Raw genomic sequence first — 122142 nt, forward strand, 5'->3', positions numbered from 1 at the left:
CGCCTGTCCTTAAACCATTCCCATCACTGTGACCCACTAAACAACTCCTTCTCTCACCCCCTCCAGCCTGATACTCTCCCTGTCTAATTGGTTGGCTGTTGCTTGACTGCAGGTTTGTGATAGTAAATGATTGGCTCATTGAGTGGCAGGATTCAGGCTCTGAGTCAGCAACAGGTAAACTGCATTCCACTCCTTATAGGGAAGAGTGCCAGCTCAGGTGAAGCAGACAGTCAGTTACTGAAAATTGGTCTAAGGACATGATATTTCTGCCTCTTAAGGGAAGCAATAGTCCTTTGTTCCCGCTCTGCACTCAGAGTGGCTGCAGATCCCAACACAAGAAGTTTGAAATTGAATTCAGTAAATTTGGAAGTCTGACTAAATGGCCAAGAAAACTTGACTTGGTTCAATCTCAGGAATGAAAAAAAGCTAGTCCTTCTGGATCAACACTTGACTCCAGATTTTGTCTGCCACTTCCCTTACAGCACAAAGTGTAGTTATTAGCTTAAAAATTAGCTTTATTTATCACATGTACAGCAAAACATCAAAACATAGTGAAATGTGTTTGCGTAAACAACCAACGCAGTCCAAAGATGTGCTGGGGGCAACCTGCAGGTGTCACCATGATTCCAATGCCTAACATGTCCACAGTTTACTAACCCAAACACCTTTGGAATGTAGGAGGAAACTGGAACACCCACACAGTCATGGGGAGAATTTTCAAACTCCTTACAGACAGTGGCAGGAATTGAACCCTGATCGCAAGCACTAGAAAATGTTACACAATAGTGCCGCCCTAATTCTCCTCGGTCCTGATGCAGGGTTTTGACCAAAAATGTCAACTGTCCTTCTGTCTCCTCGAATACTGCCTGCTTGACTGATGATTTCCTCCAGCAAGTTGTTTTTTTGCTCCAGATTCCAGCATTATGCTTTTGGTTACCATAATCGTGCCTACATCCCAAGGGAAATTTTATAAAGCACTCTTTTTATTTGGGAGTCATCTTCCTTGAAAGCCCAGCATTCATTAAATGGAGAGGGGCACTGAATCCCATTAATCCAGGACTAATGAGTTACTTTGTTTATAATGGGAAGAAAGGAAGAACAACAAATTTCCATTGCTACAGTAACTTTTTAAATTTTTAGGCAGTGTCTCAGGATTTAGGATGACATACTGCCAGTTGATTCAGTGAGTTTTGAGGTGGTGAGACCAAAGGGATCTCTAAGCACTTCCACAGATCCAGTGGGTTGGTATTTTATCAGGTGGTGAGTTCTTCCTAATGAAAGGCCTCAAGGTTCTGTGTGTCATCATGAATACTCGTCCACTTTAGGTGATCATGGGCCAGGTAGACCCACGAGTCAGTGACGATATTGCATTTCTTCACGAAGGCTTTAGGCATATACTTGAATTTTTTTTCTCTGTCCACCCTGCAATCTCTTTGCACAGCATAGCTCAGAAGTGTATTCCGGTCTGATGTAAACAAGGCTTGTTCAATATATCCTCAATAAAGGAGTTTGTTTGGAAAAAGGGTCTTTGACCTGAAACATTAGCTCTGTTTCTCTGTCCGTGGATGCTCATGGAGTGTTTCCTGCATATTTGTGTTGTTATTTCAGTTTCCCATCATCTGGAGGTTTTTGATTTCCACATAATAAGGATGAGGCAAAACAATAAGAATTATATGAAGAAAAATGTTCTAACACAATGAATTGATATACAGTGGAATATATTGATGAGGAAGTAGTAGAAGTTGATCCAAGTGTGGTATTTAAAGAACTGGATAAGTATCTGGAAGGAAAAAGGTGGGAAGTAGAACTGGCAACATTACCCTTATTTAGATCTAGTAGAGACTTGACAGGAAAGTGGCTTCCTTCTGCTGTAAATATTCTATGATTCTGTGAAACCCATTTACCTTGAACTGATATTAGTTTCCAGATGAATAGCAGGCAAAAAGAACAGGAAGACACCACCCACTTTGTTTCACAAATGGTCATGGTTTTTTTAAGTCTTGTTGAGAGAGCAGATAGTGCAGCTTTTTAATCTGGCAAAAAGTGGTGCAGATAAGAACATAAGAAAAAGGAGTGGGATTAAGTCATTTGGCCCACTGATCCTGCTCCACCATTCAATAAGACTATGATTGTTTTAGCAATGTCATTGTGTTTATTTCAGTTTACTGTGTAAATTATGTATAATTCATGTTAATTTAAGTTTATATTAATTTTTGATTGTTAGGTAAATGCTGCTGCTGCATAAAAGCTACTTTACAAGGCCAGGGTATGTGTGTCCAGGTTCCTTAAGACTGCCAAAGCCAGAGGAAGTAGTGGAGATAGGCTCCCACTTCCTTTTAAATGCTCTCAATGGTACGGGTCTCAAAAAGCTTCTGACAATCAAGTCCAGCTCCTGGCCTTCAATGTGTGGCTTAGCTACCTAGCCCAGCAGAACTGTACCTACCGACAGAAGGGGCAAAGGTGGGTTACTGGTTTCAGGCAGATGGGGTTCAACAGCCATGTTTGGCAGTTCATCTAGAAGGAAAATTCTGATCTCAAACCTCTTCTGCCTTGTGGCCTTGCCCAGTCATGGGGAAGGCTTCAGGGATAAACCCCTAGGGAAAAATCCAAAGCTGGAGTCCCTAAGGCAGTCCTATGTTGAGTTCAACGCTGCCTGGCAACTCCTGTGATGCAACTGGTGCAAACTGTATCTGTCTCTGCCATTCCTTTGGATTTATCAGCTGTGTGGAGAGGGAGAGCTTGTTGTGTGGGCAACAGCTTGCTCTCCATATCCTACTGCCCTGGCTTTTATATTACATAGACAGCTAGGATGAAATATCCATGATCAACCCTGACTAACAGATAGCTTCATGTGTGTCCATGACAATAAATTTGAAAGCAAAACACCAATTTCCAGCATTATCTCCGTATGTCTTAATTCCTTTAATGCCCAGGAATGTTTCTGTCTTTTGAATGAAACTGGTGGGTGATCTTTCACAGCCCTCCAGATTAGAGAATTCCAAATGTTCTCTACTTTCTGCCTGAAGGAACATCTCAATTCAGTCCTAAAAGGCCAACTCCTTCTGTTGAGATCCACTGTGTCATACTCATAACTCTTAGACAGAAGACTGTGGATTTAGCTCTTACTCTTCAATCCTGCAGTGAGCAATTCACAAAACATTTTATTCTCCAGTCTGTGCAATGACAGGGGAGAGTACAACTCAATAAGTATTAAGCTCTTCAACTTCGGGAAGAATATTCTTGCTTTCTGCCACAACTAGAGTCCCCCAAATGGGATCATTCTAGTAAAATTCTCCCCAAGAACCTTCTACAAGGCCAGATATTCTCCTTAAATCATGGGACTCGAACTGAACCTTTAACCTAGCTCAAGTCTTTCTTGCAAAATTGTGGGGAGAGCCTTGATCTGCTGCTCTCCTGGTGAAGGCACTCCCTCAGTGTTGCTGGGGAGGGAGTTCCATGATTTAGATCTGCAGTAATGGAGATATATCTCCAATTTGTGATGCTGCAGGGATTGAAGGGAAACTTTCAGTTAGTTGTGTTCCTCTGGGCACAAGAAGGGTGAGCTTAGGGATGCTGTTGGACAAATAAATGAAGCCTACAGCCAGGGTCAAGTGTCAAGTGGCACTCGAAGAAGGCAGCTTCCATCACTATGGACCCTCACCATCCAGGACATGCCCTCTTGTCATTACTACTATCGGGGAGGAAATACAGGAACCTGAAGATCCATTCTCAATGATTCAGGAGCAGCTCCTTCCCCTCTGCCATCAGATTTCTGAATGATCTATGTTTTGCTGAATCCTCAGTGCAAGATTGAAGAGTAAGAGCTAAATCCACAGTCTTCTGTCTAAGAATTATGAGTATGACACCGTGGATCTCAACAGAAGGGGCTAGCCAATTAGGACTGAATTGAGATGTTCCCTCAGGCAGAAAGTAGTGAACATTTGGAATTCTCTATTCTGAATGAAACTCATTTTGTTTTTGCTATATTTATTAATTTTGTAATTTATTGCCTATGCACTCTTGCTACAAAATAACAATTTTCATGTCAATAAACTTGATTCTGATTCAGATTGCCAGAAACATTTGGCGGGTCGGGTATCATCGATGGAAAGAAAAACAAAGTCAACATACGTAGCCATGGAACCTTTTCACGTTGGTTACCCTTCAATGTCAACCTTGAAATCCTACCCCTCCTGACAGGATTTCCATTACAAAAAAAGAGAAACTCTGCAGATCTCTTTCACCATTTAGTGGCAGTGTGTTGAATGCTTTTCATAAGGTTTTTCTGTTCCTCTCTTTTCAGATATTGACTGACCAGCTAATAGTCAACGTTTTCGTTTCGGATTCCCAGTATCTGCAGCTATTTTACCTTAGGTTCTCTCCCCACAAGGTGGCGACCCGCTTCCACAATACTACGCTTCCGAGCTGAAGTGCACTCTGCAGAAGGCGGGATAATCACCGGCTGTCACTGATTGATTGACAACTCGTCAAGAGCGGTGGAATCACCAACATGCAAAGGCGGAGGGCGAGGCAGCCGGCAGTAATTGGACATAAGGCGAGTTGACACTGGTGACTGGACATAAACTGTATAGGTCGGCGCTAGTTGGCAGCTCGACGCCGGATTTTGGGGTGGATCGCAACGGCTCGATGGGCGGTGTCAACGCTGAGACGGTTGGGCGGAACAGGTTTGTGTAATTGGCGAGGGATCGGGGTCAATTGGTCTTGATGGACGGATCCGCCTCGACGCCGGGGATTGGCTTGGGGGCGGGCTCACGGTGGTGATGGACAGTTGGAGGGCGGAGTCAGCACCGGAGCTGAGAGGGGCGGTCTTCACTGACGGATGGGCGGGGTAGTTTCACTGATAATCATCGGCGTGGGCGGTGATGGATGAGTTTGAGGCCTGACAATGTTTGTGTGAGAAACAGCGACGCGCAGCTTGACGATAGTGACATGGAGAACGGGGCAACAGTGAGTGGAAGGCGGAAAGTGGGGGCTAGGATTCAGTCTGGCCACCCCAGCCAAAACTGTCTCCACCTTGTACCCTAATTAGAGCTAGGGTAGGCCTCATCGGCCTGGAGAGAGGCAACCTAGACGCTCCAGGGGTAGGGTAAGGTGGGTGAAGTTAGGTTAGGTTTGGTTCGGTTGGGGTGGGGGTAAGGCAGAGGACGGGGTTTGGGATGGGATGGGGGTTGAGGGTCAGGTTTGGCGTGAGAGTAGGAATGGATTGGGGGTAGGGCTGGGAGTGTCAGAGTTGGAAGGACTGGTGGGTGATGTTGATTTTGGGGGTGATGAGACTGCCAGTGGGGTGGGAGGTCAGTCAGAGTTTGGCTGAAGTGAATGGGTACAAAAGGGATGGCATGGAAATGAGGGGGAGAGTGGTGGTAGTGATGACTGGATCAGGTGGTGGTGATGGGAGGGGAAATGTTATGGCTAGATTTTGGCTGCTGTCTGAGCAACTCTTCCCATCAACCCCACCCCTTCCTCGCCTCCTCCTGCTTGTCCTCTTTTCTGCCCTGCACATTCTCTCCCCCCCCCCACACACACACACACAGCTAAGGTCAATATTTGCTTTGGCCAAAAGTGTAATTCCCTTACACCCCCTCTCTAGCTGGGAACAGAAGACAGTGCGGTACGCAAGACATTTTTGTAATAATGTGGGTTGTGTTTCAGCAAACCATCAATGACCTATTCCTTACCCTGTACGAAATGGGCTTTGAGGAGAGGCAGGTGCAGGCTGCTCTCCAGGCTGGGATCCTCAATGTTCAGGATGCTGCTGAGTGGTGAGTGAGTCTGTTCTGAGACCTAGAGAAAATACTTGCAGTTATAAGCCCTGATCCATGAATTAAAATGTCCCAAAACACTGTCCAGATTCTCTCAAAAATGACATAAGTGTACACCAGGAGATGATGACCAGAAGGGTACAGAAAATCTATGTCCAGTCTCTTTGGATTTTCTGTAGTCCCTATTTCTTGTCCCTTTTGATTTCCACATTTGTGTAAAAATATTAACTAACATTTTTCAGCTTGAGAATCTTGCTGCTGCTAGCAAGTGATCCATCCAAATGTTCCTGTAGTTCTTTAAAGAAGTTGTTATCTCAGTGCCTGTCAAACATTCTTTCCTTACCCAATAGAACAATTAGCCCTAATCTATTTATCTTTCTGGGCTTCTGCACTTCAAAGTACAGTACTTGGGTTTCAGAGATCTTTGACAAAAGAGACAAAGAGGGATGTGTATCAAAATTATTTACCAGTGTTTCCTTTTCATCTGTCAGCTCTTGCAGCAGCATTGTGTATTGACCCAGTCAAGTTCCTGGGTCAAAAAATACTATTTTAAAAATTTATATATATATAAAACGGCGGAGTTTTTGATACTTCTATAATTATTGAACAACATTCCCATGTTGGAAACGCTCAGTAGGTCAGACAGCATCTGTAGAATGAGAAATAGTTCAGTTTAAAGGAGATTCTGACATGGTTTTTGACCTGAAACATGAACTCTGCCCCCCCCCACAGAATTTGTTTGACCTGTTGTGTTTCCAGCATTTTTTATTCTCACAATGTTTGATTTAATTTAGCAATTTCTTGCAGTAGATCTTGCAATAAATATTATTGTTTTTTTGTTCGTCTGTAGGTTGCTGCAAGGAGGGGAGCGCGCCACACGACAACAGGAGTCAGTGGCCTTAACAGCTGGGGCAGTATCGGCATTTAATCCACCTCTCATCCAGAGAGGCACCGCATCCAGCAGTGTAAAACCCCAGCAAGGTAAGGGGATGTCAAGATGTCAAGCCAGCCAATGGAGGATGGATGGGATGTCCTGATTAATGGGGATGGTTTTGCAAGGGGAGCTGACTAGAAGTTGGGACAATTGTGGTTTAAGCATATAGTAGTAAACTGATGGTTACTGTCAGTACTTGGGAATGACTAGTAATGAATGCAACAGATAATCCGCTGGAAGAATGTAGCAGGTCTAGCAGCATCTGTGGAGGAGAACGGAATTGTTACTAATGTCTGAACTGGGAGGGCAGCTGCTAACAGTACTGGGATTACTAAGGGTTTACTAAAGTCAACAGAGGGAGATGAACCAGTTTTATAATGTCAAAAGTGTCATAATCCCTGCTGAATCCTTAATGTCTGTATAGCTGCTGATCTCTTGCCTGATTACAATACTACAACAAACCCACTGTTTGTAGCAAATAATGCAACATCTACCTAGTGTTTGTGTAGTTATATCGTACTGGGGGGAGGAGGAATCCACATCCACTCCTGATCACAAATCAAGTGGTCCCAAATCAAGGTTAATGCCATGCAGCTTGTCAGCTGCCCCAACAGTGATCCCAAACTGAAAATAAAGCCCTCGATGATTTTGTACTCTGCCGCTCAGTGTGAGGAGTAGCAGCAATATAATCGAAAAGCTCTCAGCACAGAAGCCCAAGCCTGTGCATCCACAAATCTTTCTAGATGGCAAAACAAGTTGAAAACACAGTTAAAGCATAAGGGATCCTGAGTTTTGTAACGGTGTAGAGTACAAAAGTGGCGAAGTTAAGCTGAACCTTAGAATATAGCACAGGAACAGTCCTTTTGACCCACAATGCCTGTGCCGACCATGATGGCAAATTAAACTAAATCTCTTCAGTACAATGAGTCCTGAGTTTGATATACTGTTGCTGGGTACAAACTGAAAGCTGCCCAAGTGCTGGCTCCTATTTGGCAGTGTCAGTATGTCATCTTGGCACATTGAGGCTTAGAACTTTTGTCTCTGACTGTGAATGCAAATCATATTCACGGAATTGGTAACTTGCACAACTCCTTGCACCGGCTCTGAGGGACTGCCACACTGTCGGAGGGGACAGGACTGAGAGAACAACAGGCTTTCTGAGGGAGCACTACACTGCTGGAGGGGAGGACAGTACTAAGGTAGTACTGCTGTTGGTGGTGCACCACTAGGGGATTACTGCACAGTTCAAAATGCGAACTTTCAGGTGACATGCTATACTGATGCCCTGTTAATTTTATGTCCATCAGGGGAAGATCTTGTGGTCCAATATTTACTTATTCAACCAGTATCATTGAAACAGATTGTATGGGCAGCTAATAAGAGATTTTGCAGATGCTGGAACTAGTGAACAACGCAGACAAAATGCTGGAGGAAATCAAGTCAGGCAGCATCTATGGAGGATCATGATGAAGGGTCTCAGCCCAAACATTGACTGTTTATTCCCTTCCATAGAAGCTGCCTCATTTGTTGAGTTCCTCCAGCATTTTGTGTGTTGGATGGATGGTTGTTAGTTTTTATCCACTGATTTCCATGCTTCCGAAATTGCAATAATGTCTCCACTTCAGAATGTGGTTGTTATCATTGACGTCTATTGTGAAATTTGTTGTCCTGTAGCAACCCTACTGTGTCATTCCTGTTTTGCACTATCTATTTTTGTAACCTATAGTAATAGCTTTAAAGCACGTCGAAAAATCCTAAAACTCTGAATGTTGCTGGAGATGTTGAAACGTTTTTCTACAAGTACCTGCTGGTGTACTTTTTTGGGTGATTATCTCCTTTCGTCCTTTATAAGGTATGCAGCATAAGATTTTGCTCAAAACTCCTTGCCATAAGCAGTCAGTTACTTCCTTGAATGCTCTCTGGGGACACTCAGAATAGTGCAGCTTGTCAATTACTTAAATGCCCAAACAGGATCTGAGGAATGATCGCAACTGTTCATTCCTTATGACCACAGGAATGAGAGGAAACCGTTCTGCTTCAAGATACAAAAAACTGCAGATGTTGGAATCTGGTACAAGCACACTCAGCAGGTTCGGCAGCATCTGTGGAAGGAAATGGACACTTGGCATTTTGGGTCAAGACCCTTCATTTGGACTGAGAGTTAGAGAGGAGACAACCTTTTTCTACTGACTATGTCCCCTGTATCTTTCAGTCCTGAAACATCAATTGTTCATTCTCCTTATTCGCTGCCTGACCTGCTGAGTTCCTCCAGTCGTTTGTTGCTCATTTCAGCTTTGAGCTTATTTCCCTGGTATAGCTTGACAGGGTCAACCTATCTCAGCCTGAACTTCCCATTTCTACGAGTTTTTGAACCTTGTGCTCTGGGGTCAAATCTCAAGGTTTAAGTTTTCAAATGGTGTGTAGTCTTTTTTTGATGGAGGAAGAGTTCCTGCCTGGAATTTTATGTGAAGAATCACTTATTGACCTTTGAATAACTTAATTGTCCTCACTGAGGAAAATGATTTTCAGTTCTTTTAATTATTTCGAATTGCCAGTGGAACTACTGTATTTCCCACTTAGACACTCAGAATTTTGAAGTCCTTTTTCTCCACACCTGCCACATGGCCTTCCTTTTCTACCTTCCTTTCTCTGATAGTACTTTTGTTTTGATATTTTTGTTTGCTTCTTTGGTGTATCCGTTTCTTCCTCAGCATTGTCCCTCTCCAGGAGAAACCATAATTTGAAGGAGTTCGAGGAGCAGCAGAGGGAGCGTGATGCTCGACAAATCAAAGCTGAGAGGCGAAAGAAGCAGAAGGTAAATAGTAATGATGCAGAGCTCCCTCTGCCCTACCTCTCTCCTTGGTGGTGGCTAAGGTACAGTTCCTTAATTCCTTTACCTTAGTGTCCCTTGCCACATGTCAGCTTAGTATCTGGGTCTCACTGCTATGCCTGGTCTGTTCATTTCTGGATGTGTGGAGTCTGATCAATTTCAGCAGGACGTCGCCAGCAAGATGCAGACAAAAGACCGACTACAGTTGAAGCTCCTTCTGGGAGGTCTTCCCCAAGACTCTTCAGCGTGAAAGCTGAGACTTCGATTCCAAGTCTGTGTTACTTGCAATGGGGGTATCATAATGGGCTTAGGGAGTTCAAGGTCTGTTTTCCAACACCCATCCAGGTGGCCTGCCTTTGTGATAGAGCCAAAATATTGCACGTGTGGGATTACCATTCAAGAACCTGTTACTTATTTCCCAGCGCTTTCCCCAACTCCACCTCTTCACCCCCGGCCTCTACCATCAAGGCATCCAGGGACACATTGGGAACACCTGTTAAGGGATGCAAGTATATTGGCTTTTCTTTCATCAGCACTGCCTCTGACTGCTTTAGCCCTTCATCTGTCAGTACAGGAGCCCATTCACCTCAGACCTTGTACAGATTAAAGGGGTGGTCCACCTGCACCTCCTTAAGTCAATGATGCACCCCAATGTTTTTAAGTCTGGTTTCAACTCACTGACCTTTGTTGAAGAGACACAGATAAACAAATAAAGGAGTAAAATCGAGGTTTGGGTTTGACTGTGAGCTTGGCCTACGTCTTGGCTAACAAGGCCTTTGAGCAAAATAATAGCCACATTAAAGTATTTAGCAGGCATCGCCTCCTTTCAGAAAGGAACAGCAAGAAATGTAAGTCTCTAGGGACCAAGAGAGTTGCCCTCTAAGAAATGCAGGGAAATTTATGCAGCTGAAAATTGAGCCATTTCATTTGAGTTTACAATATACTTTTTAATATGGAAACTTAGTGCATAGCTGACATCATAATGAAATTTCTGTTTGCTTAAATGGAATGGGTGCTACCTATGGAAATGGATCGTACTCCATTGTACTCCACAATGAACAGTGGTTCTGCATTGCCATAACTGGACAGCTCTGACTTGCAGCCAGGAGATAATGAGTGGGATATGGATGGAAAACGAGTTTGGATATCTTTGAAGTGTCCTAGTGGGACTGACGTGGTAAATGCTGCTTCCCCTATCGCATCTTCATGCTAGGGACATGTGTAAGTTATGGCTCAACAAAGAATACCCTCTATCTGAATCAGAAAGTTGTGGCTTCAAGTTCTGTTCCAGAGGAAAAGCTAGGCTGGCACTGCTGAGGGTGATTGGAATCCAGACTGGAAATGTGCTTCAAGGTCAGGACTGATTTACAGTTTTTTTTAAAAGTAACACTTGAATAACATTCTTCCCAATGCAGAAAAGTTGTCTCCCACCCTATCATTCCACTTCACTTGCAAAGGTCTGTGCTGTGACTGGGATCTCAGATCTAGACACGCAAATGGCTTCCAAATGTTTCTTGATTGCCTCTAAACATAATAAATAAGCCAATAGCTGATTTATAATCAGGGGCAGTAGGTGAAGGGCTTTGTTGGGGTTTTTGCTTAGTTTTCCATTGGTTTTGGGGTATTGATTTATTTCCTTGATAAGCAGTCATTTGTTTGTTTTATCATTGTAGGATCATGAATTGGCATTGAAGAGAATAGCCGATGATCGTGAAAATCTGAAAGCAAAATTGCTGCCAACCTGCCAGCCTGATCCACCTCCGCAGAGCCAGAGGTTAGGGGACAAACTTCAAACAGCAGCGGGCAAACATTGCCTCCTTGTGGTGAGTCATGCTAAGCCAGGGTTCAAAATCAGAATCAGGTTTAATATCACTGGCAAATGTGAGATTTGTTTTGCAGCAGCAGTACATTACAATACTGAGGAACAAAAATACTGAGGTAATATTCATGAGTTCATTATCTATTCAGAAATATGATGGTGCAGGGAAAGAAGCTGCTTCAAAAATCTGTGGGTCTTGATGTGTGTGAAAATGTTGATGGAGAAGATCCTGAGAGGCAGGATTTATGAACATTTGGAGAGGCATAATATGGTTAGGAATAGTCAGCATGGCTTTGTGAAAGGCAGATCGTGCCTTACAAGCTTGATTGAAATTTTTGAGGATGTGATTAAACGCATTGATGAAAGTAGAGCGGTAGATGTAGTGTGTTGTGTGAATGAAGTCACCGGAGAGAGAGTTACTGGTACTGTAGATACAAAGCAGCTTCTTTATTTGACAAAACAGGGTACAGCAGGCATCATACCGAGATGGAAAGGTGGAAAGGTCTGCTGGCCCAATGTGGGGCTCAATAGTTGCTGAACACAAAGGACAATTCCATATTTACAAAGTATAGACAATGCTTTCTTTTGAAGCCACTTGCAAACCTTTACACCTTCTGGTTCACAGCCATCCCACAGAGGCCAACATTGTCTGTGGACTGGGATTCACAGCTTTTAAGAAATGTTTTGTTACAAACTAAATCCACAATACATTGTCAATGAACAGAAGACTGGTAGCCAAAGCCATTTGCTAAATGTAGATGACCTAAGCACAAAAATCACGCTAACATAGTATATATGGATTTCAGCAAGGCATTTAATAAGGTACCCCATGCAAGGCTTAGGGGACCTTGCTTTGTGGATCCAGAACTGGCTTGCCCACAGAAGTCAAAGAGTGATTGTAGACTGGTCATATTCTGCTTGGAGGTCAGTGACCAGTGGTGTGCCTCAGGGATCTGTTCTGGGACCCTTTCTGTTTGTGATTTTTATTAATGACCTGGATGAGGAAGTAGAGGGATGGGTTAGTAAGTAAATTTGCTGATGGCACAAAGGTTGGGGGTGTTGTGAATAGTGTGGAGCGCTGTCAGAGGTTACAGCTCTACATCGATAGGATGTAAAACTGGGCTGAGAAGTGGCAGATGGAGCTCAACCCAGATAAGTGTGAGGTGGTTCATTTTGGTAGGTCAAATATGATGGCAGAATATAGTATTAATGGTAAGACTCATGGCAGTGTTGAGATCAGAGGGATCTTGGGGACCGTGTCCATAGGACACTCAAAGCTGCTGTGCAGGTTGACTCTGTGGTTAAGAAAGCATATGGTGTATTGGCCTTCATCAATCGTGGGATTGAGTTTAAGAGCCAAGAGGTAATGTTGCAGCTATATAGGACCCTGGTCAGACCCCACTTGGAGTACTGTGCTTAATTCTGGTTTCCTCACTACAGGAAGGATGTGGAAACTATAGAAAGGTGCAGAGGAGATTTACAAGGATGTTGCCTGGATTGGGGAGCATGCCTGATGAGAATAGGTTGAGTGAACTCTGCCTTTTCTCCTTGGAGTGACGGAGGATGAGAGGTGACCTGATAGAGGTTATAAGATGATGAGAGACATTGATTGTGTGGATAGTCAGAGGCTTTTTCCCAGGACTGAAATGGCTAACACGAGAGGGCATAGTTTTAAGGTGCTTGGAAGTAGGTACAGAAGAGATGTCAGGAGTAATTATTTTTACGTAGACAGTGGTGAGTGCATGGAATGGGTTGCCAGCGACGGTGGTGGAGACGGATATGATAGGGTCTTTTAAGAGACTCCTGGATAGGGGGAATGCCGTACTAGATCTGGTATTACGTAACGAACCGGATCAGATCTCTCAGTGGGTGAGCATCTGGGGGACAGTGACTACTGCACCTTAGCCTTTAGCATTATCATGGAAAAGGATAGAATCAGAGAGGACAGGAAAACTTTTAATTGGGGAAGGGCAAATTATGAGGCTATAAGGCTAGAATTTGCGGGTGTGAATTGGGATGATGTTTTTGCAGGGAAATGTACCATGGACATGTGGTCGATGTTTAGGGATCTCTTGCAGGATGTTAGGGATAAATTTGTCCCGGTGAGGAAGATAAAGAATGGTGGGGTGAAGGAACCATGGGTGACAAGTGAGACAGAAAATCTAGTCAGGTGGAAGAAGGCGGCATACATGAGGTTCAGGAAGCAAGGATCAGATGGGTCTGTTGAGGAATATAGGGTAGCAAGAAAGGAGCTTAAGAAGGGTCTGAGGAGAGCAAGAAGGGGGCATGAGAAGGCCTTGACGAGTGGGGTAAAGCAGTGGTCCCCAACCAACAGGCCGCGGACCGATGCATTGCCACGAAGCATGCAGGAGTGCAGCGGTGGCCAGGACGCACCCAGCACATCTTTAAGAACAAAGCCAAAATAAACAAGCTAATTAATTAGATGCCACCCGGCATGTAAATGTTGGCCCAGATCAGAGGCGACACAATCGGCAATTGCCTCTGATCTGGGCCGACATTTACGTGCCAGGCGGCACCTAATTAATTAGCTTGTTTATTTTGGCTTCTTTGTTAAAGAAGTGCTGGGTGCGTCCCGGCCACCACTGCACCGCTGCATTCTTCGCGGCAATGTATCGGTCCGCAGCCCGGAGGTTGGGGACCACTGGGGTAAATGAAAACCCCAAGGCATTCTTCAATTATGCGAAGAACAAAAGGATGACAGGAGTGAAGTTAGGACGGATTAGAGGTGAAAGTGGGGAGATGTGCCTGGAGGCTGTGGAAGTGAGCGAGGTCCTCAATGAATACTTCTCTTCGGTATTTACCAATGAGGGGTAACTTGATGATGGTGAGGACAATATGAGTGAGGTTGATGTTCTGGAGCATGTTGATATTAAGGGAGAGGAGGTGTTGGAGTTGATAAAATACATTAGGACGGATAATTCCCTGGGGCCTGATGGAATATTCCCCAGGCTGCTCCACAAGTCGAGGGTAGAGATTGCTGAGCCTCTGGCTAGGATCTTTATGTCCTCGTTGTCCATGGGAATGGTACCGGAGGATTGGAGGGAGGCGAATGTTGTCCTCTTGTTCAAAAAAGGTAGTAGGGATAGTCCGGGTAATTATGGACCAGTGAGCCTTGCATCTATGGTGGGAAAGCTGTTGGAAAAGATTCTTAGAGATAGGATCTATGGGCATTTAGAGAATCAGGAACAGTTAGCATGGCTTTGTGAAGGGCAGATCGTGTCTAACAAGCCTGATAGAGTTCTTTGAGGAGGTGACCAGGCATACAGATGAGGGTAGTGCAGTGGATGTGATCTACATGGATTTTAGTAAGGCATTTGACAAGGTTCCACAGGGTGGGCTTATTCAGAAAGTCAGAAGGCATGGGATCCAGGGAAGTTTGGCCAGGTGGATTCTGAATTGGCTTGCCTGCAGAAAGCAGAGGATTGTGGTGGAGGGAGTACATTTGGATTGGAGGGTTGTGACTAGTGGTATCCCACAAGGATCGGTTTTGGGACCTCTACTTTCCGTGATTTTTATTAACGAGCTGGATGTGGAGGTAGAAGGGTGGGTTGGCAAGTTTGCAGACGACACAAAGGTTGGTGGTGTTGTGGATAGTGTGGAAGATTGTCGAAGATTGCAGAGTGACATTGATAGGATGCAGAAGTGGGCTGAGAAGTGGCAGATGGAGTTCAACCCGGAGAAGTGTGAGGGGGTACACTTTGGAAGGACAAACTCCAAGGCAGAGTACAAAGTAAATGGCAGGATACTTGGTAGAGTGGAGGAGCAGAGGGATCTGGGGGTACATGTCCACAGATCCCTGAAAGTTGCCTCACAAGTAGATAGGGTAGCTAAGAAAGCTTATGGGGTGTTAGCTTTCATAAGTCAAGGGATAGAGTTTAAGAGTCGCGAGGTAATGATGCAGCTCTATAAAACTCTGGTTAGGCCACACTTGGAGTATTGTGTCCAGTTCTGGTCACCTTACTATAGGAAGGATGTGGAAGCATTGGAAAGGGTACAGAGGAGATTTACCAGGATGCTGCCTGGTTTAGAGAGTATGGATTATGATCAGAGATTAAGGGAGCTAGGGCTCTACTCTTTGGAGAGAAGGAGGATGAGAGGAGACATGATAGAAGTGTACAAGATAATAAGAGGAATAGATAGAGTGGATAGCCAGCGCCTCTTCCCCAGGGCACCACTGCTCAATACAAGAGGACATGACTTTAAGGTAAGGGGTGGGAAGTTCAAGGGGGATATTAGAGGAAGGTTTTTTACTCAGAGAGTGGTTGGTGCGTGGAATGCACTGCCTGAGTCAGTGGTGGAGGCAGATACACTAGTGAAATTTAGGAGACTACTAGACAGGTATATGGAGGAATTTAAGGTGGGGGATTATATGGGAGGCAGGGTTTAAGGGTTGGCAGAACATTGTGGGCCGAAGGGCCTGTACTGTGCTGTATATTCTATGCTTGTTCTATTCAAAAACACATTCTTCTTTTTAAACCATTCTGTTGTTGATTTACTCGTGTTTCAGATCATTGTCTTGTCTTCTATTAAGTTTCAGGGGACAGACCGCTACCCTGACATTCTCCTGTAAAATGTCTTGATACAATTTTGAATTCATTGTTCCCTCAATGATTGCAAGCTGTCCAGGCCCTGAAGTATCAAAGCGGCCCCAAACCATGATGCTCCTTCCATCATGCTTCACAGATGGGATATGGTTTTTATGTTGGTGTGCATTGCCCTTTTCCTTCCAAACATAGCAATGGGCATTTCAGCAAAATGTTTAACTTTTGTCTTGTCTTTGCACAGAATATTGTCCCAGAAGTCCTAAAAGACCACATACAGGTGGTCTTTTGCAAACTTGAGACACACAGCAGTGATTTTTTGGAGAGCAGTGGTTTCCTCCATGGCGTCCTTCCCTGAACACCATTCTTCAGTATTTTTCTTATAGTGGACACATGAACAGAAACTTTAGCAAGTTCTGGAGATTTCTGCAGTTCTTTTGCTATTACCTTGGGTTCTTTTACACCACCTTCAGCATTGCCGTTGTGTTTTTGGTGTGATCTTTGCAGGATGCCCACTCCTAGGGAGAGTAGCAACAATACTGAATTTCCTCAATTTGTAGACAATTTCTCTTTCTGTGGACTGATGAACACTTGGGTCTTTAAAAATGCTTTTGTAGCATTTTCAAGCATCGTGTATCTCTACCATTCTTCATCTCAGGTCCTCAAAGTTGTTTTGATGGAGGCATGGTGCACATAAACAGATCTTTCTTGAGAAGAGGCGGCTCAGAGTCAGGTTTATTATCTCCAGCATGAGTTGTGAAATGTGTTAACTTGGCAGCAGCAGTTCAATGTAATACATAATATAGAAGAAGAAAAAAATTAAATAAGTAAATCAATTCCAGTATACATATATTGAATAGATTAAAAATTGTGTGGAAACAGAAATAATATATATTAAAAAAGTGAGGTATTGGTCACGGGTTCAATGTCCGTTTAGGAAATGGATGGTAGAGGGGAAGAAGTTGTTCCTGAATTGCTGAGTGTGTGCCTTCAGGCTTCTGTATCTCCTACATGAGAGTAACAGTGAGAAAAGGGCATGCCCTGGGTGCTGGAGGTCCTTAATAATGGACGCTGCCTTTCTGAGACACCGCTCCTTGAAGATGTCCTGGGTACTTTGTAGGCTACTACCCAAGATAGAGTTGACTAAATTTACAACCCTCTGCAGCTTTCAGTTCTGTGCAGTTGCCCCCCCCCCACCCCCATACCAGACAGTGATGCAGCCTGTCAGAATGCTGTCCTCGGTAAATCTACAGAATTTCTTGAGTGCATTTATTGACATGCCAAATCTCTTCAAACTCCTAATGAAGTATAGTCGCTGTCTTGTCTTCTTTATAACTGCAATGATATGTTGGGACCAGGTTAGGTCCTCAGAGATCTTGACACCCAGGAACGTGAAACTGTTCGCTCTCTCCACTTCTGATCCCTCTATAAGGATTGGTATGTGTTCCTTCATCTTACCCTTCCTGAAGTCCACAATCATTTCTTTCATCTGTCAGTAGCCTGACTTTGTGACTTTTTTTTTAAAGGGCAGGGCAACTCTACAACCCACATCTTATTGATTGGAACACCTGACTCCAAATAGTTTTTGTAGAAGGCATTACCCCAGAGGTTCACATACTTTTTTTGAACCTAGGCTATGATTATTTAAATGGTCTACTCAATATTGACAAGAAGTACAATTGTTTGTTATTAGATTAGGCAGATTGTGTTGTCTATTATTGTGACTTTGATGAAGTCTCTTGAGTAATTCAGAAAACCAGGTAATTGTAAAGGGTTCACAAGCTTTTTCTTGTAATTGTACTCCTTTTATTTCAGTTTTTATAAGTTACCAGCCACCTGCATCTTTTCTTATGAAGAGTCTCGGCCCAAAGTGTTGACTGTTTATTCCCATCCATAGATGCTCCCTTGCTTGCTGAGTTCCGCCACCATTTTGTGTGTGTTGCTCAAGATTTACAGCATTTGCAGAATCTCTTTTGTTTGTTCTTTTTTTCTCCCACCTGTTATTACTTAGATTCTTGAATGCATCTCTAGTACTCCCCTCAATCACTCTCCGTGGCTGCTGTCTGGGTTGTAGATATTTTGGTGTTGCATATACATGTCCTTGATCCCTCTGCTGTTTTTTCTCTCTTTCTCCAGATCAGGCTTCCATCAGGAGACTCGCTGCGGGAGAGATTCCGGGAGGAAGACACATTGCAGAGCGTGAAGGAGTATATTACACAGCAGTGCCCTGAGCTGTTGTCCATCTCCCTCCTCCAGGGCTTTCCCAAGAGACATTTTACAGACTCTGAGCTTATCAGCACATTGGCAGACCTGGGGCTGAGTCCCACTGCCACGCTGTGTGTACGGAATGAGCAGTGCGTATCTACTGCCTCCCCAGGACTGCCGCTGGGTGCCCACACGCTGAGGATGCCTAGTGGGGACATTGTCGTGCCAGAGCAGCAGGCTGGAGCGTCTGCGTCCCAGCTGCGCTTGCAATCGCAGCCCTCCACTCCCCGTACTTGGGGGCGAGGAGAGCTTCTGGGTTACCGGATGATCGACAGCCTGCCATCCTCCAACATGGACAAACCTCCATCTGTCCCAGGACACAGGATCCAGCCAGATGTGAGAGAGGGTGGGATGCGAGAACTAATGGAATCTCCATCAAGATCAAGATCAGCACACAGCTGGGGTGAGAAGCGTGAACAATGGCCATCGCAGCATAGATGGCCCACACCATGGGCACGATCCTTAACCCTCTGCATCCCCCCCCCCCGCCCCGGCTCCCCGTGAATTAAACCTCGTTGCATCTTGTATGTTGAATGGAATTACTGTGAGCGAGTGGAGTCTTGCTAACAATTTCCAATAATACTCTCCACATCGTCTCCTTGAATTCCCAGGGCAGGGACAGGACAGGTTAGACATAGAGTAAATCATAACACAAGAGATTGTGCAGATGCTAGAAATCTTGAGCAACACACGGACACAGTAAAATACCCTCTATACATTCCCATCACATACACCCAAGGAAGGGACAGCATAGACTAGAATCAGAGCAAGGTTATGTCTCTTCATTGTCTCATCAAACACTCCATGGGCAGGGCCAGTATAGATTAAATACAGAATAAAACTCAATGATGTTAGCTCACATACTCCCAGGTCAGGGAAGGCACTGTTGGGTGTAGAATAAATCTTCCTCTCCACTATTACATGAAATGCCTGAAGTTCAGTTATCACCTTTACCTGCTGAGACTGGGTTTGCCCTGTCCCTCCCACAGCATTTGCATTCTGAGTAAGACTGGCAGTTTTCTTTCAACAGAGGCATCAGTTAGCCTGACAGTCTGGATAACAATTTTAATCCTGTTAAATTGGACTCCTGGCAAGGCTTGAGTCAGACTTCAGCATCCAGTCTGAAATGCTGGACACCTCCCAGCTGCTAATTCCACACTGTGCTTTTATTACAGGGCGGGGACAAAGGCTGGCTGCAGCTGGTAACAGCAGCCACCCTAATGAAGAGAGGCCCATTGGAGATGTCACAGAAGGGGAGGCAGAGAATCTTATCCCACAGCATCTGCTGATCCCTCCTGGTTAGTTAACCAAGATAAAATAACAGCTTGTCTCACTGAACATCCTAGAATGCTTTACAACCTGCAAAGTATGCTTCAGAAGTGTTGCCACTGGCTTACTGAAGGAAATATACCAGCTTATTTACAGCAACTACATATGTGGTCAGGAACAGACAAGAGGCTGTAAATGTCTGTTTGTTTCTTACAGTAGAATGATTAAGCAATACTTTTTTGCCACCAAGGGAACTCGCTCCTTTTCAGATTAGTGGCCTAAGATGATGTCCTGTAAGGTAAATTCAAGGAATTAGATTCAGGTTCATTTATTTATCACATGTACATTGAAACATACAGTGAAAAGTGTTGTTTCTCTTCCAACACAACTTAAGGAAGTGCTGGGGACAGCCTGCAATTGTTGCTGCAGATTCCAGCACCAACATAGTATGCCCATAATGTTCAGCAGGACACAAGGAATAAAACATAATATTAGCAAAGCAAGCCCCTTCCTCCCGCCTACCTACGCACACTTGCACTGCAGCAGACTCACAGACATCGAGCCTCTGATTTCCCCCAGTGAATTAAGAGGTCCATCAAAGAGCAAGACCTCAAAAATAGTAATGTCAAGATTACCACCAATTTCCTCTCTGTTCCACACTCACTAACATACTGGACCCAATGAAAAGATTGTCCCAGAAATCCAAATCCCTTCCTTCTGCACAGAGTAATTGGTTGTGGGGAAGTTACTACCTATAAATTAGGATGGGTTAATTCCAGTAAGACCAGGACTGATGACAGTCATAGGGTTGAACAACATTTAAATAGGACCTCAAAATAAATCTAAAGTAAAGTAAATTTCAAAGTCAGCTTATTATCGAAGTATATGTATGTCACCATATATGATCCTGAGATTTTCTTGTGGGCGTTTGTGGTAAATACAAACACAAACGAATCAATGAAAAACCACACACGTCCAAGACAGACAAAAAAAAATGTGCAAAAGACAACAAACTGCAAATACAATAAAAGAAACAAAAATATTAAATAAATAAGCAATAAATATCGAGAACTTGAGTTGTAGAGTCCTTAGATGTGAGTCCATAGGTTGTGGAATCAATTCAGTGTTGGGGTGAGTAAAGTTATCCCCTCTGGTTCAAGAACTGACTTGTCCATACTGACGAAGATGCTTATCTGAACTAATCATATTTGCCTGCATTTAGCCCATATCCCTATAAACCTTTCCTATCTATGTACTTGACCAAATGATTTGAGTACTTCTCAACTACTGCAGACATCAACTAGCAAGTTCTGGTTAATACAGTAGAAGACTGTAACAAACTGCACAGTGCTACACTGTAGATAAGACAATACCAGCCAATGTCTGCAAGAAACTGTAAAGAGTTGTGAACATAGCTCAGCCCAGCACAGAAACCACACTCCTCTCCATAGACTCTGTCTACCCTTTTCGCTGCCTCTGTAAAGCGGCCATCATAATCAAAGACTCTACCGACCGTGGACATTCTCTCTTCTCCCCTCTCATATCAGACAGAAGATACAAAACCCTGAAAGCAAGTATCACCAGCTTCTATCCTGCAGTTAAAAGACAATTACATGGTCCTCTAGTATGAAAGATGAACTGCTGACCTCACAATTTACCTCATTATGGCTGCCTGCAGTGCAGTCTCTCTGTAACTAACATTTTTTTTACTGCATTCTGTTATTGTTTTACCTTGTACTACCTGAATGCACTGTATAATGAATGGTATGTGAGACAAGCTTTTCCACTGTACTTCGGTACATGTGACTATAATAAACTAATTTAACAATCTTCAAAATTTGCTTTTAAGCCTTTGACCCAGAACTGATCTTTCGCCAAAATGGAAATCGTATCAGAAGCGGCTTTGAGCCTCGGTATCAGTGGCCTCTTCAGGGTAACCGTCTTAGGTGGGTGAAGCAGCCTCCCACTGTGTTCCTCACTATTATTTATTCAGAACTGTTAGTGCATTGAAATGCTCCAATGTATCTGAGAGGAGTATGACCAGACAAAGTTCAACACTGCAGGATAGTAATTTTACCCTGCCCTTAGAGTGGGTGTTACCCTGTCTCTGTGCACACATTGATGACTGCTAGTGACTGAATGCTGACTTGCATTTTTCTTCACTATCACCTCTCAATGTTACTTTGTGAATCCCTGTCGTTTAAGAATGATGTGGACGAGCTTTAGTCTGTATATGAGGTGTTTAAAACCATGCTGACCATGGAATCAGGGAAAACCTCTTGTCAGCCAGCAGACATCACTAGCTTCCTCTCCAGGACACCAGACATGAGCAAAATCTTAGCAGGGAAGACAAAAGACATTTGGCACAGTCAGACCCATCTCAATGGTTTTTACTGCCTGGACTTGTAAAGGACAACCATAATCAGGGCAATTAGGAGACTGAGGTCATCCCCAGACTGAACCGAACCCCTCTATACTGGGTGCCCAACGATCATGTGTGTGTTGTCCCTGCACTGAGATTGTGGGGATTAAACATGGAAGGAATTTTGGTCTGTATTTTTTAAAAAATAACTTTACTTGCATTTTCAACTTAAAACATTGTCCTCTTTTTCCACAGTTCATGCCATTACTTGCAGTATCCACTTGAAGACCACTGGAGTTTGGGAGTGTGTGATGGGATGATGTAGAGGGAGGTTCATTCTGTGTCTGATTCTGGTAGTGCGTGATGGAATGGAGGATGCTTCATTCGGTGTCTGATCCCGGGAGTCATGGGACAATGTAAAGGGAGCTTTAACTTGTTTCTAACCCATGCCTTGGGAGTGATGGCAGGACAGTATAGAGGGAGCTTTACTCTGCCTTTAACTTGTACCATACTTGCCCTGAAAGTGTGTTACATAGCTCCATGGAGAGACCTTTACTGTTCATTCACTGGGACAATTTAACAGGAAAGTTTAGAGTGAATGTTACACTGTTTCTGTGCACATATTAATTTTTGCTAGTGATAAAATAGTAACTTACAGTTTTCTTCATGGTGTCATCTCTGCCTGAGTTGGTGTTTCATTCTGAATCCCCCTGCAGGGAGGGTAGAGAGGAGCCGGCAGTTCAGAAGGGTCAGGAGCAGCGGGATCTGCCCAGTGTCTTGGCTCAGGCAGCTTTGGATCGCCTGAACAAAGCAGCAGAGAGGCAGTCTCACCACTCGCCACTGTCCTCACAGAAGAAGCTGTGCCGAGCCACACCAGTGCCTTCTCTCTTCAGTCTGGCAATTGGTAGTGCCGTGGTGCTAATGGCAGGTTGGTATTAATGGTGTGGGAGCAGTGGGCACCAGCAGGGAGCTTCACTCTCTGACCCCGGGAGTCTTCCAGTAGAAGTGGTAGAGGCAGGTTCGATATTGTCATTTAAAGAAAAATTGGATAGGTATATGGACTGGAAAGGAATGGAGGATTATGGGCTGAGTGCAGGTTGGTGGGACTAGGTGAGAGTAAGCGTTTGGCACGGACTAGCAGGGCCGTGATGGCCTGTTTCTGTGCTGTAATGGTTATATGGGAGTATGTGATAGGATGGTGCAGAAGGATGCTCACTGTGTGTCTGATCCCAAGAGTATATGATAGAATGGTGTGGATTAACCTTCACTCTGTGCCTGATCCCAGGAGTGTGTAATGGCATGGTCCAAAACATCAGCTGTTCATTCCCCTCCTTAGAAGCTGCCTGAATTGTTGAGTTCCTCCACCATTTTGCATACAGTATGTTGCAGTAGATTGAAGAGTGACTTTCAGAAGGCAGCCAGTTAAGTGACCAGAATCTCAGAATGTTTTGAATTGTGGACAGATGAACTAAAGACGAGATTTGTGTGGAGCCTGAGCTTTCATCAAGAGAGAAACTTTTGCCTCAGTTATCTGTAAAAGCTGGAACCTGAACCAGAATGGTCTCTGGGTTAGAGCAAGTTTTAGGAAGGACCTTTGGTGGCTGGGGTTGGAGTAAAGCTCTCTCTACACAGTCATTTCAGATACTCATAGGGCACAAACACACGAGATGCTACAGATACCAGACACCTTCAGCAAAATGAAATATGCTGGAGGAACTCAGCAAGTCAAGCACCACCCAAGGAGGGGAATAAACAGCTGACATTTCTGGCTGACACCTTTATCAACTCTGGAAAGGAAGAGGTAAAATCCAAAATAAGAACGTGGGAGGCGGGGAGGAGATGTACAAGCAGACAGGTGAGATGCAGAATATTGCTCCCTCTGCCTGTCCTGTCATGCAGTCCCAGGGCAGAGGTTAGACAGTGAGGAAAGTTAATCAAAGTTGAGTTCATTGTCATATGCACAAACACATATATGCACAGATGCATTGAAAAACTTACTTATAGCAGCATCACAAGCACGTGACATCAGATAAGCAGCATTCACAAGAAAAAATAAACACACTTTTAACAAGAAAGAAGCAAAAATGTCTAGTGCAAAGTAGTAATAGTGTTATTAAACTGTCATGATTAAGGTTGTGCTGGTTGGTTGAAGGGAAGTAGCTTTCTTGAACCTAGTGGTGTGGGATGTGTTTGAATAATGTATTGAGCTCCATTACTCTCTGTAGCTTCTTGCGTCCTGCACATTTAAATTGCTGTATCAGATTATAATACAACTAGTCAAGGTATTTTGAATAATACATCTCCACACTAACGTATTACTCACTCCCAGTCAAGGATAATTTGAGTGTGTATGAAGATGATGCTCCATGTAAGATCAGTTGTACTGGGTGACCTGCTGTGTTTCAGATGTTTGTTACTGGGAGGACCCTGTTGGTTTTACTGAAGTTTTTATTCCTAGCGCCCAGTATGCAGTACAGTCGAAGCTTGGCCTGTCTCACCCCAGAGCTGGCGGAACATCTCCTCCACTACATGATCAATGAGCGTCTCCTTCGGCCCAAGTCCTTTGAGATTTTCTTCGGCTGTCAGATTCAGAAGCTGGTGCTGGATTGTTACCCATACACCACCAATGAGCTCCTGAGGAAACTGCGAGCATTCCACTCCCTCAAGCACCTCAGCCTCTCATCCTGCTCCCTAATCACAGGTACAGCTGCAGATCTCTGGCCCGTCATGTATGTCCTTGCTGTTTCTCCTGCACCTCTACCAACTTTTCATTGTGACATTGTACTGTATTGTGGAATAAATTTGATAAATTAGTTTATTGTCACATACTGAGCTATAATGAAAAATTTGTTCATACCATTCATACAGATCAATTAATTAAAATAGTTCATTGGGGGTAATATAAGGGGAAAAATAACTGAATGCAGAATATAGTGTTAGAGAAAGAACAGGCAGACAACAAGGTGCAAGGCCATGAAGACCTGGATTGTGAGGTCAAGAGTCTACCTTATACTAGATACTATTAGGAGTCTTGTAACAGCGGGATTTAAACTATCCTTGAGCTTGGTGTAAGTACTTTCAGGCTTTTGTTTCTTATTCCCTGTGGGAGAGAGGAGAAGGAAGAACGTCTAGGGTGGCACACAATGCTGGAAGAACTCAGCAGGTCAGGTGGCATCTATGGAGAGGAATAATCATTTTTTTCATTTCAAGCCAAGACCCTTCATCAGGACTGGATAGGAAGGGGAAAGAAGCCTGAGTAAGAAGGTGGGAGGAGGGGAAGGAAGGAGTACAAACTGGCAGGTTATAGGTGAAGGGGAAGGTAGATGGGTGGGGGCTAAAGAAGGAATCAGAGGAGAGGAGAGTGGAACCGGGAAGAAAGGGAAGGAGGAGAGACATCAGAGGGAAGTCATAGGCAGGTGAGGAGAAGAGAAGAGGTAAAAGGAGCCAGTATGGGAAATAGAAAAAAGAGGGGGAGGGAGAAATCACTGGAAGTTAGAGAAATCAACAATCATGCCATCAGGTTGGAGGCTACCCAGATGGAATACGAGGTGTTGCTCCTCCAACCTGAGAGTGGCCTCATTGTGGCAATAGAAGAGGCAACAGACTGACTTATGGGAAAGGGGAGTGGAGTTAAAATGGTTTAATTCATATCAGGTGGAGGGTACAAAAGCCTGACAGCTTGTACCACCAGACTCCAGTATAGCTGTTATAAGACTATTGAATAGCCCCTCCGTGTAAGATAGGTGCCTGACCTCACAATCTACCTTGTTTATGTCTTGCACCTTATTGTCTGTCTGCACTGTATGTTCTCTGTAACTATAATCCTTTATTCTGTGTTCTGTTATTGTTTTCCCTTATACTACATCAATGTACTGATGTGATGAAATGATCTGTGTGGATGTGTACCTTGGTACATATAACAATAATAAATTAATTTATTAACTTTTTTCACCTGTCTGTTTGTCCACTCAGATTCTCTTGCTTTCTCTTGTTCTAGATTCTGGTTTGGAGGTTTTCACTTCTTTGCAGAGGCTGCAGTATCTGAACCTGGCAGCGTGTGTGAAACTTACCGACAACTGTCTGTGCAGCATTAAAGGTTTGTGTCTGATCTTTGTCTAGATCCACCCAAACAGGTGGGACACATTTTCAGGGGGTCGTGCATAGTGTGTTGATTACACATTGATTCTCCGAAGTCCTTTTAAACTTGGGGGGTGACTTCCTGAATCCCTGTGTTGGGCAGCTGAAGTTGGCTGGTTGCTTGGATTGGTTGTTCAGTGGAAGGGAGGCACTGAGGGCAGAAGGGAGGGTTTTGGGAGGATTGAGAATATAATGTGCATCTTATTTTATCCTAACTGCCTACATCAGATAGGCAGTTCCTTTTATCTTTCTGCCTGGGCCTCAACATTACTTGATAACTAAGGCTCCCTAAACTTGTTATCCTTTTACTCTAATAGGAACATATAAATTCTGTACTTTCAATATTTCATTTTTGAATACCTCCCACTTAACAAACATCCTTTTGCTAGAAAACAACCTATCCCAACCCCTGTCTGCCAGAACCTTCTGATGACATCAAAATTGGCTCTTCTCCACTTCAGAATCTCAACTCGAGGACCAGTCCTGTCTTTCTCCATAATTATCTGAAATCTAATGGAATTATGGTCTCTAAATCCAGAGTGTTTCCCAACATATCTGCCCTGTCTCATTCCCTCATTCCAGTATCAAGCTTCCTCTAGTTGAGGCCTCTATATGTTGATTAAGGAAACTTTCCTGATCACATTTGACAAACTGAATCCCATCTAGTCCTTTTAGAGTATGGAAATCTAGTCAATATGTGGAAAATTGAAATCACCTACTAACACAACTTTTACTTGCAACTGTTATCTCTACAAATTTACTGCTGTAAATTCCGCTGATTACTGGGAAGACTATAACACAGTCCCATTAATGTAGTCATCCTCTTTATTGTTCAGTTCCACCCATACTGCCTCAATAACATAGTCCTCCTCTTTGTCCTGTCTGAGCACTGCTGTTACATTTTCCCTGACAAGTAATGCTATCCCTCTCCCTTTAATGCTTTTCCCTCTATAACCCCAGAACACTGAGATGGCAGTCCTGCCTTTCTGCAAGTCTTACTAATGGCTACAACATCATAATTTCACGTGCTGTTCCTATGCTCTAAGTTCATTCTATAATATAACTTACATTGAAGTAGATGCAAGTCAGATCACCATGCTGTGTTTGCTTGCCTTTCAGTTTCTGTGTTTGCTTGCAAGTTTAACATTTATTTTCCCCACAGCCCTACACTTGCTGCCCTGGCACTCTGATTTCCACTCTCTTCAAATCTAGTTTAAAACCCCAGGATCAACTCAAGTAAACCTTTCTACAAGGATGTCAATCCCTCTCCAGTTCAGATGCAAACCATCCTGTTTGCACAGGTCTCATTTACCTTAAACGAGGGCCCACTGATCGAAAACCCTGAAGCTGTCCCTCCTGCACCATCTGCTTAGTCACAGAACTGCACTACCTTCCTATTTCTTGCCTCACAAGCATGTGGCATGGGTAGCAATCCTGAGATTACAACCCTGTCCTTTAACTTAGATGAAAGTGTATTGCTGAAAGGTCAACACTGCAGATTCCCTGTAGTGTTTTTTTCTCCCCCTAGACTCCGGTTTTGAGGCAGTGTTCTGGGTCATTTTCCATGGTCTATATCTTCTCTTCAGGTGTGAAACATAATTCCATCCAGTAGACTTCTTATAGCAGTAAATTGCAAATCTAAACCTGTCTTCTGAGGATTACACAAGGTCAGGGTGTCCTCATTGTTTCTGAAATGGGGCTTGCCCTACATGTTACAGTCTGCACCAGAGTCCCATTGTCACTCTTCACCAGTTATCTCTTCTTCATTGCACAGAACATGGTCAAGCTGTGAGTCAAATGTTCACCAGAAGTTAGTACTCCAGGAATGGAGTAGACCATAGATCAGTACAGCACATGGCCCATAATGGCCGTGCTAACCATGATGCCAAATTAAGCTGATCCCACCTGTGTCTTCATGGTCCATATCCCTCCATTCTGTGCCAGCTTGTGTATCTGTCTAAACACTTGTTAAATGCCATTGTTATGTCTGCTTCCACCACCATCCCCAGTAACACATTCCAGGGTTGGGAGCGGGGAAGTACTTGCCCTGTGCAACTCCCTATAACCTACTCCCTCTCACAAAGCTATGTCCTCTCTTATTCAACATCTGTACCCTGTGGGGGAAAAATCAATTTGTCTAGCCTGTCTTCATTTTATAAACCTCTATAAGGTCACCCCTCAACCTCCGATCTCCAGAGAAAACAATCCAAGTTTGTCTAATCTTCCTTTATAGCTCCCACCCTCCAATCCAGACAACATCCTGGTTAACTTCTTCTGCACCTTCTTCAAAGCCTCCATGTTCTTGTAATAGGGTGACTAGGACTACACATAATACTCAAACACAGCAAAGGGAGCAAGGAATTCTGGTGGCAATGGTTTGGGTGTGGTTTTACAGTATCTCTGTACCGCCTATGTTCCATAGAGAACTGGTTGCCGGGGATTTAGTCAGCAGGTCTATAGGAACAGATGGATGGGTGTGTACAGGGAGTGAGAACGGCTGAAAAAGGTAACCCAGGATAGTGGAGGCAGAGGAGAGTATGACTGTTAAAATTCCCACTGTCCTAATACATCAGCACAGAACTGTAGGAGAAATCTGCTTTTTTCCTCAAAGGTCTCAGGTGCCTTTCCCACCTGGTCCTGGATCAAACCAAAGTAAGCGACTCAGGAGTGATGGATTACCTGGGCGATGCTCCTGCGTCACTCGTCCACCTCAGTCTGAATCAAACGGGTGTCAGTGATCGGGTATTGATTGTGCTCCCTTCTGCAGTTCCACAACTTCGCTACCTCAGCATCAAGCACACTAAGGTCAGTAAGTGGGTGGGCTTACTGCCAGAGGTGTGTGATCCACCTCCAGTGCACTGTAAAAGCAGCTACACTCTGGGGGTTGATTATCTGCTCCTCCCGAGATGCTAATATCTTTTGTGCGCTCTCTCTTTCGTGTGCGATCAGATTGGTCACAAGCATGCATGCGCTGACCCGCACTGGGGGGGGGGGGAGAGAACGGGTCACTGAGGAAGAGAGTCATGTACAGACTAACACTCCTGCTCTAGTGACTCCAATCTTTTTGGTGATTGTACAGGCACACAAATAATTCTTACACATGTGTTAAATGCTGCTGGCTGCAGTGAGAACTTGTGGGAAAACAATGAACTTGAGTTGCTGTAAAAACATCTGTTCCCTGGCACTGTTCTGTTTTGTTCTTGCTCTCTCCATCTCCAGGTCTGTGATGTTTCAGCCTTGAAGGATCTCCCATCTCTTCAAACCCTGCATCTGGACAACACAAGCATCAGTGAGAGTTCCCTCCAGGCACTGGGTTCCCATTCCACCCTCTCTTCACTCAGTGTGTCTGGCCTGCAGTCTCTCAGTGGCGATGTCACCCTACAGATGATCTCGGGTGAGTCAACAGTGGCCATGTTGAGCACTGTCCACACTATCTCCTCTGGTTTTCTGCTCAGTCCATTCTGCATCTGTTCTTGGGATGAAGCTTTCCATTCTAGAACAAATAAGATCTTTTTCAAAGGACAGGGCTTCCCTTCCATAACTTTGATGCTGTCCTCACCAACATCGCTTCCTTTTCCCATACATCTTCACTCCATCCTCCTGCTGCATAATAGGGATAGGATTTTTCTTGATCTTATCTACCACTTCATGAGCCTCTGTATCCAACACGTCATTCTTCATAACATCTGCCATCTACAAAGGGATCCTATCATTCAGCACGTTTTTCTTTCTGTTCCCCACTCCCTGTGTTCAGTAGGGATTGCTTTCTACCTGATTCTCTTGTCCCCTTATCTCTCCTCACTGATTTCCATCCTAGCACTTATCCCTGAAAGTGTGATTAGTGCTACAACTCTTTTGCATCACCTCCCTCACCACCATTCAGGGTCCCAAACAGTTCTCCCAGGTGAGGTGACACTTCCACCTGTGAGTTAGTCAGGGTCATCTACTCTATCTTGTGCCCCTGGAATGGCCTCTGCTACATTGGTGAGACCAGATGTAGACAGGGGACTGCTTCATCACGTACTTTCACTCTATACACTGCAAAAAGCAGCATCTCCCAGTGGCTACCCATCTCATTTTGACTTCCCATCACCATTCTGCATGTCTGCTGGGGGCCAGAGTCACCTTATATTCTGCTTCAGTAGCATCCAAGCTGCTGACATGAACATTGATTTCTCTAACTTCTGGTAATCTCTCCTCTCCCTCTTCTCTTTATCCATTCTCCATTTTGGTTCCCCTCTCTCTTCCTCATCTCCCTCTGATATTCCTCCTTATTTCTTTTCTTCCATGGCCCACTGCCCTCATTTGTCAGATTCCTCCTTCAGTCCTTTACCTCTTTCACCTATGCCCTCTCAGATCTTTCTTCAACACTCCCCTCCCCCCCCCAGCCATCTTCCTTCTCACCTGATCTTACTTGTCACCTGCCAGCTGGTACTTCGTGCTCTCACTCCACCTTCTTATTCTGGTTTATGCCCCATTCCTTTCAAGACCTGTTGAAGAGTCTTAGTCTGAAACATCAACTATTTATTTCCTGCAGTAGATGCTACCTGACCCACTGAGATCCTTCTGCATTTCATGTATGTTGCTCAAGATATGGGAATGGAATTAGGGCTATCTAGAACCTGGGTTTTCAGTTTCAGAATAACAAGGGAAATTAGGGATAGTATCAATTCCAAAGAAGAAACATACAAATTAGCCAGAAAAAGTGGCACACCTGAGGACTGGGAGAAATTCAGAGTCCAGCAGAGGAGGACAAAGGGCTTAATTAGGAAAGGGAAAAAAGATTATGAGAGAAAGCTGGCAGGGAACATAAAAACTGACTCTAAAAGCTTTCATAGATATGTGAAAAGAAAAAGATTGGTTAAGACAAATGTAGGTCCCTTACAGTCAGAAACAGGTGAATTGATCATGGGGAACAAGGACATGGCAGACCAATTGAATAACTACTTTGGTCTGTCTTCACTAAGGAGGACATAAATAATCTTCTGGAAATAGTAGGGGACTGAGGGTCTAGTGAGATGGAGGAACTGAGGGAAATACATGTTAGTAGGGAAGTGGTGTTAGGTAAATTGAAGGGATTAAAGGTAGATAAATCCCCAGGGCCAGATGTTCTGCATCCCAGAGTGCTTAAGGAAGTAGCCCAAGAAATAGTGGATGCAGTAGTGATAATTTTTCAAAACGCTTTAGATTCTGGATTAGTTCCTGAGGATTGGAGGATGGCTAATGTAACCCCGCTTTTAAAAAAAGGAGGGAGAGAGAAACCGGGGAATTATAGACCGGTTAGCCTGACATCGGTGGTGGGGAAAATGCTAGAGTCAGTTATCAAAGATGTGATAACAGCACTTTTGGAAAGCGGTGAAATCATCAGACAAAGTCAGCATGGATTTGTGAAAGGAAAATCATGTCTGACAAATCTCATAGAATTTTTTGAGCATGTAACTAGTAGAGTGGATAGGGGAGAACTAGTGGATGTGGTGTATTTGGATTTTCAAAAGACTTTTGACAAGGTCCTACACAGGAGATTAGTGTGCAAACTTAAAGCAAACGGTATTGGGGCTATGGTATTGATGTGGATAGAGAATTGGTTGGCTGACAGGAAGCAAAGGGTGTGAATAAACAGGACCTTTTCAGAATGGGAGGCAGTGACTAGTGGGGTACCGCAAGGCTCAGTGCTGGGACCCCAGTTGTTTACAATATATATTAATGACTTAGACAAGGGAATTAAATGCAGCATCTCCAAGTTTGCGGATGAGACGAAGCTGGGCGGCAGTGTTAGCTGTGAGGAGGATGCTAAGAGGATGCAGGGTGACTTGGATAGGTTAGGTGAGTGGGCAAATTCATGGCAGATGCAACTTAATGTGGATAAATGTGAGGTTATCCACTTTGGTGGCAAGAACAGGAAACAGATTATTATCTGAATGGTGGCCGATTAGGAAAAGGGGAGGTGCAACGAGACCTGGGTGTCATTGTACACCAGTCATTGAAAGTGGGCATGCAGGTACAGCAGGCGGTGAAAAAGGCGAACGGTATGCTGGCATTCATAGCAAGAGGATGCGAGTACAGGAGCAGGGAGGTACTACTGCAGTTGTACAGGGCCTTGGTGAGACCACACCTGGAGTATTGTGTGCAGTTTTGGTCCCCTAATCTGAGGAAAGACATTTTTGCCATAGAGAGAGTACAAAGAAGGTTCACCAGATTGATTCCTGGGATGGCAGGACTTTCATATGAAGAAAGACTGGATCGACTAGGTTTATACTCGCTGGAATTCAGAAGATTGAGGTGGGATCTTATTGAAACGTATAAAATTCTAAAGGGATTGGACAGGTTAGATGCAGGAAGATTGTTCCCGATGTTGGGGAAGTCCAGAATGAGGGGTCACAGTTTAAAGATAAAGGGGAAGCCTTTTAGGACCGAGATGTGGAAAAACTTCTTCACACAGAGAGTGGTGAATCTGTGGAATTCTCTGCCACAGAAAACAGTTGAGGCCAGTTCATTGGCTATATTTAAGAGGGAGTTAGATATGGCCCTTGTGGCTAAAGGGATCAGGGGGTATGGAGAGAAGGCAGGGTTCTGAGTTGGATGATCAGCCATGATCATACTGAATGGCGGTGCAGGCTCGAAGGGCCGAATGGCCTACTCCACCTATTTTCTATGTTTCTATAAGCATCTGCCCATCTCATATACTTTGAGGAAGAATCTCCTCTGAGGCTCGATTTTGAGGGCGGTACGATGACACTATTGCCAGTGACCTGGGTTCAATTACGCCACTGTCAGTAAGGAATTTGTACGTCCACCCCGTGACCGCATGGGTTTCCTCTGGGTGCTCTAGTTTCTTCCCACGTTCTTAAGATACACAAGTTATTAGGTTAATTAGTTACATGAGAGTAATAGGGCAACACAGGCTCATTGAGCTGTAAGGGTCTGTTATTGTGCTGTATCTCTAAATAAATAAATGACCATTTGGAATTCTGTACCACAGTGAACCTGTGAAGGCAGTGTCATTGAATGTGTTCATGAGAGAGGGTGGCAGATATTCATCTGTAAGAAAGTTGAGAATAGGAGAAGTGCAGGCCAAGGTTGTATCGGTCATGGTCACATTGAACGGTAGAGTAGACTTTAGACCATAAGATATAAGAGCAGAATTAGGCCATTTGGCCCATTGAGTCTGCTCTGCTATTTTATCATGGCTGATCCAATTTTCCTCTCAGCCCCGATCTCCTGCCTTCTCCCCAAATCCCTTCATGCCCTGACCAATCAACAATCTGTCAACCTCTGCCTTAAATATACAACATATTAAGACTTGGCCTCCATGGCTGCCTGTGGCAAAGAATCCCACAGATTCACCATTCTCTGGCTAAAGAAATTCCTCCTCATCTGTTCTAAAAGGACACCCCTAAATTCTGAGGCTGTGTCCTTTGGTCCTGGACTCTTCCATCAGAGGAAACATCCTCTCCACGTCCACTCTATCAAGGCCTTTCACCATGTGATCGGTTTCAATGAAGTTACTCCTCATTCTTCTGAATTCTAGTGAAAATAGGCCCAGAGCCACCAAAAGCTCTTCACTGTACAAGCATTTACGGGTCTGATGTTCTGTTTTCACTTCTGTTTCTTATATTTTTAAGGAATTTTACTCTGTATCTAACCAACATTGTTTTTGCCCTAAGAGTGTTTGATTGAAAGGCGTGGAGGGAGCTTTACTTTGAATCTAACCTGTACTGTCTCTGCCCCGGGAATGTTTGATGGGGTGGTGCAGAGGGAGATTTACTCTGAATCTAACTGACAGTGTTTCTGCCCTTGTTTACAAAATAATTTTATTATAAATTCAAACAAATGTACAATCACATTACAAACAAAAAAAAACCAGACAAATCATGACCAGCACAAACTAAACTAACACATTCCCATCATCAAGAATGGCATTTATCCCCTGCAATGCCCAATGGTCTCAGAACACCTCCATGTTACCTCTAGATATTCCTTGTTCTTTTTCAACAATTATCTAGGCATGGACATACTCTCTGAACATTGCTAGGCAGTCAGCCCAGACAGAATCCTTTGCTGCCCATCTCCACACCCACTGATAGTTATCTTGGCCAGCCTCAGCAGCAGGTTAACTAGGACATCCCCTTCTCTTCCCCCCCCCCCCCCACTTCTGTACTGATTGTCCACTGATGAAGAGGGTGGGGCTAAGATGTAGCCAGAAAGTACTGGAGAGAGCTTTACTCAGGTGTAATTTGTGTTTGGAACCCTATCCAACAGCAGTGAAAATGTGACTTCTATGTGAAATGGGCTGAGAAACGCCCCTCTCATTTTGTTCCTCTACTCCTAGGTCTGAAGTTGATTCACCTGAAGCTGCCAGACAGACACTCAGTTAGTGATCGTGGTCTCCGCTTCCTGTCTCACTTGGATCAACTGTTGGAGCTGGATCTCACTGATTACACTCACGTCACAGATGAAGGTGTCAGCCATCTTGGCCGGCTGCTGAGGTGAGCAGTGCCCTGTTCCTAGCCAGCTACACAGAGGGCCATCGACGAGTGGTTGTGAGACAAAGTACAGAACATTGGCTAGGTGGGAAGGGGAACTACCACCCTATGCAGTCACTGAACACTTGGGAAAAGAACCCTAGAAAATAGGAAGTCATTCAGCCCTTCAGACCTGCTCTGGGGTTCAGTGTGATGATGGCTGTTTCATGTTTGGCTCAGCTTCTAGTCTCCGCCAGTTCCACATCACCCTCACAGCCTGCAAGTAGGATGAAAGCTCCTGCACTGCCATTCAGGCTCCCAAACAGTCCTTCCAGGTGAGACTTCATCTACTGTACCTGTTGCTCCCAGAGCAGCCTCCACTGCATTAGTGAAAGCTGATGCAGGTTGGGAGACTGCTTTGCCTTTGCTCTGTTCGCTACAAAAGGTAGGATGTCCCTGTGGCTGCCCATTTCAGTTTGACTTCCTATTCCTATTCTGACATGTCTGTCCGTGGCCACCTCTACTGCCATGATGAAGCCACACTCAGGTTAGAGGAGCAATACCTCCTATTCCACAAAGATAGCCTTCAACTTGATGGTATGAACATATATTCCTCTAATTTATGGTAATTTCTCCCCTCTGCTCTTTCTCTCTCTCTGTCTTTCCATTCTTCATTCTGGTTCCTCTCCCTCACTTTCTCCTCACCTGCCCATCACCTTCCTCTGATTGTCCTCTTCCTTTTTTCCACGGTGCACTCTTTTCTCCAATCGGATTTCTCCTTCAGCCTTCTACCTTTCACCTCTCCCCCTCAGCTTCTTACTTCATTCCCTCTTCCCCACCCACCTACCTTCCCCCTCACCTGTCACCTGCCAGCTTGCACTCTTTCCTCTCCCCTCCATAGATGCTGTCTGACTTGCTGAGTTCCTCCAGTATATTGTGAGCATTGCTCAAGATTTCCAGCATCAGTAGAATCTCTTGTGTTTATGATATCCTGTCACCACAGCCCAGTGGTCCTGAAGATAGGCCTGAAAGCACCAGGTTTGAACCACACACAGCCTCTGATCACCATCCTGTGACAGCAGCTGGAGCAGCAGTTCCAGTTCATGTTCATGCAGACCCTTTGTGCAATTACGCACAACCATTGTGTGTTTGTGGGCAGAATCTCTGAAGATGGGCTGTTATTGTGGACCCTGTGCTGCAATGTGCACTCCTGAGTGCCCAGTTGGGTTACTTACAGGCATCGTGTGTGGGACTGCACGATATTCTGCTTTGTGATTATGCATGTACCAAAGATAGCTCCATTGCCGCTGTTGTAAGACTGTTAAATAGATGTTTAGTTACAAAAAGATGGACTCTTGACCTCACAATCTAAGTCATTGTGATCTTGCACTTTATTGTTTACCTCCACTGCACTTTCTTTGTAGCTGTTGCACTTTATTCTGCATTCTATTTTTACCTTATTCTACCTCAATTCACTTTGCAATGAATTGATTTGAATAAACATTATGCGAGAGAAGTTTTTCCACATTACGGTGCACGTGATAATAATAAACCAATTCCAGTACCAGTCTGTTGCAGTGTTTCAGAGTCCAGCTTGTGACAATATGCGTGCACAGTGGTTCTTTGTTCACAGGGTGTTGTCTGCAGACTCTCACTAAAGGCTTCTGTCCACTTATGCAGGCTGACCAAGCTGTCACTGAGCAACACCCTGCTGACGGATGCTGGGCTGGTTCACCTGCAGCCCCTGATGTACCTGGAAGAGCTGTGCCTCGACCGCACCAGCGTGGGTAGTAGGGCAGTGGCCCACTGCGTCAGGAACCTGCCCCACTTACAGGTCTGCGGCAGGGCTTGGTGATGGGTACTCCTGAGGGAACCACGTAATGCTTTACAGCACCAGCAGTGGTGGTTCAATTTCTACCACTGTCTATGAGGAGTTCTCCCTGTGACTGTGTCGGTTTCTTCCAGGTGCTCCGGTTTCCTACATTCCAAAGACGTAAGCTGTAGGTATGCAATGTTGGTGCCAGAAGCAAGGCGACACTTGTGGGCTGTCCTCAGCACATATTCATTGATGTGATAGTCATTGATTTAAATAACATTTCACTGTATGCTTCAGTGTACATGCAACAAATAAATCTAATAATTCATTGTAATCTTTTATTTCCCAGAGAGGGCAGGAAGCTGGTGCTGTGCTGTCTCCCCTTCTGTAGGTGGCCCCAGTTTTATACCTGGGCAATTTTGGGTTGAACAAAACCTCCCTGTAAACCAGCCAATAATCCAGACTCTCTTCCCCCACCTGAGGAAGGATCGCAGCGTGAAATGTCGTCTGTTCATTTCTCTCCATAGATGCTGCCTGAACGGCTAAATCCCTCCAACAGTTTGTGTGTATTGATTCCTCCTGCTTCCAGCTTTTTTTATTTAGAGATACAACTTGGTAACTGCCCAATGGGCCCACACGGCCAATTACATCCATGTAACCAATTAACTTACTAACCTGTAAGTAGGAGGAAACCGGAGCACCCAAAGGAGATCTATGCAGTCACAGGGGAAACGTACAAATGCCTTACAGACATGGCAGAAATGAAACCGGGTTGCTGGTTCTGTAATAGTATTACACTAACTGCCATGCTACCATGCCCAAAATTTATGTTCAAATTTTTATTCCTGAGTATGTTGTAACAAACTTCACTCGGAATCATACAGCATAGAAACAGGCTCTTGTAACCAACTCATCCATGCCAAATAAGATGCCTATCTAAATTTGCCCGCATTTGACCTATATCCCTCTACCTTTCCTATCCATGTACTTGTCCAACTACCTTTTAAATGTTACTAATGTCCCTGAGTCAACCACGATCTCTGGCAGCTCATTGCATATACTGACCACCCTCTGGGTGAAGAAGTTACTCCCTCAGGTCCGTTTTAAATCTTTGCCCTCTCACCTTAAACCTCTGCTCTCTAATTCTTGATTCCCAAGCCCTGAGAAAAAGACTGTGTATTCACTCTGTCTGTGCCCCAAGACTTCCTAATTTGGCCTCAGTGAGGTTTGAATTCCTAGTGTTCAGATTACTGGCCCAGGACCCTTCACACCAGTGATATACACAGTGAGTGTGGCGTCCAGATAGAGTCATAGAGCACTAATGCACAGACAAGTCCATCTAATCCATGCTGAATTGCTATTCTGCTATTCTTCATCGACTTGCACTTGAAACATTGCCATCCATGTATGTACCTATCCAAATTTCTCTGCACCCATCATTTCCACTGGTAGCTCATTCCACACTGGCACCACCCTCTGAATGAAGAAGCTCCCCTTCATGTTCCCCTTAAATATTTCACTTTTCACTCTTAACCCATGACCTCTAGTTATTTTTACTTATTTAGCAATAAAGCAGGATAGGCCCTTACCAAAAGTGCCCCAGCAACCTCTAACAAACCTGATTAATCCTAACCTAATTATGGGACAATTTACGAAGACCAATTAATCTAGCTGGTACATCTTTAGACTGTGGGAGGAAACCAGATGACCCAGAGAAAACCCATACATTCCACAGACTTCTTACAGAATGGGACTGGAATTGAACTCCAAACTCCAGAATGCCATGAGCTGTAATATCATTGCGCCAACCGCTAAGATGACACCCAATCTCTCTGGAAAAAGCCTCCATTCACCCTTTCTATACCCTTCAATTTTGTATACCTCTATCAAATCTCCCCTCATTCTCCAACTCTCCAGGCAATAAAGTATCCAACCTTTCCCTATACTGTAACTCATCTTCAAATCCTGGAATCGTTCTTATAAATTTTCTCTGCACTCTTTCAAAATTATTTATATTTTTCCTGTAGATAGGTGACCAGAACTATACCCAATGTGCCAAATCTGGCCTTGCCAGCATTTTGTACATTAATATAACATCCAAACTCCTATATTCAATACTCCCAATTTATGAAAGCCTGTATGTCAAAAGCTCTCTTTATGACACTGTATACCACTTTGAAGGAATGGATTGTATTCCTGGATCCCTTTTATTCTACCACGTTCCTCAGTGCCCTACTGTTCATTGAGTAAATTCTACCATGGTTTGTTCTCTCAAAGTGGAACACCTCACATTTGTCTGCATTAAATATCATTTGCCATTTTTTTTAGCCCACTTTTCCAGTTGCTCCAGATCTTGCTGCAAGCTTTATTAATCCTTTTTTTTTTGCTGTCCAATATGCCTGCATCTGCAAATTTGCTGATCCAGTTTCTTCCCAAAAGTGTCAATGCAAGTAGATAGAGTGGTAAAGAAAGAATATGACATGCTTGCCTTCAGTGCTAGGAGCCTGAGAGTCAGAAGTGTTACAGTTGTATAAAACTTTGGTTAGGCTGCACTTGGAGTACTGTGTGTAGTTCTGATTGCCCCATTACAGAAAGGATGTGGAGGCTTTGCAGAGAGTGCTGAAGAGATTTACTAGGATGCTGCCTGGATTGGAGGATGTGTGTGCTGTAAGGACATGTTACACATACTTAGATTGTTTCCACTGGAGTATCAGAGACTAAGGAGAGAATTGGGGCAGGACAGCACTACAGCATAGAAGTTAACATAATGCAATTACAGTGCCAGTGACCCTGATTCAATACTGCTGCTGTCTGTAAGGGTGTAATACATGGGTGTAAGGGGGTGATGCAGGCTTTGTGGGCCATAAAGGCCTGTTACCATGCTATATCTTTAAATAAAATCCTCATTTGTCTCCTGGCAAACCTTTCATGTAACTTTGTTCTGTACTTGAGACAGAGCTGGGTTCGTACCCATGTACTGTAGTTGTCTTAAGTTCAGAATTCCCTGGGGCGGGGGGAATCTGGGTTGGTGTGGGGAATCTGAGCATACTTCAGAGTGGGTGCAGGGAAGGGGAGGGACCAGCTGAATAATCAGACTGTTCATTGATGTTTAACTGCAGGCGTTGAGCTTGGCATCGACCCGTATTGGGGACACGGTGGTGACGCAGGGGCTGAGGCACTGTCTGCAACTGCTGAAGGTGAACCTGAGCCAGACTCGCATCACAGACCGAGGTACTGCCCTTCCCCTGATCCACTGCTTCCTTATGGGACCCCCAGGCTTAGATCGTCCCACCTTCCAGCTCACTGACAAATGACTGCATTCATTCCGGACATTACTCTCTGCCACTGCGCAGAAGATGAAAGCCAGAAAGCTACCACCAGGCTCAAGCACAGCTTCTATCTCATCGCTAGTAGACTTTCGAACAGACCTCTTCTACAATAAGATGGAATCTTGGCCTCACTATCTATCTCTTTATGATCTTGCACTTTATCATTTACCTGCAGTGCACTTTTTCAGTAGTTTTTACTTTATTCCACATTATTATTGTTTTATCTTAATCTGGCTCAGTACACTGTGTAATGATTTGATCTGTATAAACAGTGTTCGAGACAAACTTTTCACTCTATCTTGGTACATGTGGCAATAATAAACAGGAGAAGCCACAGTGTACCTTCAGTATGTTCCACCTACCACCTTCTCTGTGAAGAAATTGCCCCTCACATCCATATTAAATCTCTCCCTCTCACCTTAAATCTGCACCCTCTATTTTTGAATTCCCTTGACTCCGGGTGGAGGGAGAAGACTGCATTCACCCTATCTACACCGTTCATGATTTTATGCCCCTTTATAAGATCACCCCTCATTCTCCTACACTAATGAATGTCCCAGCCTCCCCTACCTCTCATTATAACTTAGGCCTTTAAGTCCTGGTAACGTTCTTGAGGAATCTTCTGTAGACTCTTTCCAATTAATTAACTCCTTTCACATAACAGGGTGACTGAACTTGTACATAGTACTCCCAGTGTAGCCTCACGGATATCACGTGATGGGAACATAACCTCCCAAATCCTGTTCTTAATGATGAAGGCCAGTGTGCCAGATGCCGCCCTCACCATCCTACTTTTGACACATAGTGCAGAAGGAGTTAATTTCTCAGACTGATGTGATGTAGACCGGGCTAATGGCTTACCTTGTGTACTCTGATTTCTAGGCCTGAAGAACCTAAGGCAGACTAAGGTGGTCCAGGTGAACCTCGACAGAACAGGTGTGACGCTGTCTGGTATCAGTGCACTGTTGGCAGACTGCCCCAGAATCACCAGCATCCGTGCCAACAACCTGCATGCCCTCCCTCTGGACCAGGCCTCAGATGAGGAAATGGTGGCTGAAGACTGAAAAGCATCCTGTGGTGAAAGGATGGTGTGTGAGTGTCCAGCTTGGGGAGTGAGTGACAGCATTGCAAAGGGAGCTCCACACTTATTAACTTGTGCTGTCCCTGCCTTGGGAGTGAGAGTGGATTGTGTTGCATCTATCATGTTCTGGTTTATTATTTTTGGAAAATGCACAGGGAACTTTATAACCCATGCTGTTCCTGCCCTGGAATGTGTAGCAGGACAGTATTGAAGGAACATTCACTCTGTCTGACCCTGGGAGTGTGTGATGGGATGGTTTAGAGGGAGCTTCACTCTGTGTCTGACCCTGGCAATGTATTATAGGACAGTACAAAGGGAATTTTACTTTGTGTCCAGTTCGTGTTGTCCCCCTCTTTTCCCCTGTTGTCCTGTTTGCTGGATTTGGATCACGGGGAGGGCTTTGGAAGAATATTCCCTGCAACATCCCTACAATGACCAGCCCCCTGAAATCCACAATACCAGCAAACACCACACTCTGAGGGTTGGGTGTGTTGAAATTTTGAACATGTCAGCTTGTACAGGGACCGTAACTGCCAGGTTCAGCCCGACAACCTACTGCAATCATTGGTATCTGATCCATGGGAAGTGAGACTTGTCTGGAACACCTGGGAACTGAACCCAATGGGTGGGGTTAATTTATGGTATCCATTTCTTGCCCACCGCCCTCACCCTCTCCCAGTGGCCTTGCAGGTGTGAATGGATTATGTAAACTGATATTTCACAAGTAAATCACTCTTTCTCCTGGCACTTCTGTGTGGCTCCAGTTATTTTCTCAATCAAAATGAATCACAAAGTGCTTTAAAATAGAAATGAGTGCTGTAATCAAACAAATGGGTCAAGTTAGTTAATGTACAGCCTTCTCCCATAGCAGCAAAAGTGTTTGAGGGCTTAAATAGTATTTCAATGTCTCAGCTGAAGTAATGTGGGACAGTACTGTAACATAGCAGCTAATGTAATGCTATTACAGTGCTATTAACCCAGGTTCAATTCCGCCACTGTCTGTAAAGAGTTTATATGTTCTCCCTGTAACCGTGTGGGTATCCTCACAGTTACCACACTGTATTTCTAAAATAGATTAGACTCCATTGGTGTTTTCACTCCCTTGCCACTGACCCTCTGACAGTGTACCACTCCATTGCTGTAGTCCCACTCTTGTGGCTGAAGCTATGTGCTGCTTTGTGTTTAGATAACTGGAAGTGCAGTGAAGTAATTTTCCCTCTCTCCCTGGGCCTATTTCCTGTCATGCCTATGTACCTAGATTTATCTTCCTCCCTGCTTCCTTGACCCCTCTCATTCCTAGTCTCTTCCCGCGATAAGGAAGTGGAAGTCCAAAAACCTGTGGAGCAACCTTCAGTCATCACTCCTGGTGGGTGGACAACTCCAAAAAGAAATAAAAGGACTAGTGGATTGTGTATCTTACAAGGTCTGAGAGCTATGGCGTCATAACTTCCAGTAGGGAGCTGGATAAATATCTTTCACAGCCCCACAAAGAACAAGAGATCGGGACAGATTTGACAGTTCCCTCAAGGAGATGATGTAGTCACAATAGGCCAACTCAACTCCTAATTAAATATTTGGGGGTGTGCACAAACAAAAGCTTTTCACTGTAATGTGTGACAATAATAAATCAATTACTAATTGGGGTTAAGGACATCAAGCTTAGAGAAAGAGCCAATCAGGAATGACTGGGAATGTCATTGGGAAAGCACACCCATTCACCAGTTAAAATGAGTACAATTTATTTCCTGAATTAATTTTACATCATTAATACATTCACAATGTGCCAGAAGTTGGTCTTATATATTTCTGTATAGTTTATGTATATATTTCACAAAGGATGAGAGATGGTTGGTGATCACACTGATTGGTCAGCATGCAGACAGTGGGGAGAACACCTGGGCTGGGTGGGGGGGATGTTCAGTCGAAGGGAAGCTACATCAATACAGTACACATACATTCATTCAAGTGGTGACTCACTGGGCAGGTAGCTTGGATGGGAACAGGTGTCTGGCAGTCACTGACCTGGCTGTGACTCCTGGGGATTGGTACAGAACAGGGACTGGGTGAGTCATATTTCCCTTGGCAGAGAGGTCAATAACAAGAGGAGAGGGTGGGATTGAGGCTATTAATGGGTTGGGAGGAGTGTTCAGAATAAAGACAAGACAAGAGACTGCAGATGCTGGATCTGGAGCAACAAATAATCTGCTAGAGGAACTCAGTGTGTCAAGCAGCATCAGTTGGGTGGGGGTGAAGGAACTGTCCAGGTTTCGGGCTGAGTCCCTAGATCAGATCAAAACTGAGTTCCTCTAACATTGTGTTTTTCTGAGTTCAGAATAAATGTTCCCAACCAGTTAGTGGGTCTGGAACTAATTGCTGGGTATTCTCACTATGAATAGGAGGGGAAGACAGAATGGTGTTGGTGTGAACATGATGCAGTGTAAACTGGAGAGGAGGAGCAGGGAATCAGGTGGATGGATCTTACAACCAGTCCTTCACATTGCTGTGACTGTTGCAGTCAGTTGGAGTGAAGAGGTTCCAAACACAAGGTGAGGTATTATCACTGTGGGCTGCACCTGTAAATGAAATTCATCCTAAAACCTCCAATGGGGCCAACTTGGGTTAGTGTAGATTGTCCTGAAGCCTGGAGGTTTCACACTCCCTGTGTCACACAAAGACATGGCAGATGCCTGTAGAAAGCTATCCAGCCAATTCATACAGACCACTAAATAATCCACGGACCCAAACCATGAGAAATACTGTGCTGAGGAAGGGTCACCTTGTGAGGGGCTGTGCTGAGAGAGGGGTAGTACTAAGAAGTACCACACTGTGGGAAGAGCAATACTAAAGGAGCAACATAATGGAAGAGGCAGCGCTGAGGGAGGTACTGAGGGATTGTTGCACTGTGGAAGGGGCAGTTAGGAGGTGGGGGGTAGTGGAGGCACTTCCCCTTAATAAGATATTAAACCATAGCCCTGTGTCAGTGTGGGGGCCAAACTCAAGATCACCCTCCCACACATTTAGAAAAAATCCCATATTCAAGCAGTAAAGCCAAGAATAAACATACTGGATAGTGTGTAAACAAAGGTTTTGCATTGTATCTTAACATCAATCAATAAATAAATAAATACAATTACAAATAATACATCTGGCACCCACTGGTCCAGTGGGATGTGATTGACCCATTTCCATGCTGTATGACTGTGACTTACAAATACTGCAGTCACTCTCACTTCCCTGTGTTTTACCTTCTCAGTTACAGTAACTCCAGAGTCACCCTCTCGACCCACTGCTCCTTCTGAACCGTTAAACTGGAGATTGGGTCATTCTCAGGTTGTGGGTTTGTGCTAGTCTGGCCATTGACCTCTCTGACCCTCAGGCTCTTCTCCGCCTGAGCCTAGGTCCAGCACAAGATGGGGGGGGGGGTGGGGCGCGGGGAATAGATGCAGCAGGGCCAAGCGTGGAATTGGACTATTCTGTCCCAGTACCCCCTCCCCACAGTCAAACCCATGCCAGAGGGAGTGAGAGAACTCTGGAAAACAAGAGTCTGAAATCTCCAGGCCAGAAACTCTGTCTTGCTCTCCCCAACCCCTCCAAGTTCAAACCTGAAGAAGGATCAATCCAGACCACAAAGATGACACATTGCCAGGAGTGGGAGGGAGGTGATACTGGCGGAACTGTTAACCAAGACGTGGAAGGGTAGAGGTAGATGGATGTGTTGATAGAGGTGTCTCCTGTACAGTAATTACAGCAAATATTTACCAGTGGCACTGCGGAGTGCTTGACTTCTAGTGTAGGAGAGGGGTCAGCGATCAGTCCCTGGTTTCCAGTGCTTCTCCTCTCCCTACCGCTGCCTGTCCTCCTTCCCCACTGACCCACCATCTTTCCCAGGGTGTCAGCAGGCGAACTCCTCAAAGTTACCCAGGGTGTGGTGGCGGGGTAGCACGTTGGGGGTGAAGCCCAGACTGTCTGAGTGGCTCCGCAGCGTGTCGCAGGTACTCTGAAAGGGAGGGAAGGAGAACAACATTACACGGGTGGGGAAGGCAATCTCAAAGCTGCATTCGGTCACTGTCCCCGCCTAGAAATCACAATCCCAACCCCACCCCCCCGCTTCCAACCAAATGCCCCTATTTTGAAATTATCAGTGTTAACATGTCACAGCTGCATTCTGGATACATGTGAACACACGTGTACTATACATTTGTGTATTTCCACAGCAGCACAGATGTTTGTATAAGTGTATTTGACAGAGATGTGTTCTAATTTGTCTGGGGGGACATCCTGCTCACCCAGGGAAAGTGTACGTGCAATACATCGCCTGTCCTTTCCCGGTGTAGTGATTGCCCCATGGTCACTGTTTGGTCGGCTAGGCAGGAGGCCACTGCAAATGGCCTCTCCTACATTACTGCATCCGTAGCAACACCTTCTCATTTGTGCCCCCCATTTCCACTGAGCTTGCTACGTCATGGCGCGACCGAGTGTCCGGCAGTATAACTGGATGGGTAGGCCGGGCTCGTTAGCCTTGGTTGGCAGCCAGCCTAAGAGAACAATTCTGAATCCAAACCCAGGCAGATGGGGCTCGTTAGCCTTGTCAGGCCATCCACCTAGGAGAACAACACTCCGACATAAATCCTACTACCTGAGGCCCTCGCTGGCACCGTCCCAGCTTGCTAGGCTAGCAAGATGAACCCTGGGTGTAAAGGGTGGGGCCAGTACCGCGCTAACTGCACTCCACCTAAAATACCATTGCGCAGGCCGAAGGACATGCCCACATCTACGACCATCCTTGCAGCCGCTGTGGTCGGGCCTGCCTGTCCTGTATTGGCCTCGTCAACCACCAGCGAGCCTGCAGCAAACGTGGGCAGCCCCCTTCCTAAATCTTTGTTTGTGAAGCCAAGCCATGAATGAATGAAGTGTATGTGCATGGTAATATTTCACAGTGTGCAAATGAACAGTATGTAAGACTAGCCTTTCACTGTATCTTGGTACACAGAATCATAGGAGAGTACAGCACAGAAACAAACCATTCGGCCCATCTAATCCATGCTGAACTATTTAAACTGCCTACTCCTATTGATCAGCAGCGGGTCCATGGCCCTCGATACCCTGACCATTCATGTACCCATCCTAACTTCTCAAATGTTGAAATTAAGCTCGCATGGACCACTTGCGCTGGCAGTTTGTTCCATACTCTTATGACCTTCTGAGTAAAAATTTCCCCTTAAAATGTTCACCTTTTACCCTTAACTCATGATCTCTTGTAGTCCCACTCAAAGGAAAAAGCCTGCTTGCATTTCCTCTATCAATACCCGTCCTAATTTTGCTTTCAAATCTCCTCTCAATCTTCTACATTTTAAAGAATACAGTCCTAACCTATTCAATCTTTCTGTATAACTCAAGTCCTCCAAACCTGGTAACATCCTTGTAAATTTTTTCTGCACTCTTTTTATTTACATCTTTCTTGCAGATAGGTGTAAAAACTGCATGCAATACTCCAAATTAGGCCTCACCAATGTCTTATACAACTTCAACACAACATCATCTCCTTTACTCAATACTTTGATTTATAAAGGCCAATAAGCCAGAAATTTCTTTACAACCCTATTGACCTGTGATGCCACTTTCAATGAATAATAAACCTGTATTATCAGATCCCTCTGTTCTATTACACCCCTCAATGCCCTACCACTCACTGGTCCGACTGAAGTGCAATAGTTCGCACTTGTCAACATTAAGTCCTATCTGCCATTTTTCAGCCCATTTTCCCAGCTGGTCCAGATTCTGCTGCAAGCCATGAGAGTCTTCCTCGCTGTCCACTACACCCCCAATCTTGGTGTCATCCACAAATTTGCTAATCCAGTTGACCACATTATCATCCAGATCATTGATAATACTAGATAACAAATAACAACAAAGGATCCAGCACTGATCCTTGCAGCACTCCACCAGTCACAGGCCTCCAGTCAGAGAGGCAACCATCTACTACCACTCTGGTTTCTCCCACAAAGCCAATGTCTAATACAATTCACTACGTCATCTTGAATGCTGAGTGACTGAACCTTCTTGACCAGCCTCCCATGTGGGACCTTGTCAAATGCCTTACTAAATTCCATGCAGACAACATCCACTGCCTTCCCTTCATCCACATTTCTGTTAACTTCCTCAAAACTCTAGAAGATTGGTTAGACATGACCTACCATGCGTGAAGCCATGCTGACTATCCTTTATCAATCCATGTCTGTCCAAATACTCATTTAGCCTATCCCTTGGAATACCCTCCAATAACTTTCCCACTACTGATTTGAGACTCATCAGGCTATAATTTCCTGGTTTATTTTTAGAGCCTTTCTTAAACAGCATAACAACTTTGGCTATCCTCCGATCCTCTGGCACCTCATCTGGCTAAGGATGATTTAAATATCTCTGGTATGGCCCATGCAATTTCTGCACTTGCCTCCTCTAGAGTCTGAGGGAACACCTGGGGCCCTGGGGACTTATCCTCCCGAATTTGGCCCAAGACAGCAAATGCCTCCTCCTCAGAAATTTGTATAGAGTCCATGAAGTTGATGCCATTTTACCTTCTATAAACTCTGTGTCCTTCTGAGTAAATACAAATGCAAAAAGTGCATTTACGATACCACCCCCACCAGCCAAATCTTTTGGCTTCTCGCATGGATTATCATTCTGATTTTCAAGAGAACTAATTTTGTTCTTTGCAATACTTTTGCTCTTAACATATCTGTAGAATCCCTTAGGATTCTCCTTCACCTTGTCTGCTAAGGCAACCTCATGCCTTCTTTTAGTTTTCCTGATTTCTTCCTTAAGTGTTTTCTTGCATTTCTTATACTCCATAAGTACCTCATTTCTTCCTACCTGCCTATACCTGGTATGCACCTTTTTTTTCTTAACCAGGGCCTCAATATCTCTTGAAAACCAAGGTTCCCTACACCTGTTATCTTTACCTTTTATTCTGACAGGCACCATGGTGGCTTTGTACCCTCAATATTTCACTTTTGAAGACTGTGCACTTACCAAGTACACCTTTGCCAGAAAACAGTCTGTTCCAATCCACACTTGCCAGATCCTTTCTGATACCATCAAAATTGGCCATCCTTCAATTTAGAATCTCAACCCACGGACCAGACCAATCTTTTTGCATATTTACTTTGAAATTACTGGCATTGTGATCACTAGATGCAAACTTCCGTCATGATAATAACAAACCAATACTTGTATACATGTGGATGCTTGTCTATGCCCACGTGGGTCATTATGTTCGTTAACATGTCCGTGTGTGCTGCAGGAGCACCATGTCTTTACCAGGTTGTCAGAGTGGCTCCTCTTTGGCCTTTTCCTGCGGTTCACGTAACTCGACATTTTGTCCTTTAAAACCTGAAGGGCAGAAAGAGAAGCTGATCAGGACACAATGGGGGAGGGTGAACAACCAGCTGGAGGAACAGTCTGGGGAGGTAGAAGGCTAGTCAACCATTTGGATCAAGATCTTGTATCAAGGCTGAGTGTGCAGAGGGGAAATGGCCAGTACAAAGAGGCGAGACGAGGGCTGGGTATGAGATAGGTGGAGCAGGTGAGGAGGTGGTGATGGACAAATGGAGTCAGATGTGGGGAGGGGTGAGATAGAGGCAGAGCTGGTGGGTATTGGGTGCAGATGTGGGATCTGATGCAAGGAAGGTGATAAGTGGTGCCGAATTGGGGTGGTGTAGATCGTGATTGGTGGAACCAGGTGGGCCACGGAGAAGAGTGGAATGGTGAACCCAGAAGGAGAGGGAAAGGAGCACAGGGAGTGAGGTTTATCTGAAGCAAGAAAATTCTATGTTCATACCAGGCGGAATATGAGGAATTCTTCCTGGACTTTAATTCAGATGGTGCAAGGGGTTGTATTTCGGAAAGACAAATCAGGGTGGGGCTTTCACAGTGAACAGCAGGGTCCTGAGGAACAAAGGAACCTAGGAGGACATGGTTCCCTGATTGACAGGGTGGTGAAAAGGCATGTGGCATGCTGGTTTCATCAGTCAAGGCACTGAGTTGGTGAGGCTGCGTTTGGAATATTGTAGTTAGCTTTGGTCATCCTGCTGTTGGAAAGATGCCATTAGACTGGCTAGAGTGCAGAGGATATTTACAAGGATGTTGCCAGGACTGAGTTATAGGGAAAGGTTGAGACTGTTAAGTTGGAGCATAGGAGAATGAGAGGGTAACATTGCAGAAGTTTATAAAATCGTGAGGGGCATAGACATAGTGAATGGACAGTCTTTTTCTCAGGGTTGTGGAATCAGGAACTAGAGGACATTAGTTTGAAGTAACAAGGGAGAGATTTAATAGGAACCTGAGGGGCAACCTTTGCACCCAGACTGTGATCAGTATATGGAATTAGCTGCCAGAGGAAAGGGTTGAGGCAGGTACAGTTACAAACATTTAAAAAGCACTCGGACACAGACATGGCTAGGAAACGTTTGAAGGGATATGGACCAAACACAGACAAATGGAATTAGTTAAATGAGAGCCTTGGTCAGCATAGACGAGTTGGGCTGAAGGGTCTGTTTCTGTGACTGTTGATGTCAGATCTCGCCTGGCAGTAGAGAGGACTGAGGGCAGACACATTGGTGTGGGAACGGGAAGGGGAGGTGAAATGACAAGTAACCCGGGAGGCCAGGATGACTGATGGCAGACAGGGTGTTCACGTTCCACAAACAGTCAACGAGCTAGACGTTCAGCACTACACAGTCTTTCTCATGGAAACATGCTCCAGACAACTCTTACCTCATATAAATAGTCAATAATTTCCAGAATGGTTAAAATACTGGCTCCAATGAACAAGCCCATCTGACCACCGATATCACCTGTGAGATCAAACAGCCAGAGTTAGTGACCAGACCCCTTTCAATGGTTCTATGTTTGGAATTGTCAGCCAAGGAAGGGAGGGAAGTTCCTGGTGGGTGGGACAACAGTATAGTGGTTAGTGTAACACTACAACAGCACCATTGACCCGGGTTCAATTCTGCCACTGTTTGTAAGCAGTTTGTATGTTATCCCTGTGACCATGTGGGTCTCCTCCAGTTGCTTTGGTTTCATCCCATATTCCTAAGATGTACGGTTAGATTTATCAGAATCAGAATCGGGTTCAATATCGCTGGCATATGTTGTGAAATTTGTTGTTATGCAGCAGCTGGACATTGCAATACATAAAATTAACTGTAAATTGCAGTAAATATATATAGTTAAGTAAGTAGTGTAAAAAGAGAAAAATTACTGAGGTTATTAAAAAGGTATTAAGTTATGTGCGTGCTATTTTCATGCCCAAAGTGTGGTGATACTTGCAAGCTGCGTCACATCCTCAGACCACATTGGTTGTTGACACAAATGATGCATTTCACTGTTTTGGTGGACATGTGACAAATAAAGCTAATCTCTAATCTCCAAGTACCAAGGGTTGGAGACAGAGTTAATGGGATCGGGGGTCAGGATAGCAGCAATGCCAGAGGTTGCTGCCTGTTGCATTTCTTGCATTGGAGCAAGAAAACATTAGCCGAGGAATGCTGCAGTTGAAGAGAGAACAATCCATCTCTGCCCCTCCCACTGGTGAGGATTGGGTTGGGAACATGTGACCTTGGGGCTTCAGGGAGTGAGACTGACAGGTTGGGGTGGAGTGGGCTGGTCACCTCTCTACCAGAAAATAATTAGTCCATTTACCAGACCCTGACCAAACCATGAAATTCACAACTTCTTCAGGAATGGACAACCAACAGATTTGGGCTGCCAGTTGCTTCAAGGGGCTGAATGGCCTCCTCTACTTACTGAAATGGTTGAAGGAGGGAGTTTCAAGATTCAGAGACACAAAAGACTGCAGATGCTGGAATCGAGCAACACAAGATGCTGGAGGAACTCACGGTTTGAGTGGCATCTGTAGAGGGAAATGGGTGGTGGACATTTTGGGTTAAGACCCTTCATCTACATTCACTTTGAGTCTTAGCCCAACTATTTCCATCTGCAGATGCTGCTCAACTGGCTGAGTTGCTCCAGGATTTTGGCCTGGTGATAAGGCCATAAAACAGAATTAAGCCATTTGGCCTGTGAGTCAGCTCCACTATTCAACCATGGTTGATTTGTCTCCCCCCGAACCTCATTCTGCTGCTTTTCCCCTGTAACCCTTGACACCCTTACTGATCAAGAACCTACCAATCACCACTTTAAATATACACAATGACTTGGTCTCCACAGCCGACTGTGGCAATGAATTCCACACATTCATTGTCCTCAGGCTAAAGAAATTCCTCCTTATCGATGTTCTAAAGGGACTGTGCCCTCTGGTCCCAGACTCTCCAACTATTTGAAACATCCTCTTCACATCCATTATCTACCCATTTCAATATTTTGTACATTTCAATGAGAACCCCTCCAAATTCTTCTAAACTCCAGCAAGTACAGAGCTATCTAATAATCTTCATCTGATAACCCTTTCATTTCCAGGATCATTCATGTGAACCTCTTCTAGACCCTCTCCAATATTCTTTCTTAGTTCTGGGGCCTAAAACTGTTCACAATACTCCAAATGTAGTCTGATATATACCTTAGAAAGTTTCAGCTAAAGGAATTGTGATCCATTCCCTAGTCAGAATGGTGTGCCTGGGATGGGAACCTGCAGATGGTGGTGCTCCCCTGCACCTGCTGCCCTCACCCTCCTTGGTGAAAGAGGTCCCAGGCTTGGGAGGGGCTGTTGGAGTAGACACTGTGTGCCAGTGGGTGAGGGAGGGAATGTTCAGGGAAGAGGACAGGGTGCTGATGGACATAAATAGGAAGAGGGACAGGAGTGGAGGTAGGATCTGGAAAAGCAGAGACCCCAGAACTATGTTTAAGGGTTCACCCAGCAGTCCCAGGGAGGTGATGGATTAAGTGCAGGAATAGGAACACTCACCCAGCAGCCCAGCCATCTCATAAGCTTTCTTCTGTTCGATGGTCTCGTAGTTAAGGGCCTCGAAGAAAATATCCAAAACCAGTATGTTCTCTCTGGAGAATGGATGTACTGAGAGAGATTCTGGGTGCCTCTTTCTCCTCGCTCCCCCCACCATCCCACCTCCCTTACACTCACCTCCTCCCCCACATCTCCCTTTCCACCTTTACCGATCTCCCCTTCCCTCCACCAATATCTTCTCCTCTTCCCTCTCCCTTCCTCTAATCTTTCCCTCCCTCAACCCTTTTTCCTTCCCCACCCTCACTCTTCTCTTCCCTACACCAATGTCCCCCTCCTTCGTCCCCCATCTCCCCCTTGAATTTTTTGTCTCCATCCCCTCCCCTTCTCTCCCTCCTGCTCTCTTATCCCCCTCCACATGGATCACCCACCAGCCCTTCCTCTCCCTCTTCCCCTGCCCCCTCATAAATCACTCATACATGCATCAACCTCTCCTCTACCCTACTCCCAGTAACAGGTACGTGTGTGGATACTCACGCTATGTATTGCTCTGTTTTATTAAATTTTTTGGCGAGAAATTTTGCGGAGGCTTTGCTGGGTATCTTCACCATGGAAATCTCCTTCCCAAATCGTGTCACATTACATGGGGTCTCACACAGGCAATATTTACTGTCCTGTTCCACTAGAAACTCTGCGAGAGCAGAAGTAGGGAAAGCAGAGTGAGAAAGAGCAGCAAAGCAGAGAAAATTGGTAAATCAGTTTATTATTGTCACGTGTATCAGTACAACAGTGAAAATACTTTGTTTTGCATGCCATCCAAACGGATCATTTCACAACATCTGTGCATTGAGGAAGTAGACAGTAAACTAATAACAGAATGCAGAATAGTGTTACAGTTACAAAGAAACTGCGGTGAAGACGGACAATAAGATGCAAGATCACAATGAGGTAGATTGTGAGGTCGAGCTCATTTTATTGTATCAGGAGACAATTCAAGAGAGAAGATGGAGAGAAGGATAAGGAGAGAAAAATTTAAAGGAAATGAAGAGGGAAAGGGAAAGGAGAAAATATGAAAGAGGAGTTACAGAGAAAAAGGAGAGAAAGGAAGGAAGATGGAGAGAGGACCGTGCACAATTCTGATTTGATGGAGACAGACGTGAGAGTACGGAGGAACATCTGGAAAACTTCTGAAATGCCCACTTCGCTGCCGCTGCTGCTGTGTGGTAACTGGAATCTCCGGAGCAGAAGGCCCCGAAATCCTCGGCTTTGTGTGTTTCAGCGGCCAGGGCGAGGTTGAAGGCACTCGGCAGAGGATGGCGCTCGGGAGGCTGTATCAGAGAGGCTGGTTGGAAGCTCGAAGTTTTCGGACGGATGGACTGTGTCGGCTGTGGTCGGCTGCTTCCAAGGCAAGTTGACGGTGCCTGGAGGTTTATGGCAGGGAGTTTCTCCCTTTTGCCGCCTGCTATCGGGGACTTGGGAGTCGATCGACTCGGGGACTTTTGAGACTTTATTTACCGTGCCCATGGTTTGTTCTTCATCAAATTATGGTATTGCTTTGCACTGCTGTAATTATATGCTATAATTATGTGGTTCTGTCAGTGTTAGTCTTTGGTTTTTCCTGTTCTTTGTGATATCACTCTGGAGAAACGTATCATTTCTTAACGCATGTATGCATTTCTAAATGACAATAAAAAAAGAGGACTGAGTGTTCTCATAATCTAAATAGGGAACAGAGTGAAGGATAGAAAAGCCAAAGATAATGGAGGGTGAGATGGATGAGGGAGAGTGGGAAGGAAGAAACAAGGTGAGAAAAAATAGTCCCAGTGGGGAGAGATGGAAAGAAAGTGGAAAAGAGAGAGAGAGAAATATCAAGCTGAATGAGTATGATTGGGAATGACAGAGAGAACAGAATGTGAAGAAAGCATTAAACAAGGGGGAAAAGAGCAGGATGGACCAGGAAAATAGTATCAGAGACAGCACAAAGGAGCAAGAGTGATGGAGTCACAGGGATGGAAGTTAGGGGTCGGGAGGAGCGAGAGAGAATGAGGCACACCTAGAAAACTGAGACAGAAAGAAAAAGGTTAGGACGAGGAGATGGAGAGAGTGTAAAAGAATGAGGGAGTGTGGAGGAGAAATGGGAAGAGGCCAAAACAGTTAGGAAATAACCAGAGCAAGAGAGAATGGGAAGCCAGTTGAATGTTGGGAACGGCAAGAGCAAAGCACTGGGTGTTTCCAAAGGTGTCATCCATCTCCACCCGCAGAGCAAGTGAAGCCTGAGAGCTCCTGTCTGAAGTCAAAACCCAGACATTGCATGAAAGATGAAACCTGATAAATCAGCACATGGCAGAACCCTCGACCAGGTAACTCAAGTCTCTGAGCAATGGGACAGCAATCTTGATCGGACTGATACCTCAGACACTTGGGGCCAGCCTTGAGAGTTTGGATCTCGACTGATTCATTGCTAGAGGGTCTCAGTAAGGTACCGAGAGCGGGAGATCACATGGTACAGGACTCGGAGGGGGGCTCATCTAGTTAGGACCCCAGGCTTTGGCGGCACAGCAATAGAAAATGCAAGCAGTTTCAAAATCCTGACAGTGCACATCGCATACAACCTCACATGGTCCCAAAACACATCCTTAACAGAGTCTGGAAAGCTCACCATCACCTTTATTTTCTGAGAAAGCTGAAGAGAGCTTGAGTTCGCATATTCACACTCAAGTCATTCTACAAATGCACAGTAGAAAGCATCCTAACAAGCTACATCACTGCTTGGTATGAAACTGCACCGCGGCAGACTGGAAGGCTGTACAATGGGTACTCAATATTGCTCAGTGCATCACTGGCACCAGACTACCTGCTATAGAGGACATATATACAGAAAGGTGCTGGGAAAAAGGCCAGTAACATCATGAAGGATCCCAACCACCCTGCTCACTGATTGTTTCTCCCACTCCCATCAAGGAGGTGGCTATGCATCATCTACACCAGGACCACCAGACTCAAAAACAGTTACTTTGCCCAAGCAGTAAAACTGATCAACACCTCCACCCACTAATTCCTCCACTACTTCACTATTTCCTGTCAGTCACCTTATGTACAGCCTGGAATCACTTTATGGACATACAATCACTCGATGTAGATAAGCTATCTGTGTATTTATATTTATTATGTGTTTTTATTATTATTATTGTATACCGCATCAGAATTGGAGTAACAATTATTTCATTCTTGTTACACTTGTATACACCTCCAAGAGGAGCACAACCTTGTTGTTGTGCTCCGAGTCTTTCATGTCTCAATGACCTCGAGAGCTATTCTTGCTGGAGTCTGGGCTTTATGCTTTGGCTCTTGGTAGGGTCACGGGACAGAGGCCAGACTAAGAATGGTCCACCAGTCCTCTAGGTTCGAGGGTTCAGTTCAGGGCTACCAACTCTGACTGGTAAAACAAAACTGTTATGGAAACAGCAATGAAGAATCCTTCTACATTTGATGGTGACTGTAATCCTGAGTCTTCAGCCAGGATTTGACTGACAGTAGTGAGAACTGAAAGGAGGCTACTGACATGACGAAGGAAGCCCTGAACACTACCAGTGATAGAGGACATTCATTGCTGCCCTAAACACCAGTGGCATAATGGGCAGTAAGTACACTTGTGTGCAGGAAATGACATTAAACAATCCTGAATTTTTAATGGTTATCTTGGTCAACACGGACCAGTTGGGCCAAAGTGCCTGTTTCCCTGCTGTGTGACTCTAACAAGGGGTCACTTTTCAGGAGAAAGGTCTACACCTCAAAGATAGTGAATCATCAGGATTCTCTTCAAGGTTTACAGAGATGTAGTCTGATTGTATATGCAACATGGAGATTGGTAGCACTGGGATATTAAGGGACTGAATGGGTTGCCCCTGACTCACCTAGAGCTGGATCAGCACAATTCTTGTACTGTTCGGGAGTGCAGACATCTGCATTACCTGGGGGGGGGGGACGGGGAGAGAGAGAGAGAGACAAAGTTCAAAATAAAATTATTTTCAAAGTACATATATGTTATATACTACCTTGAGATTCATATTCTTGCAGGCACTTACAGGAAAAATTAAGTAGTACACTGGAATTTTCAAAAAAAAACTATACATGAAGAAAGACAAACAACCAACGTGCAAAAGAAGACAAACTGCAAAAAAAAAAACTGAGAACAAGAGTTATAAAATGACCCTGGAAAATAACGCTGGAGAGGTAGTAATGGAGGACAGAGAAATGGCAGATGAACTAAGTATTTTGCAGCAGTCTTCACTGTGGAAGATACTAACAGTATGCCAGTAGATCAAAAGTGTCAGGGGGCAGAAGTGAGTGAAGCTGCCATTGCTAGGGAGAAGGTGCTTGGGAAACTGAAAGGTCTGAGGGTAGATAAGCCAACTGGACTAGAAGGTCTACACCACCGTGTTAGGAAAGGTGTTGGAAGAGATTGTGGAGGAATTTGTAATGATCCTTCAAAAGAATCAATGGATTCTGTCATGATTCCAGAGGACCAGAAATTGAAAATGTCAAGGACAGAGGCAGAAGAAAGGAAGTTATAGGCCAGTTCGTCTGACCTCAGTGGTTGGGAAGATGTTGGGAGTCTATTGTTAATGATGTGGTTTTGGGGCACATAATACAATGGGCTGAAGTCACCATGGTTTCCTTAAGGGAAGGTCTTGCCTCACAAATCTGTTGGAATCCTTTGAAGAGATAACAAACAAAATGACAAAGGAGAATCAGTGGATGTTGGATTTTCAGAAGGCCTTTGACGAGGTGTCACACACGAGGCTGCTTAAGATCGCATTGTACTATAGGAAAGATACTGTCATGTAATAGAGCACTGGATGATTGGCAGGAGACAAAGATTGGAAATAAAGGAAGCCTTATCTGGCCACCAGTGACTGCTGGTCTTCCACAAGGGTCTGTGTTGGGGCTGCTTCTTTTTATGTTATACGTAAATAATTTGGGTGATGGAATTGATAGCTTTGTGGCCAAGTTTGCAGACAATAAGAAGATAGGTCGAGGGGCGGGTAACGTGGAAGCAGAAAGGCTACAAAAGGAGTTAGACAGATTAGGAGAATGGGTATAGAAGTGGCTGATGGAGTACAGTGTCAGGAAATGCATGGTCATGCACTTTGGTGGAACAAATAAAAGCAGAGACTATTTTCTAAATGGAGAGAAAATTCAAAGTCTGGGGTGCAAAGAGTCTTGGGAGTCCTTGTGCAGGAATACAGGGAGAAGGCAGGAGATAGAGACTGAGAAGGAAGCGGATCAGCCATGATAAAATGGCAGTGCAGACTCAATGGGCCAAATGGCCTTATTCTGCTCCTACATCTTAGGCCTTAAAGTATCCCTGAAAGTGAGTCTGTAAGTCATAGAATCAGTTCAGAGAAGTGGTGAATGAAGTTATACTTGTTGGTTCAGGAACCTGATGGTTATAGGATAATAACTGCTCCTGAGGTTTGTGGCGTGGGACCTAAAGCTTCTGTACCTCCTTCCCAATGATAGCGAAATGAGAGCATGGACTAGAAAGTGGGGGTCTTTAATGATGGATGCTGCTCTCTTGCAGCAGTGCTCAATGTAAATGTACTCAATGGTGGGGAGGGCTCTTTTGTGATGTATGGGGCTGTGCCCACTACTTTCTGTAGAACTTTCTATTCCTGGGCATTGGTGTTTCCATACCGTGCTGTGATGCAACCAGTCAAGATACTCCCCACTGTAAATCTATTGTAACATGCCGTAAGGTTTCAATGCTAATGTAATGGCTTCTCTGTAATGTTCCACTGCTGAGGTAATGGTTTCTCTGTAGCAGCAATGTTTGGGTTATGACTAGAGATAAGGGGACATGCTAACCAATGAGCAGGATGTTGTTCTTTCTTGTGCATGGGACAGATTTTCTCAGAGGGCAACAGACTCCGGCTGACAAATGCAACGGGCCTCAACCTGGTGCCCTGATCCTGCACATGGATGCCAGCCGAGAGGGTTTAGGGGGCGTCCTGTATCAGGATCAGGGCACCGGGTTGAGGCCCGTTGCATTTGTCAGCCGGAGTCTGTCACCCTCTGAGAGGATCTATCCCATGCACAAGAAAGAACAACATCCCGCTCATGGGCTAGCATGCCCCATTATCTTTAGTCATAACCCAAACATTGCTGCTACAGAGAAACCATGAGCTCAGCAGTGGAACATTACAGAGAAGCCATTACATCAGCAGTGAAACCTTACAGTGTGTTATACTATATAAGTTTGTCAAAGTTTTTGTGACATATCGAATCTATGCAAACTTCTAAGAAAGTAAAGGCACTGTTGTGCCTTCTTTGTGATGATACTTACATGAAGGCAGCTTCAGAGGCTTTCCGAACTTCCAGCACCCGCAAGGAACTCAACAACCACAGTTGGTATTTGTATAGTGCCCGATAATACATCCCAGCAGCTCAGCCATGCTTGGAGATACTGGGTCAGGGAGCAGAGAGGTATAGGGTCACAGAAGAAAGGCTGAGTTCAAGGAGAGAGGTCAGGATTCCAAGGGCGTTATTAGTTAACCTAGTCTGAAAGGTCAGTAGAGTGGAAGGGTTGGAGAGGACAGAAGGTCAATGTGAGATCGGGGTTGTTTTGGGCACAGTCAGAGTTTGGGATATTGGAATATTCACTATGTTTGATGCATAGGGAGATCAGGTGAGAGGCATAGATAAGGTAGACCAAATCTTTTCCACAGGGGAGAAATGTCAAACACCAAAGAACATGCTTCTAAGGATAGAGAGGGGATATTTAAAGATGACGTGAGGAGCAAGTTTTGTTTTAACATGGGGAGTGTTAAACTGGGATAGGTTACCGGGGAAGTAGTGGAAGCAGACAGTTTGGTGGGGTTTAAGAAATTTTAAGATGGACACATGAATATGAAGGGAATGGAGAATAGGAGAACACTGTGGGACAAATGGCCTGTCCAATGTTGTACTGTTCCATGTTCTCTTTCAGGACTTGACTGGGAATGGATACACTCAACCGACACAGCAGGAGCCCAGAGTCTGCTCTCTCATTGTGGGATTGACCTTGACCTCAGCACCACTTCCCTGCTCTCTCCCCTTTAATTCTCCAAAGAAACCTCTCCTCAGATATACAGTATTCAGAGAATCCGCTTCCACAGACCCTGGAAGAGAATCCCACCTCCATCTCAATCTGAAATGGGGAACAACCTCATTCTAAACTAATTCCCCCAGTACTCAAAACTCCCAGTGGGGGATACCCTCCCATTCTGTCAATTTCCCCCCACCCTTTGTCTCAATAACATCCACTGTCATTCTTCCCAACCCCACTGAGTATTAGTCCAACCTCCCTTATACCACCAACCTCTTGACCATGGGATGGACCCAGTGACCCTACTCAGCACAGCCTCCCAGCACAAGCATGTAAATACAGTACACGGGTGTCTGGGTCTGGCCTCACCATTGCCCTGTGAAGATGCAGCAAAACCTAGCTCCATTTCTACCCCTCACCACTGAAATAAATATTTATGCCTTCAAATCCCATCTGGGGCCGCTGAGAATTTAAATTCAAGAAATTAAATTAGAATAGTACAGCACAGTATGGGCTTTTCGACCCATGATGTTGTGCTGACCTTTTAACCTACTCCATGATCAATGTAGGCCTTTCCCAATACTCGGCCCATAACCCTCCATTTTCTCTCATATACATGTGTTTAATGGCCTCTTAAATATCCCTATTGTTTCAGCCTCTACCAACACCCCTGGCAGTGAGTTACAGACACCCACCACCCTCTGCGTAAAAGAAAAAACCTTCTGGCTACATCTCCCTGAACTTTCTTCCATTCATCGTAAATGGATGTCTCTGGCATTTGACATTGCTACCCTGGGTTAAAAGGTGCTGACTGTCCACTCGATCAATGCCTCCAGTAATCCTATACAGTGGATTCCAGTTAATTAGGCCAATGATTAATCGGGGCAGCTGCTTATTTGGGCCAACTCTTAAAGAACGAAAAGTAATCATGAAAATAGCCATGATTCCCTTTGTTTATATGGGGTACTATGCGGCTTAATCGGGACAGGAGACTTGCCGAACAGTTTCTAATTAGCGCCAATCATGTGCACTTACATGGCCATTAGACACTACACCATGCCCAGAGAGAAGAGTTTTTAAATAGCGTAAGATGCGTGTGTTTGTATCCAAAACGCAGTAATTTTTACCACTGATGGTTGGTGAGAAATAAGCAGTACAACATGTCAGAACTGTTTTGCTCATTATGATTTCAAGCATTCAGGCTTGGAGATGCCAGAAACTGTGAGGAGTGAAAATGAAACGATTTCACTGTTTCAACAAGTTAGGAACTATGAAGAATTTGAAGATATCGACAATCATCTTGAATGTCACAATGAAAATGAAGATTTGGAGAATGCAATTATCAAAAGGATTGTATGAAGGAAGTCCATTATCTACACTAGATGTCTGCACTGATTTTGCTCATTTACAGTCAATCAAAAGAACACAGCAATGCACTCTGGATTACTTCCTCTGTCAATAATTATTAGGAACATATACACAGTTTTATAGTGCTGTAGTAGTTCTAATTTCATCTGTTTTTCATTTAAATACTTAATTTGTTATTCAGTTAAACAGTAGTTTGTTTCTTTTTAATACCTTTTTAACAATTTCCATGAAACTTTGGCAGCCGCTTAGTTGGGCCAAAATATACTGGTCCCGGTGTGTCCCAATTAACTGGAATCCACTGCACATCTCTATGAAATCGCCTCTCATCTTCATTTGCTGCAAAAAGAAAAGCCTGAACTCACTCAACCTTACCTCATAAGACACGCTCTCTAATCCAGGCAGCACCCTGGTAAATCTCCTCTGCTCCCTCTCTAAAGATTCCACATTCTTCCCATAATGAGGTGACCAGAATTGAACACAGTACTCCAAGTGTGGTCTAACCAGAGTTTTACAGAGCTGCAACATTACCTCATGGCTCTTGAACTCAACCCCCGACTAATTAAGGCCAGCACACCATACCTCTTCTTAACCACCCTATCAACTTGCGCGATACGATCTTTGAACGTAGATGCCAATGTCCCACAATCCTTCTCAATTACTCACTATACCATTATACTCACTATAAAGGGGACGTACAATCGCCTTACAAAGGATGCTGGGATTGAACTCTGAACTCTGATGCCCCGAACTGTAATCACATCGTGCTAACCAGTACACAAGCCAAGGCAATACGATGTGGTGAACAAGCTGTTGCCCATGTAGCAGGCTCCCCCTCCACGCAGCTGATGAATCCAAAGGAAAGGCAGAGACTACTACAGTTGGGCATTAGCAGCACACTGGGGTTGCTAGTCAGCATTGAGCTGAATGAAGAACTGCCTTAGTGACTCCAGCTCAGGATTTTTCCTCAGGTTTATTCCTGATACCTTCCCCATGAGTAGGTATAGCTGCAAGGCAGCGGACGTTTGAGATCAGAGTTTTTCATCTTCCAGAAGAGCTGCCAACTATGGCTGACAAGCCCCATCTGCTCAAAGCAACTGGTCTTAAGGTGCCAGTAACTCACCTTTGTCAGTCAGAACAGTTCTGCCGGGCTTAGTAGCTAAGCCACATTTGAAGGACACAAGCTGGACTTCATTGTCAGCGCGATTTTTGATGCACACCATTGGGAGCATTTAAAAAGTAGTGGGAACTTATCCCCACTCCCCCCCCCACAAGATATGACAGCTTTAAGGAACCATAACCTCACATTTTTCCACAAATTGTTTCCTACATCACTTTTTAGGATTTCTGTATCCGCCTCTTGCTAGCCCATCTGTCTTTGTATCGTCAGCAAACTTGGCATGGTCCCCTCATCCATAATATCTTTAATAGTCCAGGGCCCAACATTCACCCCTGTTACACATGACTTGTCACTGATTGCTAAGCCAAAGAGAATACATTTATTCTAATTGTCTGTTTTCCTTCCCAATCCAAACTAATTAAAGATGAAATCACCTCCAAGCACTCTTATGCAGTAAACTTTTATGTGTGACTTTATCCAATGCCTTCTGGAAATCTAAGTATAATACATCAATTGATGCTCCTCTATCTGCCCTATTTGTCGAGACTTGGGGCAGTCACCACCTCATTAGGAAAGGGTTGGATCTCAGGAACATCACAACAAGGCCAGTAAGGAGTCACAAGAGGTTGAGATGGGTGTCAGGGCTCTGGGAAAAAAGAATGAGGTCAGGGCTGATAGAGGCTGGGGTGAGGTTGGTGGGAGTTGGGGTGGCTACCTCCCACTGTACCTGGCATATGTACCATGCGACAGTTACAGTTCTCCACGAGGTACCGCGTCTCACAGTCGATCCTGCATGCCGTGATACTGTAGGTGCTGAAGAAACCAGAATTCAGAGAGGTTGCTCTGCAGTCGCCCCATGGAGGTGGAAGGTAGAGTATCTGGAAGGGTAGAGACAGAGAGAGATCGTCCCTATAGCTGCTGAGTAAGAATCATACTCTGAGAAGTGCTAATGAAGCTGGGGTTCTCGTTGATTTACCCAAATAACAGTACGGCTTTTAACCAGGTCCAAGGGAGGGGCAAATCAGATTCAAAACTGGTGCTGGGGCAGGGAGCGTAAGGGAATGGCTTCCAGCTGTTTTCAGGACTGAAAGACTCACCTGTGAAATTCCACAGCTCAGGACTTGTGCGCTTGGGGTCTACTAAATACATTACACTTTAGCATAGGGTGCACGAGGAGGAAGTCTGCAGATGAACTAACAACCAGCCATGTGATGACAGTGAGACTTTACGGCTTTAAACCATTGGAGAAAAGTGATGGTCTGCTCAGTTGATAAATATACGATGATAAATCTGGGGAAGGATGACAATGAATGGGAAGAGGCTGGGAGGGGTGGAGGGACCTTGCAGTGCACACCCACAGACTCTTAAAGCTAGCAGGACAAGTTAGTAATGAAGTTATATAAAGGCTCACAGGATACAAGATTTAGTAGACATGTTATGCTAAAACCGGGAACATTAAGGGTGCCACGAGTGTGTGATCGCTGTGGAGGGGGCATAGAGGGGAAGGTGCCTGACCCTTGTGATTATAGCCGTGATGAGAGGCTGGGCTGCCCTCCCTTCCCTGAACCGAAGGTGGTGAGGGCAGACTGAAATGGAGATTTACGGCCAATGAGGCACAAAACTGGCGTGGGTGGGGCGAAGGGGTGAAGTCTGTTCAAAACCCAGTGCTGGAAGTGGGGTCACTGGAGAGCTCCGCTACAAGAGTATCAAGGTGATGGGCCAAATGGCTTCCAGTGTTGTAATTTTCCAAGATTCCGCTCGTTCTGTTCCTACACCACAACCAGGAATGGCCCTGAGCCCTGAGGTACGTGGACAAAGAGAGGAGGTAGGAGTGTGGGGGAGGCAGAGGAGGGTTGAAGTGCAGGGAAGGGACGGAGGGGGTTAGTAGTGTGGGGAGGTGACAGAGGGGGTTAGGAGTGAGGGAGGGGAAGGAGGTGGTTAGGAGTGTGGGAATTGGACAGAGGGGGTTAGGAATGTGGGGAGGTGACGGGGGGTTAGGAGTGAGGGAAGAGGACGGAGGGGGTTAGGAGTGTGGGGAGGTGACAGAGGGGGTTAGGAGTGTGGGAAGGAACAGAGGGGGTTAGGAATGTGGGAATTGGACAGAGGGGGTTAGGAGTGTGCGGAGGTGGACAGAGGGGGTTAGGAGTGTGGGGAGGTGGACAGAGGGGGTTAGGAGTGAGGGAGGGGACAGAGGGGCTAGGAGTGAGGGAGGGGACAGAAGGGGTCAGGAATGTGGGGAGGGGACAGAGGGGGTTAGTAGTGTGGGGAGGTGTCAGAGGGGGTTTGGAGTGAGGGTAGGGGATGGAGGGGGTTAGGAGTGTGGGAATTGGACAGAGGGGGTTAGGAGTGTGGGGAGGTGACAGAGGGGGTTAGGAGTGTGGGGAGAGGACAGAGAGGGTTAGGAGTGAGGAAGGGGACAGAAGGGGTTAGGAATGTGGGGAGGGGACAGAAGGGGTTAGGAGTGTGGGAAGGTGACAGAGGGGGTTGGGAGTGAGGGAGAAGACGGAGGTGGTTAGGAGTGTGGGAATTGGACAGAGGGGGTTAGGAATGTGGGGAGGTGACGGGGGTAGGAGTGAGGGAAGAGGACAGAGGGGGTTAGGAGTGAGGGAAGAGGACAGAGGTGGTTAGGAGTGTGGGGAGGTGGACAGAGGGGGTTAGGAGTGAGGGAGGGGACAGAGGGGGTTAGGAGTGAGGGAGGGGACAGAAGGGGTCAGGAATGTGGGGAAGGGACAGAGGGGGTTAGTAGTGTGGGGAGGTGACAGAGGGGGTTTGGAGTGAGGAGAGGGGACGGAGGGGGTTAGGAGTGTGGGACTTGGACAGAGGGGGTTAGGAGTGTGGGGAGGTGGACAGAGGGGAGGGGTTAGGAGTGAGGGAGGGGACACAGGGGGTTAGGAATGTGGGAAGGGGACAGAGGAGGTTAGGAGTGTGGGAAGGGGCAGAGTGGGTTAGGAACGTGGTTATTGGACAGAGGGGGTTAGGAGTGTGAGGAGGGGACAGAGGGAGTTAGGTGTGTGGGGAGGTGACAGAGGGGGTTAGGAGTGTGGGGAGGGGACAGAGGGGGTTAGGAGTGAGGGAGGGGACAGAAGGGGTTAGGAATGTGGGGAGGGGACAGACAGGGTTAGGAGTGTGGGGAGGTGACAGAGGGGGTTGGGACTGAGGGAGGGGACGGAGGGGGTTAGGAGTGTGGGAAGAGGACAGAGGGGGTTAGGAGTGTGGGGAGGAAACAGAGGGGGGTAGGAGTGAGGGAAGAGGACAGAGGGGGTTAGGAGTGAGGGAAGAGGACAGAGGGGGTTAGGAGTGTGGGGAGGGGACAGACGGGGTTAGGAGTGTGGGGAGGTGACAGAGGGGGTTGGGAGTGAGGGAGAAGACGGAGGTGGTTAGGAGTGTGGGAATTGGACAGAGGGGGTTAGGAATGTGGGGAGGTGACGGGGGTAGGAGTGAGGGAAGAGGACAGAGGGGGTTAGGAGTGTGGGGAGGAAACAGAGGGGGGTAGGAGTGAGGGAAGAGGACAGAGGGGGTTAGGAGTGAGGCAAGAGGACAGAGGGGGTTAGGAATGTGGGAAGGGGACAGAGGCGGTTAGGAATGTGGGAAGGGGACAGAGGGGGTTACGAGTGAGGGAGGGGACAGAGGGGGTTAGGAGTGAGGGAGGGGACAGAAGGGGTTAGGAATGTGGGGAGATGACAGAGGGGGTTGGGAGTGAGGGAGAAGACGGAGGTGGTTAGGAGTGTGGGAATTGGACAGAGGGGGTTAGGAATGTGGGGAGGTGATGGGGGTAGGAGTGAGGGAAGAGGACAGAGGGGGTTAGGAGTGAGGGAAGAGGACAGAGGGTGTTAGGAATGTGGGAAGGAGACAGAGGGGGTTAGGAGTGAGGGAGGGGACAGAGGGGGTTAGGAGTGAGGGAGGGGACAGAAGGGGTTAGGAATGTGGGGAGGTGACGGGGGGTTAGGAGTGAGGGAAGAGGACAGAGGGGGTTAGGAGTGTGGGGAGGTGACAGAGGGAGTTAGGAGTGTGGGGAGGAAACAGAGGGGGGTAGGAGTGAGGGAAGAGGACAGAGGGGGTTAGGAGTGAGGGAAGAGGACAGAGGGGGTTAGGAGTGTGGGGAGGGGACAGAAGGGGTTAGGAGTGTGGGGAGGTGACAGAGGGGGTTGGGAGTGAGGGAGAAGACGGAGGTGGTTAGGAGTGTGGGAATTGGACAGAGGGGGTTAGGAATGTGGGGAGGTGACGGGGGTAGGAGTGAGGGAAGAGGACAGAGGGGGTTAGGAGTGTGGGGAGGAAACAGAGGGGGGTAGGAGTGAGGGAAGAGGACAGAGGGGGTTAGGAGTGAGGCAAGAGGACAGAGGGGGTTAGGAATGTGGGAAGGGGACAGAGGCGGTTAGGAATGTGGGAAGGGGACAGAGGGGGTTACGAGTGAGGGAGGGGACAGAGGGGGTTAGGAGTGAGGGAGGGGACAGAAGGGGTTAGGAATGTGGGGAGATGACAGAGGGGGTTGGGAGTGAGGGAGAAGACGGAGGTGGTTAGGAGTGTGGGAATTGGACAGAGGGGGTTAGGAATGTGGGGAGGTGATGGGGGTAGGAGTGAGGGAAGAGGACAGAGGGGGTTAGGAGTGAGGGAAGAGGACAGAAGGGGTTAGGAATGTGGGGAGGTGACAGAGGGAGTTAGGAGTGAGGGAAGAGGACAGAGGGGGTTAGGAGTGTGGGGAGGTGACAGAGGGAGTTAGGAGTGTGGGAAGGAACAGAGGGGTTAGGAATGTGGGGAGGGGACAGAGGGGGTTAGTAGTGTGGGGAGGTGACAGAGGGGGTTTGGAGTGAGGGGAGGGGATGGAGGGGGTTAGGAGTGTGGGGAGGTGACAGAGGGAGTTAGGAGTGTGGGAAGGAACAGAGGGGGTTAGGAATGTGGGGAGGGGACAGAGGGGGTTAGTAGTGTGGGGAGGTGACAGAGGGGGTTTGGAGTGAGGGGAGGGGATGGAGGGGGTTAGGAGTGTGGGAATTGGACAGAGGGGGTTAGGAGTGTGGGGAGGGGACAGAGTGGGTAGGAGTGTGGGAATTGGACAGAGGGGGTTAGGAGTGTGGGGAGGTGACAGAGGGGGTTAGGAGTGTGGGGAGGTGACAAACGGGGTTAGGAGTGTGGGAAGGGACAGAGGGGGGTAGGAATGTGGGAATTGGACAGAGGGGTTTAGGAGTGTGGGAAGAGGACAGAGGGGGTTAGGAGTAAGGGAGGGGACAGAAGGGGTTAGGAATGTGGGGAAGGGACAGAGGGGGTTAGTAGTGTGGGGAGGTGACAGAGGGGGTTGGAGTGAGGGGAGGGGACAGAGGGGGTTAGGAGTGTGGGACATGGACAGAGGGGGTTAGGTGTGTGGGGAGGTGGACAGAGGGGAGGGGTTAGGAGTGAGGGAGAGGACACAAGGGGTTAGGAGTGAGGGAGGGGACAGAAGGGGTTAGGAATGTGCGGAGGGGACAGAAGGGGTTAGGAATGTAGGGAGGGGACGGGGGGTTAGGAGAGTGGGGAGGTGACAGAGGGGGTTTGGAGTGAGGGGAGGGGATGGAGGGGGTTAGGAGTGTGGGAATTGGACAGAGGGGGTTAGGAGTGTGGGGAGGGGACAGAAGGGGTTAGGAATGTGCGGAGGGGACAGAAGGGGTTAGGAATGTAGGGAGGTGACGGGGGTAGGAGTGAGGGAAGAGGACAGAGGGGGTTAGGAATGTGGGAAGGGTCAGAGGGGGTTAGGAGTGAGGGAGGGGACAGAGGGGGTTAGGAGTGAAGAAGGGGACAGAAGGGGTTAGGAATGTGGGGAGGTGACGGGGGTTAGGAGTGAGGGAAGAGGACAGAGGGGGTTAGGAGTGTGGGGAGGTGACAGAGGGAGTTAGGAGTGTGGAAAGGAACAGAGGGGGTTAGGAATGTGGGGAGGGGACAGAGCGGGTTAGTAGTGAGGGGAGGGGATGGAGGGGGTTAGGAGTGTGGGAGGGACAGAAGGGGTTAGGAGTGTGGGGAGGGGACAGAAGGGGTTAGGAGTGTGGGGAGGTGACAGAGGGGGTTGGGAGTGAGGGAGAAGACGGAGGTGGTTAGGAGTGTGGGAATTGGACAGAGGGGGTTAGGAATGTGGGGAGGTGACGGGGGTAGGAGTGAGGGAAGAGGACAGAGGGGGTTAGGAGTGTGGGGAGGAAACAGAGGGGGGTAGGAGTGAGGGAAGAGGACAGAGGGGGTTAGGAGTGAGGGAAGAGGACAGAGGGGGTTAGGAATGTGGGAAGGGGACAGAGGGGGTTAGGAATGTGGGAAGGAGACAGAGGGGGTTAGGAATGTGGGAGGGGACAGAGGGGGTTAGGGGTGAGGGAGGGGACAGAAGGGGTTAGGAGTGTGGGGAGGTGACAGAGGGGGTTGGGAGTGAGGGTGAAGACGGAGGTGGTTAGGAGTGTGGGAATTGGACAGAGGGGGTTAGGAATGTGGGGAGGTGACGGGGGTAGGAGTGAGGGAAGAGGACAGAGGGGGTTAGGAGTGAGGGAAGAGGACAGAGTGGGTTAGGAGTGTGGGGAGGAAACAGAGGGGGGTAGGAGTGAGGGAAGAGGACAGAGGGGGTTAGGAGTGAGGGAAGAGGACAGAGGGGGTTAGGAATGTGGGAAGGGGACAGAGGGGGTTAGGAATGTGGGAAGGAGACAGAGGGGGTTAGGAATGTGGGAGGGGACAGAGGGGGTTAGGGGTGAGGGAGGGGACAGAAGGGGTTAGGAATGTGGGGAGGTGACGGGGGGTTAGGAGTGAGGGAAGAGGACAGAGGGGGTTAGGAGTGTGGGGAGGTGACAGAGGGAGTTAGGAGTGTGGGAAGGAACAGAGGGGGTTAGGAATGTGGGGAGGGGACAGAGGGGGTTAGTAGTGTGGGGAGGTGACAGAGGGGGTTTGGAGTGAGGGGAGGGGATGGAGGGGGTCAGGAGTGTGGGAATTGGACAGAGGGGGTTAGGAGTGTGGGGAGGGGACAGAGGGGGTTAGGAGTGTGGGGAGGTGACAGAGGGGGTTAGGAGTGTGGGGAGGTGACAAACGGGGTTAGGAGTGTGGGTAGGGACAGAGGGGGGTAGGAATGTGGGAATTGGACAGAGGGGGTTAGGAGTGTGGGAAGAGGACAGAGGGGGTTAGGAGTGAGGGAGGGGACAGAAGGGGTTAGGAATGTGGGGAAGGGACAGAGGGGGTTAGTAGTGTGGGGAGGTGACAGAGGGGGTTGGAGTGAGGGGAGGTGACAGAGGGGTTTTGGAGTGAGGGGAGGGGATGGAGGGGGTTAGGAGTGTGGGAATTGGACAGAGGGGGTTAGGAGTGTGGGACATGGACAGAGGGGGTTAGGAGTGTGGGGAGGTGGACAGAGGGGAGGGGTTAGGAGTGAGGGAGAGGACACAGGGGGTTAGGAGTGAGGGAGGGGACGGGGGTTAGGAGAGTGGGGAGGTGACAGAGGGGTTTTGGAGTGAGGGGAGGGGATGGAGGGGGTTAGGAGTGTGGGAATTGGACAGAGGGGGTTAGGAGTGTGGGGAGTGGTTAGGAGTAAGGGAGGGGACAGAGGGGATTAGGAGTGAGGAAGGGGACAGAAGGGGTCAGGAATGTGGGGAGGGGACAGAGGGGGTTAGTAGTGTCGGGAGGTGTCAGAGGGGGTTTGGAGTGAGGGAAGGGGATGGAGGGGGTTAGGAGTGTGGGAATTGGACAGAGGGGGTTAGGAGTGTGGGGAGGTGACAGAGGGGGTTAGGAGTGTAGGGAGAGGACAGAGGGGGTTAGGAGTGAGGGAGGGGACAGAAGGGGTTAGGAATGTGGGGAGGGGACAGAAGGGGTTAGGAGTGTGGGAAGGTGACAGAGGGGGTTGGGAGTGAGGGAGAAGACGGAGGTGGTTAGGAGTGTGGGAATTGGACAGAGGGGGTTAGGAATGTGGGGAGATGACGGGGGGTAGGAGTGAGGGAAGAGGACAGAGGGGTTAGGAGTGAGGGAAGAGGACAGAGGTGGTTAGGAGTGTGGGGAGGTGGACAGAGGGGGTTAGGAGTGAGGGAGGGGACAGAGGGGGTTAGGAGTGAGGGAGGGGACAGAAGGGGTCAGGAATGTGGGGAAGGGACAGAGGGGGTTAGTAGTGTGGGGAGGTGACAGAGGGGGTTTGGAGTGAGGAGAGGGGACGGAGGGGGTTAGGAGTGTGGGACTTGGACAGAGGGGGTTAGGAGTGTGGGGAGGTGGATAGAGGGGAGGGGTTACGAGCGAGGGAGGGGACACAGGGGGTTAGGAATGTGGGAAGGGGACAGAGGAGGTTAGGAGTGTGGGAAGGGGCAGAGTGGGTTAGGAATGTGGTTATTGGACAGAGGGGGTTAGGAGTGTGGGGAGGGGACAGAGGGGGTTAGGTGTGTGGGGAGGTGACAGAGGGGGTTAGGAGAGTGGGGAGGGGACAGAGGGGGTTAGGAGTGAGGGAGGGGACAGAAGGGGTTAGGAATGTGGGGAGGGGACAGACAGGGTTAGGAGTGTGGGGAGGTGACAGAGGGGGTTGGGACTGAGGGAGGGGACGGAGGGGGTTAGGAGTGTGGGAAGAGGACAGAGGGGGTTAGGAGTGAGGGAGGGGACAGAAGGGGTTAGGAGTGAGGGAGGGACAGAAGGGGTTAGGAGTGTGGGGAAGGGACAGAAGGGGTTAGGAGTGTGGGGAGGTGACAGAGGGGGTTGGGAGTGAGGGAGAAGACGGAGGTGGTTAGGAGTGTGGGAATTGGACAGAGGGGGTTAGGAATGTGGAGAGGTGACGGGGTAGGAGTGAGGGAAGAGGACAGAGGGTGTTAGGAGTGTGGGGAGGAAACAGACGGGGTAGGAGTGAGGGAAGAGGACAGAGGGGGTTAGGAGTGAGGGAAGAGGACAGAGGGGGTTAGGAGTGAGGGAGGGGACAGAGGGGGTTAGGAGTGAGGAAGGGGACAGAAGGGGTTAGGAATGTGGGGAGGTGACGGGGGGGTTAGGAGTGAGGGAAGAGGACAGAGGGGGTTAGGAGTGTGGGGAGGTGACAGAGGGGGTTAGGAGTGTGGGGAGGTGACAGACGGGGTTAGGAGTGTGGGAAAGGACAGAGGGGGTTAGGAATGTGGGAATTGGACAGAGGGGGTTAGGAGTGTGGGAAGAGGACAGAGGGGGTTAGGAGTGATGGAGGGGACAGAAGGAGTTAGGAATGTGGGGAGGGGACAGGGGGGTTAGGAGTATGGGGAAGGGATGGGGGTTTAGAAATGTAGGGAGGTGGAGAGAGGGAGTTAGGAGTGTGGGGAAGGGATGGGGGTTTAGATATGTGGGGAGGTGGAGAGAGGGTGTTAGGAGTGTGGGAAGGGGACACAGAGGGTTAGGAGTGAGGGAGGGGACAGAAGCGGTTCGGAGTGTGGGGAGGGACAGAAGGGGTTAGGAGTGTGGGGAGGTGGCAGAGGGGGTTGGGAGTGAGGGAGAAGACGGAGGTGGTTAGGAGTGTGGGAATTGCACAGAGGGTGTTAGGAATGTGGGGAGGAAACAGAGGGGGTAGGAGTGAGGGAAGAGGACAGAGGGGGTTAGGAATGTGGGAAGGGGACAGAGAGGGTTAGGAGTGTGGGAAGGAACAGAGGAGGTTAAGAATGTGGGAATTGGACAGAGGGGGTTAGGAGTGAGGGAAGAGGACAGACGGGGTTAGGAATGTGGGAAGAGGACAGAGATGGTTAGGAATGTGGGAATTGGACAGACGGGGTTAGGAATGTGGGAAGGGGACAGAGAGGGTTAGGAGTGTGGGAAGGAACAGAGGGGGTTAAGAATGTGGGAATTGGACAGAGGGGGTTAGGAGTGTGGGGAGGTGGTCAGAGGGGGTTAGGAGTGAGGGAGGGGACAGAAGGGGTCAGGAATGTGGGGAGGGGTCAGAGGGGGTTAGTAGTGTGGGGAGGTGACAGAGGGGGTTTGGAGTGAGGGGAGGGGATGGAGGGGGTTAGGAGTGTGGGAATTGGACAGAGGGGTTTAGGAGTGTGGGGAGGGGACAGTGGGTAGGAGTGTGGGAATTGGACAGAGGGGGTTAGGAGTGTGGGGAGGTGACAGACGGGGTTAGGAGTGTGGGAAGGGACAGAGGGGGTTAGGAATGTGGGAATTGGACAGAGGGGGTTAGGAGTGTGGGAAGAGGACAGAGGGGGTTAGGAGTGTGGGGAGGGGACAGTGGGTAGGAGTGTGGGAATTGGACAGAGGGGGTTAGGAGTGTGGGAATTGGACAGACGGGGTTAGGAGTGTGGGAAGGGACAGAGGGGGTTAGGAATGTGGGAATTGGACAGAGGGGGTTAGGAGTGTGGGAAGAGGACAGACGGCGTTAGGGGTGAGGGAGGGGACAGAAGGGGTTAGGAATGTGGGGAGGGTACAGGGGGGTTAGGAGTATGTGGAAGGGATGGGGGTTTAGAAATGTGGGGAGGTGGAGAGAGGGAGTTAGGAGTGTGGGAAGGGGACACAGAGGGTTAAGAGTGAGGGAGGGGACAGAAGGGGTTAGGAGTGTGGGGAGGGACAGAAGGGGTTAGGAGTGTGGGGAGGTGGCAGAGGGGGTTGGGAGTGAGGGAGAAGATGGAGGTGGTTTGGAGTATGGGAATAGCACAGAGGGTGTGAGGAATGTGAGGAGGAAACAGAGGGGGGTAGGAGTGAGGGAAGAGGACAGAGGGGGTTAGGAGTGAGGGAAGAGGACAGAGGGGGTTAGGAATGTGGGAAGACAGAGAGGGTTAGGAGTGTGGGAAGGAACAGAGGGGGTTAAGAATGTGGGAATTGGACAGAGGGGGTTAGGAGTGTGGGGAGGTGGACAGAGGGGGTTAGGAGTGAGGGAGGTGACAGAGGGGGTTAGGAGTGAGGGAGGGGACAGAAGGGGTCAGGAATGTGGGGAGGGGACAGAGTGGGTTAGGAGTGTGGGACTTGGACAGAGGGGGTTAGGAGTGTGGGGAGGTGGACAGAGGGGAGGGGTTAGGAGTGAGGGAGAGGACACAGGGGGTTAGGAGTGAGGGAGGGGACAGAAGGGGTCAGGAATGTGGGGAGGGGACAGAGGGGGTTAGTAGTGTGGGGAGGTGACAGAGGGGGTTTGGAGTGAGGGGAGGGGATGGAAGAGGTTAGTAGTGTGGGAATTGGACAGCGGGGGTTAGGAGTGTGGGGAGGGGACAGAGGGGGTTAGGAGTGTGGGGAGGTGACAGACGGGGTTAGGAGTGTGGGAAGGGACAGAGAGGGTTAGGAATGTGGGAATTGGACAGAGGGGGTTAGGAGTGTGGGAAGAGGACAGAGGGGGTTAGGAATGAGGGAGGGGACAGAAGGGGTTAGGAATGTGGGGAGGGGACAGGGGGGTTAGGAGTATGGGGAAGGGATGGGGGTTTAGAAATATAGGGAGGTGGAGAGAGGGAGTTAGGAGTGTGGGGAAGGGATGGGGGTTTAGATATGTGGGGAGGTGGAGAGAGGGTGTTAGGAGTGTGGGAAGGGGACACAGAGGGTTAGGAGTGAGGGAGGGGACAGAAGGGGTTAGGAGTGTGGGGAGGTGGCAGAGGGGGTTGGGAGTGAGGGAGAAGACGGAGGTGGTTAGGAGTGTGGGAATTGCACAGAGGGTGTTAGGAATGTGGGGAGGAAACAGAGGGGGTAGGAGTGAGGGAAGAGGACAGAGGGGGTTAGGAATGTGGGAAGGGGACAGAGAGGGTTAGGAGTGTGGGAAGGAACAGAGGAGGTTAAGAATGTGGGAATTGGACAGAGGGGGTTAGGAGTGTGGGGAGGTGACAGACGGGGTTAGGAATGTGGGAATTGGACAGAGGGGGTTAGGAGTGTGGGAAGAGGACAGAGGGGGTTAGGAGTGATGGAGGGGACAGAAGGGGTTAGGAATGTGGGGAGGGGACAGGGGGGTTAGGAGTATGGGGAAGGGATGGGGGTTTAGAAATGTAGGGAGGTGGAGAGAGGGAGTTAGGAGTGTGGGGAAGGGATGGGGGTTTACATATGTGGGGAGGTGGAGAGAGGGTGTTAGGAGTGTGGGAAGGGGACACAGAGGGTTAGGAGTGAGGGAGGGGACAGAAGGGGTTCGGAGTGTGGGGAGGGACAGAAGGGGTTAGGAGTGTGGGGAGGTGGCAGAGGGGGTTGGGAGTGAGGGAGAAGACGGAGGTGGTTAGGAGTGTGGGAATTGCACAGAGGGTGTTAGGAATGTGGGTAGGAAACAGAGGGGGGTAGGAGTGAGGGAAGAGGACAGAGGGGGTTAGGAGTGAGGGAAGAGGACAGAGGGGGTTAGGAATGTGGGAAGGGGACAGAGGGGGTTAGGAATGTGGGGAGGGGACAGAGGGGGTTGGGAGTGAGGGAGGGGACAGAGAGGGTTAGGAGTGAGGGAGAGGACAGAAGGGGTCAGGAATATGGGGAGGTGACAGAGGGGGTTAGGAGTGAGGGAGGGGACAGAAGCGGTTAGGAATGTGGGGAGGGTACAGAAGGGGTTAGGAATGTGGGGAGGGGATGGGGGTTTAGGAATGTGGGGAGGTGGAGAGAGGGGGTAGGAGTGTGGGAAGGGGACAGAGGGGGTTTGGAGTGTGGGGAGGTGACAGAGGTGGTTAGTAGGGTGGGGAGGTGACAGAGGGGGGTTAGGAGTGTGGGGAGGTGACAGAGGGGGTTTGGAGTGAGGGGAGGGGACAGAGGGGGTTAGGAGTGTGGGAATTGGACAGAGGCGGTTAGGAGTGTAGGGAGGTGGACAGAGGGGAGGGGTTAGGAGTGAGGAAGGGGACAGAGGGGGTTAGGAGTGAGGGAGGGGACAGAGGGGGTTGGGAGTGAGGGAGGGGATGGAGGTGGTTAGACGTGTGGGAATTGGACAGAGGGGGTTAGGAATGTGGGAAGGGGACATAGGTGGTTAGGAATCTGGGTACGGACAGAGTGGGTTAGGAATGTGGTTATTGGACAGAGGGGGTTAGGAGTGTGGGGAGGTGGACAGAGGGGGTTAGGAGTGTGGGAAGGGGACAGAGGGGGTTTGGAGTGTGGGGAGGTGACAGAGGGGGTTGGGAGTGAGGGAGAGGACGGAGAGGGTTAGGTGTGTGGGAATTGGACAGAAGGGGTTAGAAGAGAGGGAAGTGGACAGAGGGGGTTAGGAGTGTGTCGAGGTGACAGAGGGGGTTGGGAATGTGGGATGGAACAGAGGAGGTCAGGAGTGAGGGCAGAGGACAGAGGGGGTTAGGGGTGAGGGAAGAGGACAGAAGAGGTTAGGAATGTGGGAAGGGGACAGAGTAGCTTAGGATTGAGGGAGGGGACAGAAGGAGTTAGGAATGTGGGGAGGGAACAGAGAGGGGTTAGGTGTGTGGGGAAGGGATGTGGGTTTAGGAATGTGGGGAGGTGGAGAGGGGGGTTAGGAGTGTGGGAATGAGACAGAGGGGGTTAGGAGTGAGTGATGGGACAGGGGGGTTAGGAATCTGGGGGCAGGACAGGGGGTTAGGAGTGTGGGGAAGGGTTGGGGGATTAGGAATGCGGAGAGGTGGAGAGAGGGGGTTAGGAGTGTGGGAAGGGTACAGAGGGGGTGAGGAGTGAGGGAGAGGAGAGAAGGGGTTAGGATTGTGGGGAGGGTACAGAAGGGGTTTGGAGTGAGGGAGTGGACAGAGGGGGTTAGGAGTGTGGGGAGGGGACAAAGGGGGTTAGGAATGTGGGAATTGGACAGAGGGGGTTAGGAGTGTGGGGAGGTGGACAGAGGGGGTTAGGAGTGTGGGGAGGTGGACATAGGAGTGTGGGAAGGGGACAGAGGGGTTTAGGAGTGTGGGGAGGTGACAGAGGGGTTTGGGAGTGAGAGAGGGGACGGAGGGGATTAGGAGTGGGGGAAGGGGACAGAGGAGGTTAGGAGTGAGGGAAGAGGACAGAGGGGGTTAGGAGTGAGGGAGGGGACAGAAGGGGTAAGGAGTGTGGGGAGGTGACGGGGGGTTAGGAGTGTGGGGAGGGGCAGGGGGGTTAGGAGTGAGGGAAGGGACAGAGGGGGTTAGGAGTGAGTGAGGGGACAGGGGGTTAGGAGTGTGTGGAAGGGATGGGGGTTTACGAATGTGGGGAGGTGGAGAGAGGGGTTTGGAGTGAGGGGAGGGGACAGAGGGGCTTAGGCGTGTGGGGAGGGGACAGAGAGGGTTTGGAGTGTGGGGAGAGGACAGAGTGGGTTAGCAGAGAGGGAAGGGGACAGAGGGGGTTAGGAATGTGGGAATTGGACAGAGGGTTTGGAGTGTGGGGAGGGGACATGGGGGTGTGGAGTGAGGGAAGGCACTGACGGGGTTACGAGTGATAGATGGGATGGGGGGTTAGGAATGTGGGGAGGGGACAGGGGGTTAGGAGTGTGGGGAAGGGATGGGGGTTTAGGAATGTGGGGAGGTGGAGAGCGGGGGTTAGGAGTGTGGGGAGGTGACAGAGGTGGTTGGGAGTGAGAGAGGGGATGGAGGGGGTTAGGAGTGTGGGAAGGGGACAGAGGAGGTTAGGAGTGAGGGAAGAGGACAGAGGGGGTTAGGAGTGAGGGAGGGGACAGAAGGGGTTAGGAATGTGGGGAGGGGACAGAGGGGGCTAGGAGTGTGGGGAGGTGACAGAGGGGGTTAGGAGTGTGGGAAGGGACAGAGGGGGTTAGGAATGTGGGAGTTGGACAGAGGGGGTTAGGAATGAGGGAAGGGGACGGGGTGTTAGGAGTGTGGGGAGGTGGACATAGGAGTGTGGGGAGGGGACAGAGGGGGTTAGGAGTGAGGGAGGGGACAGAGGGGGTAAGGAGTGAGGGAGGGGACAGAAGGGGTTAGGAATGTGGGGAGGGGAAGGGGGTTAGGAGTGTGGGGAAGGGAAGGGGGTTTATGAATGTGGGGAGGTGGAGAGAGGGGTTTGGAGTGAGGGGAGGGGACAGAGGGGGTTAGGAATGTGGGAATTGGACAGAGAGGGTTTGGAGTGTGGGGAGGTGGACAGAGGGGGTTAGGAGTGAGGGAGGGGACAGAGGGGCTTAGGAGTCAGGGAGGGGACAGAGGGGGTTAGGAGTGAGGGAGGGGACAGAAGGGGTTAGGAGTGAGGGAGGGGACTGAAGGGGTTAGGAATGTGGGGAGGGGACAGAGGGGGTTAGGAGTGTGGGGAAGGGATGGGGGTTTAGGAATGTGGGGAGGTGGAGAGCGGGGGTTAGGACTGTAGGGGAGGTGACAGAGGGGGTTGGGAGTGAGAGAGGGGACGGAGGGGGTTAGGAGTGTGGGAAGGGGACAGAGGAGGTTAGGAGTGAGGGAAGAGGACAGAGGGGGTTAGGTGTGAGGGAGGGGACAAAAGGGGTAGGAATGTGGGGAGGGGACAGAAGGGGTTAGGAGTGTGGGGAGGTGACAGAGGGGATTAGAAGTGTGGGAAGGGACAGAGGGGGTTAGGAATGTGGCAGTTGGACAGAGGGGGTTAGGAGTGAGGGAAGGGACAGAGGGGGTTAGGAGTGAGGGAGGGGACAGACGGGGTCAGGAGTGTGGGAGGGACAGAGGGGGTTAGGAATGTGGGGAGGGGAAGGGGGTTAGGAGTGTGGGGAAGGAAAGGGGGTTTATGAATGTGGGGAGGTGGAGAGAGGGGTTTGGAGTGAGGGGAGGGGACAGAGGGGGTTAGGAATGTGGGAATTGGACAGAGAGGGTTTGGAGTGTGGGGAGGTGGTCAGAGGGGGTTAGTAGCGAGGGAGGGGACAGAGGGGCTTAGTAGTGAGGGAGGGGACAGAGGGGGTTAGGAGTGAGGGAGGGGACAGAGGGGGTTTGGAATGAGGGAGGGGACAGAAGGGGTTAGGAATGTGGGGAGGGGACAGGGGGTTAGGAGTGTGGGGAAGGGATGGGGGTTTACGAATGTGGGGAGGTGAAGAGAGGGGTTTGGAGTGAGGGGAGGGGACAGAGGGGCTTAGGCGTGTGGGGAGGGGACAGAGAGGGTTTGGAGTGTGGGGAGAGGACAGAGTGGGTTAGCAGAGAGGGAAGGGGACAGAGGGGGTTAGGAACGTGGGAATTGGACAGAGAGGGTTTGGAGTGTGGGTAGGGGACATGGGGGTTAGGAGTGAGGGAGGGGACTGAGGGGGTTACGAGTGAGTGATGGGATGGGGGGTTAGGAATGTGGGGAGGGGACAGGGGGTTAGGAGTGTGGGGAAGGGATGGGGGTTTAGGAATGTGGGGAGGTGGAGAGCAGGGGTTAGGAGTGTGGGGAGGTGACAGAGGGGGTTAGGAGTGTGGGGAGGTGACAGAGGGGTTTAGGAGTGAGGGAGGGGACAGAGGGGGTTAGGAGTGTGGGAAGGGACAGAGGGGGTTAGGAACGTGGGAATTGGAAGAGGGGGTTACAGTGTGGGGAGGTGGACATAGGAGTGTGGGGAGGTGACGGGGGGTTAGGAGTGTGGGGAGGTGACAGAGGGTGTTAGGAGTGAGGGAGGGGACAGAGGGGGTTAGGAGTGTGGGAGGGACAGAGGGGGTAAGGAGTGTGGGAATTGGACAGAGAGGGTTTGGAGTGTGGGGAGATGGTCAGAGGGGGTTAGGAGTGAGGGAGGGGACAGAGGGGGTTAGGAGTGAGGGAGGGGACAGAAGGGGTTAGGAATGTGGGGAGGGGACAGAGGGGGTTAGGCGTGTGGGGAGGTGACAGAGGGGGTTGGGAGTGAGGGAGGGGACGGATGGGGTTAGGAGTATGGGAATTGGACAGAGAGGTTAGGAGTGTGGGGAGGTGACAGAGGGGGTTAGGAGTGAGGGAGGGGACAGAGGGGGTTAGGAGTGAGGGAGGGGACAGAGGGGGTTAGGAGTGTGGGAAGGGACAGACGGGGTTAGGAATGTGGGAATTGGAAGAGGGGGTTAGGAGTGTGGGGAGGTGGACAGAGGGGGTTAGGAGTGTGGGGAGGTGGACAGAGGGGGTTAGGAGTGAGGGAGGGGACAGAGGGGGTTAGGAGTGAGGGAGGGGACAGAAGGGGTTAGGAGTGAGGGAGGGGACAGAAGGGTTTAGGAAAGTGGGGAGGGGACAGAGGGGTGTAGGAGTGTGGGGAGGTGACAGAGGGGATTAGAAGTGAGGGAGGGGACAGAGGGGGTTAGGAGTGTGGGAAGGGACAGAGGGGGTTAGGAATGTGGGAATTGGAAGAGGGGGTTACAGTGTGGGGAGGTGGACAGAGGAGGTTAGGAGTGTAGGGAGGTGGACATAGGAGTGTGGGGAGGTGACGGGGGGTTAGGAGTGTGGGGAGGTGACAGAGGGTGTTAGGAGTGAGGGAGGGGACAGTAGGGGTTAGGAGTGTGGGGAGGGTGTCAGAGAGGGTTTGGAGTGTGGGGAGAGGACAGAGTGGGTTAGCAGAGAGGGAAGGGGACAGAGGGGGTTAGGAATGTGGGAATTGGACAGAGAGGGTTTGGAGTGTGGGGAGGGGACATGGGGGTTAGGAGTGAGGGAGGGGACAGTGGGGGTTAGGAGTGTGGGAGGGACAGAGGGGGTTAGGAGTGTGGGAGGGGACAGAGGGGGTTAGGAATGTGGGAATTGGACAGAGAGGGTTTGGAGTGTGGGGAGGTGGTCAGAGGGGGTTAGGAGTGAGGGAGGGGAGAGAGGGGCTTAGTAGTGAGGCAGGGGACAGAGGGGGTTAGGAGTGAGGGAGGGGACAGAATGGGTTAGGAATGTGGGGAGGGGACAGAGGGGTTAGGAGTGTGGGGAGGTGACAGAGGGGTTTGGGAGTGAGGGAGGGGACGGAGGGGGTTAGGAGTGAGGGAAGGGACAGAGGGGGTTAGGAGTGAGGGAGGGGACAGAAAGGGTTAGGAATGTGGGGAGGGGACAGGGGGGTTAGGAGTGTGGGGAGGTGGACATAGGAGTGTGGGGAGGGGACAGAGGGGTTTAGGAGTGAGGGAGGGGACAGAGGGGGTTAGGAGTGAGGGAGGGGACAGAGGGGGTCAGGAGTGTGGGAGGGACAGAGGGGGTAAGGAGTGTGGGAATTGGACAGAGAGGGTTTGGAGTGTGGGGAGGGGACAGAGGGGTTTAGGAGTGAGGGAGGGGACAGAGGGGGTTAGGAGTGAGGGAGGGGACAGAAGGGGTTAGGAATGTGGGGAGGGGACAGGGGGTTAGGAGTGTGGGGAAGGGATGGGGTTTACGAATGTGGGGAGGTGGAGAGAGGGGTTTGGAGTGAGGGGAGGGGACAGAGGGGCTTAGGCGTGTGGGGAGGGTGTCAGAGAGGGTTTGGAGTGTGGGGAGAGGACAGAGTGGGTTAGCAGAGAGGGAAGGGGACAGAGGGGGTTAGGAATGTGGGAATTGGACAGAGAGGGTTTAGGAGTGTGGGGAGGGGACATGGGGGTTAGGAGTGAGGGAGGGGACTGAGGGGGTTACGAGTGAGTGATGGGATGGGGGTTAGGAATGTGGGGAGGGGACAGGGGGTTAGGAGTGTGGGGAAGGGATGGGCTTTTAGGAATGTGGGGAGGTGGAGAGCGGGGGTTAGGAGTGTGGGGAGGTGACAGAGGGGTTTGGGAGTGAGAGAGGGGACGGAGGGGGTTAGGAGTGTGGGAAGGGGACAGAGGAGGTTAGGAGTGAGGGAAGAGGACAGAGGGGGTTAGGCATGAGGGAGGGGACAAAAGGGGTAGGAATGTGGGGAGGGGACAGAAGGGGTTAGGAGTGTGGGGAGGTGACAGAGGGGATTAGAAGTGTGGGAAGGGACAGAGGGGGTTAGGAATGTGGCAGTTGAACAGAGGGGGTTAGGAGTGAGGGAAGGGACAGAGGGGGTTAGGAGTGAGGGAGGGGACAGAGGGGGTCAGGAGTGTGGGAGGGACAGAGGGGGTTAGGAATGTGGGAATTGGCAGAGAGGGTTTGGAGTGTGGGGAGTTGGTCAGAGGGGGTTAGGAGCGAGGGAGGGGACAGAGGGGCTTAGTAGTCAGGGAGGGGACAGAGGGGGTTAGGAGTGAGGGAGGGGACAGAGGGGGTTTGGAATGAGGGAGGGGACAGAAGGGGTTAGGAATGTGGGGAGGGGACAGGGGGTTAGGAGTGTGGGGAAGGGATGGGGGTTTACGAATGTGGGGAGGTGAAGAGAGGGGTTTGGAGTGAGGGGAGGGGACAGAGGGGCTTAGGCATGTGGGGAGGGGACAGAGGTGTGTAGGAGTGTGGGGAGGTGACAGAGGGGGTTAGAAGTGAGGGAGGGGACAGAGGGGGTTAGGAGTGTGGGAAGGGACAGAGGGGGTTAGGAATGTGGGAATTGGAAGAAGGGGTTACAGTGTGGGGAGGTGGACAGAGGGGGTTAGGAGTGTGGGGAGGTGGACATAGGAGTGTGGGGAGGTGACGGGGGGTTAGGAGTGTGGGGAGGTGACAGAGGGTGTTAGGAGTGAGGGAGGGGACTGAAGGGGTTACGAATGTGGGGAGGGGACAGAGGGGGTTAGGAGTGTGGGGAGGTGGACATAGGAGTGTGGGGAGGTGACGGGGGATGTTAGGAGTGAGGGAGGGGACTGAAGGGGTTACGAATGTGGGGAGGGGACAGAGGGGGTTAGGAGTGTGGGGAGGTGACAGAGGGGGTTGGGAGTGAGGGAGGGGACGGAGGGGGTTAGGAGTGTGGGAATTGGACAGAGAGGTTAGGAGTGTGGGGAGATGATAGGGGGGTTTAGGAGTGTGGGGAGATGACAGAGGGGGTTAGGAGTGAGGGAGGGGACAGAGGGGGTTAGGAGTGTGGGAGGGACAGAGGGGGTTAGGAATGTGGGAATTGGACAGAGGGGGTTAGGAGTGTGGGGAGGTGGACAGAGGGGGTTAGGACTGTGGGGAGGTGGACATAGGAGTGTGGGAAGGAGACAGAGGGGGTTAGGAGTGTGGGGAGGTGGACAGAGGGGGTTAGGAGTGAGGGAGGGGACAGAGGGGGTTAGGAGTGTGGGAGGGACAGAGGGGGTTAGGAATGTGGGAATTGGACAGAGGGGTTTAGGAGTGTGGGGATGTGGACAGAGGGGGTTAGGACTGTGGGGAGGTGGACATAGGAGTGTGGGAAGGGGACAGAGGGGGTTAGGAGTGTGGGGAGGTGACAGAGGGGGTTGGGAGTGAGGGAGGGGACCGAAAGAGTTAGGAGTCTGTGAATTGGACGGAGGGGGTTCCGAGTGTGGGAATTGGACAGAGGAGGTTAGCAGAGAGAGAAGTGGACAGAGGGGGTTAGGAGTGAGTGAGGGGACAGGGGGTTAGGAGTGTGTGGAAGGGATGGGGGTTTACGAATGTGGGGAGGTGGAGAGAGGGGTTTGGAGTGAGGGGAGGGGACAGAGGGGCTTAGGCGTGTGGGGAGGGGACAGAGAGGGTTTGGAGTGTGGGGAGAGGACAGAGTGGGTTAGCAGAGAGGGAAGGGGACAGAGGGGGTTAAGAATGTGGGAATTGGACAGAGGGTTTGGAGTGTGGGGAGGGGACATGGGGGTGTGGAGTGAGGGAAGGCACTGACGGGGTTACGAGTGATAGATGGGATGGGGGGTTAGGAATGTGGGGAGGGGACAGGGGGTTAGGAGTGTGGGGAAGGGATGGGGGTTTAGGAATGTGGGGAGGTGGAGAGCGGGGGTTAGGAGTGTGGGGAGGTGACAGAGGTGGTTGGGAGTGAGAGAGGGGATGGAGGGGGTTAGGAATGTGGGAAGGGGACAGAGGAGGATAGGAGTGTGGGAACGGACAGAGTGGGTTAGGAATGTGGTTAGTGGACAGAGGGGGTTAGGAGTGTGGGGAGGTGGACAGAGGGGGTTAGGAGTGTGGGGAGGTGGACAGAGGGGGTTAGGAGTGTGGGAAGGGACAGAGGGGGTTAGGAATGTGGGAGTTGGACAGAGGGGGTTAGGAATGAGGGAAGGGGACGGGGTGTTAGGAGTGTGGGGAGGGGACAGAGGGGGTTAGGAGTGAGGGAGGGGACAGAGGGGCTGAGGAGTGAGTGATGGGATGGGGGTTTAGGAATGTGGGGAAGGGACAGGGGGTTAGGAGTGTGGGGAAGGGATGGGGGTTTAGGAATGTGGGGAGGTGGAGAGAGGGGTTTGGAGTGAGGGGAGGGGACAGAGGGGGTTAGGAATGTGGGAATTGGACAGAGAGGGTTTGGAGTGTGGGGAGGTGGACAGAGGGGGTTAGGAGTGAGGGAGGGGACAGAGGGGCTTAGGAGTCAGGGAGGGGACAGAGGGGGTTAGGAGTGAGGGAGGGGATAGAAGGGGTTAGGAGTGAGGGAGGGGACAAGAGCGGGGGTTAGGACTGTAGGGGAGGTGACAGAGGGGGTTGGGAGTGAGAGAGGGGACGGAGGGGGTTAGGAGTGTGGGAAGGGGACAGAGGAGGTTAGGAGTGAGGGAAGAGGACAGAGGGGGTTAGGTGTGAGGGAGGGGACAAAAGGGGTAGGAATGTGGGGAGGGGACAGAAGGGGTTAGGAGTGTGGGGAGGTGACAGAGGGGATTAGAAGTGTGGGAAGGGACAGAGGGGGTTAGGAGTGTGGGAATTGGACACAGGGGGTTAGGAGTGTGGGGAGGTGACGGGGGGGTAGGAATGTGGAAACTGGACAGAAGGGGTTAGGAGTGAGGGAGGCGACAGAGGGGGTTAGGAGTGAGCGACGGTACAGCAGTGGTTAGGAGTATGGGGAGGGGACAGGGGGGTTAGGAGTGTGGGGAGGGGACAGAAGGGGTTTGGAGTGAGGGAGCGGACAGAGGGGTTAGGAGTGTGGGGAGGGGACAGAGGGGGTTAGGAATGTGGGAATTGGACAGAGGGGGTTAGGAATGTGGGAATTGGACAGAGGGGGTTACAGTGTGGGGAGGTGGACTGAGGGGGTTAGAAGTGTGGGGAGGTGGACTGAGGGGGTTAGAAGTGTGGGGAGGTGGACGGGGGTTTAGGAGTGTGGGGAGGTGACAGAGGGTGTTAGGAGTGTGGGAGGGACAGAGGGGGTTAGTAATGTGGGAATTGGACAGAGGGGGTTAGGAGTGTGGGAGGGACAGAGGGGGTTAGGAATGTGGGAATTGGACAGAGGGGGTTCGGAGTGAGGGAGGGGACAGAGGGGCTTAGTAGTGAGAGCAGGGGACAGAGGGGGTTAGGAGTGAGGGAGGGGACAGAAGGGGTTAGGAATGTGGGGAGGGGACAGAGGGGGTTAGGAGTGTGGGGAGGTGACAGAGGGGGTTGGGAGTGAGGGAGGGGACGGAGGGGGTTAGGAGTGTGGGGAGGTGACAGGGGGGTTTAGGAGTGTGGGGAGGTGACAGGGGGGTTAGGAGTGAGGGAGGGGACAGAGGGGGTTAGGAGTGTGGGAAGGGACAGACGGGGTTAGGAATGTGGGAATTGGAAGAGGGGGTTACAGTGTGGGGAGGTGGACAGAGGGGGTTAGGAGTGTGGGGAGGTGGACGGGGGGTTAGGAGTGTGGGGAGGTGACAGAGGGTGTTAGGAGTGTGGGAGGGACAGAGGGGGTTAGGAATGTGGGAATTGGACAGAGGGGGTTCGGAGTGTGGGAATTGGACAGAGGGGGTTAGGAATGTGGGAAGGGGACAGAGGAGGTTAGGAGTGTGGGAACGGACAGAGTGGGTTAGGAATGTGGTTATTGGACAGGGGGGGTTAGGAATGTGGGAATTGGACAGAGGGGGTTACAGTGTGGGGAGGTGGACAGAGGGGGTTAGAAGTGTGGGGAGGTGGACGGGGGGTTAGGAGTGTGGGGAGGTGACAGAGGGTGTTAGGAGTGTGGGAGGGACAGAGGGGGTTAGTAATGTGGGAATTGGACAGAGGGGGTTAGGAGTGTGGGAGGGACAGAGGGGGTTAGGAATGTGGGAATTGGACAGAGAGGGTTTGGAGTGTAGGGAGGTGGTCAGAGGGGGTTCGGAGTGAGGGAGGGGACAGAGGGGCTTAGTAGTGAGAGCAGGGGACAGAGGGGGTTAGGAGTGAGGGAGGGGACAGAAGGGGTTAGGAATGTGGGGAGGGGACAGAGGGGGTTAGGAGTGTGGGGAGGTGACAGAGGGGGTTGGGGGTGAGGGAGGGGACGGAGGGGGTTAGGAGTGTGGGAATTGGACAGAGAGGTTAGGAGTGTGGGGAGGTGACAGGGGGGTTTAGGAGTGTGGGGAGGTGACAGGGGGGTTAGGAGTGAGGGAGGGGACAGAGGGGGTTAGGAGTGTGGGAAGGGACAGACGGGGTTAGGAATGTGGGAATTGGAAGAGGGGGTTACAGTGTGGGGAGGTGGACAGAGGGGGTTAGGAGTGTGGGGAGGTGGACGGGGGGTTAGGAGTGTGGGGAGGTGACAGAGGGTGTTAGGAGTGTGGGAGGGACAGAGGGGGTTAGGAATGTGGGAATTGGACAGAGGGGGTTCAGAGTGTGGGAATTGGACAGAGGGGGTTAGGAATGTGGGAAGGGGACAGAGGAGGTTAGGAGTGTGGGAACGGACAGAGTGGGTTAGGAATGTGGTTAGTGGACAGAGGGGGTTAGGAGTGTGGGGAGGTGGACAGAGGGGGTTAGGAGTGTGGGGAGGTGGACAGAGGGGTTTAGGAGTGTGGGGAGGGGACAGAGGGGGTTAGGAGTGAGGGAGGGGACAGAGGGGGTGAGGAGTGAGTGATGAGATGGGGGTTTAGGAATGTGGGGAGGGGACAGGGGTTTAGGAGTGTGGAGAAGGGATGGGGGTTTAGGAATGTGGGGAGGTGGAGAGAGAGGATTAAGAGTGTGGGAATTGGACACGGGGTTAGAAGCGTGGGAGGCGACAGGGGGGTTAGGAGTGAGCGAGGGTACAGCAGTGGTTAGGAATATGTGGAGGGGACAGGGGGGGTTAGGAGTGTGGGGAGGGGACAGAAGGGGTTTGGAGTGAGGGAGCGGACAGAGGGGGTTAGGAGTGTGGGGAGGGGTCAGAGGGGGTTAGGAATGTGGGAATTGGACAGAGGGGGTTAGGAGTGTGGGGAAGTGGACAGAGGGGGTTAGGAGTGTGGGAACGGACAGAGTGGATTAGGAATGTGGTTATTCGACAGAGGGGGTTAGGAGTGTGGGGAGGTGGACAGAGGGGGTTAGGAGTGTGGGGAGGTGGACAGAGGGGTTTAGGAGTGTGGGGAGGGGACAGAGGGGGTTAGGAGTGAGGGAGGGGTCAGAGGGGGTTAGGAGTTAGTGATGGGATGGGGGTTAGGTATGTGGGGAGGGGACAGGGGGTTAGGAGTGTGGGGAAGGGTTGGGGTTTAGGAATGTGGGAAGGGGACAGAGTGGGTTAGGAGTGAGGGAGGAGACAGAAAGGGTTAGGAGTGCGGGGAGGGGACAGAAGGGGTTAGGAGTTAGGGAATTAGACAGAGGGGGTTAGGAGTGAGGGATGGGGACAGAGGGGGTTAGGAGAGTGGCGAGGTGGACAGAGGGGGCTAGGAGTGTGGGGAGAGGTTAGGATTGAGGGAGGGGACAGAGGGGTTAGGGGTGAGGAAGGGGACAGAAGGGGTTAGGAAAGTTGGGGGGGACAGAAATGGTTAGGAGTGTGGGGAAAGGATGGGGGTTTAGGAATGTGGGGAGGTGGAGAGAGGGGGTTAGGAGTGTGGGAAGGGGACAGAGGGGGTTTGGAGTGTGGGGAGGTGACAGAGGGGGTTGGGAGTGAGGGAGGGGACGGAGAGGGTTCGGTGTGTGGGAATTGGACAGAGAGGGTTAGGAGTGAGGGAAGAGGACAGAGGGGGTTAGGAATGTGGGAAGGGGACAGAGGGGGTTAGGTGTGTGGGGAGGGGACAGAGGAGGTTAGGAGTGAGGGAGGAGACAGAAGGGGTTAGGAATGTGGGGAGGGGACAGAGTGGGTTTGGAGTGTGGGGAAGGGATGGGGGTTTAGGAATGTGGGGAGGTGGAGAGAGGGGGTTAGGAGTGTGGGGAGGTGACAGAGGGGGTTAGGAATGTGGGGAGGGGACAGAGGAGGTTAGGAGTGAGGAAGGGGACAGAAGGGTTTAGGAATGTGGGGACGGGACAGAGGGGGTTAGGAGTGTGGGGAGGTGACAGAGGGGGTTAGGAGTGTGGGGAGGGGATAGAGGGGGTTAGGAGTGAGTGAGGGGACAGGAGGGTTAGGTGTGTGAGGAAGGGATGGGGGTTTAGGAATGTGGGGAGGTGACAGAGGGGGTTAGGAATGTGGGGAAGGGACAGAGGGGGTTAGGAATGTGGGGAGGGGACAGAGAGGGTTAGGAGTGTGGGAATTGGACACAGGGTGTTAGGAGTGAGGGAGGAGACAGAGGGGGTTAGGAGTGAGCGAGGGGACAGCAGGGGTTAGGAATGTGGGGAGGAGACGGGGGGTTAGGAGTGTGGGGAAGGCTTGGGGGTTTAGGAATGTGGGGAGGTGGAGAGAGGGGTTTGGAGTGAGGGGAGGGGACAGAGGGTGTTAGGAGTGAGGGAAGTGGACAGAGGGGGTTAGGCATGTGGGTGAGGGGAGGGGACAGAGGGTGGTAGGAGTGAGGGAAGTGGACAGAGGGGGTTAGGCGTGTGGGGAGGGGACAGAGAGGGTTTGGAGTGTGGGGAGAGGACAGAGGGGGTTAGCAGTGAGGGAAGGGGACAGAGGGGGTTAGGAGTGTGGGGAGGTGACGGGGGGTGGTTACGAGAGAGGGAGGGACCAGAGGGGGTTAGGAGTGTGGGAATTGGACAGAGGGGGTTAGGAGTGTGGGGAGGTGACAGAGGGGGTTGGGAATGTGGTTATTGGACAGAGGGGGTTAGGAGTGAGTAATGGGACGGGGGGGTTAGGAGTGTGGGGAAGGGATGGGGTTTTAGAAATGTGGGGAGGTGGAGAGAGGGGTTTGGAGTGAGGGGAGGGGACAGAGGGTGTTAGGAGTGAGGGAAGTGGACAGAGGGGGTTAGGCGTGTGGGTGAGGGGATGGGACAGATGGTGTTAGGAGTGAGGGAAGTGGACAGAGGGGGTTAGGCGTGTGGGGAGGTGGACAGAGGGGGTTAGGAGTGTGGGGAGGTGGACATAGGAGTGTGGGAAGGGGACAGAGGGGGTTAGGAGTGTGGGGAGGGGAAAGAGGGGGTTAGGAGTGAGCTAGGGGACAGCAGGGGTTAGGAATGTGGGGAGGGGACAGGGGGGTTAGGAGTGTGGGGAAGGGATGGGGGTTTAGGAATTTGGGGAGGTGGAGAGAGGGGGTTAGGAGTGTGGGAAGGGGACAGAGGGGTTTAGGAGTGTGGGGAGGTGACAGAGGGGGTTGGGAATGAGGGAGGGGACGGAGGGGGTTAGGAGTGTGTGAATTGGACGGAGGGGGTTAGGAATGTGGGAATTGGACAGAAGGGGCTAGGAGAGAGGGAAGTGGACAGAGGGGGTTAGGAATGTGGGAAGGGGACAGAGGAGGTTAGGACTGTGGGAACAGACAGAGTGGATTAGGAATGTGGTTATTGGACAGAGGGGGTTAGGAGTGAGTGATGGGACGGTGGGGTTAGAAATCTGTGAACAGGACAGGGGGTTAGGACTGTGGGGAAGGGTTGGGGGATTAGGAATGTGGAGAGGTGGAGAGAGGGGGTTAGGAGTGTGGGACGGGGACAGAGGGTGTTATGAGTGAGGGAGGGGACAGAAGCGGTTAGGAGTGAGGGAGGGGACAGAAGGGGTTAGGAGTGTGGGGAGGGGACAGAGGGGGTTAGGAGTATGGGGAGGTGACAGAGGGGGTTAGGAGTGAGTGAGGGGACGGGGGTTAGGAGTGTGGGCAAGGGATGGGGGTTTAGGAATGTGGGGAGGTGGAGAGAGGGGTTTGGAGCGAGGGGAGGGGACAGAGGGTGTTAGGAGTGAGGTAATTAGACAGAGGGGGTTAGGCGTGAGGGAGGTGACAGAGGAGGTTAGGAGTGTGGGGAGGTGGACAGAGGGGGTTAGGAGTGTGGGGAGGTGGACATAGGAGTGTGGGAAGGGGACAGAGGGGTTTAGGAGTGTGGGGAGGTGACAGAGGGGGTTGGGAGTGAGGGAGGGGACGGAGGGGGTTAGGAGTCTGTGAATTGGACGGAGGGGGTTCGGAGTGTGGGAATTGGACAGAGGAGGTTAGGAGAGAGGGAAGTGGACAGAGGGGGTTAGGAATGTGGGAAGGGGACAGAGGAGGATAGGAGTGTGGGAACGGACAGAGTGGGTTAGGAATGTGGTTATTGGACAGAGGGGGTTAGGAGTGTGGGGAGGGGACAGAGGGGGTTAGGAGTGTGGGGAGGTGGACAGAGGGGTTTAGGAGTGTGGGGAGGGGACAAAGGGGGTTAGGAGTGAGGGAGGGGACAGAGGGGGTTAGGAGTGAGTGAATTGGACGGAGGGGGTTAGGAGTGTGGGAATTGGACAGAGGAGGTTAGGAGAGAGGGAAGTGGACAGAGGGGGTTAGGAATGTGGGAAGGGGACAGAGGAGGTTAGGAGTGTGGGGAGGTGACAGAGGGTGTTGGGAGTGAGAGAGGGGACGGAGGGGGTTAGGAGTCTGTGAATTGGACGGAGGGGGTTAGGAGTGTGGGAACGGACAGAGGAGGTTAGGAGAGAGGGAAGTGGACAGAGGGGGTTAGGATTGTGGGAAGGGGACAGAGGAGGTTAGGAGTGTGGGAACGGATCGAGTGGGTTAGGAATGTGGTTATTGGACAGGGGGGGTTAGGAGTGTGGGGAGGGGACAGAGGGGGTTAGGAGTGTGGGGAGGTGGACAGAGGGGTTTAGGAGTGTGGGGAGGGGACAAAGGGGGTTAGGAGTGAGGGAGGGGACAGAGGGGGTTAGGAGTGAGTGATGGGATGGGTTGTTAGGAATGTGGGGAGGGGACAGGGGGTTAGGAGTGTGGGGAAGGGTTGGGGGTTTAGGAATGTGGGGAGGTGGAGAGAGGGGTTTAGGAGTGTGGGAAGGGGACAGAGGGGGTTAGGAGTGAGGGAGGGGACAGCAGGGGTTAGGAGTGTGGGGAGGGGACAGAAGGGGTTAGGAGTGAGGGATGGGGACAGAGGGGTTAGGAGTGAGGGAGGGGACAGAGGGGGTTAAGAGTGAGGAAGGGGACAGAAGGGGTTAGGAATGTTGGGAGGGGACAGAAGGGGTTAGGAATGTGGGGAAGGGATGGCGGTTTAGGAATGTGGGGAGGTGGAGAGAGGGGGTTAGGAGTGTGGGAAGGGGACAGAAGGGGTTTGGAGTGTGGGGAGGTGACAGAGGGGGTTGGGAATGTGGGATGGGGACAGAGGAGGTTTGGAGTGAGAAAGGGGACAGAAGGGGTTAGGAATGTGGGGAAGGGACAGAGGGGGTTAGGAGTGTGTGGAGGTGACAGAGGGGGTTTGGAATGTGGGGAGGTGACGGGGGGTTAGGAGTGAGGGAGGTGACAGAGGGGGTTAGGAGTGAGGGAGGTGACAGAGGGGGTTAGGAGTGTGGGGAGGTGGACATAGGAGTGTGGGAAGGGGACAGAGGGGGTTAGGAGTGCGGGGAGGTGACAGAGGGGGTTAGGAGAGAGGGAAGTGGACAGAAGGGGTTAGGAGTGTGGGAAGGGGACAGAGGAGGTTAGGAGTGTGGGAACGGACAGAGTGGGTTAGGAATGTGGTTATTGGACAAAGGGGGTTAGGTGTGTGGGGAGGTGGAGAGAGGGGGTTAGGAGTGTGGGAAGGGGACAGAGGGGGTTTGGAGTGTGGGGAGGTGACAGAGGGGGTTAGGAGTGAGAAAGGGGACAGAAGGGGTTAGGAATGTGGGGAAGGGACAGAGGGGGTTAGGAGTGTGGGGAGGTGACAGAGGGGGTTGGGATTGTGGGGGGGTAGGAGTGAGGGAGGGGACAGAGGGAGTTAGGAGTGAGGGAAGAGGACAGAGGGGGTTAGGAGTGTGGGGAGGTGACAGAGGGGCTTGGGAGTGAGGGATGGGACGGAGGGGTTAGGTGTGTGGGAATTGGACAGAGGGGGTTAGGAGTGAGGGAAGAGGACAGAGGGGGTTAGGAATGTGGGAAGGGGACAGAGGAGCTTAGGAGTGAGGGAGGGGACAGAAGGGGTTAGGAATGTGGGGAGGGGACAGAGGGGGTTAGGAGTGTGGGGAAGGGATTGGGGTTTAGGAATGTGGGGAGGTGGAGAGAGGGGTTTATGAGTGTGGGAAGGGGACAGAAAGGGTTAGGAGTGTGTGGAGGTGACAGAGGGGGTTAGGAATGTGGGGAGGGGACAGAGAGGGTTAGGAATGTGGGGAGGGGACAGAGGGGGTTAGGAGTGAGGGAGGGGACAGAAGGGGTTAGGAATGTGGGGAGGGGACAGAGGGGTTTAGGAGTGTGTGGAGGTGACAGAGGGTGTTAGGAGTGGGGGGAGGTGACAGAGGGGGTTGGGAGTGAGGGAGGGGACGGAGGGGATTAGGAGTGTGGGAATTGGACACAGGGGGTTAGGAGTGTGGGGAGGTGACGGGGGGGTTAGGAATGTGGGAATTGGACAGAAGGGGTTAGGAGTGAGGGCGAGGACAGAGGGGGTTAGGAGTGAGGGAGGGGACAGAAGGGATAGGAATGTGGGGAGGGGACAGGGGGGTTAGGAGTGTGGGGAGGTGACAGAGAGGGTTAGGAGTGTGGGGAGGTGACAGAGGGTGTTAGGAGTATGGGGAGGTGACAGAGGGGGTTAGGAGTGAGGGAGGGGAAAGAAGGGGTTAGGAATGTGGGGAGGGGACAAAGGGGGTTAGGAGTGTGGGGAGGTGACAGAGGGTGTTAGGAGTGGGGGGAGGTGACAGAGGGGGTTGGGAGTGAGGGAGGGGATGGAGGGGATTAGGAGTGTGGGAATTGGACACAGGGGGTTAGGAGTGTGGGGAGGTGATGGGGGGGTTAGGAATGTGGGAATTGGACAGAAGGGGTTAGGAGTGAGGGCGGGGACAGAGGGGGTTAGGAGTGAGGGAGTGGACAGAAGGGGTTAGGAATGTGGGGAGGGGACAGGGGGGTTAGGAGTGTGGGGAGGTGACAGAGGGTGTTAGGAGTGTGGGGAGGTGACAGAGGGGGTTAGGAGTGAGGGAGGGGACAGAAGGGGTTAGGAATGTGGGGAGGGGACAGGGGGGTTAGGAGTGTGGGGAGGTGACAGAGAGGGTTAGGAGTGTGGGGAGGTGACAGAGGGTGTTAGGAGTATGGGGAGGTGACAGAGGGGGTTAGGAGTGAGGGAGGGGACAGAACGGGTTAGGAATGTGGGGAGGGGACAGATGGGGTTAGGAGTGTGGGGAGGTGACAGAGGGTGTTAGGAGTGTGGGGAGGTGACAGAGGGGGTTGGGAGTGAGGGAGTGGACAGAAGGGGTTAGGAATGTGGGGAGGGGACAGGGGGTTAGGAGTGTGGGGAGGTGCACATAGGAGTGTGGGGAGGGGACAGAGGGGGTTAGGAGTGAGGGAGGAGACAGAGGGGGTTAGGAGTGGGCGAGGGGACAGCAGGGGTTAGGAATATGGGGAGGGGACAGGGGGGTTAGGAGTGTGGGGAAGGGTTGGGGGTTTAGGAATGAGGGGAGGTGGAGAGATGGGGTTAGGAGTGTGGGAAGGGGACAGATGGGGTTAGGAGTGTGGGGAGGTGACAGAGAGGGTTAGGAGTGAGGGAGGTGACAGAGGGGGTTAGGAGTGTGGGGAGGTGGACAGAGGGGGTTAGGAGTGTGGGGAGGTGGACATAGGGGGTTGGGAGTGAGGGAATTGGACAGAGGGGTTAGGAGAGAGGGAAGCGGACAGAGGGGGTTAGGAGTGTGGGAACGGACAGAGTGGGTTAGGAATGTGGTTATTGGATAGAGGGCGTTAGGAATGTGGGAATTGGACAGAGGGGGTTAGGAGTGTGGGGAGGTGGGCAGAGGGGATTAGGAGTGTGGGGAAGGGACAGAGGGGGTTAGGAGTGAGGGAGTGGACAGAAGGGGTTAGGAGTGTGGGGAGGGGAAAAAAGGGGTTAGGAGTGTGGGCAGGGGACAGGAGGGGTTTGGAGTGAGGGAGGGGACAGAGGGTGTTACGAGTAGGGGGAGGTGATAGAGGGGGTTAGGAGTGAGGGAGGGAACAGAGGGGGTTAGGCGTGTGGGGAGGGGACAGAGAGGGTTTGGAGTGTGGGGAGAGGACAGAGTGGGTTAGGAGTGAGGTAAGGGGACAGAGGGGGTTAGGAGTGTGTGGAGGGGACAGAGATGGTTTGGAGTGTGGGGAGAGGACAGAGGGGGTTAATAGTGAGGGAAGAGGACAGAGGGGTTTAGGAGTTAGGGGAGAGGACAGAGGGGGTTTGGAGTGAGGGGAGAGGACAGAAGGGCTTAAGAGTGAGGGGAGGAGACAGAGGGGGTTAGGAGTGTGTGAAGGGGGCAAAAGGGGTTAGGAGTCTGGGAAGGGGGCAGAAGGGGTTAGGTGTGAGGGAGGGGACAGAGGGTATTAGGACTGAGGGAGGGGACAGAGGGGGGTTAGGAGTGAGGGAATTGAACAGAGGGGGTTAGGAGTGAGGGAATTAGACAGAGGGGGTTAGGAGTGAGGGATGGGGACAGAGGGGGTTAGGAGTGAGTGAGGGGACAGGGGGGTTAGGAATGTGGGGTGGGGACAGGGGGGTTAGGAGTGTGGGGAAGGGATGGGGGTTTAGAAATGTAGGGAGGTGGAGAGAGGGAGTTAGGAGTGTGGGGAGAGGACAGAGGGGGTTAGGAGTGAGGGGAGGGGACAGAGGGGGTTAGGAGTGAGGGAATTGGACAGAGGGGGTTAGGAGTATGGGGAGGGGACAGAGGGTGTTAGGAGTGTGGGAAGGGGGCAGAAGGGGTTAGGTGTGAGGGAGGGGACAGAGGGTATTAGGACTGAGGGAGAGGATAGAGGGGGTTAGGAGTGAGGGAAGTGGACAGAGGGGGTTAGGAGAGAGCAAAGTGGACAGAGGGGGTTAGGAGTGTGGGGAGGTGACAGAGGGGGTTAGGAATGTGGGAAGGGGACAGAGGGGGTTAGGAGTGTGGGGAGGGGACAGAGGGGGTTAGGAGTGTGGGGAGGGGACAGACAAGGTTAATAGTGAGGGAAGAGGACAGAGGGGTTTAGGAGTGTGGGGAGGGGATAGGGGTTAGGAGTGTGGGGAGGGGATAGAGGGGGTTAGGAGTGTAGGGAGGTGACAGAGGGGGTTAGGAATGTGAGGAGGGGATTGAGGGGGTGAGGAGTGAGGGAGGGGACAGAAGGGGTTAGGAATGTGGGGTGGGGACAGAGGGAGTTACGACTGCGGGGAGGTGTTAGAGGGGGTTGGGAGTGAGGGAGGGGACGGAGGGGGTTAGGAATGTGGGAACGGACAGAGTGGGTTAGGAATGTGGTTATTGGACAGAGGGGGTTAGGAGTGTGGGAAGGTGGACAGAGGGGGTTAGGAGTGTGGGGAGGGGACAGAGAGGGTTAGGAGTGAGTGAGGGGACAGAGGGGGTTAGGAGTGAGTGATGGGACGGGGGTTAGGAATCTGGGGAGGGGACAGGGGGTTAGGAGTGTGGGGAAGGGTTGGGGGTTTAGGAATGTGGAGAGGTGGAGAGAGGGGGTTAGGAGTGTGGGAAGGGGACAGAGGGGGTTAGGAGTGAGGGAGGGGACAGAAGGGGTTAGGTGTGTGGGGGGGACAGAAGGGGTTTGGAGTGAGGGAGGGGACAGAGGGGGTTAGGAGTGTGGGGAGGGGACGCAGGGGGTTAGGAGTATGGGGAGGTGACAGAGGGGGATGGAGTGAGGGAGGGAACAGAAGGGGTTAGGAGTGAGGGACAGGACAGAGGGGGTTAGGAGTGTGGGGAAGGGATGGGGTTTTAGGAATATGGGGAGGTGGAGAGAGGGGTTTGGAGTGAGGGGAGGGGACAGAGGGTGTTAGGAGTGAGGGAAGTGGACAGAGGGGGTTAGGCATGTGGGGAGGGGACAGAGAGGGTTTGGAGTGTGGGGAGAGGACAGCGGGGGTTAGGAGTGAGGGAAGGGAACAGAGGGGGTTAGGAATGTGGGAATTGGACAAAGAGGGTTTGGAGTGTGGGGAGGTGGACAGAGGGGTTTAGGAGTGAGGGAGGGGACAGAGGGGCTTAGGAGTGAGGGAGGGGACAGAAGGGGTTAGGAATGTGGGAGGGGACAGAGGGGGTTACGAGTGTGGGGAGGTGACAGAGGGGGTTGGGAGTGAGGGAGGGGACGGAGGGGGTTAGGAGTGTGGGACTTGGACAGAGGGGGTTAGGAGTGAGGGAAGTGGACAGAGGGGGTTAGGCATGTGGGGAGGGGACAGAGAGGGTTTGGAGTGTGGGGAGAGGACAGCGGGGGTTAGGAGTGAGGGAAGGGAACAGAGGGGGTTAGGAATGTGGGAATTGGACAAAGAGGGTTTGGAGTGTGGGGAGGTGGACAGAGGGGTTTAGGAGTGAGGGAGGGGACAGAGGGGCTTAGGAGTGAGGGAGGGGACAGAAGGGGTTAGGAATGTGGGAGGGGACAGAGGGGGTTACGAGTGTGGGGAGTTGACAGAGGGGGTTGGGAGTGAGGGAGGGGACGGAGGGGGTTAGGAGTCTGTGAATTGGACGGAGGGGGTTCGGAGTGTGGGAACGGACAGAGTTGGTTAGGAATGTGGTTATTAGACAGAGGGGGTTAGGAGTGTGGGGAGGTGGACAGAGGGGTTTAGGAGTGTGGGGAGGGGACAGAGGGGGTTAGGGGTGAGGGAGGGGACAGAGGGGGTTAGGAATGTGGGAATTGGACAAAGAGGGTTTGGAGTGTGGGGAGGTGGACAGAGGGGTTTAGGAGTGAGGGAGGGGACAGAGGGGCTTAGGAGTGAGGGAGGGGACAGAAGGGGTTAGGAATGTGGGAGGGGACAGAGGGGGTTACGAGTGTGGGGAGTTGACAGAGGGGGTTGGGAGTGAGGGAGGGGACGGAGGGGGTTAGGAGTGTGGGAATTGGACAGAGGGGGTTAGGAGTGTGGGGAGGTGGACAGAGGGGGTTAGGAGTGGGGGGAGGTGGACATAGGAGTGTGAGAAGGGGACAGAGGGTGTTAGGAGTGTGGGGAGGTGACAGAGGGGGTTGGGAGTGAGGGATGGGACGGAGGGGGTTAGGAGTCTGTGAATTGGACGGAGGGGGTTCGGAGTGTGGGAACGGACAGAGTTGGTTAGGAATGTGGTTATTAGACAGAGGGGGTTAGGAGTGTGGGGAGGTGGACAGAGGGGTTTAGGAGTGTGGGGAGGGGACAGAGGGGGTTAGGGGTGAGGGAGGGGACAGAGGGGGTTAGGAGTGAGTGATGGGATGGGGGTTAGGGTTTAGGAATGTTGGGAGGTGGAGAGAGCGGTTTAGGAGTGTGCGAAGGGGACAGATGGGGTTTGGAGTGAGGGAGGGGACAGAGGGGGTTAGGAGTGAGTGAGGGGACAGGGGGGTTAGGAATGTGGGGAGGGTACAGGGGGTTAGGAGTGTAAGGAAGGGATGGGGGTTTAGGAATGTGGGGAGATGGAGAGGGGGTTTGGAGTGAGGGGAGGGGACAGAAGGTGTTAGGAGTGAGGGAAGTGGACAGAGGGGGTTAGGCGTGTGGGGAGGGGACAGAGAGGGTTTGGAGTGTGGGGAGAGGACAGAGGGGGTTAATAGTGAGGAAAGAGGACAGAGGGGGTTAGTTGTGAGGGGAGGGGACAGAGGGGGTTAGGAGTGAGGGGAGAGGACAGAGGGATTTAGGAGTGAGGGAAGGGGACAGAGGGGGTTAGGAGTGAGGGAATTGGACAGAGGGGGTTAGGAGTATGGGGAGGGGAAGCAGAGTGTTGGAGAGTGGGGAGGGGACAGGGAGGGTTGGAGAGTGGGGAGGGGAAGCGGAGTGTTGGAGAGTGGGGAGGGGACGGGCAGGGTTGGAGAGTGGGGAGGGGACGGGCAGGGTTGGAGAGTGGGGAGGGACGGGGAGTGTTGGAGAGTGGGGAGGGGACGAGGAGGGTTGGAGAGTGGGGAGGGGACGAGGAGGGTTGGAGAGTGGGGAGGGAATGGGGAGCATTGGAATTTGGGGAGAAGGCAGGAATGGCTAGCTGTGTGGGTATTTGTAGATGGGTAGTTGCTTAGTTGCGTGTGCGGTGGGGTAGGATGGATATAGAACTGACGGCGAATGATTACATGCTGGGGAACGATCTGGAGGCAGCCAGGAATCTGAGAGGTGGATGGTCAGCACCGAATCATACACAGCAAACAAGATTGGTCCCCTACCCGCTGCTCTTGGGTGGAGACGAAGGTCTGGAAGCCTGGTGCTACCCCGAAGCCAAGTTCATGGATGTAGGGAGGCTCATCCTGCGTGTGGATCTGGATCTTCAGGCCAGCCTCGAAGGACGTTTCCTCTGGGAAACCGAGCAGCCGATGGATATTGGAGGGAGGGTGGGGGACAGAGGCATTGATCAGCAGAAAGATTTACTCGCCTGACAACTGCAGCCCTCCATCTCCCAAGACAGCACGTCCCACAATAATATTCCACCACCAGCTCTGGTAAACACCACCAATCGTTGGCTTGGACATTTTGGGTGGGGACAGCATTTAGCCCTGGTCTACAATGGCAGCATTTATTAACCACCCACAAGGACAACATTTGTTCCCCATCCCTCTCTGTCCTTGATGACCCTCTGACCATTCATGGGAGACACTCATCACCCACTCTGGGCAAGGAAGGGTTTTCACCATCATTTGGCAATTCATGACCTTTGTTACCAAGACCAGAGTTTGATTTATCACAGGAACCAAATTTAACCACGGCAGCTGTGGTGGAACCAAACCCCCCAAACAGGAACACCATGGAAACCCCATTATCAGAGGGACGACAGCCACTGGAGGAGCCACCACCTCAGGACAGTGGAGGAATAGCCAATAAATGCTGGTCTTACTTGTAAGATCCCCAAATGATATAAACTTTCCCAGGATTCGCCCACCATTCAGTCTTGCTCCTTCCCTCTCCCATCCATCCCCCATTACCCTCACCCTTCCATCCTCCCAGCTCCCTCCATCCTCACCTCTCTTCTCCCTGTCCATCCCCCATCTTACCTTCCCCATTCCCCACCTCCCTCGCTCACTTGCCCTCTCATCTATTCCCCACCTCCCTCATCCCTCCCCCCACCCTCCACCACTCCCTTAACCCACTCATCCGCCCTGCCTCCCAATCTTCACATCCTCTCTCCACCATCCCCCATTTCCTCCTTTCTCTCTGGCCTCTCCCTCACACCTCCATCCCCACCCCTTCCTCATCTCCTTCTCAGCCACATCCACATTACCTTCTCCCCTCACTCAGCTCCCCCCTCTGCCCCCAATCTACCTCACCCCTCCCCAATCTCTTTCATTCCCAAATACCTCAAACCTTCCTCACCTCCCCATTCTTCCTCAACCCTCTCTCATCTTCTCCCTCCATTACCTCCTCCATCCCCTCCCACACTACCCTTTCCCTCAATCCTCCCCATCTTCTACCACCTTACCCCTTTCCCCATCTCCATCCCCTCTTTCTTCCATTCCTCCACAGCCCTCTCTCCTCATTCTCTCCCTCCAATCCCCTCTCCCCACCCGCTCCCCTACTCTGCCCTCCTCCCCACCTCTTCCAGTTTACCCGACCCTCCCACCTCCTTCCCTTCCTCTGTCTCCTCCCTCTGACCCTGTGCACCTACCGGTCTTGTCCCACACGGGCAGGTATTCGTCCTGCTGGATGTCCAGCATCAGCTCTAGGCCATTGCCGGTGCCGCCCTTCATCGTGGTGAGGAGAGGATAACCCTCCTTCCCTGAGTTAAAGGTGTAGCACTTCCCGTACCGAGTGAAAATCTGCAGACACAGTGGCAGGGAGTTGGGCTGTTAAACCAGCTCAGGAGCCTGCCTCTCCCGCAGCACGCTCCCCTTCCCACCAGTCCCATCAACAGACGGAACACAGGCTCCTTCTGAGGACGTCTCTGCCTCCGTGCCCTGGGATCTGCCCCTGCCCCCTGTATTAGAGCTGAGGGTCACGGGGGGGGGGGGGGGGGAAGGGTGGTGTGGGAGGGTCACATCTCAATCCAGAGACCAGCACATAAAACTCAGGCTGCAACAAGCAGTGTGCTGGAGTAACTCAGTGGATGGAGGGAGAGGAAAAGTTGACGTTTCAGGGTTGCATCAGGACGAAAACAGGAGAGAGGAAAGGGGAAAGGATGAGACAGGGATCCAAGCTGACTGGTGGTCTGAGGAGCAGTAGAAGATAAGGAACAATTGTCTCAGAAAGGTGGGGGGAGAGGCTTCGAGTCAACCCTCCTCCTCCTCATACTGATCATCGCCCATCTCAGCCTTGACACTGGGTTTAGATCCAAACCTGACAAATCCTTTACCCCACAGATGCTGCTCAACCCGCTGTTCCTCCAGCAGATTATGTGTTGCACCAGACTCCAGCATGCGCAACCTCTTGTGTGTCTCCATAAACCCGATGTCACAGAGCCGGAGGGACTGTTCTGATGGGGGAGAGGAGACGATGCACCATATATAACAGCATGTGTGAGTGCTGTTGCCTGTTTGAGTATCTGAATGTTATGGCCGCACTTCAGCCCTACACTCCTAATTTACAATCACCCAGTTCTGTGGTGGGAGGGTGCAGGTCACTTGGGGGGAAACATGGTCTGCTTACACCTGGCCTGGTCAAGAAGGCCATTCCTAGATCCGGGCAACGGGAACTCTGCCCAAGCCAGCTGCCTGCTCCTCTTCCAGGGCTACGTTCATGCCAGGTGTCCTTGCAGAGTGAGCATATGATCACAGAAACATAGAAAACAAACAGCACTGTATCATCATGGGTACAGTGGGGGATTACCCTGCCACACCCCAAGGGAATTGAGTGTTTTGTGGATTTTAGTAACTATATTTTAATTTGAAATCATTAGCAGTATTGTAAACCCAACTTTTGTTTGTGTCTGAATAAACTTTTGTATGTTTGTAAAAAGTGATACTGAGAGAGAATCACACCGTGGGAGGGACAGTACTGAGGGAGCAACACTGTGGGAGGGTCAGTACTGAGGGAGTAACACTGTGGGGGCAGTACTGAGGGAGCAACACTGTGGGAGGGACAGTACTGAGGGAGCAGCACTGTGGGAATTACAGTCCAGAGGGAGTAACACTGTGGGAGGGACAGTACTGAGGGAGCAGCACTGTGGGAGCTACAGTCCAGAGGGAGTAACACTGTGGGAGGGTCAGTACTGAGGGAGTAACACTGTGGGAGGGACAGTACTGAGGGAGCAGCACTGTGGGAGGGACAGTACTGAGGGAGCAGCACTGTGGGAGGGACAGTACTGAGGGAGCAGCACTGTGTGAATTACAGTCCAGAGGGAGTAACACTGTGGGGGCAGTACTGAGGGAGCAACACTGTGGGATGGGCAGTATTGAGGGAGCAGCACTGTGGGAGGGACAGTACTGAGGGAGCAGCACTGTGGGAGGGACAGTACTGAGGGAGCAGCACTGAGGGAGCTACAGTCCAGAGGGAGTAACACTGTGGGAGGGTCAGTACTGAGTGAGCAACACTGTGGGATGGGCAGTATTGAGGGAGCAGCACTGTGGGAGGGACAGTACTGAGGGAGCAGCACTGTGTGAATTACAGTCCAGAGGGAGTAACACTGTGGGGGCAGTACTGAGGGAGCAACACTGTGGGATGGGCAGTATTGAGGGAGCAGCACTGTGGGAGGGACAGTACTGAGGGAGCAGCACTGTGGGAGGGACAGTACTGAGGGAGCAGCACTGTGGGAGCTACAGTCCAGAGGGAGTAACACTGTGGGAGGGTCAGTACTGAGGGAGTAACACTGTGGGAGGGACAGTACTGAGGGAGCAGCACTGTGGGAGGGACAGTACTGAGGGAGGAACACTGTGGGAGGGACAGTACTGAGGGAGCAGCACTGTGGGAGGGACAGTACTGAGGGAGGAACACTGTGGGAGGGACAGTACTGAGGGAGCAGCACTGTGGGAGGGACAGTACTGAGGGAGCAGCACTGTGGGAGGGACAGTACTGAGGGAGCAGCACTGTGTGAATTACAGTCCAGAGGGAGTAACACTGTGGGGGCAGTACTGAGGGAGCAACACTGTGGGATGGGCAGTATTGAGGGAGCAGCACTGTGGGAGGGACAGTACTGAGGGAGCAGCACTGTGTGAATTACAGTCCAGAGGGAGTAACACTGTGGGGGCAGTACTGAGGGAGCAACACTGTGGGATGGGCAGTATTGAGGGAGCAGCACTGTGGGAGGGACAGTACCGAGAGAGGAACACTGTGTGAATTACAGTCCAGAGGGAGTAACACTGTGGGGGCAGTACTGAGGGAGCAACACTGTGGGATGGGCAGTATTGAGGGAGCAGCACTGTGGGAGGGACAGTACTGAGAGAGGAACACTGTGGGAATTACAGTCCAGAGGGAGTAACACTGTGGGGACAGTACTGAGGGAGTAACACTGTGGGAGGGTCAGTACTGAGGGAGTAACACTGTGGGAGGGACAGTACTGAGGGAGCAGCACTGTGGGAGGGACAGTACTGAGGGAGGAACACTGTGGGAGGGACAGTACTGAGGGAGCAGCACTGTGTGAATTACAGTCCAGAGGGAGTAACACTGTGGGGACAGTACTGAGGGAGGAACACTGTGGGAGGGACAGTACTGAGGGAGCAGCACTGTAGGAGTGACAGTACTGAGGGAGCAACACTGTGGGAGGGCAGTATTGAGGGAGGGTAACATTGTGAATGCAGTGATTTCAACCTATCCATCAGTCACTCTCCAGTGGTTCCTGCTGAGCACTATTTACATTCCCAGGAAGTCTTATTCTGATCTTTCATCAAACAGCTGAATTCAATCCCTTCTTTCTGCATCAAATTTCACTGAATAGATTGCGTAAATAGCAAGTACTTGCTTTTGTTAACGATCTTTCAGGCATTTAACCTGGTCAGCAGCAAACTGATCTGTTAATGGAGTCATCGATGAGTGCAGTGGGGGGATGTGGTTACACCCAGTGCCTGTTTGTTGAATTAACCATTTCATTACAAGTTACTGTGTGCTGAGGTAAAAGTATGCTGGGCTCTAATCCCCTCGCCTCACATCTCCTGCATCTTTCGAGAGGGTGAACCCTTGCAAGGCGCCTGGCGCCAATGAGACGTGCCTTAATGATGATGCCTCACCATTGAAGACGTCTTCAAAAGGCAATGCTTCAAGAAGGCAGCATTCATTATGAAGGCCTCTCGCCATTTGGGACATGTCCTCTTCAGGAGTTACAGGAGCCTGAAACTTACTCAGTGTTTTAGGAACAGCCTCTTCCCCTCTGCCATCAGGCTTGTGAACAGTCCATGAACCCATGAACACTATATCATTATTTTGCTCTTATTGCACTTTTTCGTTTATTCCTTTTGTAATTTATAATAATGTTAATGTCTTGCATTGTACTGCTGCTGCAAAACAAATTTCTAAACATAAGTCAGTGATAAACCTGATTCTGCTTCTCCACCAATCTGAAAACCATTTCCCTCTGAACCAATTTCCACTGTTGCAGCTTCCCCCTTCAGGATGGGGCCAGATCACAGCCCCTTTCCTCTCCACCACTGGCTGACAGCCATTCCCCTTCAGACTCTCTGCCATTCCCTTCAGCTGAGCCCGAGTTCTGGAATTCCCTCCCTCAAGTTCCATCTTTTCCTCAGTACGGGTCACTGAAATTAAAAGAGGTCAGGCAGCAGCTGAGAGTCTATATTCCCAGAGAAAGCCCATCAACTCGAAGCAAAACTTTTGTTCCTCTCTCCTTAGGCGCTGCCTGACCTACAACACAGAACACAGAACAGTACAGCACAGTAAAAGCACACCACAGATATGCAAGGGGAATGGACACAGTAAATGGCAGGACCCTTAATAGCACTGATTTACAGAGGGTTTTAAGGTTCAAGTCCACAGCTCCAGGAAAACGGCAACACATGTAGATAGGGTTCAAAGTAAATTTATTATCAAAGTGTAGTATGTGTGTGTGTGTATATAACATAGAATAGTATAGCACAGTGCAGGCCCTATGGCTCACGATGTTGTGCCAACCATTGCAACCACTCCATAATCAATCTAATCCTTCCCCCCCCACATAGCCCTCCATTTTTCTTTCATATCCATATCTCTGTATCCATCTCTCCCATGGTAGAACATTCCATACACCCATCACGCTCTGTATAAAAGCACTACCTCTGACATACCCCCTTACTTTCTAACAATCACTTTAAAATTATACTGTCTTCCATTAGCCATTTCTGCCATGGGAAAAATTCACTGGCCATCTATTCTACTTATCCCTCTTATCATCATCTGCACCTCCATCATGTCCCCTCTCATCCTTCCCTGTTCTAAAGAGAAAATTCCTAGCTGAATCAACCTTTCCTCATAGGACATGTTCTATAATCCAGACAGCATCCCCTCTGAAGCTTCCACATCCTTCCTATACAGCAGAACTGAACACAATGTTCCATAACACGATGACCTGCTGAGTATTTCCAACTTTTTTTGTTTCCAGTTTCCAGCATTTGCAGTATTTTGCTTTCCTAATTTCTGTTTCTGTGGCTTTTGTTAGAAAGTCATTCAAGAGTTGAAATTAAAGACTGTGAGGTCGGGGCTGACCATGGATATTGCATCCTAGCTATATGCAAGCCGTACCAAAGCCAAAGCAGTACGATATGGTGAGCAGGCTATTGCCCATGCTGTAGCCTCCCCCTCTCCACGCAGCTGATGAATCCAAACCAACAGCAGAGATCAATACAGTTTGGCACCAGTGGCGTTGCAGGAGTTGCCAGTCACCATTAAAAGTTCAGAGTAAAATTTATTATCAGATTACATACATGTCACCATATATAACCCTAGGATTCTTTTTCCTGCAGGCATACTCAGAAAATCTACAGAACAGTAACCATAAACAGGATCAATGAACGAGCAAGAGCACAGAAGACATCAAAGGCAAATATAAACAAATAGCAATAAATAAGGAGTGCATGAAATAAGGTAAGAGTTCTTAAAGTGAGACAATCGGTTGTGGGAATACCAGAAATAGAATGTGTGAAGTTATCCTCTTTTGTTCAACAGCCTGATGGTTGAGGGGTAGTAACTGCTCTTGAACCTGGTGGTATGAGTCCTGAGGCACTTGTATTTTCTACCTGAGCATGGCCTAGGTGGTGAGGATCTTTGATGATGGATGCTGCTTTTCTATGGTAATGTTCCATGTAGATGTGCTCAGTGGTTGGGAGGGTTTTACCCGTGATGTACTAGGCCGAATCCACTGCCTTTTGTAGGATATTCTGCTCAAAGGCATTGGTGTTCCCATACCAGGCCATAATGCAGCCAGTCAGCACACTTTCCACCATACATCTATAGAAGTTTGTCAGGGTTTTTGATGACATGCCAAATCTCCGCATACTCCTGAGGAAATAGAGGTGCTCTTGTTGTCAATGTTGGACTGCTTTAGGGATTCCAGCTCCAGACTCTTCCTTGGGATTTACACCCAAATCCTTCCCCATGAGTGGGTATAGCCACAAGGCAGCAAAGGTTTGAGATCAGCATTTTCCTTCTCCCTGGTTTTAAGTCGCCAGTAACCTGCCTTTGTCCCTACTCCTGTCAGTAGGAATGGTTACGTTGGGCTTAATAGCTAAGCCACATGTGAAAGCCAGGAGCTGGGCTTGGCTGTCAGAGGGTATTTGAGATGCCTACCATTGGGAGCATTTAATGGGTAGTGGGAGCTTATCCCCAGTAACTCCTCTGCCTATGACAACCTTAAGGTCCTTCAATTAGAGACAAGTGACACAGAAACAGGTCTTTCAGTCCACCAAGTCAGTGCCAATCACCAACCATCCAGTTACATTAATCCAATGTTTTATTCTCCCCACATTCATCCACACACAGGAGCATTTTACAGCCCACCGCCAACCCCACGTGCCTTTGGGAAGCCAGCGGACACTGGAACATCCGGGGGAAACCGACATGGTCACAGGGAGAACATGCGAACTCCACACAGATGGCACCAGAGGTTAGGTTCAAATCCAGGTCTCTAGAAGCATGAGTGCCAGCATTAGGCTTTGCTTGATGGCAAACGTCATGCCAAGTCTCACTACGTTACAGTTGCTATACAAATGCAGAGTGTCAGTCTGCACACCTGCCCTGGAGCAGCAAAAAGCTCCTTCAGCCTGGCTCCCTGGACTGGGGTCATGCACCAGACTCTGCTTGAAGCTGGCCAGGGCAGTCATGAAATGGTACCATCACTCTCAACCCTCAAACCCTGGTGATCTCTGGATTCTCACTGGTGGTTGGTGGAAGCTGGGCCATTAGAAGTATTTAAAATGAAGATGGATAAATATTTGAAAGAATGCAGAATACAGGGGGATGGAGAAAAACATACAGTGGCCACGTTATTACGTAACCTGCTTGCTAATGCAAATATCTAATCAGCCAATCATGTGGCAGCAACTCAATGCATAAAAGCATGCTGACATGGTCAAGAGGTTCAGTTGTTGTTCAGATCAAACATCAGAATGCGGAAGAAATGTGATCTAAGTGAGTTTGACCATGGAATGATTGTTGGTGCCAGACAGGATGGTTTGAGTATCTCAGCAACTCCAAGGAATTTCACACACAACAGTCTTTAGAATTTACAGAGAGTGGAGCAAGAAACAAAAAAAAAATCCAGTGAGCAGCAGCACTGAGAGCAAAAACGCCTTGTTAATGAGAGAGGTCAGAGGAGAATGTCCAGACTGGTTCGAGCTGATAGGAAGGTGACAGAAACTCAAACAACCACTTGTTACATCAGTGGTGTACAGAAGAGCATCTCCGAACGCACAAAACATCAAACCTTGAAGTGGATGGGCTAGAAGGGAAGACCACACGGATTTCACTCCTGTAGCCACTCTATTAGGTACTGCACACTCCTGTACCACAGAAGAGGAGATGAGACCACTGTAGAACAACCAGTGATCACAGTGCCCCCCCCCCATTCACCATTCTCCATTCCCTCTCTCATCTTATCTCCTTACCTGCCCAGCACCTCCCTCTGGTACTCCTATCCCTTTTATCTTCCATGGCCTTCTGTCCTCTCCTATCAGATTCCCTCTTTCCCAGCTCTGTATCGCTTTCACCAATCAACTTCCCAGCTCTTTACTCCACCCCTCCCCACTCTGTTTCACCTATCATATTGTGTTTCTTCTCCTACCCCCCCACCTTCTCACTCTGACTCTTCCTCTTTTTTCCTCCAGTCCTGATGAAGGAGCTCGACCCAAAACATTGAACATAGATCATAGAATAGTACAGCACAGTACAGGCCCTTCGGCCCACAATGTTGTGCCGACCCTCAAACCCTGCCTCCCATATAAGCCCCCACCTTAGATTCTTCCATATACCTGTCTAGTAGTCTCTTAAACTTCACTAGTGTATCTGCCTCCACCACTGACTCAGGCAGTGCATTCCTCGCACCAACCACTCTCTGAGTAAAAAACCTTCCTCAAATATCCCCCTTGAACTTCCCACCCCTTACCTTAAAGCCATGTCCTCTTGTATTGAGCAGTGGTGCCCTGGGAAAGAGGCGCTGGCTATCCACTCTATATATTCCTCTTATTATCTTGTACACCTCTATCATGTCTCCTCTCATCCTCCTTCTCTCCAAAGAGTAAAGCCCTAGCTCCCTTAATCTCTGATCATAATCCATACTCTCTAAACCAGGCAGCATCCTGGTAAATATCCTTTGTACCCTTTCCAATGCTTCCACATCCTTCCTATAGTGAGGCGACCAGAACTGGACACAGTACTCCAAGTGTGGCCTAACCAGAGTTTTATAGAGCTGCATCATTACATCATGACTCTTAAACTCTATCCCTCAACTTATGAAAGCTAACACCCTATAAGCTTTCTTAACTACCCTATCCACCTGTGAGGCAACTTTCAGGGATCTGTGGACATGTACCCCCAGATCCCTCTGCTCCTCCACACTACCAAGAATCCTGCCATTTACTTTGTACTCTGCCTTGGAGTTTGTCCTTCCAAACTGCACCACCTCACACTTCTCCAGGTTGAACTCCATCTGCCACTTCTCAGCCCACTTCTGCATCCTATCAATGTCTTTCTGCAATCTTTGACAATCCTCTACACTATCTACAACACCACCAACCTTTGTGTCGTTTGCAAACTTGCCAACCCACCCTTCTACCTCCACATCCAGGTCATTAATAAAAATCACGAAAAGTAGAGGTCCCAGAACAGATCCTTGTGGGACACCACTAGTCACAATCCTCCAATCTGAATGTACTCCCTCCACCACCACCCACTGCCTTCTTCAGGCAAGCCAATTCTGAATCCACCTGGCCAAACTCCCCTGGATCCCATGCCTTCTAACTTTCTGAATAAGCCTACCATGTGGAACCTTGTCAAATGTCTTACTAAAATCCATATAGATCACATCCACTGCACTACCCTCATCTATATGCCTGGTCACCTCCTCAAAGAACTCTATCAGGCTTGTTAGATATGATCTGCCCTTCACAAAGCCATGCTGACTGTCCCTGATCAGACCATGATTCTCTAAATGCCTATAGATTCTATCTCTAAGAATCTTTTCCAATAGCTTTCCCACCACAGACGTAAGGCTCACTGGTCTATAATTACCTGGACTATCCCTACTACCTTTTTTGAACAAGGGGACAACATTTGCCTCCCTCCAATCCTCCAGTGCCATTCCCGTGGACAACGAGGACATAAAGATCCTAGCCAGAGGCTCAGCAATCTCTTCTCTCGCCTCGTGGAGCAGCCTGGGGAATATTCCGTCAGGCCCCGGGGACTTACCTGTCCTAATGTATTTTAACAACTCCAACACCTCCTCTCCCTTAATATCAACATGCTCCAGAACGTCAACCTCACTCATATTGTCCTCACCATCATCAAGTTCCCACTAGGTAGCCACTACTGTTTCCCTGGGCACAGAATCCACAGATTAATTACTCTCTGGAAAAAGCATTTTCTACTCATTTCTGTCCTAAATCTACTCCCCTGATGCTATGCCCTATAGTTCTAGTCTCAATTACACTCTGTGGCCACTTTATTAGGTACAGGGGTGTACCTAATAAAGTGGCCACAGGAGTGGTCTTCCGCTGCTCCAGTAGCTATCACTTCAAGGTTTGACATGCTGTGTGTTCAAAGATGCTCTTCTGCACACCACTGTTATAACACGTGGTTACTGGAGTTCCTGTCACCTTACTGTAAGCTTGAACCAGTCTGGCCATTTTTCTCTGAGCTCTTTCATTTTGTTTTCGCCCACAGAACTGCTGCTCACTGTATGTTCTTAGTTTCTCACACCATTCTCTGTAAACTCTAGAGAATGTTGAGCATAAAAATTCCAGAAATCAGCAGTTTCTGAGACACTCAAACCGTCCTGTCTGGCACCAACAATCATTCCATGGTCAAAGTCACTTAGTTCAAAAATAAATTTATTATCAAGGTTTATAATGTCGCTGTATACAACCCTGAGATTCATTCTCCTGCAGGCATTTACGGTAAACACAAAGAAACAAAATACTAATAATAAATAAGTAAGCAATAAATATTGAGAACATGAGAAGAAGAGTCTTTGAAAGTGAGTCCATAGGTTGTGGGAACAGTTTGGTGTTGGGATGAGTGAAGTTATCTCCTCTGGTTCAAGAGCCTGATGGTTGAGAGGTAACAACTGTTCCTGAGCCGGGTAGTGTGACCCTGAGGCTTCTGTAGCTCCTTCCTGATGGCAGCAGTGAGAAGAGAGTATGATCTGGGTGGTGGGGATCCCATATGATGGATGCTGCTTTCCTGTGACAGCACTACATGTTGATGTACTCAGTGGTAGGGAGGCTTTCCTGTGATGGACTGGGCTGTATTCACTACTTTTTATAGGGTTTTCTGTTCAAGGGCATTTATATCTCCATACCGGGCCACGATGCAACTAGTCAATGTACTCTCCACCACACATCTATAGAAGTTTATCAGAGCTTTCGATGACATGCCAAATCTTTGCAAATTTCTAAGAAAGTAGAGGGGCTATCGTACTTTCATCGTAATCACCCAGGACAGATCCTCTGAAATGATAACACCAAGGAATTCAAAGTTGCTGACCCTCTCCACCTCTGATTAGAACCGGCCATAGACCTCTAGTTTCTTCCTCCTGTAGTCAATAATCAGCTCCTTGGTCTTGCTGATACTGACTGAGGTGCTGCTTTTGTGACATTACGCAGCCAGATTTTCAAACTCCCTCTTATACGCCAATCCATCACCACCTTTGATACAGCCCACAACAATGGTGTCATCAGCAGACTTAAACATGACTTTGAAGCTGTGTTTGGCCTCACAGTCATAAGTATAAAGTGAGTAAACCAAGGGGATAAACACACAGCCCGTGGTGCACCTGTGTTGATGGTGACTGTGGAGGAGACGTTGTTGCCAATCCAAACCGACTGGCATCTGAAAAGGAGGAAATTGAGGAGGTGGTTGCACAAGTTATTGAGGTCTAGGGCTTGGAGCTTACTGGTTAGTTTTGAGGGGATGATGGTATTGAATGCCGAGCTATAGTCAATGAAGAGCATCCTGATGTATGCATCTTCAATGTCCAGATACTCCAGGGTTGAGTAAGAGCCAATGAAATGGCACCTGCTGTTGACCGGTTGTGACGGTAGGCAAACTGGAGCAGATTCAAGTCGCTCTTCAGGCAGGAGTTGATATGTTTCATCACCAACCTCTCAATGCACTTCATCACAATGGCTGTAAGTGCAACTAGACGATAGTTGTTGAAGCAGGTTACCACATTAACCTTAGGCACTGGTATAATTGAAGCAGGTGGGTACCTCAGACTGCCAAAGCGAGAGGTTAAAGATATCAATGAACACTCCGGCCGGTTGATCAGCACAGCCTCCGTGTTTTGGCAGTCAAAATAAGTATAAAAGACACAAAGGTCATTTGGGATCAAAACCTTGTTGTTATCTTTGTCACTTGGATTCATTTTGCAGGAGGCAATAGAATTCAATCCCTGCCACAGCTGTCGAGCATCCTTCAGTGATTCAAGTTTGGTCCAGAATTGCAAGTTCACATGTGAGATGGCTTTCCAGAAGCCATACCTGGACCTCTTGTATTTTATTGGTTGCCGCACCTGAATGCCACTGATCTGGTCCTCAGCAGATTACCGACCTCTTGGCTCATCCAGAGCTTCTAGTTGAGGAAGACTGAATGATTTTGTGGGGACAAACTCATCTATGACTGTTTTTATAAAGTCTTTGACAACCGTGACATTCAGATCCTCTGGTGAGTACTGAAACATGGTCCAGTTCACCGACTTGAAGAAATCTCGTGGTCACTCTACCTCCCACAATCACCTCTGATGCCTTTATCTCTGGAGTCTTCCTGTTTAGCCTCTGCCTGTCTGCTGGTAGGAAGATGATTGCCAGATGATCAGATTTCCCAAAATGCGATCTAGGGATAGATGGTAGGCATTCCTAATCATAGCATAGCGGAAGTCGAGTGTATTGGGCCACCTGGTGCTGCAGGTGATATGTTGATGATAAATGGGCAGGGATTTCTTCAAATAAGCCTGAATGAAGTCCCCAACAATGATTTGAATGGTGTCAAGGTAGGCTATTTCTTGTTTGCTAATCACTACACTAAATACCTCGAATGCTTACTTAACATCAGCTACATTTTTCCCTATTCTGATGTTTAGTTTGAACAACTGAACCACTCGACGATGTCTGCATACTTTTATGTTTTGAGATGCTGCCATGATCGGCTGATTAGATATTGGCATTAATGAACAGGTGTACGGGTGTACCTAATAAGGTGGCCACTGAATGTGTATTGGCCAGAAGCTCAATGGCTCCCCCTGCTGTATGTTGGTGGTTCTGTCAGCTCCTCAAACCGGATCAGGGTTAAACCTGATCAGCGGAACAAGTGCTACACCTGCCCTTACACTTCCTCCCTCACCACCATTCAGGGCCCCAGACAGTCCTTCCAGGTGAGGCAACACTTCACCTGTGAGTCGGCTGGTGTGATATACTGCATCCAGTGCTCCCGGTGCGGCCTTCTATATATTGGTGAGACACCACGCAGACTGGGAGACTGTTCTGCTGAACACCTACGCTCTGTCCACCACAGAAAGCAGGATATCCCAGTGGCCAAATATTTTAATCCCATGTCCCACTCTCATTCTGATATGTCAATCCATCGCCTCCTCTACTGTCAAGATGAAGCCACACTCAGGTTGGAGGAACAACACCTTATATTTCGTCTGGGTAGCCTCCAACCTGATGGCATGAATATTGATTTCTCTAACTTGCATTAATGCCCCTCCTCCCCTTCTTACCCCATATTCCTTATTTATTTATTTATGATCCCTCCCCTTTTTTTTCTCTCCCTGTCCCTCTCACAATCACTCCTTGCCTGCTGTCCATCTTCCACTGGGCTCCCCTCCCACTTCCCTTCTCCCTAGGCCTCTCGTCCCATGATCCTCTCCCTTTTCCAGCCTTGTATCCCTTTTGCCAATCAACTGTCCAGCTCTTGGCTCCATCCCTCCCCCTCCTGTCTTCTCCTATCATTTCGGCTCTCCCCCTCCCACTTCCAAATCTCTTACTATCTCTTCTTTCAGTTAGTCCTGATGAAGGGTCTCGGCCCGAAACGTCGACTGTACTCCTTCCTATAGATGCTGCCTGGCCTGCTGCGTTCACTAGCATTTTGTGTGTGTTGCTTGAATTTCCAGCATGTGCAGATTTTCTTGTGTTTGCAGGGTTAAAACTGCAGTTTGATCTGACAAGTTCTATAGCACTGTTCTAAGGGAGAGATTGAGGGGTGACCCCTTATAGAAGCATTCAGTCTGGATCTATCACAGCTTGATACAGCAACTGCTCTGCACATGACCGCAAGAAACATCGGCACATCACAGGAACCAGCCTCTCCATCCACGAACTGTCTATACTCTTGCTGCCTCAGTAAAGCAGCCAGAATAATCAAAGACCCCTCTCACCTCGGACATTTTCTTTTCTCCCCTCTCCCATCAGGCAGAAGATACAGGTGCCTGAAAGCACTTACCAACACACTCGAGGACAGCTTCTCGTTCACTTCCAGTCAAGATTCCTCGGGCGACAACTTTCAGATTGCAAATCAAACTAATTATTACATTTTTTCTATGCCTCCTGCTTGTTCTTTTTGTCTTGCTTGTGTATGGAAACTGTGACATACAGTTTGGAACTGTTTGGAACTGTGTGACATACAGTTTGGAACTTGATCGAAGGATCCAGAGCTGTGCCGTGACCAGAGATCTGCTTCATAGAGACCAGAGAAGGCACTGAAAAGGTCCGAGAGCACGAGCTGACTTGTGGAAAAGACCTGGGACGAGGAGTGGAGTCATGAACAACTCCATCTCAAAGTGGCGAGGAAGATTGAAGCCTCGAGGTGATTGCAGGGGGTGGGGGGGGTGTTGGCGATGGCTCCCAAGAGACTATCAGCAGCCGTATCTGCATGTTCAGCCCTGGGGGTCAGCAGTCACTCTTTACAGAAGGACTGAGTTAATGCGGCTGCTCCCCTCTTATGCAGGTGAAAAGACGTTTCCCACATTCTGAGATTTATATGATTATTGAACGGTACTTTATATTGGTTTCCTTCAGTTTTTCAGTGTTTTCTTTCTTGTGGATAATTGGCCGGTGGGAGCCGGGGATTGCTATGGGTAGGGGTCGGTGATTGTTATTGTGCTTTTTTTTATGCTGTCGGCGAGGGGGAGGATTTTGGGGTCTGTGAGTTCTGTTTCTTTTTGTGCCAGTTGGGCGGGGGAGTTGATGTCTTTTTTTTCAACACCCATGATCTTTCTGTATTTCATGGCTATCGGGAGTAGACAAATATCAGAGTTGTATTGTACATGCATACTTTGACAATAAAGTGAACCGTTAAACTGTTATCAGACGCTTGAACAGACGTTCCCGTTCCCCTGAACAGACCTCCTGATAGGATAAGACAGACCCTTTGCCTCACAATCAGCTTTGTTATGATTTTACACTTTTATCATTTACCTGCATAGCACTGTTGATAGTTCTTACAATTTATTCAGCACTGTTCTTGTTTTAACTCAATGCACTGTGTAATGATTTAATCTGTATAAAGAGTATGCAAGACAAGCTTTTCAGTGAATCTTGGTACATGTGACAATAATGAACCAATACTAATACACAAGATCATCAGGAGCACAGACAAGGTGAAGGCACAGTCTTTTCTCAAGGAAGAGGAGCTAAAAACAGGAGGGCATAGGTTTAAGATCAGAAGTGGAAGATTTAAAAGAGGCATTAGGGGCAGCTTCTTCATGCAAATTGTGCTGCGTATTTGGAATGAGCTACCAGAAAGAGCAGTGGAGGCGGCATATTAGCAATGTTTAAACGCCATCTAGATAAGTAACATGGGTAGGAACGGTTTAGAGGGCTCTGGGCCAAAATATGGGCAGAGGGGACTAGCTCACTGGATCAGTTTGGCCACACGACCTGCTTCCGTGCTGTATGACTCTGACTCTAAGATTTCTCTCCCCTCTCCAGGTCAAAATATATCTACTAACCAGCCTCACTCAAACAGCTTATCCTGACACCTTGCTCTACACAGTTAGAACTGATGAGTTTCCAACAGTGCAATAGTGATTACATAGAACAGTACAGTATAGCACAGGATCAGGCCCTGCAGCCCACCATGTAGGTACCAACCATGTCAGACAAAACTCATCCCACCTGCCCACACAAGGTCCACATCCATCCATTCCTGCTTATTTATGTCTCTATATAAAAGCTTCTTAAACTCATACTTAACTGATGAGCACGATGCCTTTTACATATGTTTTTAAAGGTACATGCCTATGCAAATATCTACAGCATCTGGCAACCGTGTGATCACTCCTGAAGACTGACATAACAACATCCTTCAAGTAGGTGACCTCTTGCAAGATTTCATTCCCTGATAGTGTACCTGGCAGGCTACTGTAAACCGGCTCGAGTGTTCAAGGACACCTTCAACTCTCCCTGTTGCAGGAGGAGTTTTCCACCTGTTTCAACAGGGCATCAATCATATCGGTGCTCGAGAAGAGCAGGTCAGCTGCCGCAGTGACAATCGCCCGGTAGCACTCACATCTACTGGGATGGACTTTAAGCGGTTGGTCATGACTAAAATTAGTTACTGCCTGAGCAAGGTCTTGGACCTGCTGCAATTTGTTTACTGCCATAACAAGTCTACAGTGGATGCAATCTCTCTGGCTCTCGACTTGGCTTTGGAGCACCAGAAGAACAACAGTACATATGTCAGGCTGAAGTTTATCGATTACATCTAGGTTTTCAACACCATCGTCCCCTCAGTACTAATCAATAAGCTTCAAAACCTGGACCTATGTACCTCCCTCTGCAACTGGATCCTTGACGTTCTCATCAGTAGACCACAGTCAGTACAGATCAGTGATAACAACTCCTCACTGATAATCAACAGAGGTGTACCTCAAGGAGTGTATGGGGTGTCAGGGAGGGGTAGCACCTCTGGTGGGGGAACATGTTGCGCCCTTTTCAGGGCAGTTAGTCCACCTTTGGTCCCCACCTGGCACTCAGCTCTCACCTGTGGCTCCCCGTAGCTGTTTGCATGCGACAGCGGCCACACCCCGGGCAATGGCTTCGACAAGCTGGCTAAACCAGGTGAGGGTAGCCGACGAGTCTCAAACCCTCGGTGAGATAGGGAGTTGTCTAACCCAACATGTGAAGACAGACTCCGGCAGATTGAGCGGACGAGACCAATGGAAGGTCCAACGGTCAAGAAGGTGGTCTCTGCAAGCGTCGTGGAACATGTCGAGCAGGACAAGACACAGAAGACGTCCTGGTCATCCACTGCGCCTAGTCCCATCTCCAGCCATCTAGACGCTGTCTTGCCACTGGATCCAGATGGGAATTGGGAAGAGAGAGTGAGGCTGACGCTGCGCAACTCTCCCTCACTTAAATCCAAATCACGCGCTAGTCTCGACACCATCATAATGGTGTCGAGGTCCTCATCGACATCAACGATGGACGAACAACCTCAAGGATATGTGCTTAGCCCACTACTCTACTTTTTTTACACTCATGACTGTTAAGCACAGCTCAAACACCAACTATAAATTCTCCAATGACACCACTGTTGTGGGCAGAATGTCAGATGGCACCAAGGAGGAATACAGGAGTGTAACTGATTGGCTCGATGAGTGGTGTTGCAACAACCCACTCTCAACTCAGCAAGATCAAGGAATTGATTGTGGACTTCCAGAATGGAAGTCGGGATAACACACAGCAGTCCGAGGGTTGGGGTGGAAAGGGTGAGCAGCTTCAAATTCCTGGACATCAACATCTCAGAGGATCTCTCCTTGGCCCAATATATTGATGCAATCGTGAAGAAGGTACTCCAGCACCTTTACTTCGTTAGGAGGTTGAGATTTGGTATGTCACCAAATTAATACAGATACACAGTGGAGAGCATTCTGAATGGCGGCATCACCACCTGGAGGCTCTGATGCATAGGGTCACAAGAGGCTGCAGAGCGTTGGAGACACATCCAACTCCATCACGGACACAGCTTTCCCCATCATCGAGGGAAGGCATCTTCATGAGGCAGTGCCTGAAAAAAGGCAGCATCTGTCACTCAGGACTCTCACCATCTGGGACATGCTTTCTTCTCATTACTACCATAAGGAAGGAGGTACAGGAGCCTGAAGACCCACACTCAACATTTTAAGAACAGCTTATTCCCCTGCACCATCAGATATCTGAATGGGCCATAAACCCAAGAACACTACCTCGTTATTCATGTTTTGCAGTATTTTTTGTAACTTATAGTAACTTGGGGGTGTCTGGGGTGTCTAGGGAGGGGTAGCACCTCTGGTGGGGGGGCCTGCCGTGCCCTTTTCAGGGCAGCTCGCCCACCTTTGGTCCCCACCTAGCACTCAGCTCTCACCTGTGGCTCCAAGTAGCTGTAACACACGCAATGGCCACACCCTGGTAAACCGTCTGGGCAGGTGGGCCAATCCAGGTGAGGGTAGCCGATGGGTCTTCGACCCCCGGTGAGGTAGGGGATCTGCCTATCCCAGCGTGTGAAGTCTGGCCCTGGCAGATTGAGCGGAAGAGACCGATTAATGGTCCAACGGTCAAGGAGGCAGGCCAGCAGGCGTTGTGGAGCACTAAGAGCACAACAAGGCACTTAGATGTCCTGGTCATCCACTGCAAGAGGTGGTGATCTCTTTAAACTCACCCGGCAGAAGGCAAAGGCAAACCACAGCTGTATCTACCACGTACATGATTTCCCAATATGTCAGAGCGGCATGGAGGGAAATCACTTGCCAAGTGGAAATTCCAGATGCGACCTACGACGAATAGTAACTTGGGTCTTACACTGTACTTCTGTTGCAAAGCTACAAATTTCATGAAATATGTCAGTGATAGTAAACACCATTATCATAGCTGCCTCCACCACCGATAGCCCATTTCAGGCAACCACTATACGGTGTAAAAACAACTTGCCCCACACATCTCCTTTAAACTTTTCTCTCTTTCACCCTAAAAGCAAGTCCTCTAGGGTTAGACATTTCCACACTGAGAAAAAGATTCTGACTGTTTACTCTATGCCTCTCATAACTTTACAAACTTCTATCTGGTCTCCCCTCAGCCTCTGACACTCCAGAGAAACAAGCCCAGTTGTCCAACCTCTCCTTATAGTACATGCCCTCTAATCCAGGCAGCATCCTAGTGAACCTCTTTTGCACCCTCTCCAAAGCCTCCACATCCTTCCTGTAATGGGGCAACCAAAACTGTACAAGATACCCCATGCGTGGCCTAATCAAAGTGTATACAACTGCAACGTAACTTCCTGACTCTTATACTCGAAGCCCCTACCGATGAAGCAAGCATGCACTTTTTCACCTTCATAAACCTTTTCCAAAAAAAAACCGGCTACAGAAAATGGTGGATACAGGCCAGTCCATCATAGGCAAAGCTGTCTTCACTAGTGGGTGTGGAGCACTGCCACAACAAAGTAGCATCCATCACCAGGGCCTACCACAACACAGGCCGTGCCTGTTTCGCCCTACTACCATCACCAGGGTCAGGAACAGTTATTATCCTGCAAACATCAGGCTCCTGAATCAGCATGGATAACTTCAACCATCACGACTCCGAACCAGTTATGTGACCAACAGACTCAGTCGCAAGGTTTCTTTACAACTTATGTTCTCGGTGTTATTTTTCATTGTATAGTCTGTCTTCTTTTCCTCATTGGTATTTGTCGGCTTTTGTCTGCTCACATATAGTTTTTTGTAAAATTTTATTGTATTTCTTTTTCCCCCTGTAAATACCTGCAAGAAAAGAATCTTAAAGTAGCATATGGGGGTAACGTACATTTACGAGTAGGGGCAGATCATTAAGGACATTTAAGAGAGTCTTGGTTAGGCACATGGATGAAAGAGAAATGGAGGGCTATGTGGGAGGGAAGGGTGAGATGATCTTGCAGTAGGTTAAAAGGTCGGCACAACGTTTTGGGCCAAAGGGCCTGTATTGTGCTCTACTGTTCTATGATTTATATACACACACACACACACACACTCCTTGATAATAAAAATTACTTTGAACCCTATCTACCTGTTTTGCTACTTTCATAGAGTTATGGCCTTGAATCTCAAGACCCCTCTGCAAATCAGCGCTATTAAGGGTCCTGCCATTTACTGTGTCCATTACATTTCCAACAGGCTGGATAACAAGACTTTTGCTTGAAGCTGACGGCACGCTGACTACACACACCACCCACCTGTTCACTCCAGCTGCCCTTGCTCCGTGCCATCCAGGGTGGAATCGGGGTGGCATATCCAGGTTTTCTCTGAGCCTTGCTCAGAGCCAGTGAGAGGTTGAAGTTATTGGGACCCCAGGTATAATGGGGATGGGTAGAGAGTTTGCCCGGGTTACCTGGGGTAGGTGCCGTGGGTGGCTACCAGCCACTGTCTCTTCTGCACCACTCCCATCAGTCCTGTAATGCAAATCTAAACTGAATTCACTGCTTGCTCTTGCTGAATGACCCTTCCTACCACTCCCGACCCTCCCCCTCTCAGTTATTAATCAGCAGGAATCACTCTGTATTTCAATAGACAGTAGCCGCAGGGACTCTCAGGTTTCCAAATCTGATACAGCCCAAAGCTCTTTGAGAGGCTGGAGATAGAAACTAAAGCCTGACCATTGATCGGAGTCAGAAATCAGAGAGGAAAAGGCAAAGCAAGGTCGTCTGCACTCATCGGGGGGGGGGGGGACAGGGGAGGGGAGGGATTGATTCTCTCTGTGGGGGGTGTGTGTGTGTGAGTGTGTGTGAATGTGTGTCCCTCTCTCTCCCTCTCTCTGTGCCTATGTGAGTGTGCATGTCTTTTTAACTGTGTCTACGGTGTGTCTATATACACTTGTGTTTCTCTGTGATTGTATTAAAATACATATACATATTTTTCTAGGTCTGTGTAGCTTCTGCATACATGAGAGTCTCTATAAGTGTGAGTGTTTGCTTGTGACCCTCTGTGTTCATGTCAGCTTATGTGTTGAAATCTGTCAGAGATGAGCATCATTTGACTGAGTAACATCTTGGAGCCGTGGGGAACCCAGTCAGTGGAATCAAACAAAACCACCTCCCCTCCCCCACAAAGCCCCATCATGGTTGTAGCACACTAAGTGAAATGATCATTGGACATCAGTCATCCAGCCCGGACAAATACCTGAGCTATACTCTGCTGGAGAGGCAGCACTGTGGGTTCACCAACACAGCTGAGAGAAATAGGCCATTCGGCCCCTCAAGCCAGCTGCCTATCCAATGATATTGGCTAATCTGATTGTAACATCATCTCACAATCCCTTTTCACTCCTTGCTTATCAAGTTTCTCGCTCTGCATTAAATACACCCAGAGACGCTGCTTCCACCACTCTTGAAGAGAGTTCCAGAGGCTCTTCACACTCAACTCACAATGTCGCAAATTGATCGTTAAGCCAGTCCTAGATTCTCCCCTAACCCACCCCGTCAGTCCCACTCAGTCAGAATTCCTGTCCCTCACTACTGTACTCACCGGAATTCAGAAGAATGAGAGGAAATCTTACAGAAACATAAAATTATGCATGGGATAGATAAGATAGAGACAGGAACGTTGTTTCCTCTGATAGGTGAGACTAAAACTAGGGGACATAGCTTCAAGATTCGGGGAGTAGATGTAGGACGGAGATGAGGAACTGCTTTTCTCAAAGAGTGGTGAATCTGTGGAATTCTCTGCCCAATGAAGCAGTGGAGGCTACCTCAGAAAATATATTTAAGACAAGGTTGGATAGATTTTTGCATAGTGAGGGAATTAAGGGTTATGGGGAAAAGGCAGGTAGGTGAAGATGAGTCTATGGCTAGATCAACCATGATCTTATTGACTGGCAAAGCAGGCTAGACGGGCCAGATGGCCTAGTCCTGCTCCTATTTCTTATGTACTAAACTCCAACACTTACAAGCACAATCTGTCCAACCTTCCCCCATAACTCAGTGTCCAGTATAGGAAACCTTCTCCCAACTGCTCCCAGTGAATTTAAATCCCCTTTTTTTTTCCAGAGAAGGAGCCCAATCCTGTACTTCAAATGCCAGCTCTGGTCTCACCAATGCTCCATATAACTGAAGCATATCCTCCCTACTTTTGTTTACAATTCTCTGGGTTCGGCCTGAAACTATCCACAGCCCAGCACATTAAGGAAACCAGCCTCCCCTCCATGGACTCTGTAAAGTGGCCAGCATAACTAAAGACCCCAACCCACTACAGACATTCTCTCTCCTCCTCCCCCTCCTGTCACCCACTGGGCATAAGATATAAAAGCCTAAAAGCACACACCACTAGGCCCAAATACAGTATACATCCCACTGTTGTAAGACTATTGAACAGAGCTCTTGCTCAGTAAGGATGAACTCTTGATATCTCAATCTATCTTTGTGGCCCTTGCACCTTATTGTTTGCCTGCACTGCATTTCTCTGTAACTGTGACACTACATTCTGTCATTTTTCTTTACGTATGGAATGATCTGTCCAGACAGCATGCAAACAAATTATTCTCACTGTACTTTGGTACACATGACAATAATAAACCAATTTCAATTAAACAATTACATCCTGTTAATTTTCCTAAATACTCGCTAAACCTACGCTTCACATTTTGTGGATCTTGCACTGGAGTATCCAGATGACACACCATTCATCACATCTTACCGACCAGCAAACAACCCATTTATAGCCCGTCTCCTGTTCACCACTCAGTCCTTCGTACAAACATCACAGTACCTCTGACGTCATTGGCTTTTATTGTTCAGAATAACCTCTGATGTGGCAATACCGCTTTCTTCAAATCCATCAGTGGGTCCCACTAGTTCCCAATTCCCAAACAGATCTCATCATCAGTGAGTTTACTATCCAGTCTGCAAACTGCCACACACAGGGTACACTCAGAGGATTTGACTTACACACACTCACACATAGTTTACAGGGTATGACACTGGGATACTCACATAGGTTCTCTCTCACACACAGATGCACATACACACAGAAGCATGTAACCACAGAATGAATTTGCTACATCGATCTACTCTCCTGTCCTTCACAGATTTGCTCAGTTACATTCCCCCAGACCCTCTCCATCACCACCCTGCAAACAAACGCTAAACCATTCCCTTCCGAACCCCATGCTCATTGAGTCTCATGACAGATGTCCCCTTCACCCATCACCTAGTACTGTCTCACTGACAGACAGATTCTCTACCCCACAAATTCCCTCTCCCATTCTTTCCCTCTTTCCAAGTTTCCATTGAATCAACCCTTCCAGGGAGCAGGTCACAGATCCCAGAAAACCATTAGCCCCCACTCCTTCAGGTCATCCTCTGATTCCCTCTACTGGTTGCCTTCACCCTCCCTCCCCTCCACTTCAACCATAATCCTCCTACCTCTGATCCCACAGTTGCAAAGGTCTCAATGATGTCTTCCCTGAACCTGTTTCAACTCAACGAGGGTTAGGAAATGGGAACAGCCAGCCAGAGATGTACTAGTGAATGCTTATTCATAGCCAGGATGTCACAAAGCATATGAACAGCACAAAAATAGGCCCTTTGGCTATCAGTTATTCTAACCTTCAAATACCCTTCTATAGCACCCACTGTGCAAGTCCTGCCAAGGTGCATCACCTCTCACGTTGGGATTACATTTCATCTCTCAGCACAGATTGTAACCCAAGACAACCCTCCTCATTATCCACATCAGTACTAATTGGTAACCCAACCCATCACGGCCTACAGTCACATCAGGATATTTGCCTTTGCCGAATTCACTGTCCGCACTGGGGTAGTAAAAGGAATAAAGGTAAATTCAGAAATCGGAGCTGCGAGGAGACTTGGAAGTCCTAGTGCATGATTCCCTAAAGGTTAATTTGCAGATTGAGTCATTAGTAAGGGACAGCGAATGCAATGTTAGCATTCATCTCCAGAGGACTAGAATATAATGCTGATGCTTTAGAAGGCACTGGTGAGGTCTTACTTGAAATATTGTCAGCAGTTTTGGGCTCCTTATCTAAGAAAGGTTACGTTGGCATTGGAGAGCGTCCGGAGGAGGTTTATGAGAATGATTCTGGGAATGAAAGGGTTAACATATGAGGAGCTTTTGATGGCTCTGGGCCTGTACTCAAAGGTGTTTAAAAATGAAGGAAGATCTCATTGAAACTTACTGAACACTGAAAGGCCTAGGTAGAGTGGAGAAGTAGTTTCCAGTCACAGGAGAGTCCAGGGCCAGAGGACACAGCCCCAGATTACAAAGATGCCCCTTTAGAACAGAAATGATGACAAATTTCTTGAGCTAGAGGGTGGTGAATCTGTGGAATACATTGCCACAGATGGCTGTAGAGGCTAAGTTATTGGGTATATTTAAAGCAGAAGTTGATAAGGGTACAGGGAGAAGGCAGGAATGGGTTTGAGAGGGAAAATAAATATGCTATGATCGAATGGCAGAAGAGATTCAATAGGATGAATGGCCTAATCCTGTTCCTATTTCTCATGGGTCTCAGCTCCTCTCTGGCAGAGGAAGAGACCATAATACTATAGATGGCCCCTATCCCAACTCCACAGCACCAATCCATCAAACCCTCAAGACTGGAGGTCTGTGCCCCTGGATCTGACAGTAGTTCGCACTATACCCACCCCTCAGGACAGGAGGGCAGGGCAACTGTGGAAAGATCCGCCTGTGATGTGCCCCCCCCCCAACCCCGCTAACTCACTGCGGTGAAATCCTCGATTGTGCACTCTTCACCGCGGTACTTGCAGTCGAGCAGCATATCAGAAATGTCGTGTCCTGCCCGGTCGAAGAGCTCAGTCATGTCATACGTCCTGGTGGGGAGGAAGCGGGACAGGTCGGAGTCCTGCCCGATGGCTTGCAGGAAAGCAGAGAAGTCAGATGGCTGGACCCCCAGCAAGGAGCCCAGCCAGTACACATCGTTCTGGTCTAGGCGAGACTTGCGGAAGCTGTTCTGATTGCAGAGGGTGATGGCGGGGAACACCATGTTGGAGCTGTCCAACTCGTCCAGGGTGGTGACATGGTGGTACTGGATATAGTAGTCCACACGGTCGGCCACCTGGTAAAGGAAGGAGGCCAGTGACAGCAGGAAGGCGAGCAGCCACAGCAACCGGCGCAGGGTCACACCGCCCGGCAGGAAGATGTGGCTCACGCCATGTAGCGTGCTACCTTCCGCAAAGACGGTGATGTCTGATGGCTTCCTCTCTTCCTCCGGCAGCCCCATCCTGCTGCCCGCAGAGAGTTAAGCTCCGTCCCTGACAAGGAAGTGTCTTACTATGGGCTCACACTGACAACAGCAGAGAGAGGGAGTGAGCTGTCCCTGTGGGCCAGCCTGGGCTCGGGTTACAGCCAGCCAGAGACTTTCATAGATAGAGGGAGGGGGGAGAAGAAAGGGCTGGAAGACGGTTCTGGTTTGGTGGGAGATTGTGTGTTTGGGGGGGGAGAAAGGAGGGGGGTGAGAGAGGAGGAGTGGGGGAGGAAGGGAGAGTGGGGAGGGGAGAGGGGGAGGGGGAGAGAGGAGGGGAGGGAGAGGAGGGGGGTGAAAGGATGGGGGGTGAAAGGTGGGGGAGAAAGGGGGGGTGAGGGGGGTAACTGTGGATCTTCCCAACATTAACAGGGGATGTTGATATGCTCAGTAATATGCTCATAATCGTAACAAATTGCAGAGGATACATGAAGGGAAACTCAGAAGTTGCAGAGGAGCCCAAAATTACCAGTGACAGACAAGAATACAGAGAAAGCCCCACACACAAAAAACACAAAAAATGCTGGTGAGCACAGCAGGCCAGGCAGCATCTATAGGAAGAGGTAGAGTCGACGTTTCGGGCCAAGACCCTTCGTCAG

At 49.4% G+C, this 122142-nt stretch overlaps 2 protein-coding genes across 7 annotated transcripts; one reads left to right on the plus strand and one right to left on the minus strand.

The window, feature by feature from the left end:
• Positions 1–4537: 4537 nt before the first annotated feature.
• Positions 4538–41406, plus strand: si:ch73-173p19.1 (uncharacterized). 6 transcript variants are annotated; one of them, XM_063060846.1, is made up of 17 exons: positions 4538–4685; positions 5671–5780; positions 6631–6761; positions 9426–9529; positions 11218–11367; positions 18062–18593; positions 19366–19488; positions 21309–21405; positions 22538–22749; positions 24280–24522; positions 25819–25917; positions 28570–28763; positions 29178–29352; positions 34288–34444; positions 36101–36254; positions 39356–39467; positions 40448–41406. In XM_063060846.1, the coding sequence occupies exons 2-17, from the start codon at positions 5707–5709 to the stop codon at positions 40627–40629; spliced, it is 2739 nt and encodes a 912-aa protein (XP_062916916.1). In that variant the 5' UTR covers positions 4538–4685; positions 5671–5706; the 3' UTR covers positions 40630–41406. The 6 variants fall into 6 exon arrangements, with proteins under 6 accessions (XP_062916916.1, XP_062916897.1, XP_062916935.1 ...); XM_063060827.1 differs by lacking the exon at positions 4538–4685 and adding an exon at positions 4847–4968; XM_063060836.1 differs by lacking the exon at positions 4538–4685 and adding an exon at positions 4873–4914.
• Positions 41407–44510: 3104 nt separating this feature from the next.
• On the minus strand, positions 44511–121522 carry LOC134347860 (acid-sensing ion channel 2-like). The gene is given in 10 exon segments (XM_063050430.1): positions 44511–44643; positions 47964–48035; positions 49419–49498; positions 51436–51662; positions 52102–52255; positions 55479–55535; positions 61864–62014; positions 95924–96051; positions 97357–97507; positions 121004–121522. Coding segments are annotated over 10 exon segments (1644 nt in total). The 3' UTR covers positions 44511–44538.
• Positions 121523–122142: the final 620 nt, after the last annotated feature.

The sequence above is a fragment of the Mobula hypostoma genome, chromosome 1, assembly GCF_963921235.1.
Source record: "Mobula hypostoma chromosome 1, sMobHyp1.1, whole genome shotgun sequence".
In the NCBI taxonomy this organism is placed as follows: domain Eukaryota; kingdom Metazoa; phylum Chordata; class Chondrichthyes; order Myliobatiformes; family Myliobatidae; genus Mobula; species Mobula hypostoma.

Bases quoted from the DNA above. Each gene is read 5' to 3' on its own strand.
- si:ch73-173p19.1 (XM_063060827.1), top strand. From the start codon at position 4,888: ATGAGTTTGAGGCCTGACAATGTTTGTGTGAGAAACAGCGACGCGCAG. The intron at 5,781-6,630 runs GTGAGTGAGTCT...GTTCGTCTGTAG, and splicing joins GTTCAGGATGCTGCTGAGTG to GTTGCTGCAAGGAGGGGAGC. The intron at 36,255-39,355 runs GTCTGCGGCAGG...GTTTAACTGCAG, and splicing joins GGAACCTGCCCCACTTACAG to GCGTTGAGCTTGGCATCGAC.